Source organism: Pinus tabuliformis, chromosome 8 (genome assembly GCF_031772625.1).
Source record: "Pinus tabuliformis cultivar Carrire ecotype Pingquan chromosome 8, CPIR1, whole genome shotgun sequence".
NCBI lineage: Eukaryota > Viridiplantae > Streptophyta > Pinopsida > Pinales > Pinaceae > Pinus > Pinus tabuliformis.
The window spans coordinates 1,556,456,641-1,556,600,819 of record NC_142294.1 but is presented as its reverse complement, the minus strand read 5'-3'; the positions used below and the strand labels follow the sequence as shown (position 1 = coordinate 1,556,600,819).

The following is a 144,179-nucleotide window of genomic DNA, read 5'->3' as shown; positions in this document are numbered from 1 at the left end:
GACGCACTTTCTAGGGCTTGAGATGTAACAATTAATTTCCCAAGTTGGGCAATAAGTTGGCTCATAAAATCGGAAACAAACTTGATCATGCCTTCGACATGTGGTCTAGGAACATGTTTGGGAGTGTCAATAGAAGGCCTAGGGGCACTAGGAACACTTTGTATAGTGTACCTGATCGTGAATAGATGAGATCCAATTATTGGACAGCTAGAATGGCTTGTTCCTCAATAACAAGTCAAAACATGGACACATCCTTAGAAATTTGAGGTCAGAGAGAATGGATGAACCATTTACATAATATCTCATCAAGTAACTTGGTTCTCACGAACCTCTTGTGACGATGCCACTCATGAATATGATAAGAAATTAATGTGGCATCATCTTTCTTGAAATTAGACAAGAGGTCAGAGTTGATGTCATATCGAGTGGGTAACTGGAAGTGTGTCAAAAATGTTTGAGCTAGGGAAGCAAATTCACCATAGGATGCAGTATCTAACTCGACGTACCACTTTTCTGCATCCCCAGTGAATGTACGTTGGAATAAATGAATTTTAATAGAATCATCCACCAAGGAATTGGATGAACACCATATATGATAAGTGGTAATGTGCATGGATGGATTCTGCCCAGGCTTTCCTTCAAACTTGGGAATATCTGATGGTAATTTAGTGGGCATAGGTGGCCACCAGGGATCATGATGGATGGGTTCATTAGTCAATTTCGCTAAATCTGGTAAATCAAGAGAAGATAAAAATGGATTTTGAAGTTGACAAATGGTTCAAAGGCAGGAGAAGACCCTAACCAACCATTTGGTCCCCCCCATATAAGGAGTGGAATGATGTAGGTGCTGGTGAAGAAAGGGGTTTTCCACAACATAAGACTATTAAGGGCTAGGATGAATGGTAAATGGATGTTTCCCCGAGGCTGAGTACTACCAGAGATAAAAGTACCCCCAAAACCATGGCTATTGATGGGTTGTTGGCTTGATGGGGCCTGACCCAGGTTCAACGTTAGTTGTGTCAACCAACAAAAGCCCAAACTGCTGGCCCTTTCAGCAATAACTTGCGTAGCACAGGTTGTAGTCTCACCCGAAGCAATATTAGGGGATGACAGAATCGGTTTTCTGCATCCAGAGGTCTATGTTATGGAATCTTGTAGCTTCTAGGCCTTAGTTCTATCTTCGTGAACCCTAACCCTTCTGGAACAATTAATAGCAATAAATCTTATACACAACAATTAGACCTTTGTGAAGGTCATTAACTAGTCATAACATGCATAAATTATATTGATCTACCATGTTCGCATATTAGATAAACATTTTTTCATGTTCTTTCAGATACGAAGAAAAAAGACATAAATTACAGAAGTAAATAGAGATAAGCAAATACACAAAGCATGGATAAAAATTGTCTTTATTGGATGTGATCTTCAATGTACAAACTTTTATTCCTTGTGCACTCAGCTACAGGGGTCCACACACTCAACTTGTGGACTTACCAAGGTCTCCCCTCACTCAGTTGTAGGAGCTTTCCTCTTCGCCTAAGTATAGGAAACAAACTTTCATGTCTTAGCTTTCTTTCCCAAACAATGGTATTCTATCTTATGATTGCCTTTTAAACTCGATATGAATCTTCTATTTATAGCATTTCCTTTTACAATACCATGGTCCATGGACTATGGGAGGGTCTCAAAACCTTCTTAACACCTAACAACCTAAGGGACTAAAGCCCCTTTGACTCTTACTATCTTTTCACTCTGCTTCCACAAATCGTGGAGACTTTGCATTTTTACAGAAAGGAAATACAAAATTTAACCTGAGGGACCCCATCCCAATAGGCCCCCAACACAATTTGGTGACTCGTCCTCAATTCACTCAACTGATGCTTCAATCTTCACATGGAGTTCGTGGAACTCCAACTTCAAAACCTACAGATCAGCTGTGCCCTATGTAGCTGCCTACTTTACTTCCTTGACCAAGTTCTCTGTAGTGGGGCCTTCCACCACAAGGCCAATGGTCCTTTGAGTTTGTAGCATTTCCTTAAGCTTGCTCTACATTGACAGTGTTAGCTGGTTGACCTCCTTTGTCCAAGGCTATGTTCGTGCCATAATAATGGCCTCTTTCTGGCGCATCTCTTCAATTTCATTCTGAAGCTGCTTCCCTTCCTATAGTTTGGCAAACTGCTGCATTGATGCTATAGTGCATGCAGTTGATCAAATCTCATCGAATTGCCACTGTTTTTCTCTAAGGCCTATGCAAATCTTCTATAAAGTGGGGTCCTCCTTTTTAGGTCCGTATAATACTAATTTAACCCCTTATTATTATTAGTGCAACCCCCTTATTATATTGTTGTGCCCATGTAGTCCCCATATTGTTATTATTGTGCCCCAAAGAAGCCTACTATTGTTATTGTTGTTCCCTTACATTATTATTATTATGTTGGCTCTGATTATATTATGACCCTTAGACTCCTATATACAGAAAGAAGGTATTGTCATTTTTATCATCCAAGAATTGTTCTTTTGTGTAATGTAAAGGAGGTTTCCCCCTCGAAGAGGCTGATTTTGAAGTCGTTGATCTATCTTTTCTATCTTTTTGTGAGTTGGTTTCATAACATTTGGTATCAGAGCTTTGGATTCTAGGGTTTCACTGCTCCAAATAGGTCATATTGGCATCTTCTCTATGGGTCCAAATTCTAGATCTTGTATTGCTATATTTTTGGAGATATAATATGAGGAAATTAGGGTTTTTGCAAGCTCTAGAATTCCATATCAAACAGGTCGTCATGGAATTTTCTCTATAATTTGTTTTCCATGAAGTTTCAAACTTCGAAATTAAAAACCATGTGATCCCAAATCTTAGTGAAGCTTAGGACCAAATTTCAGATCTTGTTTCGCTATATTTTTGGAGATACGGTCCAAGACATTTAGGTTGTCAGCAAGCTCCCAAATTACATCCCAAATAGGTGACCTTGGGAAATTTTTCATAAATTTTTCTTTGAGCATCAAATTGAAATTTCGTAAGAAATTATAGAAAGAGGATGGACTATACTTTTATGTGTATTATTTTCAGGTCCAAAGGCCGAAACAATGACACGTGGCACTTCGTACAAGTTTGCTCTACTGAAAAGGTATATAATCAGGGCATCTTGGGAGATTGCGCATAACTCTTTCTTGGAGAATCCAATTTCGATCAGACTGGTGGCATTGGAAAGAGAATGCAGAGGGATACCATAGGTTTCAATTTAAAAACTTGGAGATCCAAACATTTAGAGATAAAATAGATTCAATATTGAGTTGCTAAAATAAAGAAAAAGAATGGCTTGAATCAAGAAAATAGAAACACCTAGTAAGAAAAATTTGATGGATGATTTGAAGAATGTGATCGAAGCTAAGATAAATAGTTTTGTATGTGCCATGGAAGCTAATATCAATGGTAGAGAAGTAGGTTTGAAGAAAGGCATGGAATATTTGAAAACGACGTGGAAGGTTTGAAGGAAGGTGGGACAAAGCTGCTACAAGAAAGACCTCCTAATGATGAAAATGTAGTAGAGGAAACTGATGATGAGAAAAAAATAAATGTTAATCATGATTTCATAGAATCAAACATTGGATTGAAGACCCACCATATTCCAAAGATCGATATGAGGAATTTTGATGGAAAGGGTCCCATAACATGGATACTACAGATGGAGAAATATTTTGATCTACATGATGTGCAACTTTTACAAAAGGTACGTATTGCATCTTTATATTTAGAACTGAATCAATTTTTATGGTATAAAGGGATTTTTTCTCGTAAACCACTTGTCACATGGTCAATTTTCATGAAGGAAATGATAGCACAATATGAGGATACAAAGAGCAACACCTTCCTTAGCCAATTGATAAATTTCAAACAAAAGGGTTCAATGGCAGAGCACATTGAGGACTTCAAAAAATCGAATATAAGGGTATATGATATTCTAGAGAAGCAAAGGATTGATGTATTCATAGGGACTTTAAAGTATAACATTCAACATGAGGTTCATCTTTGGGAACCTAATTCATTGGAGAAGGCATTTAGGTTGGCAAGAAAAATTGAAAGAAAAATTATGGCAACAAGAAATCCTACCACGCACAATTATAAAGATGGAAGTGTTGTTGCTCCGATCCTTCCACAACCTACAAGGTTGAAACCACAAAAATTGGAAGAAAAAAGAGGAAACAACCTTCGTTATAGTTGTGATAGAAAATACACTAAAGGTCATAAGTGTGTCGAGAATAAATTATTTTACATTGATTGTGAAGAATACGAAGAAAGGGACTAGGAAACGTCAAAAGAAGATGATATACACCAGGAACCAACCCCAAAGAAAGAAGAAATGAATCCTATCATATCTTGTAATGCATTGGCAGGAATTATCACTCCTCAAACTCTCAATATAGAAGGACATATCAAGAAGAAAAAGGATAACCTCACTTTCGTGCAGAATTTAATGAAACAATAGGCAGATCAACATCACGGTGAAAGAAGTTTTGATATAGGTGACTGGGTATATTTACGAATACAACCATACAAACAAATGTCCCTTGAGCAAGCTAAGAAGGATAATAAATTATCGCCAAAGTACTATGGTCCTTACAAGGTGCTGCAAAATATTGGAACTATGGCATGCAAATTGGAGCTTCATGCATCTTCCCGAGTGCCCCCAGTTTTCCATGTTTCATGATTAAAGAAGGTTATAGTTGACAAGCTCCGAGTTCAAACAATATTGTCAAAACTCGACGAGGAAGGAAAAATAATATTGGAACCTGAAGCAGTCACAAAAGCAAGAACCCGACATCTACGAAATAGATCAATTTCAGAGGATCTCATCAAGTGGAAGATCTTACTTGTTGAAGATTCCACATGGGAGGACGAGAATTTTATATAGAAGCATCTAGAACTACTCAAGTGTTGAGGACAACAGTTTTTGAAGGAGAGGGGCATGTTATGTCCTAATAATACTAATGTAACCCCTTTTTGTTATTAGTGCAACCCCCTTATTATATTGTTGTGCCCATGTAGTCCCCATATTGTTATTATTGTGCCCCATAGAAACCTACTATTGTTATTGTTATGCCCTTACATTATTATTTGTCGGCTCTAACTATATTATGACCCCTTAGACTCCTATATATAGAAAGGAGTTATTTTCATTTGTATCATCCAATACTTGTTTATTTGTGTAATGTAAAGGAGGTTTCCCCCTCAAAGAGGTTGATTTGAAGTCGTTGATCTATCTTTTATATCTTTTTGTGAGCTGGTTTCATAACACTCATGCACATACATCCATAGATCCATCACTTTCTCGAACAACTCCGTGTAGTCCTTGACTGCTGCTTCTAATGTGGCCATTCTTTCCTTTATAGCAACTCCACACTATTGTTGAACCTCTGGTGGAATTGTCCATTGTAGCTTCAATTGCAGCTCTGAAATCTGTAGTTCTAGTTCAAAGTGGATTCGGTTGGTTTCATCTTTGGACTCCTTGACCGCCACGACTAGCTTCTGGATCTTTTTTGTCGATGTTACATCAACTGCAATGTTAAGTTCGGGAAGCTCATTATACACCTCTGTAATTGCTCCTTCTAAGTGTTGGCTACGTGTAGCAATCTCTTCCTTTTCCTTGAATGCCTTTGCCTTTTCTTCAAAGATCTACGGGTTGTTTATTTTGACTTCATTAATCACGAACAATGTGCACTACTCCCTGAACCTCAGTTCATCTGATACTCCTTCGTGTGACTCATGTAGGGTTTGGATAGGGAGTGTTGCGAGGTTGATGTCTAGGTACCTGATCTGCAAAAGCTGGGCGTTGGCCTATTTCGAGTCGGCATGCAGGGTCTCGTCTGGCCACTTTATCACACAGAGATCCAAAGTCCAATCCATGTCCAATATTGTCATGCTTTCTTGATGCAGTGGTGGGCATGGAATCCCCCCATAGCATGTTTTGGGGCTCAAAGCCCACGTTTTTAGTAATATTGTTGTAAGGATTCCACGAATTGCAAGTGCGAAGCGCGAATTGTATGTTAGAGTCATAGGGTTGTCCGCCTTAAGATTTGAACGCAATGTCACCCTACCCATGGTCCACAGACCATGGGATTGTATAAATATAGCGAAGCTCTAAGTCGAAAAGATAATTAGAGAGAGACATGGAAAAAACAAAGGGAGTTTAAAAGATAGCGAGCATAGAGTAAGAGTCTAGGTGCTTTGGGTCGTAGTAGTAGGAAGAGGCTCGGTAGCTAAGCGCACATAGGACTAATAGAGTTCGCAGCTGAGTGCGCAAACCCTTGCAGCTGAGTGCGCAAGGTAGAGTCGAGTCTGTAACTGGAGAAGGAGATAATAAAGAGAAGTTTGATCCAAATCTTGTGTATCTATTTTGAATTATCATATGGTAGATATCTTCTACAATTATACTATTTTATTTATTATGCGCACATGTATGAATGCTGAACATTGTTAAGTATAACTAAACACATACAAATAAGCTAAGTTGCTCAACTAATATCAGATACTAATAAGAATTTGGGTAATAGTACTGTTTGGGCCCCGGGTAGGGCTGCGCAAGGGCAGCGTCGCAGGCTGTGAGGTACAGATAGGTGAGCGTAGCGACGTGCACACAAGGTCAAACCACAGATCACCTGAAATCATTAGACATCTCTAGGGTGTGGAAACCTGGTTCTAGCACCCTCCCATACTACTTCGGGTGAGACCTCAGTCCACGCTCCACGGACTACTGCCGAAAGGGCCAGTAGCACCAGGATTTGTTTGGCTAAATCACCTTTGAACTTGGGTTGGGCCCCTACAAACCACCAAATGGTTCCGTTGTTGGGTTCCTATGCGAGGAGTTTTTTCTCAACTGTTGAGAGGCCCAGGAGCAAGGTAAGACCTTCCACTACATGTGCTTGCTATTATCCATCTTTTTGGTAGCAGGAGAACTGTCGGAGGATAGCCTGTTCCTGAGCATTGACCGAGAATTACCAGAAGCCATGAAGTACGCTTCGCTCTGGGCCGCCAAGGACGTGAAACAGATTCGAGATACCAAGATTTTCTGGGTGCTCATGGAGGCGAGCATCCGAATGTGGATTAATAGGAGCTCGCACCTGTCCCCTATGGTGCATAACAGCCTGAAGAGTTTTGCGGACTTCAAGGTGTACATGCACAACATATACATCAGGGCGCGAAAGGATCCGACACATCAATGGACAAAGCTCCCATTTATAGCCACTGATGATGCGATCTTTACAGTGTTAGAGACATGGCCTCCCAAGTGGCACGCCCCAGATTTGATAGAGTTGGAGAAGACAACAACACAGAAAAGGAAGGGTGATGCCAAGGTAAGTGTCACCCAACTGGACGAGATAAGGCGGAATTAACAAGTGGCGACCGAGGTAAGGGCAGTCCACAAAGTGGCACAGGAGGTTGCGGAGCAGCAAAAGGCCATAGAAGCAGCAATAGAAGTGCAGACAGCAGAGGCCGCAACAGTGCAAGCAAAGGAGGGCCAAGAGGCATCCACAAAACAGGGGGTAGAGGACACAAAAATTTTAGAAGAGGACGCAGACCTAGGGACCGCCTCTACACAGCTCAAGCAGCCACGCATCGTGGAAATATTAGGTCCGAGAAAGAAGGTCAAGGCCTCGAAGTTAGCCATTGACCCGATCACCTTAATTGAAGGTGAGCTCCATGACATCGAAGAAACGGTTTGCAATGTCACCAGTGAAGCGCTCCAAGAGTTTATGACGGAGCAGCAGAATGTGTCGGGGGCCCTAAGGGCATAGATGTAGGAGTTACAGGTGCAGCCCCCACTAGAAGGTACCTTGTCTATTCACTCTGCAGCAAGCATGTCAACAACAAGAATAGATGCTATGTGCGAACATGGAAAATACAATAGTATTGCCAAATGGAGAGTTAGTCTTAGAAAACACAATGGAACGGATGACGCTCAATACGATGAAAGGCGTTGGCCTTACTTTGGTCGCCCTTCCCCGTGACACACTATATCAGCTGTAGGATGGAATAATAGCAGAGCTCTGTGCCAAAGACAGCTACGTGATCCAGGTTCTGAGTGAGCAGAAGATTAATATAGAACAACTTAGCTTGTAGTGCAACGAGTTGGTGTTGTAGAACTGACAGTTAGTGGAGATAGTTGATGACGCTTGCCAGCGCATCCCAGAGTTGTCGATTGCAGTAGTCCTATCGGGAGAAGTGTAGATCCATTGTTTGGCAAGTGGCATCTGTGACATGCGAGAAGAAACAACAAGAGTGCAACTGGAGCTGAATCTCTAGATTGCTGAGCTATAGTTGAAGGCGCATCCTTCCACTCCCCTAGAGGTCAGAGAGTAGTGTTCCAGCGCTATTGCAACAGGGATGGAAGAGATTGGAGGTGCAGTCCGCGATTGTACCAACATGTTGGAGTAGGCGCTTGAGGTCCTCATGATGTTGCAGGAGGACCCCAACATCCAACGGCTGGAGATCAATGCAAGTGAACTCCAGCAACAATATGACAACATTAGAGGGACTGCGTAGACAGTAGTCCTTACTCAGCGTCTTGCAAGAATGTAGTAAGCCAAGGCATTAAAAGAGAAGGTGGACATGGCACGCCACAAGGAAGCAGTTCTCAAAGAACGCATCCAGCCATGGATTGATGAATCCTTCATGATCACGACAGATATTGAAGGAAAGCTTGCACAAATTTAGGGTATGCATGAACAGATGAAGTGTAGCACGCTAGAAACAGAGGGTTCAGAAGCAAGAATGCAGTAGGTTCATCAAGTAGCAGCTCAGTGCGTTGTAGACATTCAGACTGTTTAGGACCAGCTGGAGGGACTCTGCGCCAAGCTCGTCGCGCCGACATAGTGACTTGAGGATGAGTCACAATGTTTGTGTTGGGGGCTATTGAGCATGGAATCCCCCCATAGCATTTTTTTTGGGCTTAAAGCCCATGTTTTGAGTACTATTGTTGTAAGGATTCCGCGAATTATGGGCGCGAAGTGCAAATTCCATGTTAGAGTCATAGGGTTATTCGCCCTAAGTTTTGAATGTAATGTCAGCCTACCCATGGTCCACGGACCATGGGATTGTATAAATAGAGTGAGGCTCTAAGTCAAAAATATAATTAGAGAGAGGCATGGAAAAAACAAAGGGCGTTTAAAAGATAGCGAGCATAGAGTAAGAGTCTAAGTGCTTTGGTCGTAGTAGTAGGAAGAGGCTCAACAGCTGAGTGTGCAGAGGCCTAGTAGAGTCTACAGCTGAGTGCACGGACCCCTGCAGCTGAGTGTGTAGGGTAGAGTCATGTCTGTAACCAGAGAAGGAAATAATAAAGAGAAGTTTGATTCCAAATCTTGTATATCTGTTTTGAATTATCATATGGTTGATATCTTTTGCAATTATATTGTTTTATTTATCATGCATACATGTATGAATGTTGAAAACTGTTAAGTATAACTAAACACATACAAATAAGCTAAGTTGATCAACTAATATCAGGTACTAATAAGGATTTGGGTAATAGTACTGTTCGGGCCCCGGGTAGGGCTGCGCGAGGGCAATACCGTAGGCTGAGAGGTACAAATAGGTGTGCGTAGCGACGTGCGGATAGGGTCAAACTGCGGACCACCTGAAATCATCAGACATCTCTAGGGTGCAGAAACCTGGGTATAGCACCCTCCCATACTAATTCGGGTGAGAACTCAGTCCGTTCTCCACAGACTATTGCCGAAAGGGCCAGTAGTACCAGGATTTTTTTGGCTAAATCACCTCTGAACCTAGTTCAAGACCCTACAAGCCAACATGCAGGCTCACTTGAATCTCGATTGATTGACCTACGCTCACTTGGAGTCGACCTGTCTGGATCTGCCGATCACGTAGATCCTTCTATACATTTCCCAGTGCCTGTTGGTACTGCTACTCAAACTGGGTCCACAGTTCTATTGTAGTGTCCTAGAACTTGTCTCCAATTTCATCTAAGTTCCCTTCAGTGAGGACTAACGGATACGCTTGGGAGAATCTAGTCGACTTCATCTTCTTCTGCAACCCCGAGGTTGTCCGCTTTGTTCTTTTTCTAACCACAAAGGGGGTTCCCTGCTCTGCGCCCCCACCTTCTTCTGTATCTGACTGTTCCTGGTTTAGCCTATGCTGAGATTCTGAATCCTCCAACTCAATTGTCGTTTCCTAGGTTGCTCACTCTTTTTTAGTAGCTAACTTGGAAACATCTTCCTTAGCTGTAGCCTCTTTCTGTTACGGAACTTTCCCTTGAGCTGCAGCCTTCTGTGTCTCGGCTATTGATGTCTGCGCAGTGGCACCTTCAGGTACCTTACTCATTCCTATGCCTGGATCAGATGGGTAAAGCCACTCTCCTGGCCATTTACCTACAACCTCTGTGACATTCGCCTCACCAACAAGATAAGAAAACTTGTGCCATATCTTCTTTGGATCCTATTTGGCTCGAACAGGTACATTATGAAAGTCAACCTTGAAGTCAACATAAGGCTCATACTCCTCATATAAGGTAGGTGATAGCCTCAGCTGTTGGCTAATCACCATGCAAATTTCCATCTCCACCAGCACCCAAAACATCTTGGTCTTCATCACACACGTAGGGTCCTTCCTTGCGTCAAGAGAAGCGAACTTCGTTGCCTCCGAGAGGTCAGATTCCTGGGGAGGAAACTGGCTGTCCTCCATGCAACTAATGTAATCAAAAGTAGTAACCAGGCATATTGAAATGCCTTATGCTTATCCTAGGCCTCCCGCCAGTTCTACAAGAACTCTTTGCACAAGTACTGATCCCAGTTCTACTCGACTCCTTTGGCGTACTGCGCAGCCAAAAGAGATCATGGGCGCCGGAACCTCGTCTACGTGGCACTTCCGCATGATCTTGCAGGCTAATATTTGCATAGTGAAATACACCACGGGGTCTGTAATGGAGTGGATGGAATATCCATGTGAATTTTTAACCATCCAAAACTCACTCTTCATCTGATCTACGAGTTGCTTCTCCTTCATTTTCCCTCCAAATACTTCTCCTAAATCCACACCTTTATATGGTAGCAAGGTGATCTAGTGGATCCACATATCTGTAATTGGGATGGGTTCTCCCAGCCATAGACACCCATCATGCACCAAAGTGAGTAACTTCCAGACACATATAGTGTTAATGATGGTGCAACTGAAGTGCGACACCTATAGCATGTTCAAGAGACCTGATTTCTCAACACCTGCGACCCACTTCATAGGTTCCAATCACGTAACCCCAGTTTCCTCATAATAGATTTTTGATAGGTATTTGGCTGGTGCAAGTTGAGGGAATTTCTCATGATCTCCCAAATCCCAATCCTCCAGCTTGAGCGTCAGAATGTGGCTCAACAGCATGCCCTTAAACACCACCTTCTCCGACAGCAATGGTGTTGAGACCATAAATTTAGCATTATTCACCTCACGCACCTTAGTTGTGCCCTTGCATTGTGGGATATACTTAGGGAGCTAAGTCATAGGCTCAACTTCCTCAACATCCATCTCCTTGATTCCTCCATGCAATTACTCTTCATCCAAATCAAGGGCCTTATGTGGCTGTTGCGCTCTGTCCATCTTCCCCTTCTGGCGGATTTCCATGGGATTTTTTTGTGGTGATTGCCTCACCAGAACTTGCTGTGGTTTCTTTTGTTTCTTGTCAGCTACAGAGGGCTTAGGCCTAGGAGATCTTGGTGTCGTAGTCATAATTCCCGTAGGAACAGAGGGTGTTTCTTCAACTGAGGGTGCTACTTTAGAGGGTGTTGCTTCTGTGGCAAGGGGAGTTGCAGTCATGTTTGCTATAAATGCCTTACAAAAATCTTTGGGGATGTTCACCAATCCCAGTCTTGAGAAGAGTTCTTCCAAATATGGTTCGGATATACAGTTCAACTCTTGGTGCAACACAAGGGAAAAAAGCTCAAAATCGATTCTCAGGATGCAAAGTGTTCTAATGCGGGGAAGAATGCCATATTTATAGTTGAATTCAAATTTGAATCCAACCAGTTCCTCCAAATTTCTATCATTAATGCACCTTTGGTGGAATATTTCCAAAGATTTTCCCAATAAATGTGCTTTCCCTGCTCCTCCTAATGGAAATTTTTCCATCCAATCATCTAGAATGAGTACAATGGCTATTTTTTGAACAGGCTTCGTGGCACCAACCTTTGTGGTGCAACCACCTTGGCACATTCCCCTATTTTCTTCCATCGCACAACCCTCTTACTTCATCTTTCCCATTTTTGGGTAGTGTAGTTTATAGTCCCATACTTCCTTGCAGCTGCCTAGAGTACTAAGACTATCCCAACATCATATAGTCATTGCACTAGTGTGGGATCACCCTTGTACAACTTCAATTGACTGCCATTGACTCTGCCTAGAAACAATTCTCCATTCAGCTTCGTGAGCTGAACTGCGCCACCATCTGTAATTTCTTTTACCACATAAGGTCCAAGCCAATGCATTTGAAACTTTCCAAGAAATTTCGTAAATTTGTTGTCATATAATAATACCAAATCATTAATCTAGAATGTGCATTGCTTTATATGTTGATCATGCAATGCCTTTTCATGCTCCTTTTGCACCTGTTGGTGAAATCCTACTAAAAAGCAATCCTCCTCCAATTCCATCAACTGCGTGAGACGCTCCTTCATGGTATCATAGTCATCCATATCGATCAATGATGCAATCCGCAGACTCAGAACAATATATTCCATGGGAATCACAACCTCCTACCCATAGACCAACCTGGAAGGTGTTTGGCCTGTCAACCTTTTACAAGTGGTTCTATATCCCCACATGACTATTGGTATGCACACATCCTAGTCATTCTGCTTCATGTTGCAAACCTTCATTAAAGTGCTCTTAAGGATTTTGTTGAAGGCTTCCACCGTACCATTAGCTTGAGGGTGATAGGGTGTAATCTTCTGATGATAGACCTGGAATTCGTCAAGCATCACGGAAATCATTTCGTTTAAGAAGTGCATGCCCCTGTCACTCATTAATATCTTAGGGAAGCCAAATGGGGACAAGATAAACTCAAAAATAAACTTCACAGCAGTAACTGCACTATAATATTTTACCGGTTGTGCTTCTGCCCATCACGTCAAGTATTCAGTTGCTATAATAATATATCGTGCTCCAGTCTATTTCCTTGGAGGCTAAATCAGACCCAAAAAATCAATTGACCACTTATTAAACACCTACAAAGTTATCTGTGGATTTAAGGGAAATCCGTCCCTCCGCAATGGTTTTCCCGTCCATTGGCAAGCATCACACCCCCTACAACATTCTTTTGAATCCTTATGCATAGTTGGCCAGCAAAGTCCCACATGCAGGATCTTTTACACGGTCACTCTGCCTACATAATGTTCTTCCACCACTCCTCCATGTGCTTCTTCGAGGATGCTCAGTCATTCGAACTCTATAACATATTGGCGCAATATTTCATTGAAGTCCATTTTATATAAGTGTCCAGCAATCACAGAAAAATCAGTTGCGCGAACCACCAATTCCTTCTTCTATTGTGTAGAATATCCTTCTAGGGTTGTGCCAGTTGTTAAAAACTAGATTATATGAGAAAAGTTATCATCTATGACATAAATAAAAAAGAGATGTGCGTTAGGTAACCCTTCTTCCAAACCAGTACGCTCATCACCGGTCTCATTCCGGGATAGATGATTAAGACCAACATTCTGTTGAAAATAGCAACAAGAAATGCTAAAAATAGAAGTGTTAAAAATAGCACTACTATAAATAGTAGTTTGGGTACCAATACTGGATTGAGCAATAGGGAATGAAAAATGGAAGTGCTAAAAATAACATTTCTGTTTTTAGCAGTTCAGGATGGATTCCTATTTTAGTCAGTCCCTAAACTAAAATAGTGAAGTAAAATTCGAATTTTAACTTAATAGTTGTTTGAAAATAAATTCATTAATTCACCATGAGTTAATTAGTTGTGAAAAATAAAACATGAAGTCTATGTGAGGACATGCAATAGTTTCTCCATTAATTGAGGAATTTATCCATCAGTTAAAGAGATAAGGATGAGTTCTAATTTGAGTTGTAATTAGTTGGCTCAGTTAACTGAGTCAAGTCCAATTAGATTGATTTAAACAATTTGTTTAAATTAATGTAAGATCAGTTAGTTAATGCATGCTTGCATATAACTTCTGTTCTTCAGATAACTGAATATTATCTCATGAATAAGTCATGCATGTCAGTTCAGACAGAGACCTAGTTGAGATCAGAGGAGGGACAATGTACTATCATTTGGATGGATTTTTCCTATAAAGGAAACTCATCCATGGAGAAGGATTTATCTCCTTCAAGATTACGCAGTTAGATCAGTGGTTAGTGAGTGTGTGAAGAGGCCAATTCACACAAGTGGCTGCACTAGACCCCAAGGAAAATTGTGCAAAGAAATAGGAGGCTTGGAGGGCAGAGGAGAAGGTTTGAGAGAGGCATTTGACTGTCTATGAGCAGCAGAGGGATTGCAAAGAGAGCAGGATAAATTGTGAGCTAATTCTTTTGTAATCCAAACTATATTTCCACTTGTATGGTAATACAGAGTTGGGGTTTTAGGCTGAGGCTTTCCCTGGGTTATTTCTTCTGTGTTATGTGTGATTGCTTCTCATTCTCAGTTATATGTGTTCTCATTAATCGTGCTCAAATTTATTAAGCTTCCGCAAAGTGTTGTAGAAGTAGATCTTGTATTGTGTTTTAGTATATTGTATAATCTTTTGATCTATAGTGGGAATTTCTACATGGTATCAGAGCAAAGGTGATCAGGGAAGAACAATATACAAGAAGGGAGAAGTTTGATGTTTGTGATTCCTGAATATAGAAATTGAGTTCTTATCACATCTCTATTTCACCTATGGCGTTCAATGGTTTAAGACTTGAATATGCCCTTGACGGCAGTTTGAATTATATAGCCTAGAAGGATCTCTTGGAAGCAGTATTGGAGGATAACAGTCTAAAGGACTTCATTGATCAAGAAGTCCCCAAGACGATTGATGCTACTGAATTAGCGGAATGGAGGAAATGTGTGGCTAGAGCAAGGAGGATTCTTTTGGAGGGAGTTCGAGACTGCATAGTCTTGAGTCTCCATGGGAAGGAGACACCATTTTCAATGTGGAAAACATTGAAAGATCTATATCAAAATAGCAACGATTGGAGGAAGTTGGTGCTGAAGGACAAGCTTCAGAAGATCAGGTGTGAAAATGGCGACACGATCTCTATGTATTTGAACAAGCTCACCACATGCAATGATGAGCTTGGAAGTGTAGGGATCGCGACAACTAATGATGACATGGTGAGTCTTGCACTCCTCAGTGTTCCTAAGCGTTGGCATAGCTACCAAGGCTCAGTTAATGGAAGAGAGAAACTGCCAGAATGGGAACAAATTTGGTCAATCTGATGTAGGAAGAGATAAGAAGAAGCACTAGAGATGGTTCTTCATCCATGGAGGATGAAGAAAACTGCACCTTAGCGATTGAGGCGAAGAAGGGGAAGGAGAAGGATTCTCTTTCCCAATCGAGTTTTTCCCAAGGTGGGAAGAAGTTTGACAAATCGAAAGTGCGATGCTTTCATTGTCATGAGGTGGGCCATTTTGCTACAAATTGTCCACTGAGGAAATCCAATAAGGGATCCATGGAAAGATAAGAAGGTGAGGCATTGGCCTCACAGTTCGAGTTGGATTTCACACTGTTCCCATGCATGGTTTCATCCATGGTGGGAAGTGATTGGTTTCTTGACAATGGAGCTTCTTTCCACATGATCGATAACAAGATTTTGTTTAGTACTTTGGAGGAGAAAGATCTCTAGATACTCATAGCGATGGGTAATGATGAGAAGTATAGTGTCTGAGGTGTAGGCATAGTTGTTTTTTAGAGGGAGCATGGAGCTTGCATTACCTTGACTGATTTCAAGTATGTACCAAGACTGAAGAGAAATTTGGTGTCGATCACGATGCTGGAAGACAGAGGCTATGATGTAGTCTTCAGTAAGGGAAAGGTTTTCCTTAGACACATCATCACTAGACAAGTGAAGCAGATCGGTTCACAGGTCAAGAGCCTGTATTCTCTTGAGGTTCAAGATGAATGAAAAGCCTTGAGGAGCAAGGCAATTGATGGAGACTTGGTGGTTGAGAGGGAGAGTACATTACCTCTCAACATGTAGTGCCAGAAGAAGTCTCAGGCAATTATGGAGGAGCCATGGTTGGTGAAGCAGCTTCAGGAGGTTGTGGAGCAGCCACAACTAGAGAAGTTGAGAGGAGATCGAGTAGAGACACCTACTCATGCAGAGACCTCCAGTAGGGGGAAATTTCGAGCCCAGTGGGCAGAGGTATCACATGCATCCATACATCTAGGGAGGAGGTTGGGTGATATGGAGTGATCGTCCCAAGAAGGCTGGAATAGGGGCAGGAGCCTTGAGGTACCCAACCTCTTTGATTCGAATTTTCTACAGGAGCCCTGACGAGGAGTAGCAGGACTGGATGAGTGGGTAGAGACAAATGCGGATGGAGTAATAGAGAGAGCTACAGTGTAGGAATCCCAAGATAGTGCAGAGCTAGCAGGCTGCAACAATGCGAGAGGCACAAGAGTGTTGCACCAGTGCAGGATTGCATAGAGAGGTGTGCAACAGTGTGAGATGCATGGAGATGTTGCAGCAACTCAGAAGTCAGAGAGGGAGCACTTGTCAGCAGCAGATAAAGCTTCAGCATCAGAGTATGTTTCTAGCCCAACAGAGAGGTCAGTGGGGAGGTTTTTGTTTCTAGAGTTGCTGGAGCAACCCACACTTGGGAGAAGTGTTGCATGCAGAACATTCCAAAGGTACATGATCGAGTTCGAGTTGAATGCCTTTCTTGTTGAGAGGGAGTGTTGAAAATAGCAACAATAAATGCTAAAAATAGAAGTGCTAAAAATAGCACTACTATAAATAGTAGTTTGGGTACCAGTGCTGGATTGAGCAACAGGGAATGAAAAATGGAAGTGATAAAAATAGCATTGCTATTTTTAGCAGTTCGGGATGGATTCCTCGTTTAGTTAGTCCCTAAACTAAAATAGTGAAGTAAAATTCGAATTTGAACTTAACAGCTATTTGAAAATAAATTAATTATTTCACCATGAGTTAATTAGTTGTGAAAAATCAAACATAAAGTCTATGTGAGGACATGTAACAATTTCTCCATTAATTGAGGAATTTATCCATTAGTTAAAGAGATAAGGATGAGTTCTAATTTGAGTTGTAATTAGTTGGATTAGTTAACTGATTCAAGTCCAGTTAGATTGATTTAAATAGTTTATTTAAATTAATGTAAGATCAGTTAGTTAATGCATGCTTGCATATAACTGCTATTATTTAGATAACTGAATATTTTCTCATGAATAACTCATGCATGTCAGTTCAGATAGAGACCCAGTTGAGATCAGAGGTGGGACAGTGTACTATCAGTTGGATGGACTTTTCCTATAAAGGAAACTCATCCATGGAGAAGGATTTATCTCCTTTAGGATTGCATAGTTAGATTAGAGGTTAGTCAGTGTGTGAAGAGGCCAATTCACACAAGTGGCTACACTAGACCCTAAGGAAAATTGCACAAAGGAATAGGAGGCTTGGAAGGTAGAGGAGAAGGTTTGAGAGAGGCCTTTGACTATCTATGAGTAGCAGAGGGATTGCAAAGAGAGCAAGATAGCTTGTGAGTTGATTCTTTTTGTAATCCATACTATATTTCCACTTGTATGATAATACAGAGTTGGGGTTTTAGGCTAAGGCTTTCCCTGTGTTATTTCTTCTGTGTTATGTGTGGTTTCTTCTCATTCTCAGTTATATGTGTTCTCATTCATCGTGCTCAAATTGATTAAGCTTCCGCAAAGTGTTGTAGAAGTAGATCTTGTATTGTGTTTTAGTATATTGTATAATCTATTTATATACAGTGGGAATTTCTACACATTCAATCATCTAAGCTTCAAAATCGTACTCCTAAAAGAGCAATAGCCATCTGCAAATCTCCCCCCCCAATACAGGCTTATTGACTAGGTATTTGAGAGCCCACTCGTCTGTTCCATGGAACAACTCAGTTTCTAGGTACCAGTTCATCAGAATGGCATCCAAAGTGTGACAAAAGATGTGCACCCATTCAACTTGAGGTTCCTCTCCCTAAGCTTTAGTCTACCATACCAAATGCTCGCATGGATTGTCTTTTCCCGTGTATTTCTCTGTCATACGAGTATTGGCATCCTGAAACTTAGCTTCATCATTCCACTGTATTCTTTCCAGTCAGCAAAGTTGTCCTTATGTGTACACCAGCAATGGGCAGGAGTAGCGCCAAATCTAGTGCCTGGAATCGATTCTCTTCTGGCACCTCTCTTTCAAACTTATCCAAAAACAAGTTAACATCATCTAAACCATCATAATGAGGTATATTTTGTACCTCTATGGATATGCAGGGAAGTGATTTTTTCAACCTGTTGCAGCGCAATGAGGAGACTTCATGTAATCTGTTCTGCCAATCCTCAAGTTCCTTGTCAGAATATGAGGTGTAGGAGCTATCTCCATCCCATGTAATTCTTCCATCTGCTGTAGGATTGATCCAGCCCTCATCACGCATAGTGATCTTATATATCTGATCTAAATTGTCTTCTTCTTCATAATTGCAGTTTGCTTCTATGTATCACGCACCTTCAATTGGATCCAGTGGAAAAATATCTCGAAGAGCCTTCCTCTCAAATGTCATCTGACACTTTTTAATATTAATGACCGCATCCATATCAAAGGCCCAATCAATGCCTACTAGCATAGGGTAAGGATTACTATCGTCCACTATCTCGATTACTTCAAAGTTGGCCAGGGCACTCCCTCCTTCAATATCTATCGTAACCCCATACAGGCACCTCATAGGAATGATATTATATTGATTTTCCATGCGTAGCTGAAAAGAAGACCACTGTAGTGTAGGTCTTCCCATTCTCCCCCAAGTTTTTTTTAATAGCACATTCGCATCATATCCTAGATCGAGAATTATCTAATCCATTTCATACTTTCTGATCTTCACAATTAGCCTCATTTTTTGGCCTACTCGTTTCTTTCTTTTGCTCACTTTTCATACAATGCACTGTCCTAGAGGAGTCTTGACCTTACCTGTACAATTATCAATTAACTCTTGGAGCCCTTCTACCACCTTTCTATCTTGTAACAACTTCATACAAGTCTTCAAAAAGGTGGCTAATAGTGAAGGATCTACGTCCTGTGCTTCATTGTTTCCGCTAGACTTCTCCTGACTTCCTAAGGTAGAGGCCTCAATGAAGCTCTTTTTGGCTTCCATAAAGGTTTCCTTAGCCCGACTTAGATCAAATCCCACTTCTCAGCAACCTTGCATACCCATCCTTCAGTCTCTGGTTGTTTTCCTTTATCTTCTTCAGTAGCAATACTACTTTGTGTCACTATATTAATGCTAGGTTATTCATTGCGAGGCTTCTCTCTCATCATGTGAATATTTTGCGTAGGTTTTTGAGATTTTTTCCCCTGCATCTTGGCTATTAGTACCAGGAAATATTCTATAACATGATCAAATTGTCGACAATATTGATAGGAGGGATGCATTGGATTCTGATATTCGCACACAAAATGACCTACTTCTCTACAATTATAACAAATGACTTGTACGTGACCCCTTACAACCCCTCCTCCTCATCCTCTTCGTCGGCCCTGTAATCCTCCACACGCTACACCCACACCCTAATCCTGAGGCTAATTTTCCATTTGCATTATATATCTAGGGGTCTGCTCCATCATCAGCTTGTAACTCCGACAATTTATACACTCATCATGCCCAACTGATTTACAAAAAGTACAAAACAAATGTTGTGGAGTTTGCACAAACCTCTGTAGGAGATGACAGTTGTCAATCACATACTTCCCAACTAGCTGATAGATAGTGTACCATATGGCTACCCCAGCGCTTGGACCAACGATATCTTCTGTCTTTAGTGGAACAAGACCTCCCCCAATGAGGTAGTTGTGATATACTGGACAATGGTCATTATCATGACCATGGCCTTTACATTTTAGGAACCAAACTTCTACATGCACCTTAGGCTAGACGTCCCTACCCTTCTTCAGGCTATGCAATTCCATGTGCAAGCTTGCTAGTTGTGATTGAATCTGATGTACCCCTATACTTGTATCCTGCACTATTGAAGCTTCTAATCTCATGGTGATCTCCATCGGTTCTGCTTGCATTCCTATTTTCTATTGTGACAATGGTAACCTCCGATGAGGTAGGCGCAAAGAAATGTACTAGTCTCTATGCTAAGTATCTGTAATGGTCATATTAGCCTACTGAATCAAAAATTTTAATCTTTTATCAAAGTCCCACGTGGACTTGTTTATCCTTTGTTGAATCTCCTTAAGCTTTGTCACAAACTAGACCTGAGATTTGGGCTTTTCGAACTCACTGTTCAGTGCTTGTTGGGTTTCTAGCATAATCGCGTTGGGTTTATTTGGGTAGAACTTGATGTACTAACTCAATGCTCTATCCTACAACGCTGTGACTAGTTGCACTTTCTTCATGTTTTCATTAGTGATCTGTTGTGCATTCCATACAACATCTGCTAATAACCAAAATTGTTCAGGGTATTTAGTTCCCACACCCTTAAACACAAGCATCTTCATTGTATTAACCATGTTAAATGATGGAGGTGTAGGTGTAGGTGGAGGCAGAGGTGTAGGTGTGTGAGGCAGAGGTGGAGGTGGAGGTGGAGTGGATGGATGAGGGATCCCTGTGATACTTTGACTTATGATCTATAGTGCGCTTCATGATGTTCTCATAATATTACCTTTGTCCTCACTATCAGATGATCCTAACAACGGACTGTATTCAAAGCTTGATTATTTATTCCTTCTGAATTCTCTCCCACTTCGTGTAGTCCCAAACATCAATTTAAAGGAATAACCCACTTTTCCCACAATAACATCTTAATCCACTTCTTCAAATATTTCAGGTACTTAACTCTTGTTCCCTTGAAGAACCTATACTTTGTTTCACTGTAGCTAGTGGATGTATCGATCACAAATTGATCAGTGATGAATCCACCCAAAATATGATTGATCCAATGGTTGACGAACTGCACGATGTTATTTTTTGAAGCCTCCAAGCGCTTCACCAGTTCTAGGGTCCGCACAATACGGTCATCAAGCTTTCACGTACCTTGAATATCCACTAATTTGGGCAGCCACTCATGCAATTCACAAGGGAAAGAGCAGAATAATATTTCATGTCCGTATGTGAATAGGTATATATTCATCCACTCTTCCTTCAACAAGCACAAATTTCTGTTCTCCTGGGCTGCAAAAGTGTGCAGCTTCCAATCGATGCACTTTTCAATCTATTTTTTAGTGGGGAACCACTTATCATACATTCCTCATCAAGATCCCAGTCTCGACAATGGAACCATTTGTTTTCTTGATGGGGCTTGACCCAGGTTCAAAATTAGCTACGCCAACCAAAAAAACCCTAAACCATTCGCCCTTTCATCAACAATCATCGTAAAGCAGGCTGTAGTCTCACCCAAAGCAATATTGGAGGATGCAGAACCAGGTTTTTGCATCCAGAGGTCTGTGTGATACGTTCCTGTAGCTTCTAGGGCTTAGTTTTGTCTTTGTGAAACCTAACCCTTCTCGAACAATTAATAAAGATAAATCTTATACACAACATTTAGATCTTCACGAAGGTCATTAACTAGTCATAACATGCATAAATTATACTGATCTACCACTTTCGTCCATTAGATAAACATTTATTCATATTCTTTCAGATACAAAGCAGAACACATAAATTTCATAAGTAAATAGAGATAATCAAATACACAAAGTATGGATCAAAACAATCTTTATTAGATGTGAGCTTCAAAGTAGAGAGTCTTCTTCCCTACGCACTCTGCTTCCAGACTTACCAAGGTCTTTGCGCACTTAGCTACAGGGGCCCACACACTCAGTTTTCCGGACTTACCAAGGTCTCTACGCACTCAGGTGCAGGAGCCTTCCCCTTTGCCTAAGTACAAGAAATAGACTTTCTTGTCTTAGCTTTCTCACAAAAACAATGATATTCTATCTTATGATTTCCTTTTAGACTCGCTGTGACTCTTCTATTTATAGCCTTTCCTTTTACAATACCATGGTTTGTGGACCATGGGCTGGTATCAAAACCTTCTTAACACCTAACAACCTAAGGGACTAAATTCCCTTTGATTCTTACTATCTTTGTGCTCTGCTTCCACAAATCACGGAGACTTTATTCTTTTACAGAAAGTAAATACAAAATTTAACCTAGGGACCTAATCCCAATAGTCGCGTATTTTCACAAACTTTGGTTGCACATCTAATCTAATGTTTACCTGTCTAGTATTTAAAGGCTCTGATATGTTAGGAATTGGTGATTTCGGTCCTTCAACTTCATGCCGTCCCTTAGACTCTAGAATGTTGATGTTTCTAGGGTCATCTTCTTCTTCTTTTGTCGTCACGTTATAGCATTTCAACGCATGGTGCAATTGCATATTCCAGTCTGGTTGAACCCATTCTACTGGTTCCTTAGGAAAACATTGCAGCATTAATTTCTTGGAGTGCCTCATCAAGACATTCAAAGCCGTCCTCAAAGCTGAAGATTAACATGAAACTTTACCTCCAAAGAGCGAATTTTACTAGGCTTGTGACATACTAGAAGCAGCGTTGCCCCTAGGCTGACCAAGAACAAATGGTGATCCCCCAAACACATTACTAGAAGCAACCATGCCTAACGAAGGAATAATAACAGTGAGTTGGGAAAATTGCAGTGCAAAGATTCCTGAACCTAAAGGATGGCTAGGTTGAGGCACCATGGTCGACAAAGGAGACTGTGTGGACATGGAAACATTTGAGAAATTTGTGGTAGTTATATAAGAAACTGGTGGAATTCCCCAAGAAGAAGTGAGAGGTGTGGACGAAGGAGTCAGTATAACCATGCTAAGAGGTGGAAATGATGTCATGGTAGTTGATACTATCGATGCAGAAGGTAAGGAGGTCTTGGACTCTACTTAGGATCAATAACTGACAAAGGCACAAAATTATAGGCTGGTGTAGAACCGTTGGGGTTCAAATGCAATAACTTAGGTCCTAATGGATGGGTTAAAGGTTCTCAATAGAAACCAGAAGGAATAGATATTGATTCCAAGATTATGCATTGGTCTAAGTCTTCAACACCGATAGGCACTCACCATGCAGGAGTAACAAGTCCACCTCGTTTAGGAGGTAAACTCGGAAGATGACGTGGTCGTTGATGAAAAAATTAGCCAGGGTGATAACTTATAATTTAAACTCAATTATGTTAGTGCAAACACACCAAGGCCAAAAATACTGGCTCAGACCAAACATCACACACTAGAAACATCCTATAAGATAGCACACGTAAACCAAAATAAAAAGAAGATGGTGGTGGAACAATTATACCAGTGACTTGCTTCCTAGCCATTTTAGTTGCAATCATGGCACAAGTGCCCTCACAAGATGTGGAACACCCCCTAAGAGGACTGAGAGAGTATGACTAATATATGTCCTAGGTACAGAGAAGACAACCTTGACCTGTGTATGAGACCTAAGAAGATAGGAAAATATGGTCACCACCTATAATAACATGACATGGGGGGACAGTTGCAGGACAAATCCACACATAAGGGTAGGACGCTTAACTCCAAAAAGGATCTAAGACTAAAACCCCCTTGAGAGTTTCCCCCAAGTGGTCCCCAAGTGATAATAACACTGTTTGTATGCATGAAAATTTCACTATATCACACCACCCGAAACTAAGTGAGACGAGTCATGTCACCCCACCTAGCCCAAGTGTGACCACTAGCTTGACCTTTTTGTGAGGAGGGATTCCCAAACCACACTACTACAAATGGATTTAATTCCCTAGCGCAAGCTACTAATTTTATTTTTTAGTCCTGGAGTAGTTGACTCACACTTCAATACCGTAGCCTAAGATAGTGTTGGTGTACTACCAGTAAAAATGAAAGAAAAATCTAGTTAATTTTATTATCATGTTGATTTTAGTGGTTGTTGTTTAAACAAGTGGGATTCAACGTGAAATTGAGATGGTGTGAATGACTCTTAGTTAGTCACCCTAATGCAGCTATATGAATTTTTTGATTTTCAATTCGATGAATGCTAACTACGGGAGGGTAAGAGCCTTCTAACACACCAATGCCTATCGTGATGCACCTCTTTACTAAATATTTTTAAATGCAAATTATCCCAAATTTTGTGAATGAATGACCCCAAAACAAATCATGAAGAAAAACCAAAACAACTGAAAAGAAACCAAAGAAAAAATTTCCAAGAAATAACATAAAGCACTCCAAAAGCATAACAACTAGGAAAATAAACCCCAATCATAGAAAAACACTCAAAGCGATCAAATCGAAAGTCAAAAGTGAAAGAAGGAAGGCAATGTCAACAAGCTAGGGCTCCAGGATAATGATATAACCAAGGCCAATGTTCAACAAAGGTCACAACTGGACCTTAGAGGCAAAAAGGCCTAAACAAATTCAAATGAGGGCGATACAAGAAAACCAAAACACACTCAAAATAAATTTTCTAGATCACAACTACACAACCAATCATAACACCACTAATTGTGATGACAATGACCAAAAGAGGAAAGAGATCACCCAAAAACAAGTGAAAAAAAAATGCACAAAGGACACAAAGATCCGAAAGTGAGATATGAAACAAATCCAAGTAGTCACCAAAAGCATCCAAATAGATCTGAAATTGAGATTTAGAAATGAGAACACTATTCCTCAACCAAAGCACACAAAGAATCCTTCAAAGGAACCTTGAAGAACATAGGAAATGGAAGATCCTAACCAATGAATAAGAAATGGCTCAAATACAACAAATATTAGCAGTTGATAGAAACAAAAACAATAGATCGAATAGGTCTCTAATAGATCAACAAGTTATGAGGAAAAACACCCAAAAAATCAAGCAAATACGCTGAAAGAACACCCGAAAATTGGAAAAACGAATAGAAAATAAGTTGATTTTTCAATCAACCATATCTTCCTCATATAGACTCCATTTCAGGTGTTTGTTTTTTAGTTTCGAGATAAAATTTAAAGAGTATTAAATATTTGTAATTAATATTACTAAGTTCTATACAAAAAAAAAGATAAACGAATAGAAAAAGTAGCCACGTGTGAGGGTGGAAGAAAGACGAAAAACCCAATTTTCAGTTGGTCATAACTTCCTCATATAGAATCCATTTTCTGTTTTTTTTGTTTGTTTTTCAAGTTGTCTGCGATCCTCCAGGCTTGACCTGTGGCTTGAGGAGTTGCGACCATGGAAAGTTTTTTAGGTCCCTATTCTACTAGTGTAACCCCTTATTGATATTAGTAAAACCCCCTTATTATATTGTTGTGCCCATGTAGTCCCCATATTATTATTATTGTTCCCTTACATTATTATTGTTATGTCGGCTCTCATTATATTGTGACCCCTTAGACTCATATATATAGAAAGGAAGTCTTTTCATTTGTATCATCCAAGAATTGTTCATTTGTGTAATGTAAAGGAGGTTGCCCCCTCAAAGAGGCCTATTTCTAAGGCGTTCATCTATATTTTCTATCTTTTTGTGAGCTGGTTTCATAACATTTGGTATCAGAGCTTTGGATTCTAGGGTTTCGCTGCTCCAAATAGGTCATCGTGGAATTTGCACTATAAATTTTTCTGCAATGTTTCAGAAGCTAAAGAAAAACCCATTTGGGCCAAAATATTTCTAAACTGCGATTCCAAATTTCAAAGCTTTTTCCACTATATTTGTGGAGATATGATCTGAGGAATTTGGCATTTTTGTAGACTCCCAAATTACATTCCAAACAGGTGACTGAGGGAAAATTGTCATAACTTTTGTTCTGAGCATCATATTGAAATTTCGTAAGAAGTTTTAGAAAGAGGACTTCCTGTAGTTTTTTCTATATTAGTTTCAAGTAATAAGGTCAAATTAGTGAGACGTAGCACATCATACAAGTTTTCTCTACTGAACTAGTCTATAATCAGGTCACTATGGGACATTTGGCATAACTCTTTCTTGGGTAATCAAATTCTGATCAAAATTGTGGGGTTAGAAAGAGAACTCAGAGAGATACTGCAAGAAGAAATTTCAGAACTTGGAGATCTAAAATTATAGTTACAATCGTTTCAAGTTCGGGCTCCTAAAATTAATAAAAATCGAGATGAGGAAGTTTGATGGCAAGGATCTGGTAAATTGGATACTATAGATGGAGAAATATTTTGATCTACATGGTGTACCACTGTTACAAAAGGTATGTATTGCATATTCATATTTAGAACAAGATCAATTTTTATGGTATAAAGGACTTTGTTCTCGTAAACCACTTGTTACGTGGTTAATTTTCACAGAGGAAATTATAGCACATTATGAGGATACAAAGAGCAACACCTTCTTTAGAGAAACACCACAACAATTGGAAGAAAAAAGAGAAAAAGGGCTTTGTTACAAAGTGGCAAGAAAAAATATGGAAAAAAGGAAGCCTACCCCTCACAATTATAAAGATGGAAGTGTTGTTTCTCCTAGCCTTCCACAACCTACAAGGGTTACACCATAACAATTGGAAGAAAAAAGAGAAAAATGGCTTTGTTACAATTGTGATAAAAAATACATTAAAGGCCATAAGTGGGCTGAGAAGAAATTTTTTTACATGGATTGTGGAGAGGAGGAAGAAAAGGATCTGTCAAGCAGCGGGTCCCCCATAGCAGATTTTTGGGGCTTGTAGCCCGAATTTTGGTCAAAAGTAATGTAAGACCCCACAAACTGCGGGCGCGGAGCGTGAGAGTCTAGGGTTGTCCGCCCTAAAATATTGTAATTTAATATAGAATGTGTTGGCCTACCCATGGTCCGCAAACCATGGGAATGTATAAATAGAGCGAGGCTCTAAGTGTAGAAGTCATTTTTTTGGTCAGTCTTGATCTGAAGTGTTATGGGTTTTTGAATACGATATTCACTCTAAGTTTGTAAGTCCGAGTCTTGGGTTGTAGGAAGAGGAAGAGGCTCTATAGCTATGTGCACATAGGCCTAGTAGAGTCCACAGCTGTGTGCGTAGACCCTTACAGCTGAGTTCCTAGGGCAGAGTTGGGATTGTAATGGAACATAAGTTTAATAAAAGCTAAGTTTATTCTGAAATATTGTGCATCTATTTGTAGATCTATATGATTATGCTTCTGTTATATGTTTACGCCTCTCTTTACAGTTTATGATTGCGCGCACTTGTTATAAATGTTGAATGATTAATGAGAATACCAGGCCCACAAAATTATGTTAGACATATATTAATAACACAGTAAGAACAAGGATCTAGATAGCGCCCCTTCGCAGAACTACGCAAAGGTTAGACAGCTGCACGGAGCAGTGCAGCGCACAGGATCAGTTCACGAACTTCCGAGACTTCATCAAGACATCCCTAGGGTATGAAAACCTGGTTCCAACACCCTCCCATACTACCTCGGGTGATACATCAGTCCACACACCGCGGACTGTTGCCGAAAGGGCCGGTAGTTTCGGGATTTGTTTGGCTAAATCACTACTGAACTTGGGTCAGGCCCCATCAAGCCAACAAATGGTTCCATTGCCGAGACTGGGATCTACCTAAGGGATGTCTGATGTCGGAACACTGGAACCCTATGAAGAAGTAAATTGAAGAGTGGTTGGATCAGAAGCTTCACAAGTTCGTGACACAGGAAAACAGAACTTCGCAGATATCTAAGAAAAGGTGGTTGGATCACTACGTATATACAGAAATCCATGAGATCTTCTTTGTGTCCTTCTCTTTAGAGCTGTATGAGTGGATTGTGAGGTTAGCCAACAGCCAGGTAAGGTATAGCTTGATCAACCAATAGTGTGGACTCCGGAGTTAGTGCGATGGTTAGAGGCATCAGAAGATATGATCATGCAGGCCGTGGACCATTGACTCGACCGGATAATACGAGGATTAATCACTGAGTTCGCGATAGACACAACCGTGAGCTATAGCGAGGCAGAATGACATTTTCTCAAGGGACCATGAGGTAGGTACATTAAATCCATGAATAGTTGGATTAAGATGTTGTTATGTGAAAAGAGGGTTATGCAAATACATTAAAGTTTGGAACAACACGGAGCGGAAAGATCTACAAAGGTATCGAAGGGTTAGGAAACAGTCCTTTAATTTCACCTTCGTGAGAGAGTGAGGAAGAGTGCGCTTGGGTTTCTCCAAGAAGTGCGGTCAGTTTGATAAGGCAGAGAATTTCGCAATTATCACCTCCACTTACGCCTTCACTCGCTTCACCTACTTCACCTTCATCTTCACCCACCCCACCTCCACCACCCCCACAGTTTAGCATGGTGAGCGTGATCAAGCTACCTGTATTCAAAGGAGTAGGGAATGCGGATCCGGACCAGTTCTGGTTTGTGGTAAGAGTAGTGTGGGAAGCACAAGGGGTCATGGATGACAACATTAAGAACGCCACATTGGTGAGCGCATTGCAGGATCGCGCGTTGACATGGTATATCAAGCACTCAAATGATCATCCAAATACAGGAATAGTGGAGATCCAAATTGTGTTGAACAAAGAATTTAGCTGGCCAAAATCAGAGACATATTCAATCATCAGGTTTAAAGAGATCATGATGCTTCCAGGCGAGACCCCCTGGGATCTGGATCAGAGGCTGAAGAGTATGATTCGCGAGGCTAATATGACGCTAACATATGTGTAGCACCATGCATGATATGTGGCGTCTTTGACACCACACCTGAGGATGACGTTGTCACAGCAGAAGCTTTCAGCCCAGGCAAAAGTGTTGGAAATGGTGATGAGGTTGCATGAAACACCGATCCAGAATTTGGGGTTCGGGGTCCAACAAATCCATGTACAACTACAGAATCTATGCTTGGAGATGCAGAGTTTGAAGCAGGATATGGCACCACAGCCAAAGATGTGCAAAGAAGTGTGGTGCATAAAATGTAAAGGCCAGGGCCATGATAGAGACCATTGTCCAGTATTCACGAACTACTTGCCAGGAGGGTGACCAATGCCATTGAGACCAGAGGCATAGGCAGGGCCAAGTACAGCACCCATGCTCTGGTGTGCGATCTGTTAGGTGGGAGGAAAACACACGATGGACAACTATCATTTGTTGCAGAAGTATACACAGACTCCCCAGCAGCTATTTTGCAATTTTTGTAGATCAGTGGGCCATGACGAGCGTACTTTTCACAGCTACGAGTTGATGATGGAGAAAACCCCAGCCTATAGAGTGTAGACAGAAGCACGAAGCCTCGACCCAGCCATGGGGATGGCATGCGCTGGATTTCAGGGCCGAGGTCAAGGACGGGGATGAATGGGGCCAGGAAGGGGCCAAGGACAGTTAATCTGCTACAATTGCGAAGGACCGGGGAACTACGCCCCTGATTGTACCAACCCGATGAGACTATCCTGTTCATACTATGCTCAATTCGATTATGAAGTAGTAGATTGTCCTACGTTGATCACGTAGATGCACGAGAAAGGGGTTCTTCAACCTACTCTAACGTAGAATATTCAAATGATGAGGTTTGAACCCCGTGAAGAAGAGCCAGTCGTGAATATGGTGCTCAGAAGTGGTGCAACCACAGGGGAAGATAAGGGGAAGTAGCCCGAGGAAGATACATGTGTTCACAAGGCTCCTACAAAGGAACCTAAGTTTGATTTGGAACGCGCAAAGGAGACGTTTATGGAAGCTAAGAAGAGCTTCGCAGAGGCCTTTACTTCAGGTAGTAAGGATCAACTAGAGATAAGGATGGATCTTTCTATGCTTACTACCTTTTTAGAGACATGCATGAAGCTACTACATGATAATAAGGCAGTGAAAGGACTACAAGAATTGATAACTAGGTGCGTAGGGTTAGGTGAATGGTGCGTAGTCTAGAAACTAGGAAAGCATACATTACGCACCGGGAGGGAAATGAGATTAACAGCACAGATTGGCAAATATGAAATGGATCAGGTAATTCTCGACATGGGTTCGGACGTGAATGTGTTACCAAAGCAGACCTGGTAACGCATGGGAAGGCCCGCATTGCAGTGGTCCCTGATTTAATTACGGATGGCAAACCAACAAAAGATCTTGCCCATGGGGAGGTTGCAAGGGATAACAGTGGATATCGAAGGTGCAAGCACGCAGATGGACTTTGAGGTAATAGAGATTATGGATGATATAAACCCTTACCCCGCATTGCTAGGACTAGACTAGGCCACTGATATGAATGGAGTCATTAGCCTGAAGAAGCGGAAGATGATATTCGAGAAAAAGTCTCTATGCATAGTAGTTCTGTTAGATCCAGTCGAAGGAGCGAGCTACACTAAACCTATGCGCGATGATGACAACGATGATGAGTTGGATTGAACTTACCAGATAGCGGCGCAAGACCAAGATCGAGTGAACCCGGCAGCAGATGAGAGAATCTCATGGGAGTGCGATGGTTCTTGTACTTCAGACATAGATGAAGAAATAGAATGCTGGCAGAACCAGTTGCACGAAGTAACAACACTGGATTGCAACATGATGATTAGATCACTATGGTGCGTGATGACCGAAGCAAGGGAACTGCTAACATATGATGGGGTAATAGGAGTGGATGAATTATTAGACAAATTTGAAAGTGCAGTACTAGAACAGTAGTGGTACAGTGTGATGGAATGGGAGTTGTGCATGACACCCGCACGATGGTGGAATACACACCAGAAGAATATTGGAAACTGGCGCGAATGTAGAAGACAGATGTTCTTATGGTTCAGAAGTCCCTAGCATCAAACGCGAGTCGGGTGGCCACGATGAAGTAGTCTGCGCGCCCACCTATGTTGATGGGTGCAGTCATGTGCTGTGCAAGCACGTCCTGGACTATGGATCGAAAATCAGAACCTGACGCGGTAGCAGGGAAGGCGGCATACTCCACAAATAGTCCATGATGGAGCATTCAAAAGGCTATGCGGAGTCATGAACAGAGTTCACTAGGCAAGATGAACTGACTAGGACCTGTGCGAACCAACAGTTCAATGGGCCTATAGGACCATCAGCAAAAATTGGAGTGCAGAAATGACCCCAACACTAACAAGAAGAAATGAAACTAGGAGAGCAGAGAAGAATCCCCAGACCACAGCTCCCGTAGTTGGGATAGGACGCGAGGACTTGGGTAAAGGAATTAGGCAGTTACAGGAAGCCATTCAGCGAGGGATTTTGAAACTCCATGAACTCGACATAGATTGGGCACGGTTGAGGAAGAAAATTGTGAAATTGGATGAAGAAATTAACGAACTGGAAACCGAAGTCGCACAAGTGGGCCGCAAAAAACTAACCATGATGGGGCCTAGTCTAGCCAGCCCTACTATTGCATTAGAAGGAGTTGCGACCCTGCTACCATGGCTGCGACTCCACCTTTCTAAATAGAGGAGCATACCATACAAAGAAGACCGTGATGCACTAACAGACGCAAGAGTATTTGAAGGGTGCCCGTGACCCAAGCTAGCAAGAAAATTAAAGCCTCGCACTAGGGGTGTGACCACTTGACTATCTGTAGGAAGCACAGTCTCAGTGCTCCAAGATGTTGAAGGAGGGTGTGGGACTATAAAAGAGCCTGCAGGAGAGCTGCGCGGAAAGGAGGTTCCACGTAGGGTCAGTATGTCGCAGGGGTCGTGGTCGTGTGTAATGGGCTACGCTGCTGCGCAGGTAAGCTGAGAGGTGACCGTTGATGTCACTGTTCATGACAAGAGGTCCAATTTAAGGCAGAAAGGAGTGGGCGGCAGGCCATTAAGACAGGAATTAAGAGCTAGATTCGGCACGATCTGCTGCCAAGAAGGTATTAATGACTCAGAAGTGGAGGGAATGTTCGAATTCAACTTCAGACGTTACTATAAAATCCCTTGGGGTAGCCTCGAGGCAACACTTAGTTGTTTAGTATTTGAGCCAGTACAGAGCATTGAGCACCAAGCTACCTTGTCACTCATGAGTACGCGACTGAACAGATCTAGTGAAGAAACGATGATGGCTACGAGAACAAGAGTGCAATTCACAGAAGTTACCTCAAAGCCCCGTGTGAACCAGGAGGAGCTTGGAGAGGCGGCACCTGCACCAAAGGTTCCAAAGTCCCCTCGCATGCCACAACCACAGAAAGACAATCAGATAATGGGGCTAGTCCGGGTATCACCACAGAACCCACGGTCTAGTAAATTGGCAATGACAGAGAAGGGAAAAGCTGTTACCGTGGAAACAAAAGAGGAGGAGGAAGATTTGCAAGCCCTGATTGCCCAAATTGAAGCACAGGACGATGAAGCAGAGAATGTTTCCCAAGTACCTTTGGCAATAAAGTTACTCCCGTACATCCCCCCATGGAAAGGGACAATCAAGATACCGAAGGACCTAGAGGCCACAAAGAGTGCGCTCCAGGCCCCACTTCTTCTAGATGAAATAATATTTGAAGGTCCACTACTGGGACAGGTACCTTATATAAATTTCAAAGACTGGGACCTTGCGGATAGCGAGAAGTTCCCACAGCTGGCCGTGGAGCAATTATTGCAGCAAAAATGGTTATGCAGTGTGGAGAAGGCTGGGTCACTACATCTGCAGTGGATACCCCACTACCATCATGCGACTGTCACAATTTTTGTCATTTTGCAGCTACTGTGTCTAGTACATGATGGGTATCTCTAGATGGAGGAGCCGATTGCCATCACTGCCGATTTAATTCATCGGATTTCTCGGCTGCCCATCAAAGGAAACAATCCCGCAGCCATAGCAGGAAAGAGCAACGACTTGGCCCTCATAGAAGCTATGGAAGCCAATTATAAGATGGAGAAGAGGAAGAGAGGGTATGTAATAGCGAGCATCAAGGACAAAGGGGTGTGCATAGCCACCTAGCTATTAGGCGGCAAGCTTATGAGGAAATGCCATGGAAACGAGGTGCCAACATATGTAATTACGTTGGCAAAACAATGTGCAGAGGCGGTCCAGTTCAATTGGGCGTAGTTTCTCTGTGATGAGTTTTTGACGAATTTTCAGAATGCCCAAGAGCAGGGTAAGACTTTCCACTACACGTGGTTGCTCTTATCCATCTTGTTGGTTGCATGGGAGCTACTGGAGCATAGCTAGTTTCCCACCGTTGAGAGGAACCTACCTGAAGTCGCGAGGTATACCTCGCTCTAGGCAACAAAAGACATGATGAGGGTTCACAAGATCAAGGTGTTTTGGGTGTTCATGGAGGTAAGCATCCAAAATTGGATCAATCACACACCGCGCTTGTCCCCGATAGTATACAACAGTCTGCAAAACACGGCAGAATTCAAGGCGGATATGCATAATCTGTATATCCGGGTGCGAAAGGATCCAGCTCGAATGTGGGTGAAGCTTCTGTTCATTGCAATGGACGATGCAATCTTCGATGTAATGGCAGCATGGTCTCCAAAGTAGCACGCTTCGGTCTTGGTAGAGCTAGAAAAGATCGCAGCACAGTAGTGGAAGAAGGAAACCAAGGTACGCATCACAAAGCTGGTAGAGAGAAAGCACTAGAAACAGGAAGTGGCCATGCAGCAGAAGGTGGCAGAGGCAGCAGTGATAGCTCAGATGGCAGAAACCACAACCGCACCCACCGAAGAGACTGAGGAAGGTTAGGAAATGTCACGGAGCAGGACATACAAGGGGAAGCTGAGACAAAGGAACGCACAACAAAATTGACACAACTCAAGAGGCCACGCATCCAGGAGAAGCCCACCACACGGAAGAAGACTAAGGCAATGAAGACCTCTGAAGGAGCCCTTCCTGACAGTGGCGAACCAGTTCACGATGTCACCAAGGATGTTCTTGAAGAATTAATGATGGAGCAGACAACTGTGTTTTGGGCGCTCAGAGTGCAGTTGTAGGCATTATAGGTGCGACCCCCAAGAGTGATGACACCGAACCTTGAGGAAGGTGCATCCGAAGATGAGAAGATGTTGTATGCCCACACAACGAACACTTTGGTGTTACCAGAAGGTGCAGTTTTAGCAAAAGCTGAAAGTGACATAAGGGTCTGGGGGTTGAATTTGGTCGCCCCTCCCAGAGAAACCCTGTACCAGCTGCAGGATGGGGTAACTGCTGAGCTTCGCGCCAGGGAGGGCTGCACCCTCCAAGTCTTGAGCGAGCAGAAGTTAAATGTATAACAGCTCAGCCTGCAGTGCGATGACCTAGTCGCACAAAACCAGGGATTAGAACAGGATGTGGAGGAGGCCTGTAGCAGTATACCAGAGTTTGCCATGTCAGCGACACTCCCCATCGCGGACAAGATTCACCAACTGGTAACTAGAGTCTGCAAGACCTAGGAGGAGGTCGCGAAGGTTCAGTTGGAGCTGAACTTGTAGATCGCAGAGCTGCGACTGAAGGCACAACCCTCTACACCCCCGAAAGTTAGAGAGAAGTGCCACCGCACCATTCAATCAGGGTTGGAAGTGATAGAGCACGCTGTACAAGACTGCACGGGATTGTTGGACCAGTCCCTCTTCACGCTCACTTCACTGCAGGAGGACCCAATGCTACAACAGTTAGAGACAGAAGCACGGGAGTTGCAGTAGGCTTATGACAATGTCTGGGGGACTGCACAGATGGTCGCCCTTACTCAGTGATCGACGAAGATGAGGGAGGCCCAGGCTCTGAAGGAACAGGTGGATGTTGCACGCCAAAAAGAAGTAGGGCTAAAAGCACGCATCAAACCTTGGCTCGAGGAAGCGTTCATGGTCACCACCATGATTGAGGGGAAGCTGGCCCAGATGCAGGATACATATGCGCAAAGGAAAGAGGGTGCCTCTGACAACGATGCATCAGAGAGTCGCGCACAATTGATACAACGGACAATGGAGGAATGTGTGGTAGACGTCCGTGAAGTGCAGAAGTTGCTGGATGGACTCCGAGCAAAGATCACCGCACCAGCCGAGTGACTCAAGACGAGTCACGATGATTGTGTTGGGGGCCTGTTAGGTAGTGGATCCCCCCATAGTGGATTTTTGGGGCTTGTAGCCCAAATTTTGGTCAGAAGTAATGTAAGACCCTGCGAAATGTGAGCGCGGAGCACGAGAGTCTAGGGTTGTCTGCCCTAAAATATTTTAATTTAATATAGAATGTGTCGGCCTACCCATGGTCCATGGACCATGGAAATGTATAAATAGAGTGAGGCTCTAAGTGTAGAAGTCAGTTTTTTGCTTAATCTTGATCTGAAGTGTTATGGGTTTTTGAATGCGATATTCCCTCTAAGTCTGTAAGTCCAAGTCTTGGGTTGTAGGAAGAGGAAGAGGCTCTGCAGCTGTGTGCACAGAGGCCTAGTAGAGTCCGCAGTTGTGTGTGCAGACCCCCACAGCTGAGTGCATAGGGCGGAGTTGGGATTGTAATGGAACATAAGTTTAATAAAAGCTAAGTTGATTCTAAAATATTGTGCATCTATTCGTAGATCTGTATGATTATGCTTTTATTATATGTTTACGCCGCTCTTTATAGTTTATGATTGCATGCACTTGTTATAAATGTTGAATGATTAATGAGAATACCAAGCCCACAAAGTTAATTCAGATATATATTAATAACACAGTAAGAACAAGGGATCTAGACAGTGCCCCTTCGCAGAACTATGCGAAGGTCAGATAGCTACGTGGAGCAGCGCAGTGTGCAGGATCAGTTCGTGAACTTCCCAGACTTCATCAAGACATTCCTAGTGTGTGGAAACCTGGTTCCAACGCCCTCCCATACTACCTCGGGTGAGACCTTAGTCTGCGCATCACGAACTATTGCCAAAAGGGCCAGTAGTTTCGGGATTTGTTTGGCTAAATCACTACTGAACCTGGGTCAGGTCCCATCAAGCCAACAGGATCAAGAAACGTCAAAAGAAGAGTATATACACCAGGAACCAACCTTGGAGAAAGAAGAAATGAATTCGACCACATCTTGTAAAGCATTGGAAATAATTACTACTCCTAAAACTCTTAAGATAGAAGAACATATGAAGAAGAAAAAGGTTCAAGAAGTGAAAGCCCACATCAAGAAAGAAGAAATGAATCCGAAGATATCTTGTAATGCAATGGTCAAAATTACCTCTTCTCAAATTATCAAGATAGAAGGACATATCAAGAAGAAAAATGTTCAAGAAGTGAAAGATCACATAGAGAATCAAGAAATGAATCTGACAATATCTTGTAATGCACTGGAAGAAATTACCACTCCTCAAACTCTCAATAAAGAAGGCCATATCAAGAAGAAGAAGATTCAAGTAGTGAAAGATCACATCAAGCACCAACAACAAGTTCTCCAACTTTTAAAGGATAATGCCACTTTGGTGCAGAATCAAATGAAACAATAGGCATATCAACATTGCAATGAAAGAAGTTTTGATGTAGGCGATTGGGTATTTTTATGGTTACATACATACAAACAAATGTCCCTCAAGAGAGTTATTTATGAGAAGGAAATGTTGGCAATACTACACACACTTAAGAAATGGCGACCTTACCTAATGGGAAGACACTTCAAGGTAAAAACGGATCGTGATATTATTAAATACTTTTTAGAACAAATATTATCCTCTAAAGAGCAACAAAAATGGGTCACAAAGATGTTGGGTTATGACCTTGAAATCATATACAAAAAATGGAAGCAAAATGTCGTGGAAAATGCACTCTCAAGAAAGGATGAGGATGCAGAAGCATTGTTGTGCACCATTTCTAGTATCCAACCAGATTAGATAAACGAAACAAGGTATTAATGGAAGAAGGACGAAGAAGTGTGGCCAGTCATTCAAAAGTTGTAGAAGATCCCAGTTCAAACAATATTGCCAGAACTTAACGAGGAAGGAAAAATCATATTGGAGCTTGGAGCAGTCATAGAAACAAGAACCTGACAGCTACGAAATCGATCAATTTTAGAGTATCTCATCAAGTGGAAGAACTTACCATCTGAAGATTCCACATGGAAGGACAAGAAGTTTATACAGGAGCATCAAGAACTACTCAAGCATTGAGGACAACACTTTTTGAAGGAGAGGGGCATGTTAGGTCCCTATACTACTAGTGTAACCCCTTATCGTTATTAGTGCAACCCCCTTATTATATTGTTGTGCCCATGTAGTCCCCATAGTATTATTATTGTACCCCATAGAAGCCCACTATTGTTATTATTGTGCCCTTACATTATTATTGTTATGTCGGCTCTCATTATATTATGACCCCTTAGACTCCTATATATAGAAAGGAAGTCTTTTCATTTGTATCATCCAAGAATTGTTCATTTGTGTAATATAAAGGAGGTTTCCCCCTCGAAGAGGCTTATTTCTAAGGAGTTCATCTATCTTTTCTATCTTTTTGTGAGTTGGTTTCATAACAAAATTTTAGGGGCTGATATTTGCCTAATGGGCTAATTTTCCATGATTTTTCCACAAAAAAGATTTTCCAATTTCTATAAAAGATGGTTCGCCCAAAAATTAGAATATAAAATTATTTTACCTTAAAATCACCAACATTATATAGAGAGTATATATAAAATCATTGTAAATTTGAATAATTTTACAAATATATCAATAAACATTTTATAGTTTGCATATTAGGGATTAGTGAGATTCGCCAATGTTTTTAAACTTTAAGAAAATTTTCCTTGGTTGTGACCCACATACATCTAAGCCGCAAAAATCATATGGGGATCAAACTTGGCATGGGCTACACTATCTGTTAGCTGACTGGATTCTTAGCATGTCTCGTCCCCTAGCACAAGGCACAACCACCCCCATGAGGTTTGATCCTGGGTCGCCTTGCTAATGAGGCACATCCTCAACTAGTTGTGCTAGTGGAACTTGACATAAATTCTAACTACCTCTCAATACTAACTCTCTAAAACTAGCTAACCCTCTCAAATGGTCCAGTATAATTAGGTAGAAGAGAGGTCCTAAGAGGAGGTATCTGGACACTCAGGACAAAGAGAAGTCATAGAAACTTCTAACTTATAAGTCCTATACAACTCTAATAGATGACAATTCAAACTAATCTCCTAGGGCCTAAGGCACTCTAGATGTCATCCCTGGATGTTGTCACAGAAAGAGGGGAAAAATTCCCTGTATGCTCTCACAAATTAGGCTTGAGAGTGTCTGGGAGGCTCTGGATGCTCCCATAGGCTATTGTGCCAATGTCTAGGGTTCAAACTACAGAAAAAGGAGCCCTAGGTCTGGAAAAAAATCAATCAGACTCAAGTACTGAGGGTTAGTGATTGAGATGGGTAAAAAAGGCTGATAACAGATGCCCCCTAATGTGTGACCTCAGAAGAGAAGATGATGGTCGAAATACATTATGATAAAACTCAGAGGTCAAAATGGGAGTGAGGAAACAAAGCCAGGATGCGGATTAGAAAACTTTGGACCTAAAGTCTTATCTATGTTGATAACATCCCTGATGTAGGTATACCCATTCTTGGTCATAAGAAATGATTGAACATGGCCGACATAAAATACAGCGCTGATCCATGACATGAAATGCTTAAACATGGCCAAGAAGACATACACATTGAATCCATGTGAATCATCAAATAGAGCATAGCCACTAACAAATACAATCGTGGATCTATGACACAATATACATTAGTAGGACTATGAACACATGACAGATAGAGAAGTCTCTCAAGATAGTCCTTAAAGTATATAACTGATACATAAATCCCAAGTAGATTGGGAAGGATTCCATATAAGAGTGAGATATTCCTAACCCAGTGTCTTCGACAAAACCCGATGGTACGAATCTACACCATGCGAATATATGAGCTGAAGTCGAGCATGGTATAAACTACCTAATTACCAGCCAAGTAAACTAGTAACAGACATGAGGGAATCCACAAATGAGGAAAATTTACCCCAAGGTACCTAGTATAGTCCACTAAGTGCGAATAGATGAGCTGATGGTGAACACCAGTGAACTCATCCAATCGGGAGCAAGGTACCACCGGTTCCTAGATCAAGCTCCTAGATGATGATTTGAATTTTATAGGAGAAGATTCGTCAAAGGAGGGCCTTGTTGTATCCCCATCAATCGATATAGAATAGACAAGGATGATGTGATGAATGAATGAATTCATGAAGTAATGAAGTACAACTGACACAGGGATGGATGACTCAAAAAGGTCAACAGGCTACTGCAAATGGCTGACACAGGCTAAGACTTTCCTTGAACACATAGTGTCATGACACAAGAGTGACTTGGAAACATGACTAATGAGCACCATGTGATATCATGCAATGACACAGGAGGCATTGAAGCATGCTCCATATGAATGGAAGAGTAACTAGCTAGAGGAGTAAAGATACTCATATGGATGGTACGAATCCTAGGCAAGCTAAAACCCAAATGTGAGAGTATGAAAAAAATAGTCTCCATGTTCAAGAGTGAAACAATTGACACTTCCATTTTGACGACTAATGGAAATATATGTTCCCTCCCTTCTCTTTTTGTAATTTCCTTTTTAGTAAAGTTTTCCCCCAAGCCTGAAAAAAAGATACTAGTATAAATTGGGGAACCTCCTAGCCACAATATACTAGGGTATTCCTTTTTCATAACTAGTCTATCCTAGTCTGGAAAAGGGTTAAACTTATACTGGGTATACATCACTTCAGGTACTTTAAGGAGCGTGAAGTAGACAAGTTCACTTGACAATATTTTCTAAATTAAGGAGTCTGAAAAGAGCTTAAAGGAAACTCCTCTTGGTGGAACAAATGGTATAGAGGGTAGCAACTGGTTCTGGTAGTGTTGGAATTGTTCATAACATAATGAGGACAAGAGGTTGGCTAAGCGGACCACTCATCTTAGTGGTACCTCCAAGAAAGGGTGAACACCAAGTGAAAGCGGATGGTAAGCCAAGCATATGATGATGATGGAAAAGATAACCCAAGGCTCAAATTGCAAAAAATAGGATGATAGAAGAGTGGCAATCACAAGGGATAAAGATGGCAGAATCCTCCTGGGGTAAAGCTAGAAATGAGATGAAGAAGAGGACATGTTTTTTAGATTCTAGGTCATGGCGGGTTAGAAGTAGGAATTCCAAGAAGAGAATAAAAATGACTGCATGGACTCCAAGATGACAAAGAGGTGCTTGCTAGGGTATCCATGATCAGGTAAGCTCTACCACCAAGTGACAACATGCATAAAGGAAAGTGGCTAAAGTTGCAACTTGATGGGATCGGTCCTATGGCATAAAAATAGTGTTAATGGTCAAAATGCAATGTCGTTGAAAATGACCTACCCCTATATGCAAGTAAAAGGAATCATACCTCAGGGTTGTGATTACAAGTGGAACCTGCCAAGAATAAACTCAAAAGTTGACTCACAAACCTCCTACAAAAAGAAACACTAAGAAAAAGCATTATAAAGTATAAAAACCATCAAAAATTAAAAAAGGATTATGCCAAAATATTCCAAAAGGATCTATAAAAGAAATTCATACCTCCTTAATGGACCATTGTGAAGTTGTGAAGAAAGGAGAGTATCCAAACTATAGTGCGAGAGCTCTGCTATATGGGAGAATATACCATACTAGAAGATGGAGGGGAGGATCTTATTTGTTGAAGGTATATTGATGTACTTTCATTTATATGGTTAATAAAAATCTATGTTCCTTCCCCTTATATCAGTTTTGTAGTAATTTATATGTGTGATTTCTAGATGTTTTGAGCTGAAAATATTCTACGGAAGATCACTTGTCATCTTTGTTTGGTTGTGTTTGTGTGCAAGCTTTGGATCGGGAGTGGATGAAAGAGACCACTTGATTGGAGCGCAAGGATTCTGCATCAGGCCCACAACCCTTCACAAAACTACAGGGTGGCAAGGTACTTGACCATACTTTATAGCATTAGAAATTGCATCAAAATTGAATGCATGGCCATCTGGATTTGGGATTGTTTTTAGATTGTATTAGCCATTCTTTTTTCTTTCTGGTGATCTCAATCGGGCACGAGATCACGGAACAATAACTCCTTGCATAATTAAATGCAACACCCTCGTGATTTCATCCTCTGATATTTGCTTTCCTCTTTGGCCTTTTTTCACTTTGGCTCCCCTTTTTGGTCACTATTTGACATCATTTTAGACAATTACAAAAAAGGTGTAATAGCTAACAACATGACCCCTAGCCAAATCATACACAAGTGGGTCAATTTGAGCTCCCTGAGAATGACACGCTCTAGAAACATTTTTCTCAATTATGAAATAATTATTATTTCATAATTATGAAAGTTTTACCAAATAATTATGAGAAATTACTCAATTATGTAATTCCACCCTTTTAACATGGAATAACCCCTACAAAAGTAAAAGAAAAGTTGAAAGGGGATGCATTCTAGCCAACAACTAAGGTAAGTTGAACTTGGTTCTCTCTCATTATGGTGGAGTTGAAAATAGGGTTATAACAATAGAACCCTCTTTTTAGCACATATTTAATTATGTAAGGAACATGCCAAAAATGTTTTAAATTGCCTAGTAACTCCTAATTTATCATGATCTTGATCTTATACTAGGACCAAGTGCCCTTTTGCAAAGACATGAGGTTGAACTAATTGTCATATTGGCTTTAACATGCTTCTTATGGGTTTCATTGGCCACAATAACATCACAATAATTTTCATCGAGGTGGGCCAAATGTAAAAGACATTATTCCTTAGTAGAGGTGGTAGGAAAAAATTTTGTAGATAGTTTCAATGATGGTATTCACTTTAAATGGAAAGGAGTGAAGCCAATGGTAATGTTTGATGAGGTTTAGTGGGTGCATAATGAAAAGAGAGAATTATATGCCACTTACATTTTTTTATCACTAACAATTTGCTAGATCATGGTTTTCAAGATTTTCTTTGTTGGGGCCTTCGTTTTTGCGAAATTAGGATGTTTTGTGGAGGAAGAAGCTGGAGAGAAGTGGAAAAAATGGCCATTGAGAAGCTTCATAAATAAAAACCGAGGAAAGGTAAGGAATTGGGGTAAGACTGGAAGTTGTGGAAGGGTGGTGGGAAGAAGTGGATACGGTTGAGCGAGAAAAGAGAAAGGGCATCCGAGGAATGAAGACAGTCAAGCAAGGGAAAAGGAACTACCAATTCAGGTCGGCATGCAGGAAAAGCGAAGAAGAAGATAAAAGGTAGAAAGGAGAACAAATGAGAGGTTGGGTTGTTGGGTTGTGGTTGTTCTTAGTGATATTGTTCTTCCTATGTTGTGAAGCTATGAGAAGAACTTTGTGATTGTCTTTCTATAAGATTGAATTCCCCCTGTTAGAGTTTTGATGTTGAGGAATAGGCCTCAAGCCTGATGTACTATACTCATCTCTTATATTAATGAATAATATTGTTATTGGGATCACAACGTTTTAACTGCGCGTTATTCTAGATCTTTAAATTTTTTATGTATGGACATTCTTAATTAGTATTTCCGTTACAACACGTATAGATTTTTGCGATTGGATTTCTTTGAAGAATAATTCAATATTCCATACTCTTTATTCTTTGATATGGTTTTCCCTGATACTGGACTCCAACCCTCATCTAACTAAGGTTGTGGCACGCCTCGGGTGAGACTCCTTACCCTTCCTGGGTAAGGTGAAAATTGCACCGTTGTGCTATACTACAGTGGAGCCTTGTTGGCCCCTACGCCCAAACCTGGAGTCTCGACCCTGTTGCTATTTCTAGTACACCAACAAATGGTTTCGTTGCTAGGACCTGAAATTCAAAAAGAGGGTTTGGAATATGGTATCGAGGATCTTTAATAAAGAACTACAAAACTGGTAGGATGAGAAAGTGAACCCGTTTATTTCTCAGCAAGCTCAAGTTCGCCGATGAACTGTTGCGAAATTGAAGGAGGAAATCCTGTATTCGGAACCGACGAGTGATCAGTACACAATATTCTGTTGTAAGTTTCTAGAAGAACTTTATAACTAGTTGTGGAGATTGCAGGTTAAAGGGCAGTCCAATGGATAAAACCCATCTCGTCACAAAGTGACATGGTGGTATTGTTGTTAGAGAAGGTAGGCATGGACTCATCCCACTTAGTGAAGTAGTCCACAACCATGATGATGCATCCATGTCCATTAACTAAGGTTGCCTTACATTGCATAAAGTCTACAGTCGATTTAACAAAGGATCCAATAGTAACCACATAATGAAGTGGAGTAGGGGGTGTATGCATCCTTTTAGTGAATGTTTAACATTTATGACACCTTTGAACCACAATTATACAATCTTTAAAGATTGAGGGCCAAAAGTAACGAGCATTCAAGATTTTTTTAGGAAATGGAAAACTTGAATAGATGACTACCACATGCTCTAACATGGAAATCATTCAAGGCCCATTTATATTCCTCATGAGTGAGATATCAACATAATACCAAATCAAACTCCATGATGATAAAGAGTATCATTGATAATGAAATATTGAGTAGCTTGATGGCATATATGTTGATGCTCATCATGAGATAATTAAGGCCAAAAGTGTCGTGTTTGAAGATATAACAAGACATCTCCATACTATGGGTTAGACAAGATAATGAGAAAGAATGACTCATTTGAGAATGAAACAATAACCATGTCTTCCTTAGGAGGTTGGGGAAGATCATGTTTTAACTTTGTGAAGGCCAATGACTTCTTGGATTGGAAGTAGCAAACTTCAAATCAAACTTTTCTAGGATAACAATCAATTTCGAGTATTGCCCCCAATGATCTTATGATTAAGGATGTGTTGCATGGGGATGGACTTTGTGATGATAGTTTTCTTATGCAAGTATCTGTAATACCTCAAACATCGAACATCATAAACAACTGCCAAGGCCATCTTTTCAACATGGGATTATTAAATCTCATGTCTAAGGAGACCTTTCCTAAGGTTCTCTATGTGCCTCATCCTCTTGGATGAAAACCATACCAATGGTTGATTCATAGGCTACGAGATAGAGAAAGAAGTCCCAAGTATAGTCACAAGGGCTTAATAGTGGGGTTGACATCAAATCTTTCTTCAAAACATTGAAGGATCTTTAGATTTAACCATCACACATGAAAGGCACACAATTTTTCAATAGTCACATAAAACCTTTTGTTATCTCAACTTAATTGCCAACAAAACTATGCAGAAAATTTTCCTTCCCTCAAAGACTTTAGAGTTGGAAAAGAGCAGGAGAAAGAAGCAAGTTCATGATTTCCTCAACCTTCGAGAGTTCCACCATCATCCTATACTTCGATATGATGAATCCAAGTAACCTCTCAGACACCACACAAAAGATACACTTAATATAATTAAAGTTTGAGGATTTCGTTTTGTAAGATAATCAAAGTCTGAAACATTAGCCTAATGAACTAAGCCTACATAACTTTTTCATGAATTAAACATTTCATTTGAATTCTTTAATGACTTTGCATAATAGTTTTGACAGTCCCAATCACTTAACATAAATATATCTCCACGGATATGCAAGTAAAATTCGCATGGTTGACCATAAACATTTAAAAATAAAATAGTAAGAGTTTCCATAGACTTTTTAATTCCATGCAACATTATTTTGAAAGATTTATTGAAGCTTAGAATATTAAATATTTTTAACTCGTGTACGGAATATAATAGAATATATTGTTTTCAAACATTTATTTAAGGTGACTTAGGATAGAGCATATGCTAGATATTTTTTCCAATTATGTACGAAATATATAAAATATAGCTTCTTTTTTAAAATTTATCCCATGGAGTAGACAACCTAGGAATTCATTGAATAGGGAATACAATTTCCATGATGCCTAACTATCAATTTTTTTATTAACATGATCACACGTGGATATAACTTTATGAAATTAGGCATGCCACTAGGAAAATAAAAGGTGATAACTTGTAGGTGACCCTTTACCATTATTTAAATGTCGTTTTATAACAACCGTTATAATTTATTATGTTCTCTCTCATCTAAATAAATGGATTGCATGTGACCCAGTGATTAGTTTGTAGACAATGTAGTTAAGAAAGTGATAAATGAAAGGGAATATGTCTCCACACATAATGGTGCTTTTGATGAACAATCATTATACATTACCTACCATTGAAAAAGAAAAAACTGAGTGATAATTAATGGTACTTTTGGAAGTGAAACAATATTTTATAATTGATGTGGGTGTAAATGTGAAGTTAAAGTTAGGGCAATTAATTATGAAATGATTACATGTCATGATTATAATTTAATTATATCGGTTAGAGCGTTTTGTGCTGTAAAGGAACTTCGTTTTACAATATGATATATCCAGCTAAAACTAAGAAGGTCCAAAGCAATAGACTTTGTGTTTATTATATGAGGTGGATCCTTGGGCACTTTCAAGTCTAGGCAATCAAAAACATTGGACTTGTGTTCACAATTATTTTAAGATTCATATATATATATGAATGAGATATAAATAGTTTATTAAACAAATTTAAGAGGAGATTTAGTAAAGTAGTAATAATGTAAATTGTTTCTGTAAGTATGTAAAGTTTTTAGAGAAAGATAGGAAGAATGAGGGACAAATTTCAAATAGAGTTAGAGGTAATGTTTAATAATATTAAGAAATAGATGGATATTGACATATTAGGCTTGGAGAATAAGTTACAAGGAAGGAAGGAATGGAGAGTCACAAATGGAAAAATAAAGCCAATAAACAAAAAGTGATATTGACAATTTAAAAAATGTTAAATTGAACAACGTGATTAAAGAGCTAAATGAGAAGATAAATAACAATTCAGCCCTAAATGCTTAGAAAGGTAATTCGGATATCAGAACCCATCAAAATGGAAATGAATAAGTTTACAGAATTATACTATGTGCGGAAAAAATAGCCTTGAACCCCATAATTTTTGGATTGAAAGATGAGAAAAAAGAGGACACATGAGCACTAGTCAAGGAAGAACTACAAAATAAGCCATAAATGGAAGCAAGTTGTGTTAGAGAAGAAGATAGGTTAGGCAAGGTAATTGAGCATAAAGATAAGATAATTTGTGTTAAGGTAACCTCTAATGACCATAAGAATGGAGCACTTTATAAAACCCTATGTATGATGAGGTCAAAGAATATTTGGAAACGAATAGTTCATTTTGAAAGATCAAGTTGAATTAAGGAAGTTGTTTAAAATGTAAAAGAAGCTATGAAGGAAGGGAACTAAGTGATAATAATAAATTAAAAAAAATTATTAGGAAATAAACCAAAAGGATAATAATAAATAGGAATTTGGAATGCTCTGTATCCTTTCTTGGAACTACCATGGATTTCCATGGAGCAAAGGTCCCATGTTAAGTTTGATCCTAAGTGGAATTGATATTATATTACTTGTTTAAACTTGGAAACATCAAGAGTATAAGGTCCCAAATATAAAGGGATTTGTCTCGCAGTTGGTATGGAATAAGAGATCTTATCGTAAAGGGACTAGAGACATAGCTTCTTACGTAAATATCATTTTTCTTCATAATATTCTTCTCAAGAAAGACCCTCACAATTACTAGATTTGGATGGAGATTTCAATGCTAATAAAATTTATATAGAAATATGTTATTTTGTGGCATTAAATTACATATTTTATAAGAAAAAAAAAGAGATAATAGTTGTCCTTATAGTTGCTTAAAAAAGGGCATATATAGTATGAGAAATGAAGGCAATGTTTTTTACTAGGATATTTTAATGCTAGAATAACAACTGAGTTATTATCTTAAGAAATATTTCCAACCCTAATCCTTTATGATTAAATGAGGACCTTGTTTTAGCTAGTACATACAAAAGGAGCTTTGAACACTTGGCTGAGAATTTTTTTTGGTGGCAAGTTGATAAACCTTTGTCGTTCTTGAGATCTAATAATTTTCACTGGTCTAATGAAGTGGTTGAAATATGACTAGATGATATATATTTATGGGCTTGAAAGTAGTTTCTTAGATTATGTGATATCACATACCCCCATTTACAACCAAATAGTAAATTTACACATCTTAGATGACCATGAGCTAGTTTCAAATCATAGACCTTTAACCCTAATTCTAAATTTTGTCATGCACAAAACCCCAAGAGTGAATTATAATAGTTAAAAGTATCAATCTTTGACAAAAGTAAAGCTCACATTTTTCTGAAGTATTTACATAATGAATTAAATATCTTATTAAACAAGGACAATATTGAAGGCCTGTATCATAACTTTACAAAAGGACTCGCTACATCCATCATCAATTTCCCTATCGAAGTATCATGTAAAAAGGAAAATAAAATGGTCAACCCTTGGTATGATAAAGAGTATAATATTACTATAAAAGTCATTAGGGATGCTTCTAACAAGTCTCTAAAATATGACAAGTTAAATAGGTAAAAATCTCTAATTAAAAGAGAAAAAAATTCACTATGTAAATAGAAAGTAAGAGAAGATTTTACACCTCTCTAAATTGGATCCTAAGAAATTATTGAAGAAAAATCTATCTTGTAAAACTAAAGAAAATATGTTGATTTTCTTAAGGGACTATAATTCTTTCCTTAAAACCCTTATGAATCCACTAATGTCATGGAAAACATTGAAAACCTTTTTACAGAGAAATTGGTTTTCTCTTTAAAATACATAAAGTTTGTGGTTAAGAAACTCACAAAGGGAAAAGATAAGAACATCCAACCTATCCAGATGAAATCCTAGAAATCGGAGTCTTTCATCATCCCTCACATTCACAATCTCTTCAATCTAGTGGTTAAGTAGCTTCATCCCTCACATTCACAAACTTTTCCATTTCGTAGTAGAGAAGGGTTTTCCTAAATCATGGACTCAACAACTCATGGTTCCTATTTTTACAAGTGGGAATAGAAAAAATCCTCTACTTATAGAGCCATTATGGCTATCTTTATTTTAGCCAAAATATACGGAAATATTCTAGGAAATAATATAATCATGTGCCTATAAAGCTAGGGAAAAATGGCTAAAGGGAAAGTCAAATGTAGAAGATATCATTTAGTTGTAAATCACACTCTTATACTTATAATAATTATAGAGGAGTGTTTTAATAATAAAATGAATCCCCTATGTTACTTTGTTGAGTTTAAAAAGGAATTTGACACAATACGTAAAACTGACCTTTGGAATGTGGCTAGAGGAGCTAAATGTTTCTTTCAAGTTGAGAGTTGTAGTGATAATGTTGTATGAAAATGTCATTGTTAAGTTTAGATAATATCTATAATATTGGACTTAAGCAAGGTTCTCCCATGTCCCCTCCCATTTTTGGCATATACTTTGACAACTTAAAGGGTTGGTTAGAAGAAGTGAGGTGTTTTGGCACTACTTCAGTTGGGATAGTCATAATTCTTATTCTTTATGTTGATGACATTATCGCTATAATTAGGTACCCCTATGTTCTCAATAAGAAACTAAGAATTCACAAGGATTTATGCTTTATTATTTGTATGGGTGTTAAAATTGGCAAGACAAAGATTATTATAGACAAATCTAAAAATATTATTACAATAATTAATGTATGACAATAAAAACTATAAGTGCCTTCATACAAATACCTCATAATCAACCTATTCCATAGGATTAATTAGAACTATATCATTGAGAAAAGGATAAATGGAGGGTGGAAATCTTATTTGTTTCCTTGAAAACAATATCACATTAGTGGAAATTTCGCTACAAGATTAAAGGAAATTCTTCCTTAAGATTCTCATCACTCCTATTATCTTATATGGTTGTGAAGTTTGGGATTGTGACATCTATAAAGAACTGGTGAGAAGATCATGAAAATATAGAAATGTTTTAAAACTTATAATCTTAATATAAAGGGAAATACACCATATCCTATATCCTCATAGACCCAAAACTTTCCCCAATTAAGAGAATGGCTACGACCAGGTAACTAATGTACAAGAGGAAGATAAACAATGTGGAAGAAATGCTTCCTAATATTTCCTCTAACTCTAGTCAAAACCACATGAACCTCAAGTTGGGTTGGAATAAAATTCCAAGTCTTTGTTGAAAATGAAACAACCTAAATTAATTTTTTCCTTAATTAAATTAGGAGAAAAATTGTAATTCCACATCACAAGACAACTTGTAAGAGTTCACTAAGTTTCACTTAGTTGGTTCAATTAATTCAGGTTTAGGGTCTAACTTGAGTCGTGTAGAGTGGATCCTACTTTATAGGAGCCCTGATTGAGTTTAATTTGGGTTGTAATTAATTAATTAATTTTTACTGAGTTAAACTCAGTTAAACTAGTTTCAATTGTTGGAGGAACTAGTACGAGGTCTAACAGTGGGGTGCGGCTTCAATGTTCAACAAGTTAACTGATAAATCAACAATAATTAACTCATGCATGTGTGATCGACAAGTTACCCAGTTGAGATTGGAGTTCAAGGGAAGTGTATTATCAGTTGTATAATTTTCCAGGTTTTACAAATGGTGCATGAATTCAAAGGAAGAGCCTAAAGGAATGTCAAAATCCAATGGAGGAAAGGTACTTTTAAATTGGGGCCTCATTCCTCATTGAACAACACAATGAAGTAGGAGATTGGAAGGCTAGGAAATTGGATAAGTGTTGGATAGAGTCAATCTAGGAAGCAATGATACATATAGAGATAGTAAAAAGTTTGCTCAGGATTGAACAAAGCATTGTAATCTTCTCATATTTTCTGACTAATGCATATAAACACCAAGGGTTTTTAGCTATGGCTTTACCGAGGAAATCATTGTGCGATGTGTTGATTGAATTCTTTCTCTTGTATGCTTCGTGATTTCTCGATCGATTAATTGTTTCCACTTATGAGTAGAATAGATTCAAGTATTTTGTTTTAGCATACATAAGCAGTTTGAATCTATAAGGAATTTGTACATGGTATCAGAGCTTAAATCATGATAAAAGAGAAGAATTTCGAATTGCAGATTGATGGGGCTCTAGTTCAGGTAGATCTAGAAGAACCTATGTGCAGACTTCTTAATGGAGCTAGAAGGATACTAGTGGGCAGATCAGTGAGCTAGTGTTCAGTGAAAAAAAAGGAGTTGTGATCATTGACATTGGTAGATTGAGGAGTAGAGATATTTCCAACTGAGAGATCAAGACTCAGAGGGAGTCTAGTTTTAGAGGGAGCAACCCTATGGAAGCTAGTACTTCAAGATATGGAGAGATGAAACTCATTATTGTAGTAGTCACAGTAGTAGTGCAAAAGCAACAATAGAGTAGTAGCAACAAAAATATGAGTATATCAAAGTTTGCTTTGCATGCAGTTATAGCCCTTGGTGCAAGGTGGGGCGATGTGAAGCAATAGTCCTAAGAGTTGCAGAAATTTTGGAAGGTTCCATTGAGGTGTTTTTTGTATCAGGGATAATTACCTTGCTATTGGGTCCCACAATATTTAGTAGTAGGAGGATCAATTCCAGTTAGATAATGAGGAGCGCAAAGCTGATTTGATAGCAAAGAAAGAGGCTTAGTAGTAGAGTCATCAGTAACATAGTTTTCCAATCGATAGTTGCAGATTGATTCAGTGGTTATTTTTTATTTTTTTATGCTTTTCAGTTCGAGATGTTGCAGTAACAACAAGAATAGTGAGAAGTGGTTCATTCAATACATTCCAAAGGTGTTGTATTGAGATAGATGTGAATCCCTTTCTTGCTGAGAGGGAGTGTTGAAAATGCAGTAAGAAATTCCTAAATTAATTTTGTCCATAATTAAATTAGGATAAACATTGTAATGCCACATCACAATACAGCTTGTAAGAGTTAACTAATTTAAGTTCACTTAATTGGTTCAATTAATTCGATTTGAAGGTCTAACCTAAGTCATGTAGAGTGGTTCCTACTTTATAGGAGCTTTGGTTGAGTTTAATTTGAGTTGTAATTAATTAATTCAGTTTAATTGAGTTAAACTAGTTCCAACTATTTGAGGAACTAGTAGGAGGTCTAGCAGTGGGGTGCAGTGTCCGAGTTCAACTAGTTAAATAATAAATCAACCATAATTAACTCATGCATGTGTGATCTACGAGTTACCCAGTTGAGATTGGATTTCAAGGGAAGTGTACTATCAGTTGTATAATTTTATGGGTTGTACAAATGGTGCATGTAGTTAGAGGAAGAGCCTAAAGGAACTATGCAATCCAATGGAACAAAATTACTATTAAAAGGGGCCTAATTCCTCATTGAACAATGCAAGGAAGTAGGATCTTAGAAGTCTATGAAATTGGTTAAGTGTTGTCCAATCATCTAGGAAGCAGTGAGACAAATAGAGATAGCGAAGAGGTTGCTCAAGCTTGATCAAAGCATTGTAATATTCTCATATTTTTTGACTAATGCAATATATAGATAATAAGGTTTTTTAGTCATGGCTTTCCCCAGGAAATCATTGTGTAATGTGTTGATTTAATTCTTTCTCTTCTACGCTTCATGATTTCTTGATTGATTAATTGTTTCCACTAATGAGTAGAGTAGATTCAAGTATTTTGTTCTAGCATATTAAATAAGCAGCTTGAATGATCCAGATTTAAACAGGAACGCAACAAATTACAGAGATAACCATAAACACATATATGCAGCATAAATAATACTTCATTTCATTAATGTAAAATATTGAAATATGCTTACAAACAGTAACGGAAATAAACCAGCTAGGGCGATGGTAGCTTATCTATGAGAAGAGACGTGGTGGCGACATGCCTCTAAATTGTGTTACAATGAGGCTCGAAGGCCCATTTATTGTTGAGAAACAATGGAAAACCATTAACATTCCAAAACCTAACCCTAGAAGATGAAATGCCAAACTGTGGGCCTCCTTTGGGTAAATTGTTACATCAACTTCCTGGGGTCATAAATTTGGCATACGATCTCCGTTTAACGCGTACAATAGCTCGTTAGAAATATCTATCCAAGAACTACCACTTTGGGCAGGGAAACATTAGTTCGTGGACCAATGTTGCCCCCAAATTTCCCAAAAAACGTTTTTTAGGGCCTCAAAACGGCTCCATAAGTTCAGGACCTGAAAAACTGCTAAAAATAGTAAATTGTGCCATAATTTAGGAAGCTGAAAAAAATTGAAAGAGATTGTGTTGGGGGTCCAAATGGGATAGGTGGGTGGCCACCAACATCCACCTAGATCATTGAATCTACAAGGAATTTTCTAGTCTTGGTTAAATCATGGAAGAGGTTTGTTGTAGCAGCTACAACCACCCTCGAAAATTTTGCCTCAACTTCATTTTGGAGCCTTCCTTGAAACCTTCATAGTAGCATGTCTTGCTTCGTCAAGTACACAAGATTCAGTGTTTTTCTTGCACAAAGGTAGCCTGTCGATCATAGCTCAATGCTTTCCCCTCATAGGCGCATCACCCGGACTTAGTCCAACTGGAGGCTATGCAGCTCTAGATCTAAGTGGATATTGGTGGCCACCCACCTATCCCATTTGGACCCCCACAACTGTCTCTTTTAGTTTTTCAGTTTCCTAAATTGTAGCACAGTTTACTATTTTTATCACTTTTTTGGGTCCTAAACTTCTGAAGCCGTTTTGAGGCCCTAAATGACGTTTTTTGGGAAATCTGGGGGCAACATGGGTCCATGGACTGATATTTCCCTTTGTAAAGCTATAGTGCTTGGATAGATCTTTATAACGAGCTATTGTACGCATTAAACGGAGATCAGGTGCCAAAGTTATGACCCTGGGAAGTTGATGTACCAAGTTACCCAAAACGGAGCCCACAATTTGGCATTTCGTCTTCTAGGGTTAGGTTTTGGGATGTGAAGGGTTTTTCATTATTTCTCAACAATAAATAGGCCTGCGAGCCTCATTGTAACACAGTTCAAAGGCATGTAACCGCCACATCTCTTCTCAGGGATAAGCTACCATCGCCCTAACTGGTTTATTTCCATTTCTGGTTGTAAGAATATTTCAGTATTTTCCATTAATGAAATTAAGTATTATTTCCACTGCATATCTGTGTTAATGGTTATCTCTGTAATTTGTTGCGTTCCTATTTAAATTCGGATCAGTGGTATCAGAGCGGTCTTCTTTTTCTTTGTTTTTCTTTGCATGTCCCCAACGAGGTCGGGATATAAGGAGTTAGGACTTGAACTGGTCGAGCCTTTGCAAAACCAGCCTCACAAATCCTGACGACCTCCCATGGCGGATGAAAAGAAAGATGAGGGGGCAGGAGATCCTATCAAAATCTTGCTCGAAGAAACCCTCGAGCGGCAAAGGAACGCGATGATGGACAGCTTTGCCCAGATCCTTCAGCGGCTACCAAAAGGTGATGCATCGGCTTCCAATAGATACTCTAGAAATGCCACATCGTTTAAGGAATAGGTTAATTTTGAAATCCCCATCTTCGAGGGTCAAATAGATGTAGATGCCATAGATAAATGGTTAAATCTGCTAGATGGGTATTTTTATATTCATGAATTTTCAAGTCAGGAAAAGATTATTTTCGCTCTTCTCAAAGCAGCCCCCCATGTTAAGGACTAGTGGGAAACCTACTGCGAGTAGAAGGATGAAAGTACAAGCTCACTATTTTCAGCCACACCCACTTGGGATTCATTCCGGGATGCCATCAAGGAGCAGTACTACCCTGTCAAAAGCTACGAGGACAAATACATAAAGTGGACCACGTTGCGATAGGGAAGGGACCAAGATGTGCCAGAGTTCACCAACATTTTTCATATCCTTCGCACATAGTTGGGTATCAAAGATTTTGATCTGCATCTGGTACTCAAATACTACGGCTACCTACACAAATACATCCAGGAAGAGATGGAGTTCCTAAACATCTCCTCGCTCAGCACTGCTTACCGACACGTTGTCAAAATCGAGCAAAAGTTCAAACAAAAGAAGCGAGACTTTGGATCTGCAAATCCGAAAACCAAAGGACAAAGCCAAGGCGGGGTGACCAAAGAAAACCCGTCGAAGCCGCAAGAAAATAACAACACCACGAAGTTGAAGAAGGACACAAGAAAGTGGTGTGAGTTTCACAAGAGCCCCACTCACAACACAAGTGAGTGTCAGACCAAGCAGTCGTTGGTGGCTGAGTTGAAGGCTTCCGAATCAGATGCATGTTCCGACCCTGAGTCAGAACCCAACAAGGGGAATGGCAAAGGGAAGAAGATCATTGATACAGATCCCAGCACCACTGTTGCCACCACCAAGATCCAGAAAAATGAGGCCAAAGATCCAAAGGAAGGGGAGCGTCTTTTCCACTCACATATGTGGGTGAAGGGTTCACCGTTGCAATTCATTGTTGATAGTGGCAGCCAAAAGAACCTCGTTTCAGCAAAGGTCGTGAAGCGGTTGGGCCTATCGACTACTCCACACCCGCAGTTGTATAGTATCGGGTGGCTTCATGATGGACGAGATATCAAAGTCCGCCAGCAGTGTCGCCTTCCCTACAGCATCAAGCCCTTCACAGACGAGGTATTGTGTGATGTTACACCTTTGGATGTACTATTAGGCTAACCATACTTGTGGAGGCGACATGCTGCGTATGAGTCAAGGCCTCGCGTTGTCATCATTTCTTTGGGTGATTCATTATACAGGATACCGGAGGTAGCCCCACATACCACCACCTCTTTGATCACTGCTAAGAAAGGTAGCAAGGTCATCTCCTAGACTAGAAAATTCATCTGTCTGGTGCGCTCCCAAGGTAAGGGGAAGATCGTTGCTACATCCATGACCCCCGCAAAGGGTTCCTCCACGCAGCAGCAGCAAAGGAATACGGTCATGACAGAATACAGGAACAACTTCTCCTCACCCACAGGGGTACCACACAAGCTTCAGGTGGGCAACAAAGTCTGGTTGCATCTACAGAAAGAACACCTTACAAGAGCCCGTCAGAAGCTCCGACCACACCGACATGGTCCTTACAGCATTGCCAAGGCTATGGGAAACAATGCTTTGGAGAACAACATTCCTCCATTCCTTTGCCTGCACCGAGTTTTCAATATAGACCATTGTCGACCATGCTTCACACCATTACTAGACACATCAAAGATTGCAAAACAGCTCACCAAAAACCCAGCTCAGCAGAAGCTTCCTCATCTTAAGGAGGAACTCAAGGCAATGTGGACCATTGCTTCCTAAGGGGGGAGGAATGATCCAAGTGGATGTTGGTGGCCACCCAGCTATCCCATTTGGACCCCCACAACTATCTCTTTCAGTTTTTTAGTTTCGTAAATTGTGGCAGAGTTTACTATTTTAGCAGTTTTTTGGGTCTTGAACTTCCGGAGCCGTTTTGAGGCCCTAAACGGATTTTTTTGGGAAATCTGGGGGCAACATGGGTCCATGGATCGATGTTTCCCTTCCCAAAGTTGTAGTGCTAGGGTGGATCTTTATAACGAGCTATTGTACACATCAAACGGAGATCAGGTGCCAAAGTTATGACCCCGGGAAGTTGATGTACCAACTTACCCAAAACGGGGCCCACAATTTGGTGTTTCATCTTCTAGGGTTAGGTTTTGGGATGTGAATGGTTTTTCATTATTTCTCAACAATAAACAGGCCTTCGAGCCTCATTGTAACACAGTTCAGAGGCATGTAGCTGCCACATCTCTTCTCAGGGATAAGCTACCATCGCCCTAGCTGGTTTATTTCCATTTCTGGTTGTAAGCATATTTCAGTATTTTCCATTAATGAAATGAAGTATTATTCTGCATATCTGTGTTTATGGTTATCTCTGTAATTTTTTGCGTTCCTGTTTAAATCCGAATCAGCTCCCCAAAAAAATTATGCAATTATGGAGGGCAACCATCCTTCCCTCTAGAAATTGCGCAATCCTGACTGGCAGTCAACACTCATAGTGAAAATTGCGCAATTTTCCCCAGCAAGGCTACTCAACCTAAAATTTGCGCAAATCTAGGAAGCAGTCAGCTACTCTGCCCAAAAATTGTGAAAATCCCCTAGGTAGCCAGCGCAGCTCCCAGCTAGAAATGCACATTTTCTCCCAGTAGTTGAGCAATCTCTTGCATGTGCAGCTGAGTTGACCGGTTCGCTCCGAGACCGAGAAAAACTGACTTGCATGCTGTGATGTTTCTCCCAAGAAAGCATGCAAAGGCATCCCTTGTTTCAAGGATATTACTTTAGCAATTGGAGGTTACATGCAAGGATAATTTTAGAAACCTCCCACCAAGTGTCGATTTCCCTAGATTTGTGGCATGCACGTCACAACCTTGATTATCAAGGCTCATCAAACAGATGCCACAGAACTCATTTTTCACATCAACCTTGCAACTCTGACATCCCACATCACATCTATGAGTTGTCAGCACACTCAAATCAGTTGCTTTGGGGTAAGCCTGCTTTCAATGACTTGTGTTACATTTCTGGCATTTTTTGTATTTCTCTTTGTATGAATGTTGTCTACTTGATTTCAGTGAGCATTTTCTATCATTTTGATACATTCTAGCTTTTACTAGCACTGTTTCATTTTTCGTCAACATCTCACTGTTATCGCATGCATGAAACAGTTTTTCACAAATGGTCGTCCATTCAATGACTCGCCTCACCCACATGCATGTTGTTCCATTTTCTGAATCTATCATTCACTATTTTCATGCACAATCATTCACTAATGCTTACACTCAGTATCACCATGCATTCGTATTCACATTCACTTTCAGTTTCCCATCGGCGAGTCTAGCCAACCTTGGCCCAAACTCTGCCTTCACTAAGACAACATTGCATAATCTAGGGAAGGAAGGCTCTATCTTCCTCTCCATAAATGTGCATTTCCTCCCAGCCACTATCCTCCAGAACTATTTTGCGCATTTCTGAGGGACAGTGACTGTTGGCCTAGAAAATTGTGCAATGTTGTCATTGAGCCTGCAACCATTACCAGCTGAGATTGCACATTGTGCAATTCCAGCAATCAGTAGCCAGAATAGACTGTGCATTATGCAGTTCCAGCAGTTAGTTAGTCTCCCAGCAGTCCAGACTGTGCCTTATGTAATCTTGGCAGTCAATCTCCCGACCTCCCGGCTGAAATTGCGCAACCTTCATGATCAGTGACACAGGTATGTTGCAAGTCAGTTCTCAAGTTCATTTTGGTTTTCGAATGACAGATTTCTTACCATGAGTGTTTCCATGTCTCTAAGTATTGTAGGCATTCGTCTACCTCTTAGTAGTACAGGTACAATGGTTTCCAAGAGAGCAGAGACAAAGACACCGTTTAGAGCACACTTGGGGATGTAGTCGATCAAGTGTCTATGAACTCGCCTACCATAAAGACATCAAGTTGTTCGTAGACAAGGACATCAAAATATAATAGCAGCAACATCACAGTGAGAAACATCATGAACAACAGTTGAAGGTGGCATACCGAATGCAACGAATGCAAGAGGAAGGTTGTAGACAACAAAAATGCGGAACAAATTTGTGAGCTCAAGCAGGTCCACAGATGATGAAAGAAACTTTGGAGACTCAAGCTATGAGGTGACTGCGCGACATGAAGATCGCTCGAAGACACATACTGGAACAAAGAAGGAGTTGCATGTGTTGTTGCAGCAACTCAAGGAAGAACATGAAGCTGCACAGATAGACGAATGAGTTGCAACAATAACAAGACCAGCAAGGGGCGCAACATGCACTCATGGATGAAACTGTTCCTGTACAAGTTATAGATCTATCTTAGCCACTGGCATGGAGCATACATGGTGAGCAATGTTTTTGATCACATGCAAGGGATTCAACAACATGTAATCCAACTCATTCAGCACACTCACAAAGGCGAAGGTAAGAAGCAAGCCCGAATGGAGCTGAACATGTAGTTGACAATTGATGATCATGACCACTAGCACATGCTGGAAGATCAACACAAACACTATGCATTAGTGTGTTGTTGGTTCATCCACACCCAAAGACCATGCACATGCTAGCAGACGAGTCAGATGGAGGAACCATAACAATGCACCCGAATGTAACGAAGGCAAGAGTTCGCTTTAGTAAGAGGTCATAATGGAGTGCATGCACACCATCACGGAAAACCAAGCTTGACATCTGCGCACCACCTTCAACATCACAAGCATGTCAAAGAGTTGTTCTCATCACAACGGACCAAGTGTCAGTGATGTCTTGCTTGGCTTGCTCAAGCCATGTTGTCTCACATGAGTACAATTGCATTGTAATGTATGTCTTGTCAAGTCTAAGTCAAGTGTCGATAGTTGGATGTAACAGTCATAGAGTAGATGAAGAGTCATGAGGGTAGTTGAACTGTCACAAAGGGGAATGTTAGGGGTCACCCCTCCCTTTACTTTAAATAGTCCCTCATAACTCATTGTATAGGCTTTTGGTCAACCAAGCTTCAGATAAGACTATATTGGAGAGAGCTTGGATAGTATTGTAACACACCTTGGCTTCTCCACTGCACGGAGCTAGTACATCTCTTTGGAGGAGCATGCAAATGTGGCTATAATGTTCCACTATTGGAGCTAGTGGTTGGACATGGATGTATTGTATGAATAGAACTTACACTTCTTTATATAATAAGAGCATGCACATTTCATTCATATGTTGTATTGTATTCCAGCGATCTTGTTTACTCTAAATGGAATATGTATTTTCTTTCTTACGCATGCATGTATGGACTATTCTATATGAGTATGTATGAATCTTTCTAAAATGTGTTGTTGGTTTAACCATCACTTTGGATTGCTAGCTAAATTTCTATCCATCTTGTGATAAATCTTCGCTCATGTGTTCCCTTCCCATCCGAGTACTATTAGAGGTTGCCAAGGGGCACACTCATCTCAACCCCCATGTGTTAGAACCTCTCATGCACCTTCCTTGACTCACTGCAGTTGTCACATGCTTGCTACCAATAGAGTCATCTTACTTGCCTCTGTGCGAAATCGTGGTCAAGCCATTACCATACGACCCACTACTAGGACTCCTACACTAACCTGTCTGAGGTCTAATTGGGACATCTTACCGAGGAGATCCCCTTACATGTTGGTAGGTCCAGCACTGTCAATAAGATCGCCCTACAAAATATCAATAATATTATAAATATCATTCATCTAAATTTAAGGAGAAATTGTAGAATGAGAAGAATTAGAGGATAAGAGAAAACTAAGATACTATAAGGAGGTGAATAATTGTAATATTGAATATAAAATGTAATTGTGTTTTCTTACTATTGGAAAGAAGAGAATCAAGATTACAAAATTAAAAGTGGAATCTCACAAGCTCCATAATGAAATAGGGAATTGGATATATCCTAAAATGTTGCGAGTTCAAATAATTTGTCATATTTGTGACTTTAATAGAATTGAATATCAAAAGCACCTCCTCTTAGAATTTCATGTATACACAAACATCAAAATATTAATTTTAAAATATTTGTTAGAATACTGACCTTCCTAACCTTTTAACTCATCAAAACTATAGGGCTTTAGGAATGTTTATCTTTACGATTTTTGAGCACTAAAATAAAATTTTATATTAATATTTATAAACAATTAGGGTAAACCATAATCCTTATTTATTTTTGTTGTTTTAATTATATTTTTGTATGAAATGCACAAACACACACATATACATATTGTTTATTTAAATAAATATTGGTTATTACGTTAATTGGGTTTGGTTTTGATGGTTGGGAGGAATGAATGTTATCCTTCCCACACATGTTTAATTCTCATAACTGATTTGTTAGTATATTAATGAGTATATATTGTAATGGATTTTGTCCTTTTTCTTAGAGATACATTGTTCCTAGGCTAAGATTAGCCCACATGTTTGATGGAAGAAAAAAATTTCCAATGAAAAAATATTGTCACTAGGATTGTATGTGATAAATGGATTCAGCGTAGGCATCCCTTGGGATAGTGTAACCTCCATAGTTGGTTCCCATGCTAAAATCATCCTCATGAGATTTGAACCTGAAACCTAATGGGGACTAAACCCCACATAAAGAAACTGGTCTAAACCTCATGAGTGTTGGATGTAACTTATACAAAATATTTATATCTTAAAATAATTAATTATGTAATATGAAAAAATATTATCTAAATATAAAAAAATATACTATAAAATATTTCAAACTTAAATAATTTATAAAATGAGAAATTACTCTTTTCCTATAGGTATTTTGAATAGAATTAGAATTGTTTTTCAACTAATTGTTAAACACACATGGAATGTGGACATAATATGAATGACAAACATGAATTACATTTACTATTCACATTGATGTACATTTATAATACATTGATATGATTGTTGGATTCATATTCCAATGTCTCTTAGACTCCCTTTGACTGTTCAACTTCCACACCATAACCCTTAATAGATTAGGTGTCCAACATCCCCCCCCCCCTTAATCCGAAGGAGTATATATGAGTCTAAGAAGAGAGGTCTAATACAACAATGTATGACAACAACAAGCTGAATGTTCTCTCTGATATTATGGAATAAGGTGGGAGAACTCGAGGTCTCAACTAGTGGTGTTTTAAGGATGACTGCCAACACTGGAACACTTAGTGCAGTTCCCGGAACTCTTCCAAATCTAGAAGGAAGTTGAAATATTCTGCTAGAGGAAGTGTCCCTAATGCTTTGGAGAGGGACACCTTCAACCTGTAAAAAGGGAGTTATACAACTTGTGGTGGTTTAAGGAAGGTCACCAACCAAAGTAACGCTTAGTGTGATTCCTAGAACTCTCCCAAATCTGGCAAGAAGCTAAAGGCTTCTGCTAGAGGAAGTGCTCCTAATGGTTTGAAGAGGGAGACCTTCAACATGTAAAAAGGGAGGTCTACAACCTGTGGGTTTTTTAGGAAGGCCACCAACCAAAGGAATTATCTAGGTAGATATTGGTGGCCACCCACCAATTCCACATGGACCCCCACCATTGTTCTTTCAGTTTTTCAATTTCCTTAATTATAGCATAGTTTACTACTTTTAGCATTTTTTTGGGCCCTAAACTTCCAGAAACATTTTGATGCCCTAAACAACATTTTTTTGGCAATATACCCTAGCGACTATTAATAAGACATTTTTTTTGTCATAGTCCTCAGAGAGATCTTTCCAACTAGGTATCATGCACCTCAAACGGAGATAATATGACCAAGTCATGACCCCAGGAAGTTGGCTACCCAACTAACCCCAATGGAGCCCATAAACTCTTGGTGTTACATCTCCTCAGGTTAGGGTTTTGTTTATTTAGGGTTTTCTCTTATTGTTCAATAATAAAAAGGCCCTTGAACCTCATTGTAACGAGTTCACAGGCACATATCCACCACATCTCTTCTCAAAGATAACCTATCATTGCTGAGCTAGTATCATTTCCATACTATTTGTAATCATATTTCATTATTTGATATTAATAAAAGGAAGTGTTATTTTTGTTGCATCTTTGTATTTATGGTTATATCTATAATTTTGTGTGTTCCTATTTAAATCTAGATCAGTGGTATCAAAGGGGTATGCTCTTTCTTTGTTTCTCTTTTCATGTCCCCAACAAGGTTGGGATATAAGGAGTTAGCACTCGAACTGGTCAAACCTTTGTAAGAACAACCTCGTAAATCCTGACAGCCTCCCATGGAGGAAGAAAATAAAGATGGGGGAGTAGGATATCCTATCAAAATATTTCTTGAGGAGGCACTCGAGAAACAAAGGAACATGATGATGGATAACTTTGCCTAGATCCTTCAACGGTTGCCCACTAATGACGCATCCACATCCAACAACCACTCTGGAGACTCCACACCTTTTAAGGTACAAGTAAACTTTGACATTCCCATATTTGAGGGCCAAATAGACGTAGATGCCATAGATAAATGGTTGAATCTATTAGAAGGATATTTTTGTGTCCATGATTTTTCCAGCCGAGAAAAGATTACTTTTTCTCTTCTCAAAGCCACCCCCCCACGTCAAGGACTAGTGGGAAACCTATTTTGAGAATAAGGATGAAAGTATGAACTCATTGCTTTCAGCCGCTCCCACTTGGAATTCATTCTGGGACACCATCAAGGAGCAGCCAGTTGGGAGCTATGAGGACAAATACATAAAGTGGACCATACTGCGGCAGGGAAGGGACCAAGATGTGTCGCAGTTTACCAATGTTTTTCATACCCTGTGCACAAACTTTGGCATCAAGGACTCTGAGAAGCATTTGGTACTCAAGTACTACGGCTACCTACATAGATACATCCAGGACGAGATGGAGTTCCTGGACATCTCCTCGCTTCTCACGGCATACAGATACGTCGTCAAGATCGAGCAGAAGTTTAAACAGAAGAAGCGAGACTTTGGATCTATGAATCTGAAGCAAGGGAAAGGTGCCCCCAAACCACAGAACAAAGGACAAATCCAAGGAGGGATGGCCCAAGACAACACGCCAAGGCCACAAGCAAAGGAAAACACAACAAATCCGAAGAAGGACACGGGAAAGTGGTGTGAGTTCCATAAGAGCTCCATCCAAAACACAAGCGAGTGTCGGGCCAAGCAATCACTAGTGGCTAAGCTGAAGGCTTCAGAATCAGATGCATGTTCCGACTCTGAGTTAGAACCTGACAAGGGAAATGACAAAGGGAAGAAGATTATTAATGTGGAGCCGAACGCCACCATTACCACCACAAAGAACCAGAAAGAGGATCCCGAAGATCCAGAGGAGGAGTGTCTCTTCCACTCCCAGATGTGGGTGAAGGCTTCCCTGCTACAGTCCATTTTCGACAACGGGAGCCAAAAGAACCTAATTGCAGTAGAGGTCATGAAGTGGGAGCCAGATTTTGAAAAGGACTGGTAGCTTTCTGCTGCGAACTTGACCATGTACCCTTCGAGTATAGTATCTGCCCAAAAATATACTACTCTTGTCATATCTGTACCAATATGTTGGAGTGCCATGAGATCTACTAGAGTCCAATCGCGATGAGATGGTGCCTGTCCTCCCACCCCACCCTTCACTTGCAGTCTCAGCAACTAGTTTTACAGTTCCCCTCGGAACTTACACTAGAAGATCTCTTGCTAGTCCCTTACAACCTCTGAGTATAGAACTTCGTCTTTCACTTTAACAATGACTCGGTTATGAAGTAGAGCTTGCTGGGATACAAATTGATCCACTTGGTAATCCCACCAATTTCATATTTCCTTAAAGGAGTCTCACCTGAGGCATGTTGTGACTAAAGTTAGATGAGGGTGGAATTAGGAACCAAGGGAGTCATGAAAAATAGAAGATACCACACCATAGTAATTCATAATCTACACTAACCCAATCACAATGATCTACTCATACCATATTCGGAAACCATATGAATAGATGCATTCATTCAAAATTTTGAAGAGTCAATAAGGAGCATAAGAACACAATGTGGGTCTCAATTGTCTCTTCCACTGACATAATGTAAAGTAATACAAGGAGGCTTAAGTCATGATCATCAATAACAAGAATATCATAACCACCACAAATAGACTCAGATAGGACCAAGGAGTTCTTCACACTTCTCTGGAACATAGGAAAGCTACAATGATCATTGGCTTCCTTGACTGACCAATAACAACCTTCTTCTGCTTTTTATCTTCTGCCCTATGCTCGGACTGCCAGTTCTACTTGTCTTCCACTCGGTTGTCTTCATCCTCGGTTGCCTTTGTTCTCCCCTTTCTCGGCTTCTCCTACTCCTCTCTGCCACCTTTTTTCAATTTCTAATTCACTTCCAATTCCTATTTCACTCTTTCTTGTCAGCTCTGCAACCCCAACGATCATTCCCGCCACTTTCCCCTAGCTCCTTTTTCCATAAAATCTCAAAACAAAAGCCCCAATAGGGGGATATATCCACAAGCCCAAGCTTGCTTCAAAAATACCCATCCTTTCCCTTGGGAAAGAGACTTCATCAATGCATCGGCTACTTGTTCATCAATGGAGATATATCATAGCTTCACAGATCCATTTTGCATCATGTCACAAATCATAATGTGCTTAAACCTTCTTGGTTCTCTAAAAACCTTCATATAGCTTTGATCAATACAAGGTATGATAATCAAATACATTATGTCATTAGATAATCCATAAAACACTTTATGTATCTAAACTAATTCACAGTTGATTGTACAAGATTCTACATCCTTTTCCTTTGTAGTGCAATAGAGTCTGGCATCATGTTTTTCCAAGAGACCAAATTCCAAGTAGAACCAACCAATAGTAGTATCTCTACTCATTATCATCACTTCCAACCCAATTGGCATGTCCTTTAAATAAAATGTATCATGGAACCAATAAAATACTGGTATAATTATGGATCAACAATATTATAAGTCTCCAACTTATACTAGATAATGTTGCCATAGGTATATAATCTGCCTTCTAGAGAATCTTGGTGAGAATATTCTCTTAGTTTTCTACCAATGTTTAAGTAATGTATTCATCCAAGATATGATAGATTTTGGATTCAACTTCTGCTAAAGATAACATCTCTAACTCATGAGTTCTTCTTTGATTCATTCAATTTGATTCCAAGGTATGAGGTCTTCTTTAATATTTCAAGAATTAGGAGTAACTTTTTCAACTGAGGATTGTGAACTTCTTCCTTTATATAGAGAGAACATTTTCAAGACTTTCTTTCATGCTGCCATCTAACGCTAAGTGTTGAACTACCTACTTCTCCTAAAGAACATGATTTTCTACATCCTATTATAAATATAAGAAAAATATGCTTCCTGGAATAATTTTCTCTAGTCATCGTAGTGTCACTAGTTATTTCTTTGATTCATAAGTTTGAATTAGCTTCACTAGGATCTTGGAAGAATATTTAATGTGCTGCAAGGTAGATGTTGAATTCTATTGATAGAATTCTTGAATACTCTACCCTTTTCCTTGACTTCCATCTTGTTAGCTTCCTTACTTCTTAAGGAGAAATTTTTAGATTCTTATAGATCTTCATGACGAAATTTTGGAAACATGAATCTTTCAACATTATCTTCAAATGTTACTGAAAGCTTCTTCTAGAGTTCTGTGATGGAATTATATGTAGACAATGGTCAAGAAGGCTCCTCTTCTTACTTTAGTGAGTCAATTCTAACTTCTTCATTGTCGATGACTATGAGTTCCCTCTTAATTTCTATCTCCATGAAAAGAATTAATTTTCGAATCCCAATAATCCTCTATGTTATCCCCATATATCATGTAATTGTCTAGCTATCAACAAATATTATTATATATGCCATCTTCTAAGAAATAAATAGAAATCAAGCTTGACTACACACCTGGTACAAAAATAGATTTTAGAACTATGTACACATGTTATTGTTGCTTTTTCTAGCACCTGTAGCACAAGTGCTTCAGGAGATATAGAAAGCTTCCTAGAGATAACCTCTGGGTTGATTGTAGGCTAGTTCCTAAGACATGTTATATAGAGAAGTGCATGGAAGATTATCAGTGAAGGGTTTCTATTGCACTCCAATTATCACACAGTTTGGAAAGATAATAAGGGGGGTTGGGTTCAATAGTATTTCATCAAGGTGAACTCAGTCAAATACATAGATCCAAATATAGAGGGTGAATTGGCCTGATCTCAAATAGGAATGTCTTGTTCTGATGGCCGACACACAACAATGAGCAGTTTAATATTGAAGTTGTAGTAAAGGTGAAGAGGAGGAGAGAAATGAAGAAAATAGATGCATATGGTTGTAAACAAGACAGAATCCTAAGCATCAATGTTTCGGTAGAAGGATGGAAAGAAGAAGAGATGGAATGATAGGAATTGCAGAGCGCGAATTAAGGTTTCATGTTCAATAGCTCATGGATACACTTATCACTAATCATCATATGTAAATTTGTGCTCTTAAAGGTACATAAGTAAATATTTAAATAACAAAGGTATTGTTACTACTTAACAACATACATATAACCATGAGAGAATGAGACAGGCAACTTCATTACATAATTTTAGTAGAAGAGAAACATACATGAAATGCGATTTACATAGGGGGAAAACATACTACTTATAGCCATGATTGGAATCACCAAAGAGTTTCATTAATTGTCAAAATGATTCCAATATACTAGTCCATTATATTTAGCCAAATATCGCTCAAGTCCCTCATGAATGGAAAATTAGAACCAAAGTGGAATCACATAATTTGGACCACAATGGGTGCAAAATTCTAGAACCTATATAAAGTCTTTCTTCCCTCTATTTATAAGGAGATGGGAAGCTTTGGAAAACAATTACAAAATATCACAGCTTGAGCTCCAGTTGTCTCAGCATGTGAAGGCTGCTGCCCAAAATGATTTTCATCGGATTTTATTTCATTCTTGAAAATATAGAAATTACAAAATAAACAGAATCGTAAGAAAAAGGAAAACATAATGATGATGGGAGGAAAATATTTCCCATACGTCCTTGTTATGGCCTCTTCTCAGGCCATGTCTCTGTCTCAATGATCCAGCCAGTTTGCCTATCGCTTTCGCCTTAACTTCCTGACTTCACCACTCTTTGGAGTTGGTAGCAATCAACTGTGTTTGCTTATCATAGAGTGGAAGCGAAGATCGATCTGGCAGTCCTGCATTGTATGACTAAGTGGAGCTCCATGCTGAGGAATTAATTCTTCCTTGAGCCCCATATTGATTTACCATCGCTCCATACCTTCATTTAATATTGCAGTTTCCAACCCATACGTCTTCAAATCTCTGTACCATGTTATCAGATGCAACATGCCTCGTAAGATAACCACGATGTGATATTAGGGATTCTCCAGTATGGGCACTTAACACTGAAAAACATTGTGAAAGAGCAAGTTTTGATCCCCTTAGGCCTATTTTCCTTTGATCCCTTTCAATACTTTTTCATCATATGACCGAGTGCTTAGTCTTAAGGCGCTAGGGCATTTAGACCCCTATCCTGTAACTATTTTCCTTTGTAAATGGCTAGGCACCGTTGGCCCTTTAAGTTGTTCTAGACCATGTGCCAGGACAAAATCGGAGCCCCCTTATCAGAAGATTGCAATCGGAGGTTTCGCTATGGAGTGAAGCAATGTTTTGCTGATCGCCAATTCTCGATCACCCTCTACGCTAGGCCCTTGGATCTTTTTCTCTTTATGCGATGATGGTCCAACCACTATGTCAGAGTCCCTTCATCGATGGATTGCAATCATAGGTTTCACTAGGAGTGATAATGCTCATCCTTTGATCGTCGATCAACGATGTGACATCATCCTCTGCCACATGTCACCTTGTGAGTGGTGGCACATGTCACCCTATTTTGGCCACATATGATCCCTCAAAATGTTAAATTTGCTTACCACATGTTGACCATACCAACGCATCATGCTGATGTCAGTTGCCTTGTGTCTCTTATCGAAACCAACCATATGCTGCAAAGTTTCATGTATTGGAACCAAACATGTGTAGCCACATTTCATTTATCGGATCCAATGATGTTCAACCACGTGGCCCCCTTTAGGAGAGGGAAAGGGTCAAACCTATTCTTGTTTTGTGACTGATTTCCTTTGCTAAATGTTTCAAGGCATTCTTAACATTTTAACGCTAGAGGCTCAAATCTTGGTAAATTTAATCGCAATCGAAACTCTATGCGATATCACAACTTTGAAAGGGTGTCACATGTTTAATCGTTGATTTCTATGCGTCGATCTCTCTATTCTCCTATTCCTTGGACCTCCGATGTGTGGGATCATTAATCACATATCGGTGAAATTATTTTGTTGTTGCATTGCACCTTGGACCTCCAATCGCCAATATCTTGGATCACTGATATGCCGAGACTTGGGATTTTACCCTTAGGCATTTTCTCTTTGTCTTCTGGTTTTTCAAGGGTAACTTCATTATGCTCTAACTTTTGATTCCAGATTCCATTTGAGGAGTTCCATATACCGTTGAAAAGATAATTTCGATAACTGTCCATTAGAGGGGTTCCAATTTATCTTTGAGTTCTTCTGTGGCTTGGAAGATGGTTGAAAACCTCTCCGCTCTTTTTCATCCTTTAGACAACAAAAAACAAATAATGTAGAGGGTGACAACATTGGTTCCACCTGAGGACAATGCCTTTCTTGCAAGGTGTTGAGAACTCGCAGACTAGTAGCCTTCACCATTAGGCATGAAGTAAAAAATTATAATGCACTTATACAAGAAGGAAATCTCTATAGAACATTATTTGTAGGGAGTCCTTTCCTCATCAAACTAAAATGCAGAAAAGTAAATTCTAACAACTGAAAATAAATTCTCAGCTAGTGAAATTATTTATGTACAACTCCTACGTATGTACTAGGCATCAATTTACCCAAGTTAGGTCCACCTTCCAATGAAACTATCCCAACATCAGAGTACTTGACCTTATGCCTCCATCTTGCTAGAATTCAAAAAATAAAAACAAGTATGCACCTTAAAAAATCTTCTGACAAATAATTTGATATGTGCCCCCAACTTTATTGTTGATGCTCAACCCTTTCAATATCCTCCATGAACCTTCTAATTGGTCTTGGAATTGAGGAATTTTGTTGTAGGAAAAAGAAAGATTCTATGTAGCTAGCTACTGGATAATGGACCTGATGAGAGAAAATTGCAGCTGCCTCATTTTCTTGAATAGTTTGCTGACCAGTATCTTCTTGGTTGGGGCAGCCACTGACACTACTTGGCTCTTTTTCTTTATCCCAGATGGACCTAGAGGTGGAGGGTGCATTCTCTTCTTTTAATACTTCAGGCTTAAAGAAGTTGGCATCTAGAGGCCCATTTCCCTTATTAGTTAGCTTAGGAGGCTCTGGGGAAGGAGTACCTTAATTTTGGTCTTTCCCTCTCGATCTCCTTCTTGATGACCTCAGATAGTATTTCTTGTGTATCTGAGCCTGCATGAGATAAACATACTATTTACAATAATCATCAATCTTGTCATCATTCAACGTTGCATCAATATCCTCCTAATATTCTTCATACTCTATGAGTGCTTGTTATTTATTGGAGAAAAAGGAACATAAGTTCCCCTGAACTTTATTTGCATCTGGTGTCTATTTCTCCAAATCATCTTCTATATATAGTGGAGGATGAGTGTGATCTTGTTTTTATTTCTTCTCCCCTTGCAATATATGTAGGGAAGGCCTTTTGCATTGGGGATTTAAACATGAATTAGAAGCCTGTAAGTTTTGTCGGTTTATACTTTATAACTCCAATTTTTCCAGTCTATAATGGGAGTTATTTATTAACCTCTCCATCTCTTTTATCCTGTCCTCCATGCCTTGACAATAGAGTTGTCAGAGTTTTTACAATTAATATTCAGATAGTGGATTCGCCAATGTGTTTATAATGAAATTCAGATAGTGGAGTCGCCAGGGTGAGAGATATTCAATGCACACTTCCCTTGTTCACCTAACAGAGGGAATGTAAATACTTGTCATACATAGGTCAAATTATTTCAGTTTGGTTACCCGGTAATAGCGCCAAAAATATGTTTACGTTGTCAAGACTATCACACAATGGGTATTCAGGTAGTGTAGTCGCCAAGGTGAGATATATTCAACCCTCACTTGCCTTAATCACCTAACAGAGGGAATGTAAATTTTTTCATACCCAAAGAAAAATATTTTAATCTATTCCCCGACAATGGTGCCAGAAAGGTGTTGTCGCTTTTTCTAGCACCTGTAGCACAAGTGCTTCAGGAGATATAGAAATCTTCCTAGAGACAACCTCTAGGTTGGTTGTAGACCAATGCCTAGGACATCTTAGATAGAGGAGTGCATGGAATATTATCAGTGAGGTTTTTCTACTGCACTCCAACATTCCCGTAGTTTGGAAAGATAATAAAGGGGGGCTTGGTCCAATATTATTTCATCAAGGTGAACTCAAGCAAATACATGGATCCAAATGCGAGGGGTGAATCTGGTTGATCTCAAAGAGGAATGTCTTGTTTTGATGGCTGACACACAATAATGAGAAGCTTAATATTGAAGTTGTAGTAAAGGTGAAGAGGAGGAGAGAAAGGAAGGAAATAGATGCATAGGGCTATAAACAAGACAAAATCCTAAGAAGAAATGTTTCGACATAAGGATGGAAAGCATAAATTATGGAATGACAGGAATTGCGGAGCACAAATTAAGGTTTCATGTTCTATAGCTCATGGATACACTTATCACTAATCAACATATGTAAATATGTGCTCTTAAAGGTACATAAGTAAATATTTAAATAACACAGGTACTAGTACTACTTAGTAACATACATATAACCACAAGAGAATTAGACCAGCAGCTTCATTACACAATTTTGTAGAAGAGAAACATACATGAAATGAGATTTATAGAGGGGGAACATATATTGCTTATAGCCATGATTGGAATCAACAAAGAGTTTCATTAATCCTCAAAATGATTCCAATATACCAGTCCATTACATTTAGCCATACATCGCCCGAGTCCCTCATGAACAAGCAATTAGAACCAAATTGGAATCACAGAATTTGGACCATTGCAGGTGCGGAATTTTGAAACCAGTATTAAGTCTTTCTTTCCTCTATTTATAAGGAGAGGGGAAGATTTGGAAAACAATTATAAAATATCATATCCTGAGCTCCAGTTGTCTGATAGAATAGTTGTCTCAGCGTGCAAACATTGTTGCCCAAATTGATTTGATTAGGATTTGATTCCCTTCTTGAAAATATAGAAATTACAAAATAAATAGAATAATAAGAAAAAGGAAAACAAAACAATGATAGGAGCAAAATATCTCCTAGACGTCCTTGTTATGGCCTCTGCTCTGGCCACGTCTCTACCTCAATGATCTAGCTAGTTCGCCTATGCTTTCGCCTTAACTGTCTGGGTTCACCACTCTTTGGAGTTGGTAGCGATCAACTGTGTTGGATTATCATAGAGTGGAAGCAGAGGTCAATCTAGCAGTACTACATTGTATGACTGAGTGGAGCTCCATGCTGAGGCATTAAGTCTTCCCTAAGCCCCATACTGATTTACGGCCACTCCATGCCTTCGTTTAATACTGCAGTTGCCGACCCATACGCCTTCAAACCTTTGTACCATGTTACTGGTATGTAACACTCATCGTAAAACAACCATCGTGTGATATCGGGGATTCTCCAGTATGGGCGCTTAATACTACAAAATGTTGTGAAACAACAAGTTTCGGTCCACTTAGGACCCTTTTTCATTGAGCCCTCTCAGTACTTTTTCGTCATATGACCGGGGGCTATGACCGAGTGCTTAGCCTTAAGGCGCTAGGGAATTTAGACACCTGTCCAAGGACTATTTTCCTTTATAAATGGTTAGGCGCTCTTCATCCTTTAATTTTTTTTTGACCACGCACTAGCACGAAATCAGAGCCCCCTTACCGGAAGATCACAATCGAAGGTTTCACTATGGAGTGGTGCATTGTTTCATTGATCATTGATTGTCAATCACACATTGCGCTAAGCCCTTGGGTTTATGCAACCACGGGCTAGACCCTGTGTCGAAGCCCCTTTATCGGTGGATCAAAATTGGAGGTTTCACTAGGAGTGATAATGCTCATCCTTTGATCATCGATCGTCGATGTGACATCATCCTCTGCCACGTATCACTTTATGAGTGGTGACATGTGTCGCCCTGTTTTGGCCCCTTATGACCCCTCAAAACATTGAATTTTCCTGCTACGTGTCCACCATACCGTCGTGTCATGTTAACATCAGTTTCCCTATGTCCCTTATTGAAACCAACCATATGCTACCAAGTGTCATGTATCGGAACCAATCATGTATAGCCACGTTTCATTTATCAGATCTAAAGATGTTCAGCATGTGGCCCCCTCGAGGAGATAGAAAAGGTCAGCCCTCCTCTTGTTTTTTCACTGATTTCCTTTGTTAAATGTTTCAAAGCATTCCTGACGCTTTAATGCTAGAGGCTCAAATCCCAACGAATTTAATCGCAATCAGAACTCTATGTGATATCACAAATTTGAAAGGGTGTCACCTGTTTGATTGTCAATTGCAATATGTCTATCTCTTAATGCTTCGATGCCTTGGACGTTCGATGTGCACGATCACTAATCACATATTGGTGAAATGCTTCTATTGTTGTGTCTCACCCTGGACCTTTGATCACCAATATGCAGGATCATTGATATGTCAAGACCCAAGATTTTACCCTTAGTCATTTTCTCTTTGTCTTCTGGCTTTTCAAGGGTAACTTCAATGTACTCTAACCTTTGATTCTAGATTCCATTTGAGGAGTTCCATATACCATTGGAAATCTAATTCCAAGCACTATCCATTCGAGGGATTCTGATTTATCTTTGAGTGCTTTTTTGTCTTGGAAGATGGTTGCAAAACTCTCTGCTCTTTTGCATCCTTTAGACAATAGAAAGCAAATAATGCAGAGGGTGACAACACCTGCCATATTTTTCATTAACACTAATAGTAGAGATCTTTGTTGTCTTGAACCTTGGGTTTCTTCAAGGCTTCTTCATATTCATCTATTAGAGATTCACTTATTTCTTTTATTTTATTTCTCTTATTGTTATTAGGATTCTTGGGACAATCTTTCTTGATATTTCCATATTGATAATAGCCATAGCATTGATCTTTAGACATGTCCTTGTTTCTATGAGGCGTTTTGGCATGAGATCCAAAATTTCCAAACTTCTTTCTTGGCCTTACTGAAAAAGCTTGAGAGTATTCATTATTAGGTTGAGTATCAACTTTATCCTTCAATCTTGATCTTCTAGAACACATAAATCTCATAGCTCTTCAAAGGTCGAAGTTTTCTTTCTAGCATAGATGCCTCTTGCAAAACCATCCCATGTTGGAGGTAGAGCATTGATTACAAAAGTGATCAATTTAGAGTTAGATATGGTTTTTCCAAGCCCTTGAGGTTGAACTTTTAATTTTTATATGCTCATAAATTATGAAGCCATGTTCTCTTCTTTTGGCATTCTTGTTCCATAGAGTTAATTCCTTAGAGATATATTTTGACTGGTTGTCTTGATGGGCTATAATTTAACCAATGTATCATAGACTTCCTTGGATGTAGATAATCTAAAACAAAATAAATGAGATGGTACTTGATGGACTCAAAGATAATTATTTGAGCTTTGTTTTCTCCTTATTGTATTTGGTCACTTCATGAGCATTGTTTTAATCTGGTGGCAGAACTTTCCCCTTAACAAATTGCATGATTTTATTTTTTGTAAGAACTAGACCAATTATTTTCTTCCAAGCTTTGAAATTGGATGCTCCATGAAGCTTGTACCCTTCCTTTCATATACATACCATTTGATTGAGAGTATTATACATAGATAAAAGAAGATAACTTACTTGAGAGTCAGAGAGAAATCTTGCTACAAGAATATCTTCAAGGATGTCTTCAAGTGAATGAGAGCTACTGTAATGATGTCTTCAAGAGATGTTCGAGAGAGTGGTATTCAAACTTCCTTCCTTAGCTTTGATAGCGAGAGAGGTGTCGTTAATAGATAGTGATATGTTTTCCTTCACCTTAGCTCTGATATCATGTTGAGAAACCAAGTGTAGTGAAGTATAACACCTAATTTATCTTCTTGATAATTACTTGTAAATATTAGATGTCTTCTTATTAATTATTATGTCTTATTCATCAAGCAATTATAAAAAGGTTCAGTATTGCAAGAAAATAAAATATTACAAAGAGACAAAATACACCAAAATTAGGCTGCTAGCGAGGGAAAAACACACAAGGGGAAAACCCAAAAATCCTTTTATTCTAGAATCAGATCAAATGAGAGATATCCAAGACCAAGATCAATACCAAGATCAAGACCAAGAATAAGACTAAGACCAACTGACCAAACTACCACTAAGATGCCAAATCCAACCCTCCTCCAAATCACATCCAAAGTCAATTTCGGCGTTGGTCAAACTTGCTACAATCTGGTAAAACTTTAAGATTTTTCATACTTGCAAGTAGGGTTGAATTCCAGCCTCCAATCACTTCAGAAAATTTGACCTCTGTCATAGAAATTTCAGTCCACTTGTCTGAGCTATCTATTTAAAATATTTGGTCAATAGAAAGGAATATTCTTCTTTATTTGACTTGCTTTCTCTCTCCTTTGATTCAACATCTTCTTCCTTCACTTGGTCAGAGATACGTTTCTTTTGTTGTGTGTATGCATGTCTCAATTAGAATGAATTGCCTCTTTGTATATAGTTGTCTAGGAGGGTCAAATAGGTGTCTCTTAGAGGGCTAGTCCAACTTGTCCAAGGAGGGCCAACTTGGTCATCTTGTGGATTAATGACTCAACATAAATTTAAAATTCAAATTCTTTTCAATTTCCAAGTGGGACTTGACTCAAATACATTTTATTTTGACTCATAATAAATTCCTTTTATCATTTTGACTTTGTACACATGAAAAACATGCTTTGAAAAGAATATAATAAATAAATCAATGATAAATTTATGTTATGAAGACCGTCTCTAGTTACAACTTCAATGTTGGGTCCCTATAATACTAGTGATTACCCCATTACTATTGTAGTTTATATTTTTGTGCCCCCATTGCCCCCATATTGTTATTAATGTGCCCATAGAATCCCTCTATTGTTATTTTTGTGGCTTTATATTATTATTGTTAGGTCGGTTGGATTATATTGTGACTCCTTAGACTCCTATATATAGAGAGGAGGTTTTGTCATTTGAATCATCAAAGAATTGTTCATTTATGTAATGTAAAGGAGGTTTCCCCCTCGAAGAGGCTGAATTCTAAGGCGTTGATCTATCTTTTCTATCTTTTCTTGAGCTGGTTTCATAACATTTGGTATCAGAGCTTTGGATTCTAGGGTTTTGCTGCTCCAAACAGGTCATCGTGGCATTTTCGCTATAACTTTTTTTCTGTGATGTTTCAGAAGTCACAAACAAAACCCATTTGAGAAGAAATCGCGCTGAACCTTGGATCCAAATTTCAGAGCTTTTCGCATGATCTTTTCGGAGATATGATCTGATGAAGTTGGTCTTTTTGCAGACTCCTGAATTACACTCAAAACAGGTGACCTGGGGAAAATCGTCATAACTTTCTTTCTGAGCATTGGATTGAAATTTTGTAAGAAGCTACAAAAATAGGACGGAATTCAGTTTTCTTTTATATATTTTTCAGAGTCAAAGTTTGAAACAGTGACACGTGGCACGTCATACAAGTTCGCTCTACTGAACTAGTCTATAATCAGGTCACTGCGGGAGATTGTGCATAACTCTTTCTTGGAGAATCGAATTTGGATCAAACTAGTGGCATTGGAAAGAGGACATAGAAGGCTACTAGATGTCACAATTTCAGAACTGGATGATTCGAAATTACAGAGATACATCAGATTCAATATCAGGCTTCTACAAAGTAAAAAAAGGTGTATAGTTTTTTTTTTTAAATTTTTGCATAAGATTGGTTTGAAGGAATTCAAAGGGCATAGTAAAGCATTATTATCGGTAACTGATGCCCCAAGGAAAGAAAATACAAACACCTAGTAAGGAACCTGAAAGCTCTAGCATGACTCATGAAGAAGAGGAAGAAATGCTACATGATATATTAAAATTACAAGAACAAGTGCAACAAATGTCACGCTCACAAAAGCTAACAGATGCTAAGATAAATGGCGTGGAATCTAAGATAAAGGGCATGGAAGCTAAGATGGATGATCTGAAGGCAGATTTGAGCACAAATTTGAAGACAGACATGGCAGATTCGAAGACAGATTTGACAAATTTTCTACAAGAAATACTTACTAATGGTAAAAAGGTTGTAAAGGAAACTCATGATGTGAACAAAAGAAATGTTAATCATGATTCCATAGACTCTAATGTTGGATCGAAGACCCACCATATTCCAAAAATCGATATGAGGAAGTTTGATGGCAAGGATCCTGCCACATGGATATTATAGATGGAGCAGTTCTTCGATCTCAATAATGTGCAAAACACACAAAAGGTACGTATGGCAACTTTATATTTGGAACCAAATCAGTTTGTATGGTATCAATGGCTTTGCTCTCGTAAACAATTTATCACTTGGGCAATTTTTACAGAAGAATTGATAGCACATTATGAGGATACACAACACTTTTTTTAGCCAATTGATAAGTCTCAAACAAAAGGGTTCAATAATGGAGCACATTGAGGAGTTCCAAAAATTGAACATAAGGGTAAAAGATATTCTAGAGGAGCATAGGATTGATGTGTTCATAGGGTCTTTAAAGGATAATATCCAACATGATGTTCGACTTTGGGAACCTGATTAATTAGAGAAGGCATTCAGGTTAGCAAGAAAAATGGAAAGCAAAATTATGGCAACCAGGAAACATACCACTCACAACTATAAAGATGGAAGTGCAGTTGCCCCTAGTCTTCCACAACCTATAAGGTTGACACCACAACAATTGGAAGAAAAAAGAGCAAAAGGGCTTTGTTATAGTTGTGATAGCAAATACACTAAAGGTCATAAGTGTGCTGAGAAGAAACTATTCTACGTAGATTGTGAAGAGGAAGAAGAAAAGGAGCAAGAAATGTCAAAAGAACAGGATATGCTCCAGGAACAAAGCCTAGATGAAGAAAAAATAAATCCGATCATATCTTGTAATGCATTGGCGGGAATTACCACTCCTCAAACCATCAAGATAGAAGGACAAATCAAGAAGAAAAAGGTAAAAGTGTTGATTGATTCAGGAAGCACCCACAATTTTATTCATTGTAGGGTAGCAAAAGAATTGAATTGCTTCCTATATCCAGCACCAGAGTGTCAAGTGATGATTGCAAATGGAGGAACAATAAATTGCTCTGGAAAGTGCCATAATATCAAACATTTTATGGGAGAATATGTATTGACTAGCCCAATGCTTTCCATTCCAATGGGAGGGGCTGATGTTGTAGTAGGAGTCCAATGGCCACAATCCTTGGGTACAATAGCTTTTAATTTTCAAGAAATTTTCATCAAATTTTCTACGGAAGGAAAGGAAGTTGAATTAAGGGGTATTGCAGGGAAACCAGGAAAGATAATCAGCTCTAATGGTATGACAAAGCTTCTAAACAAGGAGCAAAGGGGTGTAATTGCACAATTATGTTCACTAGATGTTTCCACATTAGAATCATCTATTTCTCCAGATCTCCAAAAAATCCTGGACAATCATTCCAAGGTATTTGAGACTCCCAAAGGTCTCCCACCTATGCGTGATCATGATCATGCTATTCATCTGATTCCAGGAAGTGTTCCTCCAAACATTAGGCCGTACAGATATCCCTATGTCCAAAAAAGTGAAATTGAACGTATGGTTGCAGAAATGCTAGAGGCTGGTATAATTCAACTGAGTCAAAGTTCTTTCTCTGCTCCAGTAGTATTGGTGCACAAGAAGGATGGATCATGGCGCATGTGTCCGGATTATACGAAGCTCAACAAGCTCACTATTAAAGATAAGTTCCCCATTCCTGTCATTGATGAATTACTGGATGAATTGCATGGATCAATTACTTCACCAAGTTGGATCTTCATTCAGGATATCATCAAATCAGAATGAAGATTGAAGACATTCCAAAAACGACATTTAGAACTCATGAGGGTCATTATGAATTTTTGGTCATGCCTTTTGGCCTTACCAATGCACCTTCAACATTTCAAGGTTTGATGAATTCAATTTTCAAACCATTCCTTAGAAAATTTGTGTTAGTATTTTTTGATGATATACTTATCTACAACAAGTCTTGGAAGGATCATGTTGAACATGTTGACAGGGTGCTACAACTATTGGAGGAGAAAAAATTATATGTCAAAAGATCCAAATGTTTTTTTGGAGTCCAGGAGGTGGAATATTTGGGTCATATTGTATCTCATGAAGGAGTTAAGGTAGACCCTAGCAAAATTAAAGCCATTAAGGAATGGAAAATCCCCACATCCATAAAGCATTTGCGCAGATTTCTTGGGTTGACAGGGTATTATCACAAATTTGTTAAGAATTATGGGAGAATAGCAGCACCTCTAACGACATTATTGAAGAAAGATGCATTTTCATGGACTCCGGAAGCAACAAAGGCCTTTGAACATCTTAAAGAGGCAATGTGCCAAGCACCGGTCTTAGCTACACCGGACTTCACAAAAACCTTTATTGTGGAATGTGATGCTTCAGGAAATGGAATTGGTGTTGTTCTAATGCAAGATGAAAGACCCATTTCTTTTGAAAGTCGTCCAATCAAGGGAAAGTTTCTAAGAAAAGCTATTTATGAGAAGGAAATGTTGGCAATACTCCATGCACTTAAGAAATGGCGACCCTACCTAATGGGAAGCAAGGATAATTTTAGGGGCGAATGTTCGCCCTTTGGCGAAATTAAGGGGTTTTAAATTTTTAGTGGGCGAATATTTTGTATCATAGTACATTTTTACAAATCACTTCAAATAGCCCACCTTATTTTAAGGGAGAGGGTAAAAAAGGTAAATTTAGCCCTTGAAATTAGGACTTACAACCTTCCATTCGCCCATTTTCAAGAATAGGTTTTATTTAAGTGAATCCTATGGGCCAAATACCATATTTATAAAAGAGGTATGGTAAATTAATAAAAATATAAATAAATGAGAGGTATGGTAAATAAATAAAACATTTTTTATATTTACTCCATAAGTCACCTTATATACATGTAACGGTGTAAACAAATAAAAATATAAGTAAAGTGGAGGTATGGTAAATAAATAAAACGTCTTTTTATACTTACTCAAACGGTATGGTAAATAAATAAAAATATAAATAAACTAGACGTATCGTAAATATATAAAACCTCTTTTTATATTTAGTCCATAACCCTCGTTCTATTTATGAAGGCTCAGGAAAGAGGTTTTATTTAAGTGAATCCTATGGGCCAAATACCATATTTGTAAAAGAGGTATGGTAAATTAATAAAAATATAAATAAACGAGAGGTATGGTAAACAAATAAAACATTTTTTTATATTTACTCCATAAGTCACCTTATATTTACGAACACTCAAAAAATGGGTTATATTTAGGTGAAACCTATGGCCTAAATACTATGGGACAAATACCATGGACTAGATTGTTATTAATACCATGCAAAAAACCATTATTAACCCTAATATTAGAATTAATAAAAATAAAAATGGCACATGGTATTGACCCATGGTATTCACCAAAATGGCACATGGTATTGACCCATGGTATTCACCTGGAATGTAGCCTATTTAAATGGGGAAATTAAACCAGCATGTAACCTATGCTAAGATTCACTAGGACTTTACAAAGTTTTATTATTCAGTGAAAGACTCACCAAGATCTTACAAGATTTTATAATTGAGTAAAATATTCGCCATGCCTGGTGAGAGATTCACCAAAAAATTATATATACATATTATATTATTGATTAAATCGCCTTCCATTTTTCCTATATACCATGGAGATTCGCCCATTTATTATATTTATAAATTTAGGGGGGGTTCTTAAAATTTTCCCTGATGGGAAGACACATCAAGGTAAAAATGGATCATGATAGCCTTAAATACTTTTTAGAACAAAGATTATCCTCTGAAGAGCAACAAAAGTGGGTCACAAAGATGTTGGGTTATGACTTTGAAATCATCTACAAAAAAGGGAAACAAAATGTGGTGGCAGATGCACTCTCAAGAAAGGATGAGGATGTGGAAGCATTGTTGTGTGTTATTTCTATCATCCAACCAGATTGGATAAATGAAGCAAGGGAGGAATGGAAGAATGATGAAGAAGTGTGGGCACTTATTCGAAAGCTACAACAAGATTCCAGTACGTCTGATACATTTAGCTGGAAAAATGATTCGTTATGGTACAAAGATCGCTTATACCTCTGTAAGAATTCCCAGCTAAAACAAAAGATTCTTATGGAATTGCACACTTCTCCCTTAGGAGGGCACTCAGGCTTTTTAAAAACTTACCACAGGGTTAAGAAGGAATTTTTTTGGGATGGCCTTAAATCAGATATTCAAAAGTTTGTGGCAGAATGTTTGGTTTGCCAACAAAATAAAGTTGAAACAATTAAGACACTGGGTCTATTACAACCTTTATCCATTCCAAGCCAACGTTGGGAGGAGGTATCAATGGATTTTATCACAGGTTTACCCAAGTCTGAGGGAAAGAGTGTCATCATGGTGGTAGTTGACAGACTTACCAAGTATGCACACTTTTGTGCATTATCACATCCATTTAGAGCCAGTACAGTTTCTACTACATTTATGGAAACAATTCGAAAGCTACATGGAAACCCAAAGATTATTGTAAGTGACAGAGATCCCATTTTCACTGGAAATTTTTGGACAGAATTATTTTCTCGTCTTGGTACTCAGTTAGCTCATAGCTCATCTTATCATCCTCAATCTGATGGGCAAACTGAGATAGTAAACAAATGTTTGGAAGGTTATCTTCGTTGCTTTGTATCTGATAAACAGACACAATGGATCAAATGGTTGCCTCTAGCTGAATGGTGGTATAACACTTCCTTTCATACAGCAACAAAAATGACCCCATTTATGGTACTTTATGGGTATCAACCACCATCCATCACATCATACTTAAGAGAAAATTCTAAGGTTCAGGTAGTGGAACATCATATCGAACATCAACAACAAGTCCTCCAACTCTTAAAGGATAACCTCGTGTTGGCACAGAATAGAATGAAACAACAGGCAGATCAACATCGCAGTGAAAGAAGTTTTGATGTAGGTGATTGGGTATTCCTACGGCTACAACCATATAAGCAAATGTCCCTCAAGCAAGCTAAGAAGGATAATAAATTATCACCAAAGTATTATGGTCCGTACAAGGTGTTGCAAAAGATTGGTACTATGGCATACAAATTGGAGCTTCCTGCAGCTTCTCGATTGCACCCAGTTTTCCATGTTTCATGCTTAAAGAAGGATATAGGCGACAACCTCCCAGTTCAAACAATATTGCCAGAACTTGATGAGGAAGGAAAAATTATATTGGAACCAGAAGCAGTTATAGAAACAAGAACTCGACAACTACGAAATTGATCAATTTCAGAGTACCTTATCAAGTGGAAGAACTTATCCACTGAAGATTCCACATGGGAGGATGAGAATTTTATGCAAAAATATCCAGAACTACTCAAGCGTTGAGGACAACACTTTTTTGAAGGAGAGGGGCATGTTGGGTCCCTATAATACTAGTGATTACCCCATTACTATTGTAGTTATACCCCTTATTTATATTGTTGTGCCCCCATTGCCCCCATATTGTTATTAATGTGCCCATAGAATCCCTCTATTGTTATTTTTGTGGCTTTATATTGTTATTGTTAGGTCGGCTGGATTATATTGTGACTCCTTAGACTCCTATATATAGAAAGGAGGTTTTGTCATTTGAATCATCAAAGAATTGTTCATTTATGTAATGTAAAGGAGGTTGCCCCCTCGAAGAGGCTGAATTCTAAGGCATTGATCTATCTTTTCTATCTTTTCTTGAGCTGGTTTCATAACATTCAACATCTTCTTCCCCAACATCTACAGTCTAAGGACCAAAATATAATGCCAACATGAGAACCTGTTGAAGAAGAGACTTGACTAAGCTGGGTGTCTAGGTCGGTTGCATGATGTTCATCACATTACAATGCATACTTAGCCAAACAAGAAATGAAAAATGCTCACATGATAGAAAATTTGATGCCATACTATTACAAAAAATACAAACGCCCATGAAGGCAATATAGGCACTTGGCCTCCTTTACAAAAAGATGTCTTCTAGCACAGCATGAACACACTAGGGAGGATGCCACTATAAATAAAAATATACCACAAGTAAATAAACCCACATATATAGGTCAGGATCGGCCATAACGAAACAACAATAGTGATGGAAACTTAACTAAACTGAGAGGGGGGGTGAATTAGTTTAGTACATTCATAGGGTGAATTTTTCTTTTCTTCTTAATGTTTATCTAAACTATTCAGAGAGAAATTTAACACCATATGAATTGCAAATTGAATATATGAACAATATGTAATACATGAACCATATCATAACAAATTTCATGGAAACATAAAATCAAGACACAAAATCATCACATATGAACACCAGATATAAGTGGAAACTCATAAATAGAAAAAACCATGACTTCGTTATTGTTATGATGTAAAGGAAAGCTCCTACTCCTTTATTACATCTAATTTTATGTAGGCTCCAACCTACAGGAATCTACTACCTCAATTTTATTGCAAGCTACGACATGCAAGGAAGCTCCAACTCCCATGAATTTTTTGCAAGCTACCTTCCATAGGAGACTCCTACCTCAAAAGGCTCCAACCTATTATTTATGAAGCTACAAATTGAAAGGAGACTACAATCCCCTAATACAACAATAAAAAATAATTTGTTCATTACTTGGTCTATAAATTTTCATACCTCCATCTTTGTTCCTACTTCTTCTTCTCCTCAAATCTGCGTCACATCAGCTCTATATATGTGCCAAGTAATTAATGAAGAACACCTCAATCATCTCTCACATTCTCCAACAATCTAACCATATAGCCTTGGAACCTCACACATTTTAATAAGCATTATTTAATGGTTTTTGGTATTCCAATCATTAATATGAGGTGAAAGGACTTGTATTTATGCATTCCACTCATTCGTTTCATGCCTTTTGAGATTTTTAATATTAAAATAAATAAATTCTCACTAAATATTATTTTCTAGCCACTTGTAATAATCAGATCAACAATATAGCAACCATAACCTTTGCAACATATATTATCAATACATAAGTGACCATAACACATCACAACATCACAAGCATAAAAGCATTTTTCATGCCTTTGTCTTTGCATTATACCTTTTCTATTTCCTTTCGTCATGTCTTTTCCTTGCATCACAACAATATTTGCAACATCTTTTCCTATTCCTTTTCCTTACATCATAACATCTCAGCTCAATCATCATATGCATATAAGAACATAAGAAAACCAACATTTTTCATCAACTCATTAATATCCCCAAGCATCACAAGCATAACAAGCATCATGATCACATTTCAAAATCACAAGCTCAACAGTCTAATTGACATATCATGCATCAACACAATCCTTGCTAACAAACATCACAACTCCTCATAAGATGTGCCCAAGCCATCCAACATAACAATAAATCATATGTCAATCAATGACCAACTCAACAACACAATTCCATGTACACACAACATTCAAATCAACAAGGCGATGTACACATGATGCCATGTAGACACAATGTATTAATGCTCCTTTGTTGTTCCTCTGTTACTACTCCTTTGTTGTTCCTTTACCCAATTTGCTCCTACCATGATGCTCTTATCATATCTTTTCCATCAATGACAATAATTCCAACAAATAGTCATAGTCGCAAGCCACAAACAAACCCCAACAATCTAGAAGAAAATCACCAGAGATTATACCATCATGCCTAGAAACATGAACCAAAACATTATCCATTAAAAAAGCTTCTTGCACGACCATTGGTCATTATCATAGGAGGATATTGTTGTAGGGATCCTTGCACTAGAACGTAGAGGATCCATCAAGTATGCACTATTTGTAGGAAATATGGCCTTCTACATGCACCAAAAGGGAATCAATGATCCAGGTGGATGTTGGTGGACACCCACCTATCCCATTTGGACCTCCACAACTATCTCTTTCAGTCTTTTCAGTTTCCTAAATTGTAGCGCAGTTTACTATTTTTAGTAGTTTTTCGGGTCCTGAACTTTCAGAGCCGTTTTGAGGCCCTAAACAACGTTTTTTGGAAATCTGGGGGCAACTTGGGTCCATGGACCGATGTTGCCCTTCCCAAAGTGGTAGTTCTCGGATAGATCTTTCTAACGAGCTATTGTACGCGTCAAACAGATATTGTATGCCAAAGTTATGACCCCGGGAAGTTGATGTACCAATTTACCCAAACGAGGCCCACAGTTTGGCGTTTCATCTTCTAGGGCTAGGTTTTGGAATGTTAAGGGTTTTCCATTGTTTCTCAACAATAAATAGGCCTTTGAGCCTCATTGTAACATAGTTCAGAGGCATGTAGCCACCACATCTCTTCTCAGAGATAAGCTACCATCGCCCTAGCTGGTTTATTTCCATTATTGTTTGTAATTATATTTCAGCATTTTACAAAGGTTTCGAAGAAAGGAACATCGGTTTCGGAATTCGGAGCAGAACAAGGATCCGAGAGCTAGGGTTTATGCGATCCAGTGCTTGAGACAGGGCTGGAATACCACAGAGTCAGACTGGCAGCATTGTTTCGAAAGGGGCAATTGCTGTCGGACTGGATGGGAGCAGAGGGGTCCAGTGGGACACCAACGTTTAAGCAGATTGTCATGCAGAAACAGCAACAGAAATTGAAAGAAGGAGTCAGAATAGAGGGAATGAACAGCAAGATGCAGAATGGTAGAAAAAACAAGGAAAAGACACCAATGATGCCTGACAAGACAGAAAACACCTCAGAAGTCAGGAATAAAGAGAAGCAGAACCAAGAACACACAAAAGACAAAACGGCTGCAAAGTTTCAACCCTCAGAAAACGAGGAGGAACGACCTAAAGAAGACAAAGAGCCAAAAAACAAAAGCTAGGTCCAACCAGAGAATGAGGGGGAGTCCAGCGCTAACCCCAATAGGACCCCTATGACCAGCAATGCATGTAAACCCAAGAAAAAAGACAACCTACGGGTGACAATCACTGACCCTGAAATCCAGGCCTATAGGGAGCACATGGCTGAACATGCCATCATTTGTAAATTTATGGGAGTCTGGCCATCTGAAAGGACTCTGTGCCAGTGGATAAGACAGCAGTGGAAGCCGAAAGGAGATGTGCAGTTGTATCTGGGGGCTAAATGATTTTCACAGTAGTCTTTACAAGTCTAGAAGATAAAGATAGAGTCTTCGAAGGTGGCCCTTATTTTCTAGCAGCAGCAGGCTTGTATATGAGACCTTGGAAGCCAAACTTCGTCCCGGAAAAGGAATCTTTCACTCAAGTACCAGTCTGGATCAGAATTTTTTCTCTCCCAATAGATTATTGAGGATTGAATGCCTTGAAGCAGATAGGGGATAAGCTAGGAACCTTTGTTAAAGCCTCAGAGGCAACCATGTAGAAAAGATATACCTCCTACGCTAGAATTTGTGTGGAACTGGATGTGTCCGGCGCACTACATGAAGGTTTATGGCTCGAGTACAGGGATGAGGAATACTTTCAGGCTTTAGACTATGAGCAAATACCTTTCAGGTGTCGGAAATGCCACGAGCATGGGCATCTGATAAGGGACTGTCCACTGAATAGAAAGGAGGTAGAAGACGAGAAAATACAAAACAACAAAGACAAGAACAACTTCACCAAACCAAAGAACAGGCAGCGCACCAATAGAAGAAGGACTAATAAAGGTAGCACAGAAAGAAACTACTTCAGTAACCCCTTTGAGATCCTAGATCTTGAGACTGACTCGGAGGAAAAGCAAAATATACCTAATGTGGAGGCAGGGCAAGAAGGACAGGAAGAACCTACAGGGAAAGAAACCGCGGAAGGAGATTTCAATGGTGAAATCCACATGCAGGATAGAACAGCAGAAACGGACGAAGAAACAGAGATGTTAACAAGTGAAGCGGGAAGTGAGGATCTGGAGCTGGAAGAGACCCTAGCTATGGAAGGAATGGACCTTACGGCGATTGTAGAAAGCTAGAGAGCGAAAGGGATTGAAGCAGTACCGGAGGAAGAAATCAGGAAGGTCAATGACCTCTTCATTGCACGGCAGAATGCAGTAATAGAGAAACAGAAGAGAAAATTAGGCATCATCAAAGGAAGCAGCCCACACTACAAAGCAATACTGGGAAAAACCTCTGGCTCAAGGCACAAACGCCGTAGAGGCCGCAAGTCAAGCGGAGAACGTCTGCAGGAGCTTGGAGAGATGTTGTTCAACGCAAGTAAGATTAGGCAGCTAAGTGATTATCCGTCCTTCCAAATATTTGTTTAAATATGAAGATAGTATCATGGAACGCAAGGGGGATCAACAGCCAGGCCAAACAGAGGATTATGAAGAGGCAAATGCAAAAATACAACCCGGATATGGTGTTTCTACAAGAAACCAAATGTAATAGAGTCATCATAGATCGGCTACGAGTTAAGTTGGGAAGAAATTTTGAAGTCCTAGAGATCGAAAGCCAAGGGTGAGAAGGAGGATTAGCTACTTTCTGGGACACAAGGAGATACCAGATTCTAACAGCGGAAGCAAGCAAAAACTATTTAGCACTGGAAGTGCAACCTACAGGTAATTCTATATCTTTCATATGCATCAATGTCTATAGTCCTCAGAAGTTAGAAGACAAGATTAATTTCCTAGAGTCTTTATCCAAATTTATAGAAAGGCACCCTGGGGCTAAATACATATTGGGGGGAGATTTCAACATGATCACCTCCCTCCTGGAGAAAAAAGGAGGCCTCAGAAAACTAAACAGGGATGCGAAGGCTTTCACAAGTTTCATTGATAATGCAAGAATGGTAGATGTATACCCTAAGAGTGGTAAATTTACATGGAACAACAGAAGGGGGGGTGAAAGGCTAATATCTTCTAGACTAGATCGTTTCTTAGTCTCGGAAAGCTTAATTTTAGATGGAACAGTAGTTGAGTCGAACATCCTCCCAAGTGGAGGGTCGGACCACTGGCCGATCTCACTAGCTGTTGAGCTTCAGGGTACCCCCAGGAACAAACCCTTCAGGTTTGAAAAGTTCTGGTTAGAACACCCCAACTTCCTCACAGTGGTGGAAAAATAGTGGTCAGAACCTTTAGTTGAAGAAGGATCCAAAATGTTCAATCTTCAAAAGAAACTAAAAAACATCAAAATGAGATTAAAGGACTGGAATAAAACAGTATTCGGAAATATCTTTCAGGAGAAAGCTATCATCGAAAACAAGCTGGAACAAATTCACAAGGATGGTGCAGCAGGCTACAGAATTGAAGAAACCTGTGAACAAGAAAAAGAGCTTACTCAACAATGGCACAATAGATGCAAGCAGGAAGAATCATTATGGAAGCAGAAATCAAGAATCCTTTGGTTGAAGGAAGGGGAGAAAAATACTAAGTTCTTCCATAGATCAGCCATGGACTACAGAAGTGCCAACAAAATCCTAGAACTAAAAAATAGTGAGGGAGAACTCCTTAGAAATCACAACGAGATATCAGCCTCCCTATCGGATCACTTCAGCTTCATAGCGCAAGAACCAGGGATCAACAGAGAGGAAGCCATCAAAGAAATTACCAATGTCATACCTAAAACCATCACAGAGGATCAGAACTGGGCCCTAAGAAGAACAATCACCATGGAAGAAGTCGAGGAGGCAGTTAGGAGTATGCCAAACGACAAAGCTCCTGGACCGGATGGATTTACCATCAACTTCTATAAAGCCTGCTGGAACATTGTAAAGCAAGACATTTGGGAGATCGTGGAAGACTCAAGAAGATCCAAAATGATCCTAAAATCTCTAAATTCAACTTTCATTGCTCTTATACCCAAAGTGGAGGAAGCTAACACACCAGAAAAATTCAGACCCATAGCCCTTTGCAATGTCATCTACAAGATCATTTCTAAGGTCATAGCCAATAGGCTGAAAGAAATCCTCCCTGGCATCATCTCGCAAGAACATTCTGGCTACGTGGAAGGCAGGCAAATTCTAGACAATATTTTGCTTGCACAGGAGATGATTCACTCACTTCATTCGCGGAAAGAAGCTGGAATGCTCATGCAGTTAGATCTTTCCAAAGCTTATGACAAGGTAAGTTGGTCTTACCTGGAAGCAATTTTAGAAGCTTTTGGTTTCAGTAGACAATGGATCAAATGGGTTTTAGCCCTCATAAAATCTCCTAGATACTCTATCCTTGTGAATGGCACCCCTTCTGCTCCCTTCATCCCTTCCAGAGGCATCAGACAGGGGGATCCCCTGTCCCCATTCTTGTTTGTCATTCTAATGGAAGGCCTTAGCAGATTAATTGCCAAGAAAAAAGCAGAGGGTCAAATTAGAGGTCTGCAACCTATCAGATCCATTCCAGCTACAACTCATCAACAGTTTGTGGATGATACCATGTTACATGGTACTCCAATAGTAAAAGAAGCTTTAGCTTTCAGAGACATTCTCAATCTTTTTAGCAAAGCTTCGGGAATGGAGATTAATTTTTCCAAATCTACCATTTTCTTCTTCAACACGCATCAGGCTATCCAATCTCATCTGTCTAGGCTTCTAGGGTTCAAAATTGGCTCCTTACCTTCAAGATATCTTGGTGCCCCTCTAACTCTCAAACCTTGGCAAAAGGTTCATTGGGAGAAAGTCCTAGCCAGTATGGAAAGGAAGTGCAAACATTGGACTAACAGGGCTCTGAATTTTGCAGGTAGATTAATACTAACAAAAGTGGTCTTGCAGGCTATCCCTCAGTACATGCTATCAATTCTCCCTGCTCCAAAAGGAATCTTAAATCAAATGAGAATCATCCAGCGCTCCTTTTTGTGGAGTGGAAACAGTGAAAAGAAAAAATGGTCTTTGGTTGCTTGGCAGAAACTGTGTAAACCTAAGGATAGGGGGGGTCTTAATTTGGTTGATCCCTCAGTGGTAAATAGAATCTGCGGGGCCAAAATATGGTGGAAATGGGTCTCTGACACAAGCCTACCATGGGCCATTCATTGGAAGGAAAAGTATATGCCGAATAGCACCACTCTAGAACTTATAAGAATGCAGGACGCTCCCAACGGATCGCCAATATGGAACCATGCCAAAAACAATAGAAGTATTGTTCAGGACTATAGCTTCTGGGAGATACGAAATGGAACTCAAGCACTCTTCTGGGAGGACGCCTGGCAGCAGTCCCCGAAACTGGACACCCCTCAACTTCTACCCGTGAAGCAAAACAATCAAAATGAGGGCAAATTCAGAGTCAATCAATACTGGAACCCAACCAGTGAAGACCCAGATTGGCAGGAATGGACAGTTTTCAACTCTACCCACAACGAAGACATTCAGGAAACCATTCAAGCTTTAAATCAACAAATCCTCAAAAGAAAAATCTGAATTGCAGCCGAAAATGATAAGCTCAGATGGGGGCCGAAAGGCAATGGTGATTTCTCCCTGAAAGAAGCCAGGAGTATCATAGAGAGGGAAGAGCAGCCTGATATAGTGCCCTGGACCGATAAAGTTTGGGACAGTCTACAATGGCCGAAGGTTAGAACTTTTCTATGGCTTCTTATGCAGAAGAAAACTCTAACTTGGGAAAACTTATTGAAAAAAGGGTTCAGGGGACCTTCTAGGTGTCCTATGTGCATGGAGGCGGCGGAAACAATGAATCATCTTTTTAACTCCTGTGAGTGGGCTTCCTAGCTCTGGCACTGGATGGAAGAAGTTCTTGGAGCTTCTGATCGGGACAGAGACTCCATTCAGGGAACCATCATCAACTGGAGGAGAAACTTTTCTAGAATTCGAAGAGTTGAAAGTATATGGAAGTGCGCCCCAAGCTTTCTCTTATGGACAATATGGAAAGAGCGGAATCGAAGGATATTTCAGGAGGAAGTAAGAAACATAGAATGTGCAAAAGAATCAATCACAATTAACATCAAACAGCTAATACAGACAAAATGTAAAGAAGAACCGAATGAAAAACCTTCGGATCAGGACTTACGCATATTGAAGAGTTTTCAATTGGAGGCCTCCAGCAATCAACCGACTGGGGGAAACAGGTCACAACCTTCATCGCAAATCCTCAGATGGCAATGCCCGCCAGAGGGAGGCCTAAAATTGAATTTCGACGGGGCATCAAGGGGCAACCCAGGAACAACAGGTATCGGAGGTGCAATTCGCAATCAGTCTGGCGACATTGTTCATATCTACTGCAGGGCGCTTGGAGAAAGCACCAACAATGAAGCAGAGTTTGCGGCGCTTGAGCAAGGATTGAAAATTCTAAGAACAATTCGACAAGGGAATGTCATAGTTGAGGGGGATTCTTCCTTGGCCATAACGGCGGCCAAATGCTTACAAGTAGGCACAAGAGACAGTAAAGCCACCAAACATTGGAGGCTGGCTAAAGCCACTGAGAGTATAGCGGAGCTGATAGCAGAAATGAGAGGCATAGTTTTCCAAACAGTAAGAAGAAAGGCGAATGGGTTGGCAGATTTTTTGGCAAACCATGGTGTTGACAACCCGAACAAAATTTTGGACAGCTGTTGGTAGGAGGCAAACTGCCCAATCCTCAAGGTGACATGTGCACAACTGGCAGAGAAGGATTTAATCCAAGCCGATCCAACCTAGCAGGTGAAGGGTTCGGGTTATGTTACCGGAAGTTTGATGATACCGGTAAAAGCAGCAATAATAACCAAGGCAATGGAATGACAGGACATCTCTGGCGGTGGAATTCCTGGCGGCGACAGGCCAGCCAGACGAGTGATCATTATAGATCGAACCACAGAGCATATAGCATCAGCAGTATCAAAATTAAGACACATGGAAGGGATCCGTATGGGGAGGCATCAATAACATTTATGGTGATCTCAAAAGAGGCGGGTTGGCTCGAGGCAATGCATAGGAAGACCAGACATGCAGGCAAACAGGGTATTTCAAACACCACTATTAACCATAGCAACAGATCAAACGTACAGGACACTTGGCATAATCTCAATTGGATGATGCGCAGCCACTTTCATTCCAATTCGACCTGCAACGGCCTTGCTTGTGCGAACCTCAATCAAATTTATTGCAACAGTACTCACACTTCTAGCGGGATTAAGACAAACCTCAGGAGGGCTCACAAACGAAAACACTATAAATCTGAGGGCAGACACCCTATTTTCTCCACAGTTTCTCATCATAGTGTCGAGCACGCATCCGTGAATGGCAATTGTATTAGCTGGGAGGAGCACAGAGAGTTAGATATGGAAGCGGGAGATTGCCGTTGTGCTGCTGCAAATCGGGACCTTCAAGAGGCGAAGAGAGGCTATGAAACCCGAACGGCAACTAAGAACAAACGAAAAGTTGCTGAACTGGAAGCCAAGGCTAAGCAGGAGGAAGAGGGGCGCACGGAGGAGGAGATTGCAGAGGAGGTAGATTGGATGAAGGATCCGGGCACCCCCTCGAAGAGGGCAACTCAGTTTGTTAGAACAAAAGCAGAGAGTTGGCGAACCAAGACTCTCATCGCCAAAGCTCTGGAATCGATCGAGAAGGAAAAGCAGCAAATTGTGACTGAGGTGAACCTCACGGAGGCTCAAATGGCAAAAATAATCGACTACAACAGTTCGCTGGACGGCCGAATCACTACTGTGCATGAGGTTGTTCAGACAGTCAACAGAAAGCTTACTCTGCTCATCAGGCTCCTGAGGGATACTGTAAACCCAGCGCCCGTAACTCCGCAGCCGGCCACAACTGAGGTGCAGGAGAACGAACCAATTGAAGCCCTGCAAGCAAGGATGGACAAACATATTCGGGAGATGGGTCTGGACACTATCAGTCAAATGGGCAAGTTCATCTAGGGTAGTCACTTCTGATGTTTCCTTCGTCTTTATCTATGTTTCGGCCTCATTCTATCTATGTTAATGCCATGAACTGTAATGTATCGGCAGTTTCATTTTTTAGGCACAAGTTTAGCTCGGGCCACCCTGCACGGTGTGCATTTTGCAGTCTCTTTTTTCTGAAATCTCTGAGCAGGTGATAAGTTATGGTCTATTGTACATCCCTGCTTTCGATCTGCTTCTGCGGAATTTTTGTACTATATTTTGTGACATAATATAAACATCTGACTTACACAAAAAAAAATATTTCAGCATTTTACATTAATGAAATGAAGTATTATTTCCGCTGCATCTTTGTGTATATGTTTCTCTCTATATTTTGTTGCGTTCCTGTTTAAGTCTGGATCAGTGGTATCATAGCGGTCTACTTTTTCTATGTTTTTCTTTGCATGTCCCCAACGAGGTCGGGATATAAGGAGTTAGGGCTTGAACTGGTCGAACCTTTGCAAAATCAGCCTCGCAAATCCCGACGACCTCCCATGATAGATGAGAAGAAAGATGAGGGGGCAGGAGATCCTATCAAAATCTTGTTTGAAGAAGCCCTCGAGCGACAAAGCAACGCGATGATGGACAACTTTGCCCAGATCCTTCAGCGGTTACCCAAAGGCGACGCATCCGCTTCCAATAGCTACTCTGGAAATGCCACACCCTTTAAGGTACAAGTTAATTTTGAAATCCCCATCTTTGAGGGTCAAATAGATGTAGATGCCGTAGATAAATGGTTAAATCTGCTAGATGGGTATTTTTTTGTTCATGAATTTTCAAGTCGGGAAAAAATTGTTTTCGCTCTTCTCAAAGCAGCCCCCCATGTCAAGGACTGGTGGGAAACCTACTGCAAGCAGAAGGATGAAAGTACAGGATCACTATTTTCAGCCACACCCACTTGGAATGACTTTTGGGATGCCATTAAGGAGCAGTACTACCCTGTCAAAAGCTATGAGGACAAATACATCAAATGGACCACACTGCGGCAGGGACGAGACTAGGATGTGCCAGAGTTCACAAACATTTGTCATACCCTTCGCACACAGTTGGGTATCAAAGATTATGAGTTGCATCTGGTACTCAAATACCATGGCTGCCTACAAAGATACATCTAGGAAGAGATGGGGTTCTTAAACATCTCCTCACTCGGCATAGCGTACTGATATGCTGTCAAAATCGAGCAAAATTTCAAATAGAAGAAGCGAGACTTTGGATTTGCAAATCCGAAGACCAAAGTACAAAGCCAAGGCAGGGTGACCCAAGACAACCCGTCAAAGCCACAAGAAAAGAACAACACCACAAAGCCAAAGAAGGACACAGGAAAGTGGTGTGAGTTCCATAAGAATCCCACTCATAACACAAGTGAGTGTCGGACCAAGCAGTCGTTGGTGGTCGAGTTGAAGGCTTCTGAATCAGATGCATGTTCTGACCCTGAGCCAGAACCCGACAAGGGGAATGGAAAAGGGAAACAGATCATTGATGCCGAGCCCAGTGCCACTGTTGCCACTGCCAAGATCCAAAAAAATGAGCCTGAAAATCCAGAGGAGGGGGAGCTTCTTTTCCACTCATAGATTTGGGTGAAGGGTTCTCCGCTGCAATTCATTGTCAACAGTGGCAGGCAAAAGAACCTCATTTCAGCAGAGGTCGTGAAGCGGTTCGGCCTACCGACTACACCACACCCACAACCATACAGTATCGGGTGGCTTCATGAAGGACGAGATCTCAAAGTTCGCCAGCAGTGCCGCCTTCCCTACAGCATCAAGCCCTTCATAGATGAGGTATTGTGTGATGTTACACCTCTTGATGTTTGCAATGTACTATTAGGCCAGCCATACTAGTGGAGGTGACATGCTGTGTATGAGTCAAGGCCTCGTGCTATCATTATTTCATTGAATAATTCATTATAAGGATACTAGAGGTAGCCCCACCTACTGGCACCTCTTTGATCACTGCCAAGAAAGGCAGCAAGCTCATCTCCCAGACTAGGAAATTCATTTTCTGTCTGGTTCACTCCCAAAGTAAGGGGAAGATCGTTGCTACATCCATGACCCCCACAAAGGGTTCCTCCACACAGAGGCAACAGCAAAGGGATACGGTCATGACAGAACACAAGAACAACTTCTCCTCACCCACAAGGGTACCACACAAGTTTCAGGTGGGTGACAAAGTTTGGTTACATCTGCAAAGAGGACGCCTTACCAGAACCCATCAGAAACTCATACCACTTCGACATGGTCCTTACACCAGTACCAAGACTACCGGAAACAATGCTTTGAAGCACAACATTCCTCCATTCCTTTGCTTGCACCGAGTGTTCAATGTGGACTTTCATAGACCATGCTTCCACCATTTCTAGACACATCAGAGATTGCAAAACAGCTCACCGGAGACCCAGATCAGCAAAAGCTTCCTCATCTCAGGGAGGAACTCAACGCAATGGGGACCATTGCTTCCTAAGGAGGGAGGAATGATCCAGGTGGATGTTGGTGGCCACCCACCTATCCCATTTGGACCTCCACAACTGTCTCTTTCAGTCTTTTCAGTTTCCTAAATTGTAGTGTAGTTTACTATTTTTAGTAGTTTTTCGTGTCCTGAACTTCCGGAGCCGTTTTGAGGCCTTAAACGACGTTTTTTAGGAAATATTGGGGCAACATTGGTCCATATGGGTCCATGGACCAATGTTTCCCTTCCCAAAGTGGTAGTGCTCGGATAGATCTTTCTAATGAGCTATTGTATGCGTCAAACGGAGATCGTATGCCAAAGTTACGACCCCGGGAAGTTGATGTACCAATTTACCCAAACGGGGCCCACAGTTTGGTGTTTCATCTTCTAGGGTTAGGTTTTGGAATGTTAAGGGATTTCCATTGTTTGTCAACAATAAATAGACCTTCGAGCCTCATTGTAACATATTTCAGAGGAATGTAGCCACCACATCTCTTCTCAGAGATAAGCTACCATCGCCCTAGCTGGTTTATTTCCATTACTGTTTGTAATTATATTTCAGCATTTTACATTAATGAAATGAAGTATTATATCCACTGCATCTTTGTGTATATGGTTCTCTCTATATTTTGTTGCATTCCTGTTTAAGTCCGGATCAATCAATTATGTCTAGGAAAAATATTTGATTCCTGAGCATCCTTTTAATGTCTCCCAAGGAAGCAAAGACATTATATATTTCAAATTTCTTGTCCTTCAAGACCAAACCCAAGAGGGTCTTCATCTACCAATACAAATCCACTGAGTTTAACTATTGCTTCTTCTTTCCCCTGGTATGACCAAGGTTATGAACCCATGTCAACATATCCTCCATAATATTTGAATTTTAAATAAATTGACATTGAACCCCTACTTGACTCTCCAACTTTGGGATTTTTTTCTTAGTCTTTGGTGGAACCACATTAAAATAGTTGGCAACTGAGCCATGAGCACAGAATTTGGCTACTCATTGACCCTAAGTAGTGTTTTCACCTCCCCCCCATCTGCATCTCGTTCTCTACCTCGACGGCATGGCTAAAACCCCAAGGGAACACCTTAGGTAGCTGCTATGAATTTCCATCCCTACAAAGAAAAAAGATAAAATACTAGACCCACCAGTAATAGGACTAGGATGCCACCCTACATGACCATCAACATAACTTAACGCACAAACACCCAATTCAACACAAACTCCATCAAGATACATTATAGGCACAATATCCTCTAGATGAGAATCAAATCTTGTTTCCATTAAACACAAAGAAAGTTCCACGTATGCCCATGATACGAAAAGATAAAACAATGAACACAACCCCTTAAAATGAACCACTAAACTCTTTCTAGACTAATTGTAGACGTAGCATATGATCCTCTAGATTTCACCAACCATATGATGGACCTTCGTCTAGAATTGGGAAAATTTTGAAATCTCAGAGCCCAGAAACACATGCACAGAATTAACTCACCCTCACCTTGCAACACAACCTGTGGCCAGCTACTCTGGCCCAAAGAAAAAGCAACAAAGACCTGGGGACCAAACTCTGACTAGGAACTCAAGACCTGAAGCCACATGCAAAAAAATAAACACCCTTGCATTGCAACACCACATTTTGTCGATATTTCAAACCCAAAAATAGAGATTCTAAGACCCTAGAACCAAATTCGACATAATTTAAAATCAGAAATAGAAAAATAACTAAGCTATGAAATAAATCAACCTAGTACACCATGATGGTAGACTCCACCACATCAACCTTACAAGATTTCTGTTACCATACACTGAGTCATTCTCTTAGGGAAAAGCCAAATATTCCACCACATTCAAAAACCTTCGGAATTACCTCTTACCACTGCAATTCCAGACTTTAACCTCGACGCCATAGGACTCTCTAGGTTAAGAAATAAATAATGGATATAGTATAAGTTTGAGGGTTGACCCTCACCTCCATATAGACCCACAACTATGCAACCAAAAACCTCCATTCTAACCCAATTAATAACTAATTCTATTTGTAAACCTTGCATGCCAATGCATGCACTATAATACCACATCATCGGAGACTTAATTTCCTATCACGTTCGATGGAGTGATGGACATTATCATCAAGGCATGTCCATCCTCCACATTAACACCCCCCATTAGGGGACCTTAAATCCTATTATATTTTCATACATATATATTCAAGAATTTTATTTATTTTCATTATTTTTATTTTATTTTATCATAATATTATGTCGTTATTAAATTTATATATTTTATCATTATCATAACTACTATATTTTTAGATTTTGTGTTGTGAAAATCAACTTGCTCAATTGAAAAGGTATAATGTGATTGTTTTGTAGGTTGAATCTTTTTAAAACTTGATACATGTATCATGGAAATATTATTTCATGACAACCTCCCTTTACACATAATATAAGATGTGCATGTTTACATGTGAAAGAGCATTGTTTCATTTGCCTAATGGGAGTTTTCTTCCACGAGTTCCCCATTACCATGGATTATATATATTGTTATTTTCTACACTTATATTAAAGTTTTGAATGGTTATGTTAGAATTTTTTTAATGGTGGAAATTTCTATTTTCTTATATTAAAATTTTGAATGTCTTTATTAGTATTATGTTGATAGTGTCATAAATTTTTTAAAATTTTTTTCTTTAAAATAGCATCGCAAATTTAATAAAGCACATGTAGCTTAGTGGATAGCGTGTTTGTTGGCAGGAATGGTAGGGGATTTCATTGGCCTGGATAGAAATATAGAAACTCAATGTGTGTAGGGTTTGGGACAGGTTACCAACAATGAGGAAGACTCCCCAGCTCTTTGGAAGGGATTGGAAATATCCTTGAAATGAAATGTCTCTAGGCTTGTGGTTTTTGTAGTCTCAATGAAAATGTGGCAAGTGGTTAAGGCTAATCGTGTAACGAGAAATGGTCTCTCTCCCACTCTTCTTTGATTCTATAAGTAATTCTTGCATTCATAGTGGCAAGAAAATTTGAAATCAAAATTATGGAAACAAGGAGGTCTACCACTCATAACTATAAAGATGAAAGTGTTGTTGCTCCTAGCCTCTCACAACCTACAAGCTTGACACTATAACAACTGGAGGAAAAAAGAGTAAAATGGATTTTCTACAGTTGTGATAACAAATACACTAAAGGTCATAAGTGTGCTGAGAATAAATTATTTTACATAGATTGTGAAGAGGAGGAAGAAAAGGAATAAGAAACATCAAAAGAAAAGGATATACACCGAGAACCAACTAGAGACAAAGAATAAATGAATCTGACCATATATTGTAATGAATTAGTAGGAATTACCACTCCTCAAACTCTCAATATAGAAGGATATATCAAGCAGAAAAAAGTAATAGTGTTGATTGATTCAGGTAGTAACCATAATTTTATTCATTGTAAGATAACGAAGGAATTGATTTTCTTTCTATATCTAGCACCAAAGTGTTGAGTGATGGATGCAAATGGAAGAACTAAAAATTTATCAAGGAACTGTCATAATATCAAGCTAACCATGGGGGAATATGTATTACATACTCCAATGATTTCCATTCCAATGGGTGTTGTTGATTTTCTATTAGGAGTCCAATGGTTACAATATTTGGGGACGATATCTTTTACTTTTCATGAAATTTTCTTGACATTTTCTGGGAAGGAAAGGAAATTGAATTAAGGGGTATCACAGGGACACCAAGGAATATAATCAGCTCTAATTGCATGAAAAATAGTTTGAATAAAGAACAATGATGCGCAATTGCACAATTATGTTCCCTAGATTATTAAACATCAAAAGCATCCATTTCTCTAGATCTCCAAAGGGTCTTGACAATGATTCCAAGGTTTTTGAGACTCCCAAAGGTATCCCACCTATTCATGATCATGATCATGATATTCATTTGATTCAAGGAAGTGCTCCTCCTAACACCAAGCCTTATAGATATCCCTATTCCCAAAAGAGTGAAATTGAATGTATGGTTATAGAAATACTAGAGGCATGTATAATTCAACCTAGCCAAAGTTCTATCTCTTCTCCGGTGGTATTGCTGAACAAGAAGGATGGACCATGGCATATGTGTCTAGATTATAGAGAGCTCAATAAGCTCAGTATTAAAGATAAATTTCTCATTCCTGTCATTGATGAATCATTGGATGAATTACATGGAGAAATTTGTTTCACCAAGCTGAATCTTCATTCTGGATATCATCAAATTAGAATGAAGACAAAGAAAATTCCAATAATAGCATTCAGAACTCATGAAGGTCATTATGAATCATGCCTTTTGGCCGTACTAATGCACCTTCCACATTTAAAAGTTTGAAGAATTCCACTTTCAAACCCTTTCTTAGAAAATTTATGTTAGTATTTTTTGATGATATACTAATCTACAACAAGTCTTGGAAAGATCATGTTCAACATGTTGACAAGGTTCCTAAATTATTGGAGGAGAAACAATTGTATGAAAAACCCTCCAAATGTTTCTTTGGGGTACAGGAGGTGGAATATTTGGGTCGTATTATATCTCATGAAGGTTTTAAGGTAGACCCAAACAAAATTAAAGCCATCAAGGAAGGGAAAATCCCCACAACCCTAAAGAATATTCAAGTATTTCTCGTTTTAACAGGGTATAATCGCAAGTTTTTTAAGTATTATGGGAAAATAACAGCACCTCTAGTAACATTCTTGAATAAAGATGAATTTTTTGGACTCTAGAGGAATCAATTAAGGCATTATAAAATCTAAAAGAATAAATGTTTAGATATGGTCTTTGGTACACCATACTTCACAAAAACCTTTATTGTGGAATGTGATGCCTCAAGAAATGGAATTGGTGTTGTTTTAATGCAAGAAGGAAGATCCATAGCTTTTGAAAGTCATCCAATCAAGGGAAAATATTTACATAAACCTATTTATGAGAAGGAAATGTTGGCAATACTGCATGCCCTAAAGAAATGATGTCCTTACCTAATGGGAAGACACTTCAAGGTAAAAATAGATCATGATAGTATAAATAATTTTTGGAACAAAGATTATCTTCGGAAGAGCAGCAAAAATGGGCCACAAAGATGTTGGGATACAATTTTGAAATCATCTACTAAAAAGGGAAGAAAAATGTTGTTGCAGATGCCCTCTCAACAAGGGATGAGGATGTGGAAGCATTTCTTTGTGCCATTTCTATTATCCAGCCTGATTGGATAAGTGAAGCAAGGGATGAATGGAAGAATGATGAAGAGGTGTGGACACTTATTCAAAAGTTGCAGCAAGATCATAGTACATATGATACATTTATTTGGAAAAATGATTTATTATGATACAAAGATCGCTTATATAATGTAAGAACCCCCAACTCAAACAAAATATTCTTTTGGAATTCCACACCTCTCCTTTAGGAGGGAACTCAAGAATTTTAAAAATTTACCATAGGATCAAGAAGGAATTATTTGTGATAGCCTTAAATCTTATATTTAGAATTTTGTGGCAGAATGTTTGGTTTGTCAACAAAATAAAGTTGACGCAATTAAGAACCTACGTTTGTTATAACCTTTAGCCATTCCAAGCCAACATTGGCAGGAGGTGTCAATGGATTTTATCACAAGTTTAACCAAGTCTGAAGGAAAGAGTATCATCATGCTAGTAGTTAATAGAGTTACCAAGTATGCACACTTTTGTGCACTATCTCATCCTTTCAAAGCTAGTACAGTTGCTACATCATTTATGGAGACAATTCAAAAGATACATGGAAACCCAAAGATTATTGTAAGTGATAGAGATCCCATTTTTGGATAGAATTATCTTCTTTCCTTGGTACTTAATTAGCTCATAGTTCATCTTATCATCCTAAATCTAACAGGAAAACTAAGATAGTGAACAAATATTTGGAAGGATATCTTTGTTTCTTTGTATATGATAAATAAACACAATGGGTCAAGTGGCTACCTTTAGAAGAATGGTAGTATAACACTTCTTTCCATACCACCACAAAAATGACGCCATTTATGGCACTTTATGGATATCATACATTTTCCATCACATCGTGTTTAACAGAAAATTCGAAGGTTCAAGCAATGGAAGATCACATCGAGCATCAACAAAAAGTTCGCCATTTATTAAAGGATAACCTAATTTTGACATAGAATCGAATGAAGCAACACGCAGATCAACATCGCAATGAAAGAAGTTTTGACGGAGGCGATTGGGTATTTTGATGGCTACAACTATACAAACAAATGTCCCTCAAGATAGGTAAGAAGGATAATAAATTATCACCCAAGTACTATGGTCCTTACAAAGTCTTGCAAAAAATTGGTACTATGGCATACAAATTGGAGCTACTAGCATATTCCTTAGTACACCTAGTTTTCCATGTTTCATACTTAAAGAAGGTCATAACTGACAAGTTCCTAGTTCAAACGATATTTCCAGAACTTGACGAGGAAGGAAAAATCATATTGGAGCCTGAAGCGATCATAGAAACAAGAACCTGAAAGCTATGGAAATGATCAATTTTAGAGTCTCTCATTAAGTGGAAGAACTAAAGTGTTGAATATTCCACATGGGAGGATGATAATTTTATACAAAAGCATTCAAAACTACTCAAGCATTGAGAAGGAGAGGGGCATGTTAGGTCCCTATAATACTAGTATAGCGCCATATTGTTACTGTTGTGCCCCATGTAGCCCCCTTATTATTATTTTTGTATCCCATGTTATCACTCAGAATTTTATCAAGGTTAAAGAAAGAAATTTCTAAGGTAACAACAAACCAATCTTTTAGACTCAAGTTCTAGCCAACCTAAGTCCAGAGATGGCTCTCTCTTTATAATTTAGCTTTGTTTTATGGGATATTAGGCTAATTATGAAAGCTTGGGGGGTTGTGATTTTCTTTGGTGGTGGAATTCGAGAGTAGATGGATAGAACAAGGTATTTTAGGCCATTGGGCTATGGAGTCAATTGAAGATGGCTTAACTGGATTAGGTTGATATAACAAAGGATAATTTCACAAGGCAAGATAGCTAAAAAAAAGACAAATGATAGTTTCAAATGGGTGAAATGGTCTTGAACAGGGAGGAAGGGCAACTAAGAATCCTTCAACATGGTCCAAGATGAGGGAAAGTGGGTGATCATTAACAAAAGGCAATTAAGTGTTCTTTGTTAAATGGTCACAGTGATAAACTATGAAAGCAGGGAGCAATTAAGAATTCCCTACCTATAATAGCATGGAAGAAAACATTAAGAAAATAAACGATTTTAAAGACAGAATGCAGCAAAGCTCTTTTTGAAATATAACTTTTTGTTTATTGTTCAGATATGAAACACAAATGAATACTGATTAAACCAGAAAACTGTAGAAACACAAGATATAGAATACTTATTTGTTTATGGTTTGACACAGGTATCCTATAAAAGTCCTTTGCTTTATTACTTTGTTCCAACCAACCATACAAAAGTTGTTCAACAACACTTCAATTCAAAAAGTACATTGTCTATAGAAATGTCTAAGAATCCACTAAAATACTTCAAATGAAGAAGTATTTATACTAATTCTAAACTGAAATATCTTGAAAAAATATCAAGATTGGTTTACAAATATCTCAAACTATTTTACAATAATAGAACTTAAACAAAGGACATTCAAAACTAATGAATCTATTTGGCACTATGTTTATGGATTTATGGTGATGAATAAAAGAAAGTTGAATTTGGTAGCAACTCTTAATTGATGATGAAGCATCCCAGTCACTAACTGCATCCTTCCTTTATGCATTCTGCCCCAAATATTTTGCAAACTTAGGGTCCAATGATACGCTTTTATATCTCAATATGAGATAGATATGTAAAAAGTGAAAAGGTTTATTGTATATAAGAATGTTTTCAAGATAAACCTCTCTCAGTTTTCCAACATTCAGCTCCAACTATTCACAATATTCTCTCAAAAATATGTCAAAAACAGGACTTTGCACAAACTGAAAAATAGGCTGTGAAGACATGAACTTATCTCCCTTTTGGTAATACCTGTGTAAATAGTGAGATATATTTTTGTATATTAGCCTGTTAGGAACAAAAACCTCCTCCAGTTTCTCGAAATATTTCTTGGATTGGCCACAATAGTTTCTGCAAAACTATGACTCAAACAGGAAATTTCTGAAGAATGTACCATTTTTGCTCTGATTTCATCTTTTAACCTTAAATTCCTTTCAATTGTTTTTCACTTTTACTTTGGATAAAATTCATTGTAGCTGGTGAAAGTGTTTTCGTCTTTGTTTAACCCTTAATGTCTTCATGTTTACTTTTACTGTTTACTTTTTACTTTTATCGCTCTACCTTTTCATCTATCTTCACTTTGACATTAATTTGTATGCTATGCTTTGTAACTGTTTTCTTTGTTGTTTATCTTCATCCTAGCTGATTTACTTGACTTGGTCTTCAATCTGATACTCTTTAACCCTAATACACTTTGACTGTTCTTTACTGTGTCCTTTTACCTTCAATGTGTAGTTTAGGTTTTTACTGTCTATTTCAACAGTAAATTGTCTAATTTCATGTTTCCTTTGCTTTTCTTTTTACTGTATGTTTTTATTTTCCATCTCTGTTTGAATAGATTTGGTAACAATCTTGGAGTAAATAGGTCTTATGACTAGTATTAAGACTGTTTATCCAAGGTTGTGGTCTTTTGATCACCTATAAAACAAAACAAATTGTTAAGAAAGCATTGGCTTGCAGAGGAGGTCGAAAAGGTTTCGTTTGAGCTTGAAAGGTCTGTGGACTGAGTCCAGAATGCTTTTTGGGAGGTAAAACATGCTCGAGTCAGTTAACAGATGCTTCAGGTGGTGCAGATGGGTTACATAGGGTTTTACTGCACAATCAAGTGAAAACGAGAAAAAATGGGGTTTTCATGTTTAAACGGGTAAATGTTTGATATTGGCGGGTTAACGACAGTGACAGTTGGTATAAATTGAATGGTGAGACATTTTGTTGTTTATGGGAGGTGGTAAACAGGTTTCATCACACCGCTTATGGGAGGGAAATGGTTTTTAGGGAGGACCGCGCGATTCCACACATCTTTCGACATGTGGCATCAGCACTATTTGGGAAACCGCTCACATCGCACGCTAAAGGTCAACCAAAAGGCCCACGTGATATGAGTGATAGCCGTCAAATCTGAGGGATCTTATCAGACAGTGGTTGGGCTGATGAAGTGACTGATGGATAATGGAGGGCGGACCCGATATTAATTAAAGGTGTTACTCATATCAGGGCCGATTTGATTGGTCATTGGTTATTAATTAATCCTGGTGACTAATTAATCCTCATTTAACATGGTGGGGTTGGGATTCTTAATTAGTTACGGTTTAACTAATTAATCCCAATTATCGGTGTTATTATGGTTATTTTGCAACCAAGGGTGGGATATATAATTTATTGGGTTTTTAGTAATAATACGGATAATGGATTTTTATTTTCGGGAGTTAAATAATACAAGTTAAAAATTAATATGACTTTGTGGAAATTCAAAATGCACTAAGATAAAATGTTTGCGAAAGTATATTTCATCATATAACATTTATAACTTAGGCTAAAAAAATGTGAGGGTTTATATGGAGAATGTTTTAATTTTCCTAAGTAAAATAGTATTTTACTTAGGAAAAGCTTTATAAAGGGAGTGAGTGACTTTATGAAGGGGTAATTGTTGAGGAAGGGGATTTAAGTACTTTAGGTATTCCAAATTATTGAGTTGAGGGTCCGGTCCCTCCAAAAGTCAGAGAAATGCTCTGAGCCCCTCTAACTTTGTAAGTGCGTTTAGTACTTAGGGGAAATTAGTGAAACTTAAGGGGAAAATGGATAGGGAAATTAATTAATTTGACTTTGTTTCTTTGATGTGTTGTCTCCAATGTGAGTTGTGCTTTGTCCAAGTGATGAAAGCAAAAGATTTAAGCATTAAACTTAACCATTCACCACACATTTATTCTACAACCATCATCTACTTACCTTACCTACTTTATCCTAACATTTTTACTTCTTTATTAGGGTGCACTTAAATTGACAAACCCTTATCACAATTTCTTTTATTTTACATGAAGATATCTATCTAAGTCTAGCCTTATTACATCCAAGGGCTTAGGTTAAACTGTTGAGCTCCTTTTATTCACTCTACCTATCTACTTATCTGCCAAGATTATACAGTTTGATCAGATTTTATTTTCTATCTCTATAAACATGAAATTGAAAACATGGAATAACCAAATTTAAACTATTTGGCTACCATGGATTGTGGCATAGGTGACAAGCTGCACACAACTTTTATTACACAAAAGTAAAATAGTAGTGGCATTTGGACTTGCACACTTTCATGGTCTTTTTGTTTTTCTTGGGGTTCATTTTCTTTCATTTTTTCTAACCTTTTCTTTATTCTTTTTGTCCTTTTATTCTTTTTCTATGACATACCCTCTTTACATTTTTTTATTTTTTGATTTTTTTACAAATATGGAAAACATTTGTAGAAGCAAAGGTATGTACATATTTCAGAACTATACCAAGTCAATCATGATATATGACACCTATTGGTAGAGGAACCTAACATCCCATAGAAGTCCATTATTGCTATTGTTGTGCCCTTACATTATTATTGTTATATATGCCCTACTTATACTGTGACCCTTTAGACTCCTATATATACAAAGGAGGTCTTGTCATTTGTATCATCCAATAATTATTCATTTATGTGATGTAAAAGGAGGCTGCCCCCTCAAAGAGTATTATTTTCAAGTCATCAATCTATCTTTTCTTTTGGATTTTGATCTAGTTACATAACAATTATTTGCCCCCTAGTTTGAACTTATAGAATTCATCCATGTCTACAAGCACCTTAACTCCTTTTCTTTCTACTTTTGATCTAGTTACATAACAATTATTGACCTCATAATTTTAACATGTAAAATTCATCCATGACCTCTTGATTTGAACATATAAAATCCATCCATGTGTACACACATCTTAACTTCTTTTCTTTTGGTTTTTGATCCGGTTATATAACAATTATTAACCTTCTCATTTGAACATATAGAATTCATCCATGTCTATATGCACCTTAACTCCTTTTCTTTTGGATTTTAATCTAGTTATCTAACAATTATTGACCTCCTAGTTTAAACATATAGAATTCATCCATGTCTACAAGCACCTTAACTACATGATGGATGCTTTGGCTAAGCGTGGCTTTGATAGGGCTAAAAGATTACTTGGAATTTTAAAATTGCCCATATCCCATAACATGCCAAATCCTTCCTATTTCGTTTTGAATTTAAAATTCGTTCCAGTTGGAAAATATTTTTGTTAATGACGAAAGACCTCTGGTTTCTATAGCATGTGATCTCAAGGTACTAACATTGTTCTAAGTAACGTAGGTGTCAAAAGTTCTTCTCCCTCGAGAGTTTTAAAAGGCCTCTACATTTATATTCCCTCACAAAACCATGCAAGTTTGGTGGGACGTCGTAATTTCGAACCCTTTCTATCCTTTTAAAGGCAATTGAATCAATGTCGTTGTTGAGACAAAAATAGTTTGAGACAAAAATATTTTAAGACAAAATTTTATATTTAAGACAAAAATATTTTAGGACAAAACTTTATATTTAAGACAATGGCAATTAACACGAAACTCATTTAAGATAATTTAACAATTAAGAGAAAACCATATCAATTTAATACAATATTATCTAACAGCTGCAAAATTGACTCTAAGAGTGCGCCCTAAGTTTGCCAGCTTGCAGGCTATTACTGTCTGGCACCTATACCGAAGCTACTATTTCACTTACCATTCACGCGATCTTATGCACACACAATTATTAGTTGGGCTCTTCATTTTTTGGGGGTAGATGACTCTGAAGAATGGGACAACTTTTCGTGGCAAGATTTTCCATAAATCAATTCCTATGTTTTCCCTTGGATCTATGTTGATATGATTAGAGACAAATTGTGTTGCGTTGCATACTGGAAGTTTGCACAGAGATTCCATGAGTGGATAGGGGATAATTATATTTTTTATTTTTGAAAATAAATATGCAAACCACTTGAAATTTAATCATATCAATTTCTTTCTTTTATATTATATTTTCCATTTTTCATTAAACTTTTTTAACTAAATACAAAATTCGAATATGCTAATTATATTATTTTTTTTAATTAGTTATAAAATTAAAATATAACATTTTGAAAAGTTAATATATTTTGACTAATTTTTATTATTTAATTTAAGTTGCACTTCTTTGAAAATTAGATTAAAAATGATATAAAAGTTATAAATTAAAGATAATTTGCTTTCAAAACAATTACAATACAAATACCACATTTTAAAAATATAATAAATAGATATATAAAAAATGTTATTTTTTGGTTGGCCTAACTCATGAGGATTTGAAATCTGAATCTCAAGTTTTTACATAATATTTTATAACAAGGTGATTTTCAATTAAGTTACACTCCATGAGCTAAAATTATTTATTTTTTAAAATATGTAAAAAAATTAAATTACTTCAACTAAAACTTTGATATAAATTTGTAAAAAGTTAGATACAATATAACGATAAAAAAATTAAATATTTTCTAAATATATATATATATATATATATATATATATATATATATATATATATATACACATTAAAAAAAATACAAATTCATCAATATATTCATTTTAAACCTTCATTTTTTCTTTCTAAATGAAAAGTCAAAAATTTTATTTTTGCATGTCTTATACTCACATCTCAATTTTCTTTTCACTATTGATCAAATATATCAAAGAGATAAATAACAATAACTTAATTATTTCTTAGACAACATTTTAGTATTTAAATTTTTTCTTATTGTAGAAAAAATTTCTACTAATATTGTAAAAAATATATTTACAAAATGCAGTTTATTATTTTTTGATATCAATTTATTGTTAGGTATTGGTAAAGAATTTCATCTAGTAATTAGAAAACCATGAATCCATTATTAAGAAACCAAGTAATGTTAGTAATTGATATCATTTCAAACTAGGGAATAACTACTATGTGATTTATCTTCCTCACTTAATAGAGATATATATAAATAAATTATGAAGGAGGTTGAAAGAGTACCTCTAGTGTAAACTTTAATTTAACCTAAAAAGTCATTATCATGCCCCTATAGTCACCCACATTTGACTTAGCACACCCAAATGGACCATCACTATAGGTTTGTGGTGCATCTTGACTCATTTCATCTCATCGATTCTCTCAATCTAAAACTATGTGATTCCATACTGCACCTCGCTTTTTATATTTCATGATTATTAAAATTAATAAATTTAACACGTATTGAAGTATGTAGATAAGCATTCCATACAATTATGCCTTAACATAACCAATATGAAAATGATATGAATGAAAGTAATCTTATAGAATCAACAACCCAATTGACTTAACAATTGTCAAGTATTCAAATGTGTTACAACCAAGTGAACTCTAGTCTCGTATAGCAATTTAAAAATTATAAGAGCACACAATTCATACAAAACTATCCCCAAATTTCCTATTTGATTTATTTCCATCGATTACAACTTTGTCATAGATAAAAATCATTTCACTTGATAGAAATAGTAAGTACTCTCGTATGCATGCAATGTATGAAGAGTTAAATGAAGGAAATCAAGTTAAGTCTAATATTAGAAGTCAAGTGAGTCAGAGTTAAAAAGATAATGCTTTGTCAAGAAAAGATAAGTTAAGGAAAAGAAAATTGTTGATTTATGTTAAATTCAAGTTAGAAAAGTTTAGTTAAGGTGTCAAGTCATAGTTTGCACGAGGAAAAGAAAGTTAGAGCTTGCATGATTCCATATTTAGAAAGTTTAGTGCTTATATATTCATGGTTGGGTCATTGTAATGTGAAGTAAGAAGAGAGAATAACATCAACTCGATGGATGTATATGAGAGAATAATTAATATTGAATAAAACTTCTTTATTCAAGTAGAAGCTTGTGTACTTATTTGTCTTATGTTTGCATTTTTATCTCTGCCTTTAAATAACAAGTGGTATCAGAGCAAGGTTTAGCAAGGTTTCAAAGAACCAAAGGAGTTAAGAAGGTCATGAGCTACTTCCACTAAGAGCCTTGGCTATTATGAGTATCCCACAAATCAAAGTTTGCATCCATTGATCCATAAGTACAAACTAGAGCTCATTGAGAGTTTGTAAACCCAACTACTAAAAGATTAGGGTGAGTAGCCTACAGAGCCACCACCATATCAAAAGGAAAGAGCCACTACCACTAACCAAAGTAGGAGTCTCCACTGTAAGTTGTAGCCATGAGCCTCCATAAGGATCTACATAGAAGAGCTTAGCAAATTTGCTAGTAGTTGTTGGGAGCCACCGTTAAAGTGAAAGTTAAAATGTTTAGTTTTAAAGATAATCAAGTGTATGCAAAATTCATTTCTAGAAGGATCACACAATAAAGAAAGAATACAAAAGACAAAAGAAAGATGACATTCATGGGTCACAACATAAGACTGAAGAAAACTGAGAAAAGAAATTGAAAGGAAGATCCAAAGTATTTTGAAGAGCTCATAGAGGGTATCGACACAGTTGGGGCATCTAAAATACAAGTATATGAAGTAGAAAAATTCGAGGATGAATGGATTAGGATAGATCTGGTAACACTTCCAAAAGTTACTCGAAAAAATTTTAACTTTTGGGAACTGTAAAAATGAAAAAAAATTATTTAATGTAAAGTGTTGATTGAGTATCAGTCTAATAACCCATATGATGAAGTATGTGATGCCTTAGTAATGGATATTATAAAAAATGCATTGGATGATATGTCCTTGTGCAAGGTAGTAAAAGCTACATCTTCCTAAGAACCATTGAAGGCCCTGGATGTAGAATTTGGTATAAGGGAAAGTGACGTAAAGAAATAAATTTTGTTATAGTCTATTGAAGAATCAACAAAAAGTCAACTATAGGTTTGAAAGTAAATGAGCAAGACTCTAGGAGGAAAACAGAGCTTGGGGAATCCCACTCAAATGTGGACGATAGTCATAAAGACTATAAAAGTGAAACCCATCATGCAGACATGCATATGGATGCAAAAAACACAAAAAATATTGCAGAGTGAGAAGTTGAAGCCTCTACATGTGAAGTAGAGAAAGAGAATTTAGATGCTCGAGAATCCTACTGTAACATGGATGGTGAATCCCATTGTGATGAGGCACATGTGGATGGTGACTGCAAAGTGAGTTGTGAATTAGTGAATCCAACAATAGACCTTGTTGATGATGGTGAACCTTCCAATAAAGAAGTGAATAACATGTGTGATTTAGTTGGTGTGATTGTAGTTGATGATGACCCCTTTGCATCAGAGTTTTAGGAATTTAAGTTTGAGAATAACAAAGACATATTTTTGTATGAAGTAATGGTTTGTAGAGTTGAAAGTGCATCTCTCATGAATCCAATAACAAATGATGATTTGGTGAACTTGAAATTTTTAATGAGCACATGCATGCTCATATATCTCACCACAGAGTGGATGAAAATTATGTGGATGAAATTTGTGGTATCTTTTTTGAAACAATGACTGATAGTGGAAATATGGAAAGTGTCATGTTTGATGAAGAATTGAAGTTTGAAGCTGCCACTATAGCAATAATTTATGAAGCGATAGTTAGAATTGCTCATGAAGTAGTGCATCATCTTGTAGAAATTGATGATTAAGAAGAGGATAAAGTGATTCATGAGTTTTTGATGAGAATATCATGTAACAACATATCAATGGAAGATAGACTCAATGTAGTTGAAGACGCAGAGAAGAAAGAAGAAACAAAGGAAGCTCTCGCTCCAGAGCATAATGAAGATGTTTTTAATGTTGATTTTTTAAGTGTTCAGGTAGACAAGAGAACAATCCAATTACAGTTATAGCTGAAAGAGAAGATGAAGAAAAAGATGTAGGAAAGGGCCTGGAAGTTTCTAGAGATGAAGAAGAAAGCATTGAAACAACCTTTCAACAATGGAGCTAAGAAGAGATCAAATTCTACTATCAAGAAATATGGCAGAAAGAAAAATCAGGAATATGAAGCAGAAGAAGCATGGAAAAGTTCATAGTTTGAAGATGAAGAGTTGTGGTAGTAGTACATGAGTGAATGAATCTTTCAAGAGGAAGCTATAGAATATAGGCTCTAAAAAGTCTAAATTGTTTTTTAGAACAAATATAAAAGAAGTCAAAGAAATATTGTAGTAGAAAAAATTGCAGTAGCAATAAGTGAAGAAATATGGAGTTTACATCAGGAAAGCACAACTGAAAATAAACCAGTTTCAAGGGTATAGAATATGGAAGGAATGAAAGTTACACATTTAATGGGATTTGTTATTCGATTTATGTCTAATCCAAGGAAGGAACATTGGGTCACTATGAAATCATTTTTCGGTATTTGAAGGAGACCAAGGATTGTGTTTTATGTCAAAATCAAAATCAAAATGAGTAATTATATTTATGATATTTTATAGATCTTAATTAGGCTAGAGATGTAGATAATTGATAGTCTACATGTGTATTTGACTTTTTTGGTGGAGCCATTAACTAGATGGCTAAGAAGTAGTCTATTGTTGCTTCTTCAAGTGCAGAGGGTGAACACATTGCTACTATAGGGGCTACCAAGGAAGCTATAAAGAATATTGTGTGAACATTTTTTGCTACAGTCAAAGTTCCATTACATTTAGTAGATCATCGACATATCATACAAGGACTAAACATAGTATAGTTTAGTTTCCTCTTCTTAGATACATGACTGACCTTGGTTTGGTGTAGCTGGTAAAGTGTGAGACTAAATAAAATGTAATAGATTCTGTCATAAAGGTTGTTGAAGCTATGAAATTCCATTTTTTTTCGCTAGACCATTGAATTACATGAATGTGACAAAAAGTAATATCAATATGTTGGAATCGTTTTATTTCCACATAATTTTCTAGCTTACTAGTTTTGTTCATGTTAATATATTCTTATTAGCATAAAAGCTAGTTGAGTATTGATGTCAGAAGCTAGCTCACTATCAATATCGAAGCTAGTTGACTGTTTTTGTTGAAGCTAGCTAATTGTTAGTGTAAGAAGCTAGTTTCTTATTAGTATAAGAAGCTAGTTGATTAAGAGTGTTGAAGCTAACAAGATATTAGTGTCGAAATCTAGCTAACCATTAATGTCAAAGCCATCTAAGTGTAGATGTCAGAAGCTTGATACCGAAAATGAGAAATTAGTATTTTTAGCTATTTTTAGCTTTTTTTGGCTATGAATTGATTTTAATGGTAGTGCTAGGATTTGACTTGATTTTGGCACCTCACCTATGACCTTCACATGATGTGCAAGATGGTTATATACTTGCACCCATCTTTAGACCAATGAAAATGTATATTATTTGCTAGAATTGGTGTGCACATTTTGATTGAAGGCCATGTGTACATTTTATAACATTACGATGATAATTGTTGAAGTATGGTAGATGTAGTTGTGTGAGAGCCCTTGAAGCCATTTTTTATAGTTGTATTATTCATGTATAATTCTATAAATTAATGAAATTATTTTCCCTTCTACTCATTTTATGAGTCATCTCTAGTTTGATGTGCAGAATCCACATATCTCCCCTACCCCTACTAAAGCCAAGTACATTGTGAAACAATAATAAGGAATGAAAATCCTTATTGTTACACAGTATTTTGTCACACTTATTGTTCACTTCCAGTTCCACATCCTGAAGTGCCAAAATGTTGAAAACTATGAAGTCTACTCATCATCATACACATACAAAAACATCCTTAAATAATAAACAAAAAATTGCCCCGAGTCAATTCTCGAGAAGTTTCCCTAAAACCCTAGTTTTCAGGATGAGCGCTCCTTGCTCCATTGCTAGCCTATGCTGATGGCAAGTTGCATGCTTCTGACCTAGTAATTCCAACATAGTTTTTGATATGAAAACTTGTGATGGACCTCTTCTGGCAGGTTTTCCCAAAATGGGGGAGAAGCTTCATATGCTAGAAACTTTGAGAAGCAACGAGCTAGATGTTGTTGGTTGCAAATATGGTCGAGCTCTTCCATTTGGAGCTCTTGATACTACCTTTAAGGGCCTCCCCCGTGAGATGTGGACCTTCCTCACTCATTTTTGGATCCCTAACTCCCTCTCCCTTACTATAAATCAAATCCCTTCCATCCCCAAATGCTTGGTCATTGATTGCCTGCATTCCTATGCTGAGATTATGCCTAAATGCTACCCATCTAGCTTAGAGAAGGAGTGCTTGAAGATACTTGGCTTGGACTTGGAAATCCACCAAAAGGAGGTCTCCAACATCAAGGCAATGGTTGTATGCTTCCCTTTTTAGTTTATTAATATATACATCTGATGTTCACTTTCCATAAATGACTACATATTTATGCATTTAGCTATAAATAGTCCTTGGTCTATTGAGCATTTTAGGTTTGATATATACTACATATGCTCTTGTATCTTGTATTATCTTTTGATCTCTCTTACAGGTACTCGGACATAAAGAACAAGCAAGGAGCAAGCCTGGAAGCTAAGGGGTCGAAGTCATCATCAAAGGATTGAGTGATTAGCATCAGAGTGAGGTAGGTCTCTCTCTATCTCTCCACATTTTTAAACGTGAGCTAGGAAAATTTGCATTAGTTTGTTAAATTTTTGCTAGACCCACTCATTGGGCTCGAGAGATTGCCTCTATCTGCAGAGGGGATTTATCTTCACAACACTTATTCATTTAAATGTATCAATAAAACCTAACTAGGATTTATCTAGTTTAACATTGTAACACACATGGAAGTATTTGGTTTTCTTCGTAATTTCACTCAGCGACATAATTATATTAGATTTAATCCAATCTTCATTTTTTTAATTGCTCAAGCCATATTTAGAATAATTTTATGTTTTTTTTGGGATACATGTTTTCATATATTTCAACAACTATTTATGTAATGATCCTATGCTAACTAATGCCCATACACTTTTCTTTGTAGCTTTCTATTACGCTATTTTCTTGGTTTCTATACAAAATTGCAGACCATGTATTTATGTTACTTTTGGTACTTGTAGTATATAGGTTGTTGTTTTTGGTGCTCACCATATCATTTTAATGAAATGAAAGACTAACCTTCAAATAATCAAAATAACCATTTGTGATGTCAAGAGCAACATTCTTGAAAAAGGTTTCAAATGGGAGATTTTCCATCTTTTGCTAGTAGTTGGGTCATTTTTTGAATCTTTGATGGGTTTTGCAACTTCTTAAAGGGATTTCTTTTAGAATTGCTAGAATTCGAACTTTTTGACAAGCTTTGCATTGATATAGCTATAATTATAACCTAGATCAATCAAAATAGAAACAACTTGCTCTTCTAGCTTACCTTCCATCTCAATGATGGATGCCTGATGATATGCTTGGTGGTTTTCCAATGTTGCATAAATCCTAGGCATAATTTGGGCTACTTTTCCCACCATGATTTGCTTCCTAAGCACTGTAGATTTTGGGTCCAACCTCTTGTTGATGAGGAAAATCCCTTCACCTATAGTCCCCACCATAGGTCCAACACTTAAGTGGTTCTTGGCCTTCAATCCTGGGTTGCACCGATGTCGGTTGTTGTACATTCCTTTTAACATCGTTGCTAGCCTTCTATTAAGACTACCTTGTATGAGTTGGTGAGTTGGGTTTTTCCTCTATTTTCCTCTGGGTTCTTCCTGGACAAACTCATATTTCACCTAGAAGTGCTCTTGGCTATCCATTTACTCTTAGTTTCGGGCCTCCTCTTACTTTCTCATAGAAAATATCTAGCTTCTTAATAACATCCTTCAAAGTCTGGGGTTCCAATAATTCAATCTTCTATGAATACCATAGGCAAACCACTAATGAACCTCTGGATTTTGACCTTCTCATCCTTGAGTTATGGAACATATCTCAATAACCCTAAAAACTTGGTAGCGTACTCCTTGTTATTCATATGTCCCATTCTTAGTTCATAAAATTCCTTTACCTTATTGTCGTAATAGTGTTTCGATAGGTATTTTTCCCTAAAAACATTCTCAAACTCATCCAATGTCAGCTCTTCTTCGGTGATGGCTCTAGTATTTTTTAGGTCCTCCAACTAGATATCTACCTTTCCTTTTAAATTTTAGGAGGAAATTCAGCATTTCATATTCACCAAGTAGTCATGTATTCTAAAGAACTTATTCATCCCTAGAAACCATGCCTCTGCGTCCTTTGCCTACTTCAAATCCCCATTGATAATGGGTGGTTTTCCCTTTGCCAGTATGAGATATTTTGTAGGATGACTGCATTAATTGTAGCCTGCATCTATTGGGCTCCAACCAACCTCTCATTATCAGCCTTAAAACTTCTCACCTCATCTCGAAGGCTTCTCAAAGTGTTCATCCAATCCGAGGATTGATTTCCTCCCCCTTGCCCAACTAATCTCTCTTCATCATTAGTTATGACCCAATCACTTCCATGTTGGTACTGGTCGAAACTATATTCAACTATTCTGGTTCTCATTATTGTATCTTTTTTATGTGATGCAACTTGTGGTGTGCTATTAATCACACACATTGTTAGACATTCTAAAATAACATTTAAACATAACCAATATCATGGATGTGCATTTATGGAGTATCATGGGATTCCTATGATAACAAAACAACCTTGTTAATATACAAGCCATCTATAATTACATGCAACAGTCATTCAATCATGTAGTTGGTACATAAATAATGAGAAAACACATTAACAATCATAATTCCTACTCCCATGGATTTGTTAACCATCGACTAATATATCCTATCATAACTTTAGTAATCAATCACTGAGCACAGTCCAACTGACTTAGTACTTTGTAATCACATCACAAAACACCCTCACTTTCCCATGACGAAGCCCATCTAGTTCAATTATTGAACCCGGATGTTATGATACCACTCTATAATATAATCTGACCCCTTCAATTACAATGGAGGAATGGGGTAAAGATTTTATGGGATATTTCTTTCCCTTGATTATGCAATTTTTCCATGCAAATATGTATGTACACTTTCACGTATATATATAGTGGCGGATCTGAGACCTCTTGACACCCCAAATCACAATGGATGGATTACCCCCAGAAATAATCCACCTGGATGACGTGCCATGTCTTTGAGACCACATGGTACTTCAGATTACTGAGTTGGGCCTCCTTCCCAGAACCCAACCTGTTAGCTAATGGATTGCCACCTCAAGGAAAACTTCCACATCATTTCTTCGCATTATTCACCACGTGTACTTCCCTGGAACTTTCCGTCCTTACGGGGTTCCAACCTCCAGGTTCTAACCTTTACCATGTGATGTCAACCATGATCTGAGCTCACACCAAATGAATTATGTGTGACACCCGTAAGTGGCCCACTGGACACCCAAAATACCCCACTGCTAACCACATGCCTCCAAGACGTCGTGCTAGTATGGTTTCCACATGAAAGGGAAAAGGAATCCATTTTCAATTGATCTCATATTGGGTCCCCACTAGTGGATGGACCTATGAATGCGAGATACAATAAGGAATTTTTCACACAACTCCCTAGGGTTCTAACCTTTCAGGTGTAGAAATTCCTTATAGATTCAAACTTCTGATGTGATTTGCTAAAGCAAAAGACTTGAATCTACTCTACTCATTAGTAGAAACAATTAATAGATTGAGAAATCAAGAAGCATACAAGAGAAATAATTCAATCAACACATTACACAATGATTTCTTGGGGAAATCCATAGCTAAAAACCCCTGCTATCTATATATTTTAAAATAATGAGTCCATACAAGTGGAGTGTATTGAAAGAGTGTAAAATGACATGTTAAAGAGTTTTTTAATCCAACGTTTCAGACTTCAAAGTGAGTCCATCATCAGGGGAACACTGAATATCTTGAGAAGATTTAATGTAAAAGAGCTAATGATTTATACATATTTAAGTGTGTAATATTTTGGGAAAAAACTTAGATAAATATTAATTTGAATATTGTATTAATTCATTTAATCTGTAATAATGTGCATAATCATTATTATATTTTTCATTTAATTTAAATATATTTATTTATTAGTCTATGAAGGAATTATATTTAATTATATGTGGTGAAAATATTAGTTATATTTAGTTATCATGAGATATATATATATATATATATATATATATATATATATATATATATATATATATATATATATATATATATACTTGCATTAGTGAGAAAATATGAGAAGATTATAATGTTTTTCTCAATCCCTAGCAACCTCTGCACTATCTCTATCTGTCTCACTACTTTCAAGGCTGACTCTAGCCAACACTTAGCCAAATTCATAGCCTTCGAAGCTCCTACTTCATTTCATTTTTCAATAAGGAATTAGACTCATATTTAATTGGATTGCACCGTTCCTTTAGGATCTTCCTCTGACTGCATGCACAATCTGTACAATTTGGATAATTATACAACTGATAGTACACTACCCTTGAACTCCAATCTCAACTAGGTAACTCTCAGGTCTCATATGCATGAGTTATTTATGATTGAATCATTAGTTAACTGGTTGAACACATGAACCAACACCCAACTGTCTAACCTCCTGCTAGTTCCTCCATCAGTTGGAACTATTTTAACTGATTTTAACTCAGCTAAACTGAATTAATTAATTAAAACTTAAAATAAACTCAACCATGGATCCTATAATGTAGGATATACTCTACATGACTCAAGTTAGACCCTCAACTCAAATTAACTGAATCAACTAAGTCAAATTAACTTAGTTAACTCGTACAAGTTTCCTTCTGATGTGGAATTACAAATTTTCTCCTAATTTAATTCAAGGGAAAATTAAATCAGGATTTTCTTTTTACATTTTCAACACTGGGTTCCCGGGGTGGCCCCTCCTCATGGAAACCTTCCCTCACCCAATGGTCTAGGTAACAAAAGAAATTTTGTCACCATATCTTGATAGAACCCTAACACTCTCCCACCTTTAGGTCCCTGGTTCATAATTCAAATTACCTTTTGGCTTCCACCCTATGGACTTATGCCCTATCATTCTGACCAATCCCGTGAAGGGAATCTCCTTCCACCAATCAAGAGTCTCCTTTGACTAGGGTTTTGACCATTTAGAGGATAAGGTTGGCCCAAGTTTTCCTATAATTTCATGGCCTCCTACCTTTGAGCTACAACAAGGCTTTCCTACTCCTTCCTGCCATGACTCAGTCGAAGGCTTCTGACTCCACACTAGGTGGTGCCTTAGAAGGAGGACTTATAAACCCTCATGGATGTTAGCTTCACTGCTACATAGGATTTCCTGAACTAACCTTGTCGGTTGCGACTTTCCCTCAGGAGTCTGGTAGACCTCCAGATGAGACTTACGATTTCACTGCGATGCTCTTGGTTTCCTAGGGTGATTTATGATGTTAACCCTCTCGAGCTTGAGTGATTGGTTCTCTAGCGAGTTCCTAGCCTATGAGTCTACCCACTCCATGAGGAGTAAATTTCCCCATGGGAGGCGTAGGTACTTCTACATGGATTACCGACCCTAGACTTGTTGTAGACTCTAGGGAGGATCCAACCTCGCCCACGACATGCAAACGATGTCAAAACTTATGTCATGCCTGCAAACAACTTGATGTCGATAAGAAAATCCTTTAGGTCTCTTGGCTATCGCCTTACAACAATAACAACATATATACAACCTACTGAAAATGCAAGGATAAATGACATTTAGATAAAGTTGGTGGCTTAACTGATACCAGGGAAAATTCCCTCGAATGTTAAAGTTGTGCTCGTTGAGTAACAAAACAACTTGTAACGTGACTTGAATGACTCGAGTGAATATTGTCCCTGCTATGCATAAGGTATCTCTCTTTGTAATATTATATTAATAAAGGGTCACAAAACCCACTATTGACCCAAGCATGTCATTTAACAATTGTTAACATATTCTTTCTTTTCAACTTTCTTACACATTCAAGCATATATTCCACACAGATACATACATAGATGCAACCATTTAACACATCACACCACACAAAAGGGATATAATGCATAAATGTGTCTTCATCAATACAATGTAGTCCCTACATTCAAACCATTATCCATAAACACAGTACCATCATTCATCATACATTAAACAAAGTACACAATTACTTATCTTGGAGTAGATAGGGAAACTGAATATGGGACAAGGACTCTCCACCCAACCGTAGACAATTGCAACCACACTTACTTGTAGTCATCACCCCAATCCAGATTCCAGAGTCTGGGGGGATGCTCGTTTTCGAGACTAACTTGCCAATCTGTCCTTGAATTCTGGGACTCTAGAGGACCTCCTTCCTCAATCCCACCAGCTGGAAGCTTCTTGCTTGGTTGACACTGAGAGTCTAGAGGTTCCCAAACTCACCCCCTAGTGCTCACATAGTGATTCACCCCCTTCAAGGGAGTCCAAAATATGTTGTGCCATCTAGGCATTAACCATTAGTCTTCATTTTGGTCTTCCTCAGCTTTTGCTTTAGGATGGCCTTTACCCAAGTTGTTATAGGGCTCTAGATTTTACTATTTCAACCCACAACCTCCAAGGGACCCATGATGTTATAGGGTTCGAAATATTTTATCACAACCCACAGCCACAAGAGACCCAATATGTTACAAGGCTCTAGAGACCTTTGTCTCAACCCATAGCCTCCAGGGACCCAAGCTATTATAGGGATCTAGGTATTTTATCTCAATCCACAGCCTCGAGGGACCCCAAGTTGTTATAGGGCTCCAATGATTGACAACTCAACCCACAACCTCTAGGTATCAAGAGTCAATCCCCTTCTCTTCTCTTCTCTTCAGCGTTGCTTGCAGATATCTCATGTCGAACATCTCCTCCTCTCCACACCATTTCTCATTCCCTTCATGTTTCTCCTATATTCCCTTCTCCTTTTTTTCTCTCCCATTGCTCTCTCTTCTTTTTCCTTCATGTTCAGTCTCTTCTTAGTTTCCTCCTTAACTGTCATTATTGTTGCTTCCTCCTTGGCCTGTAACGCACCATCCCCACCATCCTTTTTCTTTCTTATGGTTGCTTCCCATGCGGAATGAGGCTACATACCTCTTTATTTCACTCATTTAATTTTAAGAGCTCTTTTCTTCAATTCCGACACCTGCTAGTCTTTAATGGTTGTCTTTCACTTTCAGGTTTCTTCCTTGCACAAGAAAGAAATACATCCCAAGCAAGTGAATCCCTTCCCAGCTCTGGAATCTATGTCCCTGACTCAGTCCCCATTTTGATTTAAATTCATCATACAATATTTACAATGAATTTATGATGCCATTTGCATGGGATCCTTGGGTGGGCCTATCACACTAGGAATATGGACCCTTAGATTAATAAACCCAAGGGATTGATATTATAAACCCAAGGCACTACTAAACCCAAGGGATTAATACTAAAAATCCAAAGGAATAATATTAAACCCAAGGGATTAATATTGTAAACCCAAGGTAAATGAACCCTAAGAGAAATATTATAAACCCTATAAAAAACATGGTTGACCATGGTTGAGTTTCATATTGAGACAATCTTTGTCATAACATAACATTTGATCATGGTTGACTATGGTTGACCATGATTGATTTTCATATTAAGAGAATCTGTCACAAGGCAATGTTGGACCCTAGTTAACCATGATTGACCATGGCTGATTTTCATATTGAGACAGTATTTGTGACAATGTGACGTTGGACCATGGTTATCACAATGTGACGATGGACCATGAGACAATTAGTGTCACAAAGTGACCATGGTTATTGACCATGGTTGATTTTCATATTGAGACAATCTTTTTCACAATGTGACATTGAAAATGGTTGATATTCATATTGAGACAATATTTGTCACATTAGGGCATTATACCATAGCAAACCATAATTAACCATGGTTGACCATGATTGACCATGGTTGACCATGATTGATTTCCATATTGAGAAAATGTTTTTCACAAACCCGAGGGATTAATGGTTGACCATGTTTGACCAATGTTGATAATGGTTGACCATGATTGACCATGATTGATTTCCATATTGAGAAAATGTTTTTCACAAACCCAAGGGATTAATATTATAGCCTAAGAGATATAAACCATAAGATAAATATTATAAACCCTAAAATAAGCATTAAACCCTAGCATTAATATTATAAATATAAAGATTAATATTATAAGCCCAAGTGATTAATAAACCCAAGGGATTAATATTAAAAACCAAGGGACATTTTTCTGGCTTGTAAAACAATCAATAAATCCCAAAGCTTGTAACTGTTATAAAATGAGTTCCATTAATGACAAGCATCTCTAGTGCTATAGAGCATAGCCACGGTTTTCTACATGCATGAGCAGTGCTGCTAAGGCCCTCGAAAAATAAGTGATACAAAAATCCATTCCAATACCCACATATGGAAATTAAAGTTGTGATACATTTTACAATATGTGAAGTGAAATGTTTTCATAATATAATATTAAATAATTAAATAAATAGTAAAAATCAATAAAATAATATTAAATAAATAATAACAAAAACTTATAAACATGAAATAATTTTTTTATAAAATCAAATTTATTTATACTTATTTTAAATTTAGATTTATCACATATTGTTATATAAATTTTCATATTAATAAATATATTTGTTTCAAGATTTCTTTAAATGAAATTTAAAATAAATTTAATAATTATTAAAAAATTCAAGTTAAAAAATATTATATAAATATTTATTTACATTAAATTATTAAAAAAAACCATCCCAAAAAAACATATAATACAAATATTTTATGTTAAAAATTAATAACTCTAAACAAGACTTTAATATAAAATTAAATAATTTTCAATACATTAAAAAAATAATGGAAACATAACAAAATAATATAAACATAATAAGGTAATTCATTCGTGAAGTTAAACTTTTATATATATATATATATATATATATATATATATATATATATATATAATCAATTTTAACCTATAATTTAACAAATAACCTTATCCATAGGGAACTATTACAATGTACCATCCACGTATATTTTTTACTTTATGACACCTTGTTGTTCAAAATCCACATATATGTTACATTGTTTTTTCTGAGCAAGAGTCCGTTTTGGACTATGCACGCATCATGATTCATTCCTTAATAAAAATATTTGTTTGCATTTAGACCTACATAATGTGTGGTAAGGGAGGTAATCCTTCCTCAACATTACTCCAGTTGATGATATTAAGTCCAGTAGTGAGAGTTTTACAAAATGTATACATTTCGGTGTAATGTATTCGTAAAATATTGAGAAATGGTATCATATTGACGAAATTCTCCGAGGTTAAATAACATCAATGTCTATACACCTAAATGTTCTTTACTTATTATTTTCAATGTTTTTGTGTGAAACACATTGGTGATTTATCGAGTACAAATATTTTAGCATTTTGAGGAAGTGAATTAATGTGAGATTCGATCTGTGCCATACATCTGTCTTTGTTATGAAACCATCTCTCAAAAAGATAGAAAATATAGATGAATGCTTTAGAATTCAGCTTCTTCGAGGGGGAAACCTCCTTTACATTACACAAATGAACAATTCTTGGATGATACAAATGACAAGACCTCTTTTCTATATATAAGAGTCTAAGGGGTCATAATATAATCAGATTCGACATAACAATAATAATGTAAGGGCATAATAATAACAATAGTGGGCTTCTATGGGGCACAATAATAACAATATGGGGACTACATGGGCACAACAATATAATAAGGGGGTTGTACTAATAACAATAAGGGGTTACACTAGTAGTATAGGGACCTAACATGCCCCTCTCCTTCAAAAAGTATTGTCCTCAAAGCCTGAGTAGTTCTTGATGCTTCTGTATAAATTCTCATCCTCCCATGTGGAATATTTAGTGAGTAAGTTCTTACACTTGATGAGATACTCTCAAATTTATCTATTTTGTAGTTGTTGATTTCTCGGTTCTGTGACTGCTTCAAGTTCCAATATGATTTTTCCTTCCTGGCCAAGTTCTCGCAATACTGTTTGAACTGGGATCTTTTGCAACTTTTGAATGAGTTCCCACTCCTTTGGGCATATGGATATCTGTAAGGCCTGATGTTTGGAGGAACACTTCCTGGAATCAAATGAATATCATGATCATGATCACAAATAGGTGGGTGGCCTTTGGGAGTCTCAAATACCTTGGAATGATTGTCCAAAACATTTTGGAGATTTGGAGAAATACATGATTTCGATGTGGGATCCTCCAGTGGACATAATTGTGCAATTACGCCATGTTGTTCTTTATTTAGAATCTTTGTCATGCTGTTAGAGTTGATTATCTTTCTTGGTTTCCCTTTGATACCCCTCAATTCAACTTCCTTTCCTTTCCAAAAAAATTTCAAGAAAAGTTCTTAAAAATTAAAAGCTATCGTAACCAATGATTGTAGTCATTGGACTCCTAGTAACACATCAGCACCACCCATTGGAATGGAAAGCATTGGGCTATACAATACATATTCTCCCATGGATAGCTTGATATTATGGCACTTTCTAGAGCAATTTAGGGTTCCTCCACTTACAACTGTCACTTGACACTCTGGTGCTAGATATAGGAAGCAATTCAATTCCTTGGCTATCTTACAATGAATAAAATTATGGGTGCTACCCAAATCAATCAAAATCATTACCTTTTTATTCTTGATATGTCCTTCTATCTTTATAGTTTGAGGAGTGGTAATTCCGACCAATGCATTACAAGATATGGTTGGATTCATTTTTTCTTTCTTTGGGGTTGGTTCTTGGTGAGTATCCTTTTCTTTTGATGCTTCTTGATACTTTTCTTCCTAATATTTCACTGCTTGAACTTTCTTCTTCTTGATATGTCCTTCTACCTTGAGAGTTTGAGGAGTGGTAATTCCTGCAGTTGCAATACAAGATATGGTCAGATTCATTTGTTCTTTCTCTAAGGTTGGTTCCCGATGTATATCCTCTTCTTTTGACATTTCTTGATCCTTTTCATCATTAGGAGGCCTTTCTTGTAGCGGCTTTTTCCCACCTTCCTTCAAACCTTCCATGTCTTTCTTCAAATCTTCCATGACTTTCTTCCAATATACTTTCATACCATTGATATCAGCTTCCATGGAATACATACAACTATTTATCTTTTGCTTCTCTAGAATATCATTTACCCTTATATTCAATTTTTGAAAGTCCTCAATGTGCTCAGTCATTGAACCCTTTTTTTGAGATTTATCGATTGGCTAAAGAAGGTGTTTCTCTTTGTATCCTCATGATGTGCTATCATTTCCTTCGTGAAAATTGACCACGTGACAAGTGGTTTACAAGAACAAATCCCTTTATACCACAAAAATTGATTTGGTTCTAAATAATCAGATGCAATACGTACCTTTTGTAATAGTGGTACACCATGTGGATCAAAACATTTCTCCATCTATAGTATCCAATTTACCAGATCCTTTCCATCAAACTTCCTCATCTCGCCATTTCTTGAATTTAGGAGCTCAATCTTGAAATGATTTTAACTCTATAATTTCAGATCTCCAAGTTCTGAAATTTCGTCCTGTAGCAGCCCTCTACGTCCTCTTTCTAACCCCAAAAGTTTGATCAATATTGGATGTTGTAAGGAAGCATTATGTCAAATCTCCCACGATGACCCGATTATAGAATGGTTCAGTAGACCAAACTTATACGAAGTGCCACATGTCATTGTTTCAACCTTAGCACCTGAAATCGATACACAACAAACTATAGTCCGTCCTCTTTCTGGAACTTCTTACGAAATTTCAATTTGATGCTCAAAGGGAAAGTTATGACGACTTTCCCAAGGTGACCTATTTGGAATGTAATTCAGGGGTCTGCAAAAATCCTAACTTCCTCAAATTATATCTCCACAAATATAGCAAGAAAGGATCTAAAATTCATACCGGAGGTGCAACGTGATTTCGCCTCAAATGAGTTTTTTGTTTCAACTTCCGAAACATCGCAAAAAAAAAGTTATAGCGAAAATTCCACGATGACCTATTTGGAGCAGCGAAACCCTAGAATCTAAAACTCTAATACCAAATCTTATGAAACCAGCTCACAAAAATATAGAAAATATAGATGAACACCTTATAATTCAGCCTCTTCAAGGAAGCAACCTCCTTTACATTACACAAATGAAAAATTCTTGGATGATACAAATGACAAGACCTCCTTTCTATATATAGGAGTCTAAGGGGTCATAATATAATCAGAGTCGACATAACAATAATAATGTAAGGGCTAATAACAATAGTGGGCTTCTATGGGGCACAATAATAACAATATGGGGACTACTTGGGCACAACAATATAATAAGGGGGTTGTACTAATAATAATAAGGGGTTACACTAGTAGTATAGGGACCTAACAGTCTTCCCTAAAAATCTACATTTCTCTTTCAAGTGGATTCCTTTAGGGTAACTCCTCTAGGGTTCCCAATGGTTTGTTTCATTGTGTTCAGCGCCTGAGGGTTTCATTGTGTTCTTTGCCAAGCACAGAGCTCCCTCCTAGCTTTGAGCTAGGGTTTTAATGTAGTGAGTGTTCTGGACAGTTTTATCTTGCAGAGGGTTCTCTAGACGTCAACACTTAATGAAGTGTACAAATGTGAAGTTGGCCACTTTTCCTCAGGACATATACAAATAGAAACGAGAGAAGGGTTGAGCATTGGTGTTGCAGGGTTGAAGTAGTTTTGTGGGCATTGTCCCTGCATTATCTGTTGTGGATTATAATAAAAAAACCTCTCCAAAATATATAATAGATAGGCTACAACATTTTATGCATGTTTGTTTGGGGTACCGGAACTTAGAACGGAGGGAGGGAGCGGGGGATAATTACGTGTGCTTGAGATCAATGGGGAGGGACATTCGAAATTACTGAAGACTCTGCAACAAATTTTGATGAGCGAAGTAGGGAATTGGACATCAATAGAGCGGCCCTGTCCAAGCCGAAATTGGAAGAGACGTAACAGAGTTGGTTGTTGGGGCATGGAGAGCAGAAGGAAAAAACAAAGTATGTGGATTTGGGTTGTATCATGTTTAGCTCCAAAGCGATCAAGTGGATTGTGAGTATCTATATAGTTGTGCTTTGTTTGTGGGTCTCTCAATTCTCATTGCCAAACTTGTGCCCAAGAATCACCCTACATGCTTCTCGCCCGAAAATTATGTTGTTTCACTTCACAAGGCTCTCATGTTCTTTAACGGGCAAAAAATGCAAGTATACAATCTTTGTATCAGTTAACTTTTTTTATTTTTGATATTTTTTGTTTGCAAAAGTTTGAAAATGGTATTTGAAGGTAAGGAATATGCAAAGTAAAACTCAATTTCTATAAGCATATAATCATTTGAACCATAGGAATGTAAAATTTAATTTATGGAAGAAATGATTTTTTTCACTGGTTATATAATTTGAAGCAAAACTGTCAGTGTTTTATTCTTTAAAATACATTTTTGAATGTATAAATGGATTTAGTTTAAAAATACATTTTTGAATGCATAAATAAATGTAGCATTATGAAAAAATTTAAAATGTTTAAATTCTACAAATTAAACAACTTGAAATTAACTTAAATTTCAACTTAGATTAATTAACAAAAGAAAATTTCCAAAAAAACTATCTGAACCTATTCTGATACACCTTAACTCTTAATCTACCTACCTCCGGTCCAAGAGAGAAGAAAGACAAAAAACTAGAGCCAGGAATCGAGGGTAGGTAGGGATGTTATTCATTATTGAACCTTGCTTTCCAAACTCACGTACCTGAAGAAAGAAATAGACATGTTCAAACTATATTGCTTCATTAATCGCTTATCTAGGGACTGCTTATTATCTTCTCTTATCAGGACCGATCAAAGAACCTTACCCTTCACTCTATACACCCTTATATGCCTTAGATTACCAATACAACATTCTGGAATGGAATACTTACTTAAATGGGTGTGCAGCTGAGGGGCTTCTAGCCGACTCCCACTCTCTTTCTTATGAAGAATTTATTAGCATTGGGTGGATCATGCAATAAGTCTCTCTCGCCCTTCCTTCCCAATCAGTGACTATGTAATTGGTTCATCCCGTGAGGGTATTAGCATGTGAAGCACCTAGCGATCAGTTGATCTGAAAATCACTCATGAGTGACCTCAGTTAATGAATTAATAAATGAAGGTATTACATACTCATGTGCTGGTGTGTGTCTATGTTATTTTAGGCAACGGATCGATCAGATTGCAAAATACACAGACACTGGAAGAATGGAAAACAGTAAGAGAAACACAGTAAGCAAAGACAAGAACACAACATATTTAATAAGGAGTTCACCCTATTCTCTAGGGCTATGTCTCCAGTACAACTTTCAGTGGTGGCCTTCTTTTATTGTGTCTTTAAAGTAGAGATTTACAATGAGGAGCTCAATTTGAGTCTCCTGAAATAAATAATGCTTGGTAGGGTGGTTCTTGGATTCCCCAAGCCACTAGAGTGCACAGACTCTCTTCTTTTCCAAGTCTTGACCTCTCTGGTCTTTAATAGGAGGAGCCCAATGTGGTGCTCAATTCCCAACAGATTCTCACAGGGATTACTTGAACCTCTCAAGCCTTCTGTCTGCTTGATGCTGCCTTAGGTCAGCTCGACTCTCTGTTTTCTGCCTCTTGCTTCACTGTCTTTTCTTCGCTCTCACTCTCTCTATCTTTGTTCTCTTCCTCTCTCCTTTTTTTTTTTCTGTTCTCTGTCTGTTCATGGCTAAAAGCCAATTTTTCCTTGACTGGTCGCTTTCTCTTCCACCCCTTCGGATCGCCTGCTGCTGTTCATTTGGAGTTCCCTGCCTCTACATCATTGCCAATGTCTCACAGGGAGGTGGCCACTTGTCCTCTCACAAACTGCACTAGCTCTTCCTCGAGGGTTCGGTATTTCAGTTACACTTTGGAATGACTCATCTGCCCACTCAGCAGTCAAATCGGACTTCAAACTTTTATACGCCATGGCTTAATCCCCCTGTCAAATCCGGTGTCTCCATCGGGCACAATCTCTGCCATCAGTTCTGGAGCCCCCAGATCCTACGATGTTCGCTCATTTCCCGTTGTTGACTTGCTCGACCATTAGCACGTGATGGGAGGCTATTTTCTTTCTCATTCACCAGACACGCATCATGCGCTGAATGGAATCGCTCGTTTTTTGCCAAATCCGATACCGCCCCAATGTGCCTCAAATATACCTCCGGTTTTGGAACGTGGGACCCGCCTTTTGCCTTAGAACCTTCCCTACGGTTTCCCAACTTCCCATGCGACCGAGCGTTTCAGGGCTTCCTTCTCGAGGGGTTTTGCCCAGCGATGCGCAATTAGCACTTGCGCATCAGAAATGGACTCTGTTCCTTGATCCAGGCTTCCCAACTGCTACTTTTTCCTACTGCGTGGTCTCCATGGGCCTCGGCCAGCGCGCTTTGACCACGGTGCTCGTCGTTCCTTACTGGTTGCAAATTGCCACTGTCCAGAGGTCTTCCTGATTGCTCTTTGTTCATGAATTCTGAAGTCCATCTTGATTTGATACAGTCATGGCACTTCGATAATTTTTCATGGATCTAATTCGGATCACAACCTTCCCACTGAAAAGCTTTTGGACCACCAAAAGTTGGTTTTCAAGCATCGACTAAGTGAGGGTACAATTGTCTCACTTGTCCAATCTCTATCCACTTTGCACTGCTCGGCTTTGAACCCTTGAGCCCAATTCTGAGGTACTCAACATCTTCTCTGCGCGTCGTCCTCACCTTCCTGTCCAGAACTATGTCTTCCTACGATTCATTAAGATATTCAGGTAGCAGGTCATCAACAGAAGGAAATTGACTCCGTTCTTTGGGATCCTCAATTAGAGAAGGTTCAAACAATCTCAAGCAATCTGCATTTACAACTGAGTAGATGTGCATGTAAGCTGGTAGATCAAGGCGAAAAGCATTCTCACCAATCTTCTCAAGTATTTTGAAGGGTCCATACCTGATAGGTTTTAGCTTTTTACCTTCACCTTGCATCATATCCTTGCTGATATACAACCAGACTTGATCACCAACTTGGAAACTATGCTCCATCCGATGCTTGTCATGCCTTGCCTTGTATTTGGTTTGGTTCTTTTCCAGCTGTTCCTCTACTGCCTAGTGGATCTCTTGGATTTGTTAAATGAACCTAGTTTCCCTGTGCACATCACTATGTCCCTCAACTGTGGTGTCTTTACCAAAGACAAAATCCAAAAGTGACCTTGGTGTAAAACCAAAACAGGGCTCAAAAGGAGATCTCTATGTAGAAGAATGTTTTTCTCTATTGTAAGCATGTTGCACATAACACAAATGTTCATCCCAAAGCTTAGGATGCTTGGTACAATATCCTCTGATTAACTAGATCATTGTCCTGTTAACTACTTCTGTCTGGCCATTAATTTGTGGATGAAAAGCTGTGCTTTTCTTCAATTTGGTGTCCATCAGTTCCCACAGACTTGACCAAAACTTCCCCACAAATCGGGTGTCTCGATCAGATACAGTGGAAGTGGGTAATCCAAAATGAATCCATACATGTTCAAAAAATAGTTTTGCAGTTTGTTCAGCTGTAATCTGTTTATTACAGGATATCAAAATACACATTTTGCTGAACCTATCCACAACAACATATAGATAATCATGACCCTTCCTAGATTTAGGCAGTCCTCCAACAAAATCCATGGAAACACTTTCCCAAGGGTGAGAAGGAACTGGTAATGGAGTGTACAAGCCTAGTTTTCTATTGATGGGCTTTCTTTTAGCACACATAGTACACCCTCTTACATATCTAGAAATTATCTCATTCATTTTTTGCCAATAACAAAACCTTTGCAGCTGTGCAACTGTTTTACTTACCCTAAAGTTACCTGATATCAGAGAAGCGTGTGCTTCTCTAATTATCTTTACTCTTTCAGTTTTTGGAATGCATAATTTCCCACAATGGTATAAGAGTTGGTCCTTTACATGATAGTCCAATTCTTCTACTCATTTGCCTTGACTTAAAGTTGCATATATATCTTTAAAGTCTATATCTTGAGCATATTGTTCAACATAACTTCATGTAACACAGAATTATTCTCAAGTATAGTAGATGCATTTATAATGGGTCTAGATAACATGTCTACAACTTTATTATGTATGCCCTTTTTATATCTGATGACTAAATGAAACTGTTGTAGAAAACCCATCCATCTATAGTGTCTTGATTGCTGCAACTTAGTTTGGGAGTGTAGATATTGAAGTGGTTGATGATCAGTATATATTACTATCTCTTTGCCCATTAAGTAATGTTTCCACTTTTTCACACTCTGTACTAATGCATACAATTCTTTATCATATGTAGGATAGTTAACTACTGCAGAGTTAAAGGTCTCAAAATGATAACATATGGGTTTATCATGCTGTGTCAACACTGCTCCCATGGCATAGTCACTGACATCCATTTGAATCTCAAATGATCTTTGAAGATCGGGTAGTGCTAGTATAGGTCCTGTACTAATCTTTTCTTTCAAGGTGTCGAAGGTTTTCTTCTGTTTGTCTCCCCACTAAAACAACTTGTTCAATCCTGTTAAAGCATGTAAGGGAGCTGTAATTAAGGAAAAGTTAGAAATGAAATTCCTCCAATATTGTGCTTCTCCTAAGAAACTTTTAACTTTTATAACAGATTTGGGTTCAGGCCAGTTTACAATGATTGCCACCTTAGAGGGATCTATCTTCAATTCACTACCCCCTACTATATGGCCCAAATAATTTAGAGATGTTTTGCCAAATTCACATTTTGAGAGTTTAACATGAATTTTTTCTCTTTTCAAAACATCTAGTGTCTGTTTAACATGTTTTAAGTGTTCTTCCCACGTTTTACTAAATATTAGAATGTCATCCAGATACACAATAACAAAATCATCAAGAAAAGGCCTGAGTACATCATTCATTAATCTCATGAAAGTAGCAGGAGCATTAGTTAATCCAAAAGGCATAACCAGCCACTCATACAATCCTTGCTTTGTTTTGAAAGTAGTCTTCCATGCATATTGTTCTGCAACTCTGACCTGATGGAATCCAATGTGCAAGTCTAGCTTGGAGAAATAAATAGCTTCTTTCAATTGATCTAAAAGATCATCTATGCGAGGAAGGGGATAACAATTTTTGATTGGTATCTTATTCAGTGCTCGGTTATCAATGCACATTCTCCATGATCCATATTTTTTTCTAACCAAAATGATGGGTGACCCACATGGTGATGTGCTGGGTCTGATGAACCCTTTTCTCGAGCAACTCCTGCACCTGCTTCTTGATTTCAACATTCTCTAAAGTGGACAACCTGTACATTCTAATGTTAGGCAATGGAGCATCTTGCTGCAAAATAATATCATGCACTATTTCCTTTTTGGGTGGCAGACCTTTAGGTTCTTGAAACAAGATATCATACTCTGAAACAACCTTTTCCAAATCAGCTTGTTGTTTAGCATTACAACCCCCAAATACATTGGTTTCATCAGGTTTATTTTCCCTTACAGCCATCAGTATGAATTGTTTGCATGAATTTATCATTCGTTTCATCTGCCCTGAGTTTATGAGAGTATAATTATTCTTGAGCTTATGAGCTCTCACAAAGTATTCGATTCCATATTTAACAAGTAGATACTTGTTCTCAGCTCTATAGAAAATAGCTTTTCTATCATCATATATCCAAAGGAATTATGTCTAACTCGACCTCAACTACAAATGCTGACCCAAAAGAAAACTTGAGTTTACATTGTCTAGTCACTTGTAGTTGTGCTTTATCATTCAACCATCCTAATGGTTATGGTTTCTTGTGAGGTGTAGTTACTAATCCCAACTTCTTTACAATTGCTTTAGAAATCAAATTTATTTGTGAGCCATTATCAAACAAAGTATCAATCTTTTGATGTTTGGAAATAACTCGAACATGGAAAAGCTCATGCCTTTTTCTCTCATTTTCTTCATCAATAGTAGATTGTGCATAATTACTAGTAGATGCTTCAGAATTTTTACCTCTTATACCTGTGGCTGCAATTGTTGTTTCATCTCCTGAGTCTAACCCCAAATCTTTCTGAATAGTTGCAACAGTCTTCTTCTTCTTGCCCTCGAACTTCTTAGGTCTCAGCTCTGGATGCAGAATCCAACAATGCTCATCATCATGCCCATCCTTTTTACAGTGAGTGCATGAAGCCTTGCTTTTTTGTGCAGTGTTAGCCTTCTTTGCTTTCCATTTCTGCTTTCTTTTCTCCTTATTCTTGCTTGCAATGGGTTGGGATGATCCCCCAACTTCTGGACTTCCATTCTTTCCTCTAGCTTCTAGATGAGTAGCTTGTACAAATACCTCATCTATACTAGTGGGATTAAACATGAGGATAGTATGCCTCATATAGCTGTGTAGACCACCAATGTACTTCAACAAAGTCTCAGGTGAGTCTAATGACATTCCTAGAATCAATGATCTCTTTCTAAATTTTTGAGTGTACCCTTGCACACTTTTCCCTTTCAACTGCCGAAGAGTTTGCCAACTCATCATGGCTTGCTGCATGTAGACCAATGGATAGAACTACTTTTTTATTACAGAAACAAATTCACTCCAGAAAGAGATAGTCTTACCATGTCTTTTCATGTTAGCTTGGGTCCCACCTTCCCACCAAACCAAGGCAGTGCCTCCAAGGCGTAGGCTTTCCAGCAGAATCTTGCTCTTGTCTGAATCGATATTCTGCACTCTGCAATAAACATCAATTTGTCTAATCCAATTGTCTAGCTTTTCTGCATTCAACTCTCCATCATATATAGGTAAATCAAATTTGACATCTAGTTTGATCAAAGATGCTTTCTTTTTAGGGCTATTAGGAGGTGTGAGAAAGCTTTCCTCTTTCCATTTGCCTTTTGAGTGGTCATGTAAGTGAGACTCATCTTCTCCTTTGTCTTGTTTAGAGCCTGATGAATCTTCATCCTTATGTTATCTAAAGTCCCTATATATTTCTTCTACCATGGACTTTATGGCTAGGAAACTATCTATGAATTGAAGGTCTGGCCCTATAGAACCTTCTTCTCACATTGTCCTCTGAGGATAGACTCTCCCAATTTCAGGATTAGTTTCGACCAACTTTCTTTCTCCTAATTTGAGCTTTGATCTAATTAGCATTCAATAGCTAAACCAACACAAGCTTGTCTAACCTTAATAGCCTAAATCTCTGAGACCACTTGATCTGAAAATCAATCGTGAGTGACCTCAGTTAATGAATTAATAAATGAAGGTATTACAGACTCATGTGCTGGTGTGTGTCTATGTTATTTTAAGCAACGGATCGATCAGACCGCAAAATACATAAACACTGGAAGAATGGAAAACAGTAAGAGAAATACAGTAAGCAAAGACAAGAACACAACAGATTTAATGAGTTCACCCTATTCTCTAGGGCTACGTCTCTGATCCAGCTTTTAGTGGTGGCCTTCTTTTATTATGTCTTTAAAGTAGAGATTTAAAATGAGGAACTCAATTTGAGTTTCCTGAAACAGATAATGCTTGGTAGATTGGTTCTTGGATTCTCCAAGCCACTAGAGTGCACAGATTCTTTTCCTTTCCAAGTCTTGACCTCTCTAGTCTTTAATAGGAGGAGCCCAATGTGGTGCTCAACTCCTGACAGATCCTCACACGGATTGTTTAAACCTCTCAAGCCTTTTGTCTGCTCGATGCTGCCTTAGGTCAGCTCAGCTCTCTGTTTTCTGCTTCTTGCTTCACCGTCGTTTCTTCGCTCTCGCTCTCTCTATCTTCGTTCTCTTCTTCTCTCCTTTTTTTTTTCTGTTCTCTGTTTGTTCATGGCTTAAGCTAATTTGTCCTGGACTAGTTTCTTCCTCTTCCACCCCTTCGGATCGCCTGCTATTGTTCGTTTGGAGTTCCCTGCCTCTACGTCATCGCCAACGTCTCACAGGGAGGTGGCCACTTGTCCTCTCATGAACTGTGCCAGCTCTTCCTCGACGGTTCAGTATTTCAGTTACACTGTGGAATGACTCATCTGCCCACTCAGCGGTCAAATCAGACTTCAAACTTTTAATACGCCGTGGCTTAATCTCCCTATCAAATTTGGTTTCTCCATCAGGCGCAATCTTCGTTGTTAGATCTGGAGCCCCTAGATCCTACGGTGTTCGCTCATTTCGCGCGGTTGACTTGCTCGACCGTTAGCGTGCGATGAGAGGTGATTTTCTCTCTCATCTGCCAAAAACGCATCGTGTGTTGAATGGAATCGCTCATTTTCTGCCAAATCCGCTTACTGCCCCAATGTGCCTCTGATATACCATCGGTTTTGGAGCACGAGACCCACGTTTCACCTTAGCGCCTTCTCTACGGTTTTTCCCATGTGACCAAGCGTTTCGGGGCTTCCTTCTCGAGGAGTTTTGCCCAGCGAATCGCACATCAGAAATGGCCTCTGTTTCCTCGTTCGAGCTTTCCAACTGCCAGTTTTGCTTCCTGCACGGTCTCCATGGGCCTTGGTCAGCGTGCTTTGACCGCGGTCCCCGTCGTTCCTTGTTGACTACAAATTGTCACTGTCCATAGGTCTTCCTGATCGCTCTTTGTTCATGAATTTTATTGTCTGTCCTGATTTGATACAATCATGGCACTTCGATAATTTTTCATGGATCCAATTCAGATCATCAATAAGCCTTAGATGGTCCAAGTGATCAGGCCTGGTCTAGCATAAAACCTACCGAAAACCAACCATTGAACTAGGGAGGGGAAATCGTCCCAGGGGATCCATACCGACTTGGTGGGATTGCCCCTTAATTGAATAAATCCACTACCATCTGAAGCACCACCCACTAGGTTGGGGCCTAGCAAGAAGTTTGGGTGGACCAAATCTTAGAAAATATTCTCATTCCCCATTTTTCATTTTGATTAGACTCGTTTTGAATGGATATGAGGCATAAATCATTCTCAATTACATAGTTAGAAATGACTACATTGATTTGACGTGGGCACTTCACACGATTATGACTAAATCGGGGACGTTATGATTGAATCTACTAATTGGTTCTAGAAACATCACCCTCTTTCACGGGCTTGGAGTTGTATGGTTTTCGATTGGGCCATGCATTCGGATTGGAGTGATTTTCACCTTTTCTTTATAGTAATGCAGCTACTAAATTCATGAACTTCGGTAGAGTTGAAAGCGGGCGGTGTGTAGCGCAGTTTCGGCTACGGTCATTTGAAATTACAAAGCTAAATTTATATAATCCATATAAACAGAGTTCTATGTGCACTTTAAAATTGTAAAGCTCTCAGTTTAAATGCACATACCCATCTAGCTCCGGGTTTCGGATCTCCCCCGAATCTTGCAAAGTTAAAGATTCGGTATTTCAATTTTGAATGCCCATTTCAAAATCTGAACATTTTGATCAGCCTAGCATCTGATATGCAGTTTTATAGATTCCAATGTTTGAACTGCAGCTAGCTTCAGTTTCATAATCTTCGCAAAAGGGCGTATGAGTCCTCAATCTGGAGTTAGATTATCATATCTTAATTGTCTTCTAAAATTTAGAAATAGTTCAGAATTTGATGCAGGGAGAAAATTGAATTATTTGACTTCACTTTTGTTTTTGAAATATTTCGTAAATCTATGTTCAATATTATTAATCCTTAAAATTCATATATACCCCACCACAAGATGAATTTACTTCAATCCTCTCTGGACTTATCAAAAGACTTCATTAACATTTCTTTAACATTAGAACTCTGATATGGATATCGTTTAATATTTGAATTTAGAGAGGTCAATTTTAATCATCAAATTCCAGGACAAAAGCTTTGACATAAATTAACTCAAAATTCTGATACTTTCAATACAATTAATTAAATTTCTTATAAAACCTTCTATTTCTCTCCATAAAATTCTTGCATGTTAGTTTGTGTTAAGGTGTGTACAAACACTAAATCTGACCACATGTTTGCAATGGGGCATCTGACCAAGGAAAACAATGTTTCATGGAGAGGAGTCTCTGGAATGCAGGACAGTTTGAATAGTTCGACACCTCCTATGAATCTGGTGGGAGGATATTACGATGCAGGAGACCACATCAAATTTTATTTCCCTGAAGTTTTTACCATGACTATGCTTAGTTGGAACGTGATTGAATATAGTCAGAAGTATGAAGCTATCAGAGAGCTTAACCATGTCAAGGAGATCATTAGATTGGGAACAGATTATATACATAAGACATTCAATTCCTCTACCACAAAAATAGATATCATCTATTGTCAAGAGAAGCCAGGCTCAAGAAATTATTTTTGTTGGAAATTTCTTTAATCAGTTTTTCCTCTTTCATTCACAATTTTTAAAATTATATAAAATTATATAAATGTAAATTTTAAGAATATTTTGGAATTTGATAATAAGGAAAAAATAAGAATATTTTGAAATTTGATAATGAAAAAAGAAATCAATTGTTTAATGTGTTTCTTGATAGTCATAGATTTTGCATTATGTCTAGAAGATGCCCATTTTCAATGGCCTTTCAATTTTCATATTTTTTTGTTTTGAATAGGTTGACACTAGATCGAAAACTTCCACAACTCCAGATGATCAGTACTGTTGGACGAGGCCTAAAGACATGGATTACCTCTGTCCTGTAACTCAATGCTCAGTTAGTTCACATTTGACTGCAGAGATAGCGGCTGCACTCGTTGTCGCATCGATTGTATTCAAGGATGACACTAATTACTCAAAGAAGCTCGGCAAAGGTGCTACTACTCTGTTCAAGTTCTCAAGGGATAAGAAGTTCGATACAGCCAAAGTAATTTTGTGATAAAATAATATTATAATTCCATTGGCTACTATGATGAGTATGTGTGGGGTGGTGCATGGATGTCCTATGCCACTAGGAATTCTTCTTACCTTCAGTTGGTGACTACTTTGGGGATTTCCAAAAATTTTGGTGCATCACCGGCTTTTTATGGTGTCTTCAAATGGGATAATAAGCTACCAGGTGCCTAGGTAAGCACAAATTCCATATTCTTAAGATCCTTATTTCAACCTTAATATCTAGAATTTGCAGGCTTTACTACTTTGGTAGAATCTGTCTGCTTTACTTGAGTTGTTGAGTTGGCTATTTTAGGTATGGTTTCTTGGGTTGGATTGGTTACTTTTCAGTTAATACATGGAATTTTTCAAAATAAAATAAAATATATATATGAAATATATTGTTGTTAGAATAATTATTTTCTTTCAGATTAATTGTTTTATTATTAAACAGGTTTGTTTTGGGAAAATTTATAATTAAACAATTTTATTTATTAATTAATTTTTCATGGTAATATTTACATCTTCATTGCTACATACGAAGAATTGGGCTTTGACCAAAGCTAAATTTTACCTAAACAATAATGACATTTTTTTTCTTAACTTGGGGTTGGTTTGTGAAACTAAAAATAAAGTAGAATTAATTGGGTATTGGTTGATCCTTGACTTTACAATGTACATGCAAGTGAAATGCTTGCAAAATTTTGGCAATTCTATAATGGTTATTGATTAGTTTTTAGAGATCTGCACATTATATAGTTTAGCCATAAAATCCTTAACAACAAAGAATTCATTGATTATAGGAATTTTTTGAGGAGTTTGAGGTATCATATATCCATAGAGAATTCAACATTGATGATTACAAAAGATCAAAGGAAGCATCACTCTAGCTTATAGTTTATTTAATGATCACAAAAAAATTCCTTGCATGTTTTTATGTTTTATCTATTTATGTTCTATATTAGTAGAATATCATAACACTTGATAGATATGTCATAACTGAACATTAATTTATATACTTTGATTTATATGAAATAGAAAATACACAATATATATCTATATATATATATATATATATATATATATATATATATATATATATATATATATATATATGACTAAAAAATTGTAATCAAACAGTAATTTATATACTTTGATTTCTATAAAATAGAAAATACATAATCGTTCCAGAGAAATAAAATAAAAATTAAAAAATATAAATATAAATATTATAAAATATATAAATAAAACAAATTTATAAGAATTAAAAGTTCATTTCATGGATCTACTTAATCATGGATTTGATTATAATTTTACACATCAAATAGCTCATGAATACTAACCATTAAATTTTGTTTCATCAAATTCTAGTCTTGGAAAATGCCATTTCTATAAGGTTCTGACTTCTCTTACAAAAACCACAAAGAATCTTTATTGGCACATGAAGGAGAATACTGTGACAACATTATAAAGAATTGAAAGTATCGTTACACTGGCTAATATTTTCAATAGCTTAACTGTATCCATTTTGAACCAAAGCAATATTACTTCTTTGATCTGGGTGGCAAGGAAATACTTTGATGAATTCTAATATATCGCTTACAGTTTTTGTTAACCAAGCTAAGGATGTTCCTTAGTCCAGGTTATCCATATGAGGACTTGTTGCAGATATATCAAAACTAGACAACCTTCATATTGTGCTCATATCTCCCCTTTTTCAAATCATTCAACAAAACTAGAGGTGAGCCATTCTTATGATTTAGAAAGCTTCATTCCTCTCAATACATTTAGAATTTGATATATTGGGCATGTTTCATTGTAGGTGGACTAATTCAATTGAACCATGGGAATCCTGAAGCCCGCCCGTATATTGTCAATACAACTTTTCTAGTAGTGCTTTATAGCGATTATCTCACTGCTACATATATTCTTGGCTGGTGTTGTGGTCCAAATTACTTCCCTAGCCAAGCCCTTCGCAACTTTGCAACAACTCAGGTATATTAATATTTTTATTTTATTTGATTGGATTCTTTTTAATCCATCACAAATTATTATGGGTTGCAGATTCTAGATAGCAAGTGTGATTCCAAAGGTTATTTTTGTCTAGATGATGTAAGCCACACTTACTGCTCACTTGCTAACTGAAAACCTCTACCCAAATATGAATCTAGAAGAATCAAATCAAAACCATTCACAAGTAAAAAACTTAAACCCAAATATATTAATATTTATTCACATCTGCTAACCATTCAATGGCCTAGTGTGGGTTATTTATTTCACTACAATCCTTCTACACCCTTAATTTTTTGAGGATTGGTATTTTTATGCAGATAAACTATATTTTAGGTAAAAACCCTCTTAGCATGAGCTACATTGTGGTTGGTGGCAATCGTTACCCAAAGCATGTGCATCACCATGAAACTTCTCTCCCTCAAAATGGATTTAAGTGAAAATGCACAAACGGTTACAAATGGCGAGATAGTCCAAACCTTAATCCACATGTATTGAGAGGAGCTATGGTTAGCGGGCCTAATAAATTCGATGATTTCCATGATTTCGGTAACAATTACAACCAAATAGAGTCCATAATCGTCGATAATGTTGGCTTAGTAGCAACATTGATAGCTTTATCGAACAATGATAATGGAGTATGATTACATATTGATAAGAATAAATATTCTCTTAAGTTCCCCCAATGTACCCTATGGTTTCCCCCTCCCCCTCCTCCATGGAATCCATAATGTATCTACCTATAACACCTCTCATAAAATTCAAAAATCTTAGTTCAGTTTGTAGGTATTTATTGATTTGATTGGAGATGAATTAGTTAGTATTCAGCAGGGAGTTTCTTTTCATGAACCTGTGTTGCATTCAGTGCAATGCAATACATGAATCCTAATCATTTTATGTCTTACACTGATGGAACAAAGATTTCAATTCGATGTAATCGTCATCATCCAACGTTTTACATTGTATCATCTTGAGAGGAAATGGCACAATAGTGGGAAATTGTATTTTTCACATGTTGCATCTAAGGAATTTTCAATGGAATGTTTAAGACCTACTAAAATATATGTTAATGATTAAAACTCTTTCTAAAATATAGTCGCACCACTACACTTTTTTGATAGTTCAATTCCTCCAAAATTATTAAGATGGGTGTTGGAATTATCATGTTGCATGGTTAATTTATTAGTAAATGAGTGAGAGTGAGTACAATGATCTTTTTCATCCAAAATTCAAGTTTTCCCTTTGATACGCTGAATGGAATTCCCTGTAGAGGTAAAATTCCATCACATAGTCTATTGTGCCAGTCCCTTGCAATTTCCTTATCGGTTTACTAACAATGTCTTTTACTATTTTGCTAGATTTTCTTCAAACATCTGACCCCATTTTTTGTGTTTAGGTACTCGGACACCTCTTGGGATTTCAAGGAAAATTCAAGAAGTCGTTCGGAGAAAAAAAAATCACCCAATAAAGGTAACAATCTCCCCTTTCTTCCCAAGGTTGTGCCACAATTTTTCTTTCTCCATTACAAGTGGTTTTTTCCTGAACCAATTTTCCTTTAAGTGATGCCTTGTTAAAGGATTTTTATTTTGTGATTCCACTAGCCTGGTTTTGTGATTCCAATGCTTTTGTGATTACTAGTGTAAATCAGTATGACTATGTTATATTCATTAATCACACAATCCTTTACCAAAATGAGATCAATATAAGGTAAGTAGATAAGTGATCTATGTGATACTCTATTACACTTACAAGCACATATACAAGATCATGTTAATACTATCAATATTGTGAAAGTTCAACCATCTCCGTCCTATTCATTTCATCTTGGAAACCCTCCTAAAGCCCCATCATCACCTCATGTATCTCTGCCACATCCTCTAACTTCCCAACCTGATCAAATAATTTTTTAAAGGGTGCTAGCCCAATGGAAGAGTGCGTGTTTCACATCCAAGAGGTTGGTGGTTTGATTCCACTGTGCCCTATTATAAATTAATCAATGATATTGCTGTTTATTTTTAATTAAATACATTTTATATTATCAATGGTGAGATATTTTTCTGGATTCCTTGTTTTATATTGTCTTTAAAGAGACCAAAGGCATATTTTTTCTATAAAGGCAATATGTCTTTAATCTACATTATTGTCTTTGGAGAGACAAAAATGAAATTGTCTCCTGAGAGACAATAACACTTGTGTTATTTATTGTCTTTATAGAGACAAAATTTTAAGACCTCAATTTGAGACACCCGCTTAAAGACAATAGTTAAGACAATATACAAGTTTTTTTTGTCTTAACTTAAGACAATTTACCCAAAAAAATTGTCTCCTAAGAGACAATAACACTTGTGTTATATATTGTCTTTATAGAGACAATTTTTTAAGACATTAACTTTGAGACACCTGCTTAAAGACAATATTTAAGACAATACACAAGTTTTGCCTTGTCTCAACTTAAGACAATTTACCCAAAAATTGCCTCAAATATTGTCTTAAAACCCCCCTTTGTGTTGTAGTGACACACTCTTTGGTTGTATCCCTATACCAATGATCGTAATGATTGTTAGTTCTTTCTACTCCAATGGAGGTATTTGTATAGTTCTTTTTCTCTCCTAATTTTATCTATATCACCTAAAAAGACAAGGACTTTGGTATTACATGCTTCTTAATTTCATTTTCAAGTCATTACATGTCACAATAATTTAATTATATGGACTCTGGTATTACATGCTTTTTAATTTTATTTTGAAGTCATTACATGTAACAATAATTTAAATATATGGACTCTAGTATTACATGCTTCTTAATTTCATTTTGAAGTCATTAAATGTAACAATAATTTAATTATATGTCAAATTTTTTCTGGATCAATCATATATAGTTTTTTTGGTTGATGTGTTTCGAACCAGTTATTATGGTTCATTTTGATGAATAGCTCGAATCAAAGCGAGAATAAATATAGTAGAGATGGAACCCCTAATTCCCAACAAACAAAAATAAATAATATTATTATATTCAAAATATAACATTAAATGGTAAACATAAATAATAATGTAAAAACTAAAAAGCCACAAAATAAGGATAAAGACAAATTAAAAATAAAAATTAATACTAATAAATTTACAATTTACTAATTTATATTGTAATAAATCAAGAGAAATATTAGAAGAAATAATTTTTAATCCATGAAATAAAAATAAATTTAAATTTAAAAAAGAATTAACATTAATAAATTTATAATTTAATAATTATAATGTAATAAATGAGGAAAAATATAAATAACAATAATAATAATAAATAAATAAATAAAAAGAATCTATACTAAAAATTTTAAAATATAATAAATCATAACCCCAGAGGAAGTATAATGAAAAGAGAAATATAAGTAAAAAATTATAATTATATATATATATATATATATATATATATATATATATATATATATATATAAAGGAAAATAGGGAAAGATTAATATAAGCAAAAGGAAGGAACCAAGAAAACTGAACAGATAAAAAATGTTTAATAATAACAATAGTAATAGTAATTAAAAAAAGACTAACAAAACCTCTAAACAAAGAAGAGGGTAAGAAAGTGAGTGAAAGCTAGGGAACACAAAGGAAAGAAGAGAGAAAATAAAGGAAAAAAACCTAGGAATATAGAGACGGGATACAACAACTACTAATCTTCCAGCCGTCATCCCTATTTATAGTCTTAGAAATTTTTTCAATTTCAATAATCTCCTAAACTTATAGTAATGGAAATGATCAATCCTAGCAATGACCTGGGAATACTCAATAGAAATGTGGTGCTTTAGCTTCTTAGCATCCTCAACCAAAGTTGAGGAGTGAGTCGCACAATGTTTTATGTCAGCAGTATGCTTCTGAATCCTTTGATTAATGGAACGACCACTTTCGCCAATATAGGGAGTCCTACAGGAACATGGGACAAAATACAAACCTTTCATGTCTCTCGATTCCATAGGATCTTTAACTTGTCTAAGGGAGCTTTGAATCTAATCTTGACTAATTTTTCATGACCCCACTTTATGATGCCTTAATATCACTGTGGGTGACGTGCAACACTGGCGATATTTCGTTGCAATTAACTACTCTAATCCAGGCTATGGATAACTTCTTTCACTTCAACACTTAGTCAATTTTCTAATTCAATCTTCTTTATTCAATTACTTTATTCAACAGTTATACAATTATGCGATATCGTAACTTCCATATAAAAAGCAGAATAAAATTTCATTAACAGTGATAAACAACAACGTATAAGAATATTCGATGGGAGGGGGAAACTCCCAAAACATTTTTCCCCTTGCTTCGATTAAACTTTAAATTAATGTTACAATAGAGTTACAAATGGGCATCCATGCTAAAACTCATGTGTTGCCCAAGTACAAACAGTGGCAATCATTGACCCAGCCTAATGCACTTGCTCAGAATGTCAAGTTTTGAACCGAGGGTGTGCCCAACCTAAGGTTGGCACCTTGCCCAACAGAAACCCCAAACTTGGTGCCACAAACAACTTAGAAATCCAACTCTTTGACTTCTACTAGAAACAGGCTCACTTGGTCGAGCCCCACCTTTTTTTGCGATATGTCTTAATTGTGATCCCTTTTTGCAATGTGTGCCCATGCATGCGGTTCTAAGATATCACACTTCCTGCAACTATGATATCGTACTTTATGTGGTTCTGTGATATCACACTTTTTATGATTATGTGATATCACACAAAATTACATCTCTGTGAATTCGATGACGCCTCCAATTGTCGAAGTCTTTTATTTATACATGTCCTTTCCCCTTCGCTTTATGTGGGTCGATGCCACTTCACTACTTGAGTTGACCTTTCACTTTTGTGTTGGCATGCTTTCATGGGCAAGTCGTGCCAGTGAGTTGACCTGCCTATGGGTAGGTGGGTGCCCCTTTGTTGGATGGGTGCACCCCCACCTGGGCATTCTACTTATCATCCTTCCCATGTCGCCTCATGTCGTCATTGTCGTGTCACCCGTTGCAGCATCAGGGCACCCCGCCTTGGTGTGGGCATGCTTGTGGCATGGGTGCACTAAGTCATGCACACTCTTGCTAAGTTAAGTGGTCACCCTTTGCTATAGAGTGCTCGTGCCCCCATGCTTGTCGTCATCATACAACTTGGACGCATGTGGCCCCAACTCGTCAAGAAGTCTCATGGGCTCCTAGTTGGGCACTCAACTTGCCTTGGGGCGACAATGCCAACTCGAGGTCCTGATATCCTCCCCCACCTCAAGTCATTATTATCCTCAGAAACCCCACTGACCAGGCTAAATGTGCATCTAACTCCGCAATCTCCTTCTTCCATCTCCACAGTGAATCCTTTGTTTCCTAACCACTTTCCTTCGATTCATTCTTCTATTGCACAAAGTAATCCCTCTTCATGCCGTTCCTGACTCCAGTAGTTCTAAGTACCAAAATCCTATCCAAAACTAATTCTGGTCGGTCTATGATCAAGTCTGGTCCTCTCGGTGGCATTTCTCTCTCAAGATGATCTACATCAATTTTTCCCTTCCTCACTTGACTCACGTGGAACACAGGATGTTTGGAACGCATATGGTTTGGTAGCTAAATATCACAAGCAACCTCTCCAATTCTTCCCTTCACTCTTAATGATCCTTCACACTTGTTTGTCAAAGGCTTCACTGTCCCCTTTGGTGGTGGAAAGTGATCTCTCGACATCTTAAGAAAAACCATATCTCCAACTTCAAATTGTGCATCTATCCTATCCTTATCGCTTATTTCTTCATTTTGTCTGCTACATCTATCAATTTCACTCGTGCTAACTTTAAGGACTCCACCCATGATGTCAAGAACCTCTTCACATGCATACTCTTCACATATCTTCTCGATAACATGGCATGTGGTGTGATCAGGGTCTGCCCATTGACCAACTCAAATGGACTATACCATACCATTGAACTCTTTTGCAAGTTGTATCTGAATTGCGCTACATCTAACAACTCAAGCCAATTTTTCTAATCATCCCTCACATAATGTCTCAACTAGTCCTCCAACAATGAGTTGATGCATTCGTTCTGCCCATATGTCTGTAGATGGTAACTCGAACTATGCAACAACTCCATCCTAACCAACTTGAACAACGTGGTCCAAAAATTGCATGTGAACCTCAAATCTCTATCAAACACAATACTCAATGACACTCCCCAATACTTCAGAAAATTATTGAAGACTAACTC

The 144,179-nt window shown here is 38.2% G+C and overlaps 1 pseudogene; it reads left to right on the top strand.

The window, feature by feature from the left end:
• Positions 1-90,243: 90,243 nt before the first annotated feature.
• Positions 90,244-138,588, top strand: LOC149241900 (endoglucanase 9-like; annotated as a pseudogene).
• Positions 138,589-144,179: the final 5,591 nt, after the last annotated feature.